Here is a 144,179-nt window from a genome sequence, read left to right on the forward strand (position 1 = left end):
GAACAGATACGGTAACATCTTTGAGACCAGTGGCGATCCCTGTCCACTGAAGGTTTTTCTAAGCACAGCCATTATTCAAAGGCAACTTAAAGTGTTCCTTCAATTGCTGACCTGTCTTCCTGTTACATTTTGGTATAGTATGAATGGATGGTTATTTTTTAAAAAAATACGATAGTTGTGACTGGCCCTACCAAACCAATTCCATACTTTGTAGCTGCCTTGTTTTATACTCATTGGGGTGGTTCTCCATCTTTGAAAGAAACTTTTTCCGAATAGTGAACGTGTTTATTATTATTTTTTTAGCAGACCAGAATTAACAGCAATTTATAATCTGCACAGAAAAGCACTGTTTGGGATATGGATATGTTATAAACATGTTAAAGACAGCGTTATATGTAAACCATTTGTGACTCACATAAATTAAATGTAAAGACAACCAACTTAAGGACAGTGGGTAGAGCCACCACCCTAGAATTGACAGTACCTTTATCACAATAGTGGATTGCCTGTCTTTTTAGAATCAACCATCAACAACAAAGGAATAAGCAGTCAAGAAAAAGGCTGCAGATTGGAGCTCCGTAGAGAGGCCACAAAGGTCTTGGAAATTTATTTCTTTTATTAGATTTGTATGCCGCCCCTCTCCAAAGACTCGGGGCGGCTCACAACAGCAAATGATATTCCAATGTTGAGGTGTACCTATGTTATGATATGGTCACTAGGATTCAAAAACCCAATGACATGTAATCTATCTATCAATTAATTAACATCGTTGTTCTTTGCATCTTTGTTAGTCTGCTCCAAAAGTTTCTGTAAGATGTTAGGATATTAACAACTTTGACCTACGTTACGCTGATTCTGAAATCACAGGAGCTAAAAGAAACCTAGGAGGCAATGGCAAATCACTTTTATATTCACACACACACACACACACACACACACACACACACACACACACACACCGAGTTCCAGCATGGAACTCCTCCTGACTTGGAACTGACCTCTGCATGAGAAATATCTGTTACCTTAATTCTGGAACATTTTCATATTATTTTAGTGAAAGTTGCTCTGGTCAATGGAATAATTCCTCTTTCTAGTACAGGTAGTCCTCAACTTACAACAGTTCATTTAATGACTGTTCAAAATTACATCACCGAAAAAACTGACTTTTTCCATATCCCCGCATCCCCCTTCCAACGACTGCAGCATCTTCACAGTCACACAATCAAAATTCAGATGTTTGACAACTGAATAATATTTATGACAGTTGCCATGTCCCAGTCACGTTTATCCCCTTTGGCGACCTTCTGACAAGCAAAGTCAATGGGGAAGCCCAATTCACTTAGCCATGTTACTAAATTACCAACGACTGCAGTGATTCGTTTAACAACCATGGACAGAAAAGTCATAAAGTCGGGGCAAAACTCATTTTAACAAATGTCACACTCGGGCAACATAAATTCCGGACGCAATTGTGTCCGCAAGTCGAGGACTACCCGTATACTCTTCCCAAAATATTCACAGATATTCTGATATTTCAGGTCCTACAGCTAAAAGAGCCATGGCCTCAGGGCCCAAAGACATTCCATGTGCAATGATTGGATTGGATTTGTATGCCGCCCCCTCCGTACACTCGGGGCAGCTAAAAACAGTAGTAAAACAGCATACAACAATCCAATATTAAAACAGTTAAAAGCCCTTATTGTAAAACCAAACATACATACAGACATACCATGCATAAAATTGTAAAGGCCTAGGGGGAAAGAGTATCTCAGTTCCCCCATGCCTGGCGGCAGAGGTGGGTTTTAAGAAGCTTACGAAAGGCAAGGAGGGTGGGGGCAATTCTAATCTCTGGGGGGAGTTGGTTCCAGAGGGCCGGGGCCGCCACAGAGAAGGCTGCAATGGCAGCTGCACAGGATGGAACTCCCCTTTTATGGCCATTTTGGAACTTGATTCCACATATGGTGACAAGGGCTACTGCTGGCACCTCTTCTGCCAGAGGAGCCAGGAAACTTTGCATTAAGAGGCATAAGCTGTTCAGACCTTTTAACCCTTCCCTTTTTGTAAAAGGAAGCAAGGGCACCAATTTCCCCCTTACTCGGTTGAGTTGATCCAGCATGTGGTGTGGCATCACATCTGCCAATATCGCTCCTGTGTTCCATAGAGAGAAAGATTTAAACCATAAGCAGTCAGCATTTGCTTAAGTTTAGGACTAAGCCAAATGTTTAATTATATAGGGGGGAAATGTACAGATGAAGAAGACATTTATTTATACAGATTCTAAAGTACTAACAGAATAGTACATTTTATATTGCGTTATAAAAATGAATATTAAAACAAACAATACAGCACAATACAACAATAATTACTAACAGTATTAGTATTAAAACCTGGAAGATGCTTTTTTCATTGCCCTTGTATAAGTAGTAATATTCTACTGTGCCATACACATTAGTGTCACTGGAGAGAGGTGTTCCTTAGTAGGAATACTATTTATCTAAAAGGCTACATATGCTGAGTATAATATTGCATTTTTAATAACCATAGAAAATGTTGATATTAATAAAATTGATATAGTTCTGCAAATGACAATAAAACATGAGATCACATCTACACTATATAAAATACTGGAGAAAAAAATGGCCCATAAGTCCATTAGAGTCGTTTGTTTAAAATGTGGCATAATACTGAAATTCAAATTTATCACACGCACACACACACACACACACACACAAAACGTAAGTGCACAGAGTACTTATTGCAACTGCTCTATTCCACAGTATTGGTAGCAAAGGGGCTCTTTCCCCCATAATGCAATGAAGTGGGAGGGGCAAAGCATTTTGTCCCTGAATGTTCCAACTCTGATTCTGGTTTCTCCGATCCCTTCTGAAATATTTGGGCTGGAACATTCTGGTTGCAGCCTTTGCATCCCATAGCAATGATAAGATAGGCAGGGAATGTAGTGGTTGCAAAGAAACAAAACTGGCCCAGTAAAAGTGTTGGCCTGACCTTTATGGCCTTGTGCATAAAACAGCTTTTGCATTGCAGCAAGCATTGTGCAACCCTTCCCTTCACATGAGTTATGAGCAGAGGTAGTGGCACTTCCCCTGCTGTCCTTCCCAGTAAATTGATGAAGGAAAGAGAGGAGAAAATGACATATTTATACCATACATTAATTCTCTCCAAAGGAAGATGTAGAGGGAAAGCTTGGCATGGAGAAGAAATGTTCCCTTTTTCTTTTTTTTAATTACCTGATAAAAGGAGGGAGGTTTGTGTGTACTATGCTTAAGAAAAGGGCATAGAGTGTGTATGCTTGATCATAGATGAAAATGGAAGTTTAAGGGAAAATACATTGGTGAAGATTAAGAAATATATGGATTAACTAAGGAGCTGAAGGGACATATAATATCTAAGAGGGAGGGATAATAAGATTATAATTTATCTGCTGAAAAGCATGTCATAAATCATACATTCTTTAAATTTAGCTCTACCCTCTTTTGTCTCACATTTCTTTCTTTTTAAAAATTTGAATGCATACAATAGTATGAAAATTAGGGCTGATAACACTTCACATCACAGGTGTGTGATATGAAAGATTTTTATGTGAAAATCTGCCTCCAGGAGGCATTTGGAAGTTGAAGAATATGTTTGTGTGGTCTTAAATTCATACACCCACCAGCTTACTGTTTCCAACTGTCCATTAAAATCAGTTGTTAGTTTGTTTTTTTCATTTGAAAAAGCAGATGTATTTCATTTCTCAGGCTTTTATAAAAAAGAGAATTTGGCCAAATCTACATGTAAATCTGTAAATGAACCAATGAGCTGGTAATATGCATCGGTGAAGACAAAGAAATGTCTGGAGTGGATTTCTGTGCTTTTAGGCTGAGGTGACAAGATTTATATTGGCTTTAGAAATTTGCCTGAGTAACAGTAACTGCCACAGCAATTTACTGCTCAAACTGCTTTGCTTTCCACACTCACACACAAAGACAGACAGACATATACAGGCAGATTGGTCATATACCTGAAGGCTGTACATTATTTTAAAAAATCAAACCTGATCCACGAGGCTAACATTTGTTGTGTATGTTTGAGGGGAAAGTGTCTGTGCAAATGTAGGAAACTGTGCTTTTAAAGTCCCACAAAGAAGGCCCCTGCCTACCTCAGATTCAAATTTGAGGGGGGGGGATTCATACTCTGCAAAAGGCCAATTCGCCAGCCCCTGATGCCCTTAAAGGCAAACTGTTAAGGCCTAAAAAACAGGTCTCCCTATAGATACGCAAGCGATAGCCACACTTCTAAGAAAATTGGCACTTGCTCCACAGTACAAGCAGGTTACAAAGGGGAAGAAACACTCCCTTCTCTATTTTGCTGAGAAATTTTTCTAAGGCCCAATCCTTGTCTTTGAAGACAACGTTCTTCAACTCTTTTCAACTGATGATGTGCTCAAATCCCATCACTTTTCCCCACCCTTCACGAGAGGGGATACTTCATGTGGTCGGACGATGCCCATAACCGGCTAGGAAGAATGCAGTTAGAACTTAGGCCTCCCCACCCCTAAGATTCTCAGTCTGAGACCTTCCTTAAGACCAAGAGAACGTCCTTCCTGTTCACAGTATCACACATCAGTTCCAACTTCACTGACTCTTGTTCGCATTTATCTGTCTACGATAAAAGAGTTAATATGCATCTTCTCAAGAAAACATACAAACTGTTCCCCACCTCCCACACCCCTATCCCCCAAACTCTTTTTTCTTTTGTTCTGTTTAGCTCTGGCTTTAATAAGGATATTGTTTTTGTTTCTTGCCAGAGAAACAGGCCAGCCAAGTGCATATCAACATTGCCCCTGCAGCTCCTCCTCCTGTACAATAGTAAGCCCAGCCAATTTCACAGGTGCCTGCAGGGGAGACAAAAGATATAAAGACAATATTATTGGATGTCCTGCCCTCCTTTTCTCTCTCCCTCTCCCCACCCCATTGGATTAATACCAGTAGTATCATTTTAATGCTGCATTCAATAATTGAAGGAAAACCCATATACAGTGGAACCCCGACATAAGAGCTGCTCTACTTAAGAGCAACTCGAGATAAGAGCTGGGAGGGGAGAGATATTTTTGTTCTACTTACAAGCCCAAATTCGAGATACAAGCGCCAAGGAGCTGTCTCCTGAAGCCAAACGCTAACTTCCGCGTTCGGCTTCAGGAGACAGCTGCGAAGCGGCGCGCGTGTTTTAAAAGGTTGCAGCCGGCCTGGGGGGCTCGGGGGGGGGGGTGCTTGCAGCTTTCTTTCTTGCTCTTTTTCTTTCGCTCTTTTACCTTCCCTTCCTCTATTTCTTCTTTTCTTTCTCCTTCCCACCTTCTTCCCTCCCTCCCTCCTTTCACTCATTCCTCTCTTACTCTTCCTTTTCATAAGTTTCCTTGCTTCCTTCCTCTGTTCCTGTCCCTTCCCCCTTTCTTTCTTTCTTTCTTTCTTTCTTTCTTTCTTTCTTTCTTTCTTGCTCTTTTTCTTTCTCTCTTTTACCTTCCCTTCCTCTATTTCTTCTTTTCTTTCTCCTTCCCACCTTCTTCCCTCCCTCCCTTCACTCATTCCTCTCTTACTCTCCCCTTTCATAAGTTTCCTTGCTTCCTTCCTCTGTTCCTGTCCCTTCCCTCTTTCCTTCCTTCCTTCCCACCCTCCATCCATTCATTCACCCATTCCTCTCTTGATCGCTTAAAGCCGGTCCCTGGTGCAAAAAGGGTTGGGGACCTCTGTCCTACAGGATTGGGTGGCAGAGAAGTTGAACATATGTAAATTTAAAAGTTTAAGAAAGTTTACAAGTTAAGTGAAAGAAACTTCATTATTCATTTATATGTACATGTACATTTCTTCATTAAAAACATGTCTTTCTGCATAATTTAGACTAACTTTGTGAGTTTTTTGAGGGCTGGAACCAATTAAAATTATTTACATTAATTCCTATGGGGAAAAGTCGTTCGAGATAAGAGCTGCTCGACTTAAGAGCCCAGGTCCGGAACGAATTAAACTCGTATCTCGAGGTACCACTGTATTGATAGGCCCTATTCATTTGTTCCCCGCCCACCAAGTTTGTAAACATTCTGGCTCACTGGTATGAGGATCAGCAAAGGTCTGAAGTTTTATTACTGTCATGAGATGCCCGCACAGATCAAATATTCGAATGTTATACAGTGTTTTAACTTTGCGAAACGTCTATACCACGGTTTTTAAAAAATATTAATTAAAAAATACTTCGCGTTTTTTCCCCTTATACCACGGTTTTTCCCACCCGATGACGTCATATGTCATCGCCCAACTTTCGTCTGCCTTAAAAAAACATTTTTTAAAATAAACTTTAATAAATAAACATGGTGAGTAATAATCTGAATGGTTGCTAAGGGAATGGGAAATTGTAATTTAGAGGTTTAAAGTGTTAAGGGAAGGCTTGGGATACTGTTCATAGCCAAAAATGGTGTATTTACTTCCACATCTCTACTTCGCGGAAATTCGACTTTCGTGGGCGGTCTCGGAACGCATCCCCCGCGAAAATCGAGGGGACACTATTTTTAGTTGTAAGCAGCTCAGAGTCCCTAGGGAGTTGGGCAGCATAAAAATTGAATGAATGAATGAATGAATGAATGAATGAGGACCCGGATTGTGGGGGCAATATGCTGGCTCTGTTAAAAAGTGCTATTGCTAACTTGTTGTAAGCCACCCTGAGTCTAAGGAGAAAGGTGGCATAAAAATTGAATAAAATAAAATAAATAAATAAAATAAATGAATGAATGAAATGCCTAGGAGTTTGGAGGGGCTGTATAAAAACAGGCACTCATCAGTTTTCTAGGGGTTAAAAACTCCTTTCAGTTTAAAAACAGTGTGTCCCTAAATATCTGCCCCTAAATCTAGTTTAGCTTGTACTTGGGTATATCTTCAGGAATCAGGAACCATCTCTGAAATCAAGGGCATTCCCCCCTCTAATGCAGTACAGTTTTGGGGACTCAATCCTTTTTGATTTCTGTATGTGGGGGCATTCAACTCGGGATGACTCACGTCAAATCAAAATGAGTGGAAGTTCATGGGATAGAGCAGTGTTTCCCAACCTTGGCAAATTGAAGATATTTGGACTTCAACTCCCAGAATTCCCCAGCCAGCGAATGCTGGCTGGGGAATTCTGGGAGTTGAAGTCCAGATATCTTCAAGTTGCCAAGGTTGGGAAACACTGGGATAGAGGACTCACAAGACTTAAAGTAGTAGACCAGGCAGAAATCAGGGAAGAAAATATACTGAAAGACATAGTTCACACTATGGTCCAAAAACCATAGTGGGTTTTTAAAAATTATATACACAACAATGTGAAATCCCAGTTGCCAGCTCTGTAGCTGGTGTTGACCTTCATAAGCATTGAGTTTTTTCCAAGAACCAAGGATGAGTAAGATGATATGTGCAGATCCAAGCTGTGTGGCCTCAAAATGAAAATTCTGGCTATAATTATTATTATTATTGCTTTATAATTTAAGCAAACCCAATCGCTGCAGTTTATAGATGATTTATATTTTAGCATGTTATGCAAACACAGCCAAGACCAAACTAGAGTTAAACTAGCACATAGGCACGAGCATTTGAAGTGGCTTTACTTTAGTCATCATAGGTATAAATTTTGGCTGGGCGGCTGTTCCCATTTTTTAAAGACTAGAAGATTATTTCTTAACTTCTTTCATTCTTTACTGCCATTTTCCAGAAGATCAGGATTACTTACCTAGTTCAAACTGGTCGGAAAGATTGCCACAGGCTTGTCTTACTTCTTCACTTTCCCAGCCCAGAGGATAGAGTGCACAACCAGAACCAATCAGCAAACCTTACAGAGTGAAAGAAAGCAGTATAATTTTAGCCAGACTATATACTGTAGTCAACGAATGACATGAATGAAGGTTGGCGGCAGGTACCTCATTTTCTGTTTATCTCCCTGTCTCTGTGTTCTGGATCCACAGTTGGTGGACCATTGAGAAAAGTGTGGACTCCTGACTGCTCTAACTTTTTCGCTACTGAACAAACTAAAATCCAAATTTAATGTTCATCTTTGGAATTTATAGCAAGATTAAAGTTATGTGAGTTGAATATCGTGTGCTATATTGACAGCAAGGGAGAAATTTATATCGGACCAAAGAAAAATTGACCAAATTGCTGCTCTTTCTTAAGAGTTCCCGTCAGATTTAATTTAGCTTGGGGTGATGTTATGGGCACATCTACAGTATATAGTTAGTTAGAAACATAGAAGATTAACGGCAGAAATGACCTCATGGTCCATCTAGTCTGCCCTTATACTATTTCCTGTATTTTATCTTAGGATGAATGTATGTTTATCCCAGGCATGTTTAAATTCAGTTACTGTGGATTTACCGACCACGCCTGCTGGAGGTTTGTTCCAAGGTTAACCTTCCTGACAACAATATGAAACGGTTCAAAACTGCCTTCTTCCAGAATGTAAAAGTCCAGCTTTCTGTTCTGGAGTCTTCTGAAAAACTCCCATCGAGTACAACCAGGTTTTGAATCTTGCTTAGCTTCTCAGGCTAGACAGGGTCAACCAAGTATTGCTATCTGCTGAGGCAAATCTGATTCGCTCCCCCACAAAAAAACGCCTAATACAAATATTGAGGAGTACTTGTCAGCAATCTAAGTGAAGACGTTATCCTATCAGTGTTGTATAATTATTATTTTTGCGATCCACTCTGCCCAGCATCCATGCATGCATTTGTGATTGTTGGTAACTTGATAAATCCTGTGTTTTCATCTAAGAATACATGTCTTTAGATATTTTTTATTAAATATTTTCACAATTCAAAGTGTTGGTCATCACCTATAAAGTCCTTCATGGCACCGGACCAGGGTATCTACGAGACTGCCTTCTGCCGCACGAATCCCAGCGACTGGTTAGGTCCCACAGAGTGGGCCTTCTCCGGGTCCCGTCAACAAAGCAATGTCGTTTGGCGGGCCCCAGGGGAAGAGCCTTCTCTGTGGCGGCCCCGGCCCTCTGGAACCAACTCCCCCCGGAGATTAGAATTGCCCCCACCCTCCTCACCTTTCGTATGCTCCTTAAAACCCACCTCTGCCGTCAGGCATGGGGGAATTGAGATATTCTTTCCCCCTAGGCCTTTACAATTTATACATGGTATGTTTGTTTGTATGTGTAGTGTGTATGTTTGGTTTTATAAATAAGGTTTTTTTTAATTGTTTTAGTATTCGTTTTAGTACAGTGGAACCCCGACATAAGAGCTGCTCTACTTAAGAGCAACTCGAGATAAGAGCTGGGAGGGGAGAGATATTTTTGTTCTACTTACAAGCCCAAATTCGAGATACAAGCGCCAAGGAGCTGTCTCCTGAAGCCAAACGCTAACTTCCGCGTTCGGCTTCAGGAGACAGCTGCGAAGCGGCGCGCGTGTTTTAAAAGGTTGCAGCCGGCCTGGGGGGCTCGGGGGGATGCTTGCAGCTTTCTTTCTTGCTCTTTTTCTTTCTCTCTTTTACCTTCCCTTCCTCTATTTCTTCTTTTCTTTCTCCTTCCCACCTTCTTCCCTCCCTCCCTCCTTTCACTCATTCCTCTCTTACTCTCCCCTTTCATAAGTTTCCTTGCTTCCTTCCTCTGTTCCTGTCCCTTCCCCCTTTCTTTCTTTCTTTCTTTCTTTCTTTCTTTCTTTCTCTTTTTCTTTCTCTTTTACCTTCCCTTCCTCTATTTCTTCTTTTCTTTCTCCTTCCCACCTTCTTCCCTCCCTCCCTCCCTTCACTCATTCCTCTCTTACTCTCCCCTTTCATAAGTTTCCTTGCTTCCTTCCTCTGTTCCTGTCCCTTCCCTCTTTCCTTCCTTCCCACCCTCCATCCATTCATTCACCCATTCCTCTCTTGATCGCTTAAAGCCGGTCCCTGGTGCAAAAAGGGTTGGGGACCTCTGTCCTACAGGATTGGGTGGCAGAGAAGTTGAACATATGTAAATTTAAAAGTTTAAGAAAGTTTACAAGTTAAGTGAAAGAAACTTCATTATTCATTTATATGTACATGTACATTTCTTCATTAAAAACATGTCTTTCTGCATAATTTAGACTAACTTTGTGAGTTTTTTGAGGGCTGGAACCAATTAAAATTATTTACATTAATTCCTATGGGGAAAAGTCGTTCGAGATAAGAGCTGCTCGACTTAAGAGCCCAGGTCCGGAACGAATTAAACTCGTATCTCGAGGTACCACTGTATTGGATTTACATGATGATGTTAGCCGCCCCGAGTCTACAGAGAGGGGCGGCATACAAATCCAATAAATAAATAAATAAACAAACAAACAAACAAACAAACAAATATTTTTTTATTTAAACATGTCTAAATATTTTTAAAGACGTGTCTTTAAAAAATATCCCCCCCCCCAAATACACACAAGTAAGGCAGCATTTAATAAAAACAGAACTCCCACATAATCTAAATCTAAATGTATTGGGTGCCTTAATTTATGCACTTGGAAGCAATTCCTTAGGCACAACTATCAGTAAATGCAATATATTTAACATCGAATCAATAAACCTATCCAGACAGATTATCACTGGCTATTCCTTTGAAGGCTTTTTTGTGGGATTTATTTTGCATTCATTTGAAGTTCACATCACAATCCACCAGAAAATGGTTTTCTTTACATCAGCTGCACCAGAGTAATATTTACCGGTAATTTTTTTTTCTAAGACTGACCTCTAAGTGTGACCACCTCCCAAACCAGCTTTATTTAAGATCCTAATGATTTTAGTTAACTATCATCCAGCATAGTTTCCTCTCTTGCTCACTTTGAAGCCTCAAATGCTGAGTATAAATAGGAAAAACTAAGAGCCAATTAGGGCTCCCTCCAGCTGACTAAAGTGACAAAGCTCTCAATGTGTGCTATTTTCTAGGATATGGCAGTTTCTGGGTAAAACAAGCCCTTTGCCCTTGTTTCACAATGAAATGGGTAAAATTAAATGGATACTTGTGTGTATATATTTGGGAGAAGGAAGAGGAGTCTGCGGAGAAGGGCGGCATACAAATCTAATTAATAATAATAATAATAATAATAACAACAACAACAACAACAACAGCCTCCTGGCCATCAAGGTTTCTTTCTTTCTTCTTACATTTAAATACAAAGTGCTGAGATCGTTAATGATACCATCATTCTGTAACCAGGTACTGTTCTGGACAGCTACATCCTGCATTTTTCGGAATATAAGACACACCTTTTCCCTCTCTAAAAGAGGATGGAAATGTCAGTCCATCTTATACACTGAATACAGCCATTTTGGTCTCCCAAAGCCCCGCCTCAGGTCCCATTTTTGTGAAAAATGGGGTGTGCAGAGGGTTTGGGGGGCCTACAAAGTGTTGTTTTTACCTTCCCCCAGCCCCAAAGAGCACTCTGCAGGCTTCCCAAACCCTCTGCCCCATTTTTCACAAAAAGGCGTCCGTTTTTTGCAAAAAGATGGAGTGGGCAGAGGGTTTGGGAGGCCTGCAGAGTACTTCCAGGGCCCAGAGAGGACAAACACTTTTTTCCCTTACTTACCTCTTTGAAATCTTGCAGGGTCTTATACACCAGTGTCTCTTATAGTCTGAAAAATACAGTAGAGAATGCTAGATCACCGCTAAAATCATTGCTAGAGATTGCAGGGTAGTCTCTCTGCTTGGGTGAGTGGGATGGGAGAACAATGGCTCATTTGAGCCTAGAGGTCAAGCGGATGGGATGAGGCAAGTATCTGGGGGTAGTGAACTGCTCCTATAAGCAGCAGAAATGAAGCTGCACATTTTTAATAAGGTGTGTGAGCCTGACTAGAAACCGAATAGAAAAATCCAAATCATATTCATTCATCAAATTTAATCGACCGATGAGTTGTGAAATTAAGAGACCAGGAAGTTCAACAAGAGTTTGTCGAATGAGAAAACCACCTGCTCCTGAGTCCTCTGGAACTCCATATGGAAGTTTGCCAATCTGAACTGCCCTGCAGCTGACCAGAGGAAAAGAGGCTACCCAGAAGTCAGAGAGAGAGACACAGCAGTTCATGCTAATGTTAAAAAAAGTGATACATGTAGTCCTTAACTTACAGCCATCATTTTAGTGACTGTTCAAAGTTATACGTTCAAACTGTCAATAAATGTTGTAAGTCAAGGACTACCTGTAGAAAACATCACTTTATTTATTTATTGGATTTGTATGCCTCCCCTCTCCGGGCGGTACACTTATCAGTACACTTATTTAAAGTTACTTGTAAATATATAGCAGGAGTTCAGAGGAGCAGTGTGGTAGCCTAGAGGTGGAGCTCTCGGCTCACACTCAGGAGGCTGTTAGTTCAATCCTAGGTAGCATCAGTGATTTATCTCGCTGGGCGCAATGAGTAATAGTCTGCTGTGAACTCCACACAGGCATCAGGAAGGGCATCCAGCCAACAAATGCTCTATTCCATTCAGTTGCCCCAACTCAACTTTGATGTAAGGGATTACACAGGACCCAATAAAAGGGGGGGGGGGAAATAGGAGTGAAGAAAGTCATCTTCTACAGCTATGTATCTGTGTAGTAATAGGCAATCCATTTTCAAGCTTTAAATCTTTTATGACTTGTGGACTTCAACTCCCAGAATTCCTGAGCCAGCGCAGTCATAAGGGGGTCATAGCCCCCCACCTCAGCTAAATGAATAAATGAAGTAGCTGCCCCTAAGGTGGAAAAATAAATAAAAAGGAAACTAAAATTTAATTGATTGTGGCATATGAATTCATCAAGTAAGCCCCAAAATATTTCCTTACAAATCTTTTTCATAGTTTGGAATCATAATTAAAACAATTAATAGGACAAAGAGGGATTTATATACAGGAAGAGCTATTTTTAAAAAAATCTTTGTTCCCAGTATTTTCACTTACAGCAAGAAGAACATAAGATAACTAAAAAGAACCATTTGCAAAGGTCAAACAACATATGGAGAGCTTCATGAAAATTCAAACAAAGGAAGAGTATGTAAATCACATGCAATTCCTGTTGAAATAAACTGCAAGAATGTAAAGGAATAACTATAGACTAAGCTATCCCATACAATAAGCAGCAATTTAATCTTGTTTATACAAATGAATGCCCAGTTTCAAGTTGAATGGATAAATATTAAGTTACAAAATAAACATAGGAAAGAATGAATGAATGGGTGGGAAGGGAAGTTAGAAAAAACCATGGCCAAATTAATGCAATCCCCAAAAGGTTAAAGAACAAAAGGCAGCATATAAAGCAATGTATGCATTTGGTGGAAGCCAAAACTGGTAGTTTCCATTAATAGAAAGGAATGGAATAAAATATTAAATAGGGTGAATATAAACTAGTTGTTATACAGGTAGTCCTCATTTAATAATTGAGACACTGGAATTTCTCTTGCTAAGCAATGTGAACATAAAGTCACTTTCTGACTGCGATCCCAGCAGTCCCTGTTCCCATTGTAAAGCAAGGATCCCAGGTTGTTAAGCATTGTAGGTGGATTTGATTTAAATCAAGTCAATTTAAATCATGAAGGTAGGCAAAATCACATCAGATTCCTGTACAATTAGCACAGGAGTCCCCCAAGGCTGTGTGCTCTCGCCAATTCTCTTTTCTCTATACAGTGTTCCCTTGATTTTCGCGGTGGATGCGTTCCGAGACCACCGACGAAAGTCGAATTTCCGCAAAGTAGAGATGCGGAAGTAAATACACTATTTTTGGCTATGAACACTATCACAAGCCTTCCCTTAACACTTTAAACCCCCGAATTACAATTTTCCATTCCCTTAGCAACCATTTAGATTATTACTCACCATGTTTATTTATTAAAGTTTTTTTTAAAAATGTTTTTTAAAGGCAGACAAAAGTTTGGCAATGACATATGATGTCATCGGGCGGGAAAAACCGTGGTATGGGGGGGAAACCATGAAGTATTTTTTAATTAATATTTTTGAAAAACCGTGATATAGACGTTCCACAAAGTTCGAACCCGCGAAAATCAAGGGAACACTGTACAGCAATGACTGCATCTCAAAAGATCCCTCTGTTAAAACACTGAAGTTTGCAGATGATACAACAGTGATTGGTCTCATTCGAGACAACAATTAATCTTCCTACAGACAGGTGGTCGAACAGCTAGCCTTGTGGTGCAACCAGAACAATCTTGAACTAAGCACACTCAAAACAGTAAAAATGGTGGTAGATTTTAGGAGAAACCCTCACATTCTACTACAATTCTAAACAACGCAATATCAACAGTAGAGACCTTCAAGTTTCTAGGTTCTATTATATCTCAAGACTTAAAATGGTCACCTAACATTAAAAATGTCATCGAAAAAGCACAACAAAAAATTTTTTTTCTGCACCAACTCAGGAAGCTCAAACAGCCCAACGAACTGCTGATTCAGTTCTACAGAGTAATTATTGAGTCTATAATCTGCACCTCTATAACTGGTTCAGTTCGTAACAAGACAGACACAGACTTCAGAGGATAATTAGACTGAAGAAAAAATTGCTACCAACCTGCCTACCATTGAGGACCTGTATACTGCACGTGTCAAAAAGAGGGTTGTGAAAATATCTACACACCCCTCACATCCTGGACACAAATTGCTTCAACTTCTACCCTCAAAAATGATGCTACAGGGCTCTGCACACCAGAACAAGACAGAAGGACAGTTTTTCCCCCCAAAGACCATCACTCTGCTAAACAACTAATTCCTGCAACTAAGACTACATTACTATTCTTCTTCTCATCTTTTCTATTACCTATCTCCTCCCACTTATGACTATAACTTTGTTGGTTGTATCTCTATGATTTATATTGTTTTATTTGTTTCCTAGTATGAGTTGATTGCTTATTAGTAACCTATGACTATTACTAAGTGTTGTATCTTATTTGTTTATTTATTTATTTATTTATTTATTGTTTGTTTGTTTGTTTGTTTATTTTTAACTGGACTTTTATGCCACCCCTCTCCGAGGATTCTTGATGAATGTATTTTTTTTCTTTTATGTACACTGAGAACATATGCACCAAAGACAAATTCCTTGTGTATCCAACCACAATTGGCCAATAAAGAATTCTACTCTATTCTGTTCCCTTTTGGAGAGTGATTATAGTTGATGGAGAATGATTAAAAACTATCAGCTATCCATCCTATACTAATTCAATTTGCTGATAGTGTCCTGTCCTATTTTAAAGGATGACATTGTTCATTGTTAGTCTAAGAATAGTTGCATGGATATTATTAAGTATATAATTGATATTACAGTTCCATTGTAATATCAAATTGATGTCAGTAAAGTCTAAGGCTAAAATCCTAGGGATAATAAATGTACACAATGGACACTAAGAGTGGCACTGGCTTTTAACTAATCGTGAATAGGAGTGCCCCTGAATACTGAACACACTAGAATGAGATAGCAATTCAATCTAATTTATTGATTAGAGCATAGTGCTTGATTGCATACTGGTAGAAAAAGAAGGTTGTGGCCTTTTTTAAAATGTGAAGAAATGTTAACACTCTTTGTTATCAGAAAACCACAACTTTATTAGAGACAGAATTGATACAACAAATATATTTAAGAAATCCTCAAAGACAGTTCAAAACTGAAGTGGACTGAGAGAATTCTGAAGATGACCCAAATAAGTTTCTATTGTATTAAGATTATGATATTTGTTATAATCATGAAGCACAGGAATTGATATTCAGAAGATTTGGTCTGCACATCACTGTATTATTTTCATTATAATGAAAATCTGTAATGCATAAAACAGCAAATGGGAACTGTTGAACAGGAAAAAAATGCAACTCTATCCTTTGTGTACTTGTATTCCATATTACAATCGAAGTGCCGACAAACATAACTTACATCATAATGTCTCACTGCATATTACATTATTTTGGCATCATCATGTCTAAGGTTGACCATATATCATGCCTGTTGACAGATTATATAGGTTCAAAAATTAGGATATAAAATTAGGAGGTGTTCTGTCAGGCTCTCTGGTAGACTCCTCCCAAAAATTCACAGGTACAAATTTCAGACACACACACATTTGAAAATTCAAAACAATGTTCTTTATAATGAAAATTCACTTGAACCAAGCCCTCTTTTGGTATAGCAAAGAGCACTCGTCTCCAAACAAACTGGTAATTTGTACAAGTCCCTTATCAGTTCTGTGATACTTAGCTTGCAGCTGTGAGGCAATTCACAGTCCTTCTTTCACAAAGTGAAACACACTTTGCTCTGGTTTAGTTTCAAAGTGGGGGAAAATCAGCACACAAAAGGTCAAAGTCAGTAAAGCAGTCACGAAACACAATGATCAGATAATCCTCCACAATGGCCAAACCCACAGGCTGCTATTTAGAGCAGCCTCACTAATGACCACAGCCCCACCCCACCACAGGTGGCCTCATTTTCTTTGATAATAATCTGTCAGTTGTTGTTGCCTATGCATCGCTCTCCGCATGTGTGGCTGTATCATTAACTCTTGTTCTGAATCCAAGGAGGAGCTAGATAATTGATCACCTTCTGAGCTGTCTGCCACACTCTCCTCCTCCCTGTTACTCATGTCTTCTTGGTCAGAGGAGCCTTCATCAGCAGATTCCACCGGGGGGGGCAAAACAGGCCTGCAGCATGTGGATGTCTCCCCCACATCCACAGTCCTTGGGGCAGGAGCTGGGCCAGAGCTAACCACAACAGGAGGAGTGTTCATACCTTCCTTTGGACTCAAATCCTGACGAAATGAAAGCAGTAAATATTGTTTAACATCTACAACAGTGACAGCGAACCTATGACACGGGTGCCACAGGTGGTACGCGGAGCCATATCTGCTGGCACACAAGCTGTTGCCCTAGCTCAGCTCCAACGTGGATGTGTGTGCTGGTCAGCTGATTTTTGGCTTCCAGAGAGCCTCCAGGGGCATGTGGGAGGGTGTTTTTACCTTCCCCCTAGCTCCACGGAAGCTTTTGGAGCCTGGGGAGGGTGAAACATGTGCTTACTGGGTCCACCAGAAGTTGGGAAACAGGCCGTTTCTGGCCTCCAGGGGGTGGGGGAAGATGTTTTCACCCTCCCAAGGCATTGAATTATGGGTCTGGGCACTCGCACATGTGTGACGCCCCGCTTTTTTGGCACCCAAGGAAAAAAAGGTTTGCCATCACTGACCTACACTCACATGCGCTCTCTTGAGGTGTCACTAGAATTGTTTTAACAAAAGTTTTATAATCATTTGAATAAACCTCTACCTGCCCACAACATTTAGCACTACTATCTTGATATGTAGATTCTTTTCTAGGCTAGTAATACAAACGCACAGTCTTCTTTGTACAATTAGGGAAGATCTGTTTACTATTCAAGTCTTCCTTTTTAGTGCAGTTATTCACAAGCTACTACATACTTGTGAAAGCTTAATCAATCACACAGGAAAGGAATGGAAAATACAAGTCACTCTTTGCTACGATTGAAAAAAGTACAATGCAAAAAGCCCTGTGAGATTTCATAAATTGGACTGGACGCCCTGGGGGGAAATGTTGCCATTCTCTTATACATTCCTTACACGGAATGCCTTTAAAGACATATATATATGTTTAGAGTTAAATAATCGTGAGCTGATATTATGATATTTAGACCTGAAATTTCACTGTCTTCAATGGTGCAGGAAATGCATGCATGATTTGAGAAGTACGATGTAAATGTTTCTCACTATTTGTTAGGCAGAACCGAAACAACAGGATATTGGTCTTTACCAAAAAGCCAAGGAATATAGATAGTTGCAATGGATTTTCAATATGGAAGCTAATAAACATGCATTCTGCTTTCATCAGAAATCTACAAGCACTTTTTCTTAATTTTAGTTCTATTGAAGGATTAATCACATTCTGTTCGTTTTAGAATGTCTTCCCTTGGCTTTTATGCTTTCAAGTAAATATGCAATCTTAATTGATGCAACTATAGTATCACTGTAAAACTATTTTAACCCTTCAAAGTAGCCTAACTGCACATCTTATGACTGTTTAAGCATCATGTATCTTCTCAATATCAATACTTTTTTTAAAAAAACCCGAAGTGGATGGTTTATCTCCCTTTCTCACTGATTTTTCTAAAGATTTGCATGCAAATGCTACAAGCTGGCTTGTGTGACAGCTCTGTTTTTATTAGGCAAATTGTCCAGGGTTCATGAAAAATTTAGCTACAGCTGAACAGGAAAACATTGACTGTTGTTGATACAGCACAGACAATATCTTTGGCACCAATCCATGGCCCAGGGAGAGAAGTGACCCAGCTATTAACTGATCTGCTGCTTAGATGCAGCTGCAAGAACGTAACTCTTCATTATTGAAACAATTATTTCTGAACAGCAGGGTTCCAAGAAAGCAGGAATTAATTTAGTAATATATATTCATGGATTGTGAGGGACACAAGCAACCGCAATTGGGGATAAAGGTTGTGCCAGTAATTGCAGAATTGATTTTTATAAAAAAGCTCCACGGACACTCAAACTGCCATCAAATTGAGCTTTTTTTGTGTGAAGCAATGTTAAAAAACCTCCTCTGTTGGCTCTCAACCTAGCAATTACATATTGTGCAAAGAGCAATGATTATTTCCTAAGTGACCATTGTTCACAAAGAAGCCTTTATAAACAAGAGTTCGCAACAGACTCTTCAATCCACTAAATTAATAATAAAGGTTTACACACCATACTGCTCTGCTCAAACTACACCTAAAATAGCTAATTAAACCCCCTTCATTTCCAGCAAGAGTTGCACAAGCTAAGAAGGAACACAATCTGATAATGCAATGAAATGATCCAACCAGGACAATTGTTTAACAGGAGGGAGGAAAGATAGTTTTAGCCCTTTTGAAATCTTGAAAAAGTGGGCTCCTTTGGGACAGTGTTTCACAAAACACGAAAGTATTAAAAACTCGGTTAGCTCTATAAAATGTGGGATAGATGGCACAATTAAGACAAAAAAATATATAGAAATTTACTATAATATAACTTCTTGCCATAATATAATAAACTGTAACATACCACACAATATTATGTTACTGTACAGCAGCGTTTCCCAACCGGTGTGCCGCGGCACAGTAGTGTGCCGCGAGACATGGCCAGGTGTGCCGCGAGAAGTTCCAGCTGGGCGGGGCGCTGCTGACGCCCCTGCCTGAGTGTCGTCCTGTGGATGGTCTTGGGCTTCACAGTCGCTTCCTGGTTCCCTCTCCTCCCACCGCCTGTGTCTCCCGCCGTCGCCTCCCACCAAGCCGTCTCCCGTTGCCGTGGGTTCCTCGAGTGGGAGCTGCCGCTTCCCTCCGTCCAGCTCAGCCACGCTGCCGTAGAAAGCACAGAGGTTATTGCCACCGCTTCTGCCTCCACTCAGGGAGCCACCGTGGTCACCGCGCCTTTTCCTCTCGCTCAGCTCAACCACGGTGGCTCCCTGAGTGGAGGCAGAGGCGGCGGCAATAACCTCTGCACTTTCTATGGCAGCGTGGCTGGGCTGCCTGGAAGGAAGCGGCAGCTCCGAGGAATGAGGTGCTGGCGGTAGACACAGGCGGAGGGAGGAGAGGGAACCAGGAAGCAACCGTAAAGCCCAAGACCAGCCACAGGACGACCTTCAGCCAGGGGCACCGGAACCGCACGCAGCCATGGTGGGAGCAGCGTGAGGTAGCAACGAGGCGCGAGGACAAGCAGGCAGCTTGGCGGAGGGGAAGCGCTGAGGGGCTCTCCTCCTTCCCCACCCCCGCGCTTCTCTCCCGCCCTGGCTTTTGCTTCGCCCCATGATTTCCCCGCAATTTCATCCAGGCCACCTCTTGCCTCCTTTTGAACTGCGGGGAAATCTGCGGGCGAAGCAAAAGCCAGGGCGGGAGAGAAGCGCGGGGGTGGGGAAGGAGGAGAGCCCGTCAGCGCTTCCCCTCCGCCAAGCTGCCTGCTTGTCCTCGCGCCTCGTTGCTACCTCCTGCCTTTTTCCAGGGGCCTTTGGAAGGCACCCAGGGAAGGGGGGGATTGGGGGTGGCTTCTCGTCCTCCTCATCCGGCTGCTAACGCCCGCCCGGTCCCTCTTGCAGTCCCTTCACCGAGCGCTTTTGTCCCAGGCTGTCAGCGAAAGGGCTGCAGGACAGGCGGGGCAGGCGTTCTTCTCACAGCTGAGGCAGGATTTGGAATGTCGGGTGTGTGCGCGTGCCCCTGCCACCCGGAACATTTAAAATAAGAAAAACCTTTGCCGGCCTCCGCAGAGAAGAAAGGAAGAGAGAGAAAGAGAGAGAGAGCAAGAGAGACATAGCAAGAGAGGCAGAGAGAGAGAGACAAAGAGAAAGAGAAAGAAAGAAAGAGCTAGCAAGAGAGAGAGAAAGAGAGACAGAGAAAGAGAGACAGAGAGAGACAGAAAGAGATAGCAAGAGAGAGAGAAAGAGAGAAAGAAAGAGAGAGAATGAAAGAGATAGCAAGAGAGGCAGAGAGCAAGGGAGAGAGAAAGACATATAGGGAGGGAAGGAGGGAGAGAGAAAGAGAGCAAAAAAGAAAGAGGGATGGAGAGAGAGAAAGAAGGGAAGGAAGGAAGAGAGAGAAAGAGTGAGGGAGAAATAGAGCGAAATGGAGGAAGATTTTTTTTTGTCAAAACTTTTCTTTAGCCGCCACCCCACACACCCCCGTTCAGTGTTCCCCAGGATTTTGAAAATATGAATAATGTGCCGCGGCTCAAAAAAGGTTGGGAAACACTGCTGTACAGTATACTACTTCACTTTTTGTATAACGTTATATAAGTATGATTAAATATGAAACAAATGAAATAGCTATTGAAATAGAAATTGATGACTCAATAGATTTAACTCATAGGAAGATAAAACTTTATAACAACCCAATGTACATATGTAAAAACGTAATAGCAAAAGACTTAAAGGAATATGATTTCATTGTAATAATTTATATTACTTGACATCATGTTTATAGTCGATTTTATATGATATATGTTTATTCTGTCCTTTATTGTTGGTTTAAGTATTTTTTCTGTTGTTTGGGGGGTTGTCGGTGTGTGTATATAATTTGTATGTTTTTAAAGGAAAAACCAATACAGACTATTTTTTTAAAAAAACTCTGTTAGCTCTACTTGAAATTCTGTCTTGATGAGCTCCCCCCCCCCTTGATCAACTATGTTGCACCCTCCACAGGGAAAAGCCAATAGAGAATTGGAAGCAAGTTCGTTTAACATAAGAAAGAAACACTGAGAGCTTTATATAGGACACTTTGACCCCTGATTTTGTGCCTGGAAACTGGATGGTCAGGGCAGTAACTACCAAATACGGTCTTGCTTGTTCCTGCCAACCCCATTTCATCTGCACAAGTTGAAGCCTCTGACAATGCCTCACGGGCAGAACATACATGCATACAGTTGATTGCATACATTCATCACAGACAGCAGACCGAGTCAATCCACTCATCTGCGACACAACTGGGAAGCTTTCTATTTTCAGTGACTTGTTTCCCTGCTCCTGGACAATGAGGTTCTGTGTAAAATCCCAGCATTGCAAAATATCAATTGTTTAAAAACGCCATGTGATTCTGGGGTAGCATACAGAAGAGGAAGAATAAATGTTTGCTGCCACAAAAAAAAAATAGGCATAAGATACTTGTGGCATCTTAAAGACTGGCAAATCTACTGTGGGATATGCTTTTGTGTTGGGATATCTTTCAATATGTTATGTATAATCATCTGCCAGCAGTTTTAATATTGGAGAATCTGGCGCATGTGTACAAAAAAGATTAGAATCTCAAATCAACTATCTTCTGGAGATGTCACAGATTTTATTTACTGTTTTCTTGGCAGCAATATGGAAGCACTTTGTCATTTCCTTCTTCCAGAAATTTTTAACACGTTTTGCTTTATTAAAGAACTAAGAAGGTCCCACCCCATTTAGTTTTTTGAGACAAGTCAAGGTCAGCTTTGTGCAGCAATTTAGCTGGTCACAGACAGTACAATGAGCATTAATTTGAGATTAAAAATAGGCAATAGCCAAATAATTACAAGTGGAACATTTTGTTTCTCTAATCTGGAGATGCTGATCTATTGGAATTCCAAGGACTTCCATTATCAATCAGGACGTTAGAATTCTTCAGGCTGCTTGGGCATATTTGATCATATTCATAGTCCCTGTGGGATATCTTAAGTAATTATTCGGAATATCTTCCCACATGGAGAAACGTGCTCTAAACATAGTTATGCCCTGCATTAGAAAACTGAGTTTTCCCATGGGGAAAAAAATGGGTAGATGGTATATGGATTGATAGGGCTCACCTAGTAATTTCTCCAGAGAAGAAGTAGACAAAACAACAGTGAAAAGAACTTTAGTTGAGATCCTTCAGGCAGAATAGGAGTAGTAATCTGGTGAGTTTGCTAGGTAGTGGTATTAGCCATAAGTTTCCTATATCTGCATGAATTTACTTTTTTCAGGCTGTCAAATGGGCCAGATAAGTCACAGGTATCCACTAATGCAGTCTCTCCCTCTTGCAGTTTCAGTATCTGCAACTTGTCCAGATGTTTAGCTTTTTGATAAAAGTTTTTAAATCTTTGAAGTCCCCTTTCTTTCCCCCTCTTTTTTTAATCCAATAAGAATGCTTATACACCAAGTGGAGTTTTCTTATCCTGCCACTCAAAAATCTTTAGTTATAAATTGATTACATCAAGAAATGTTTACGAAAGTGAATCTTCTGCAAACATTGTGTTCAGATAGAGGATCTTTCAACTGTCTTTAATTGATATTCCTTGACTCCCAGCTGCTTGACTCATGAGTCAACCCAAAACCCTCTCAATTCTTGCAGTTCCCTCACAAAGAGCAGCTATCTGGAGTGGGAGATCTCACAATGTCTCTTTGTCCAGGCAGACTATGTTGGCCAGAATTCACCTTCTGATGGCCAATCTCTGTCACAATACTGTGCTCCATAAATCTTCACCTGGAAGCTCAGGACATGACAGATATTATTGATGGTTCTTTTCTCTGCCCCAAATTCCTAAACTCTTCACTAAAATGTGTCTCCTTCAAGATTGCCTTCAATGTGCCTCCCATACACCGGGGCAAGGCTGCCTCCCATACATATACCAGAGAGAGAAACCCAGGGAGAATGGCAGGAAACTGGTCGGGCCTTCGTGCCGCTCTCAAATTTCCTGGGATTTTTTTCCGGGCTCTGTTTCTTAAGTAGAAAATGGTTCTTAAAAAGAGGCAAAAAAATCTTGAACACCCGGTTCTTATCTAGAAAAGTTCTTAAGTAGAGGCATTCTTAGATAAAGGTACCACTGTATATGCATTGATGGAAACTGTGGAGAAAAAAATAAAAAAAGTTTTTTACAACAACAAAAAAATAAATGTGAGCCAACTGCCAAGTGTTGGATGTTTTTTACAACAACAAAAAAATAAATGTGAGCCAACTGCCAGGTGTTGGATGAAGGTGGTGCCGTGGATATTGCCTACCTGGACTTCAGCAAAGCCTTTGATACGGTTCCACATAAAGAGCTGATAGATAAATTAGTGAAGATTGGACTTAATCCCTGGATAGTTCAATGGATTTGCAGCTGGCTGAAGCGTAGACATCAGAGAGTTATTGTTAATGGCGAGTATTCTGAGCAGAGTCAGGTTACAAGCGGTGTGCCACAAGGATCTGTTCTGGGTCCTATTCTTTTTAATATGTTTGTGAGTGACATAGGGGAAGGTTTGGTAGGGAAGGTTTGCCTATTTGCCGATGACTCTAAAGTGTGCAATAGGGTTGATATTCCTGGAGGCGTCTGTAATATGGTAAATGATTTAGCTTTACTAGATAAATGGTCTAAGCAATGGAAACTGCAGTTTAATGTTTCCAAATGTAAAATAATGCACTTGGGGAAAAGGAATCCTCAATCTGAGTATTGTATTGGCAGTTCAGTGTTGGCAAATACTTCAAAAGAAAAGGATTTAGGGGTAGTGATTTCTGACAGTCTCAAAATGGGTGAACAGTGCAGTCAGGCGGTAGGGAAAGCAAGTAGGATGCTTGGCTGCATAGCTAGAGGTATAACAAGCAGGAAGAGGGAGATTATGATCCCACTATATAGAATGATGGTGAGACCACATTTGGAATACTGTGTTCAGTTCTGGAGACCTCACCTACAAAAAGATATTGACAAAATTGAACGGGTCCAAAGACGGGCTACAAGAATGGTGGAAGGTCTTAAGCATAAAACGTATCAGGAAAGACTTAATGAACTCAATCTGTATAGTCTGGAGGACAGAAGGAAAAGGGGGGACATGATCGAAACATTTAAATATATTAAAGGGTTAAATAAGGTCCAGGAGGGAAGTGTTTTTAATAGAAAAGTGAACACAAGAACAAGGGGACACAATCTGAAGTTAGTTGGGGGAAAGATCAAAAGCAACATGAGAAAATATTATTTTACTGAAAGAGTAGTAGATCCTTGGAACAAACTTCCAGCAGATGTGGTAGATAAATCCACAGTAACTGAATTTAAACATGCCTGGGATAAACATATATCCATCCTAAGATAAAATACAGAAAATAGTATAAGGGCAGACTAGATGGACCATGAGGTCTTTTTCTGCCGTCAGACTTCTATGTTTCTATGTTTCTATGTTTCTATGTTTCTATGTTTCAAGTGTCTGAATTGCATCCCGTAACTGCAGGGCTGGTGTGATGGTCTTCATTTCAAGGAGAGGTCATAAATATATATATTTTTACGAGGAATAACTTAGAACTGTCATCAAACGAATGGGCTATAAGTCGTGGGCCACCTCTATACAGTACTCCAAGGAGTAATTTTCTCGGAATACAAATTGTTTATTCACCATTTATATCAAAGCGCTGCCTACTGATGCCAGGGATATTAGCTGGCAACATGTGTGCCAAATACATGTCTGGCACTTGCCTATGCTGGCTGATACGATTCCTGGAAAGGGAAGCAAAGGGATTATTATGATCCCCTGCTATTTTTCTGCAATGAGAGGAATCTCTACTCCTGGCAGTTTGGCAACACGAATGATAGTCGTGTTGGACTAATGACAGCCTGCGAGGGACTCATCTATCAACTTCCATTTCTTAGAACGTTCAACATATGGCTAAATATTTTATCATCGCCCACATTTCATGGGAATGTGTTCACACATGACAAACACATGGCTCTAGGTGGCTATATAAATCGACATAATAAATACATAAATGGGAACAAGAGTTTTCAGCCATGTGTGCAAAAGCAGGGACTAGAAAAAGGGCATTGTCAGAAATGTTTTATGGGGCAGAGGGATGTGCTAATAAATCACACATCCCCGTGAAATGTGGAAAGCGATAACATATTTGGTCTTCTTTTTAATAAAACACAGTACTGAGCTAGTGTATTTTTTTTTCAGATACTTTGCAACAGCCTGTCTCTCCCTAAGTGAAAAAAGGCTAAAAATGTTTGGATGAAAAAAAATTCCCATAATAAAGTCTAACGAAAGCTTGAAGCAAATAGGAAATTTTTGTGCTGTTTCTTCTACAGAGGAATCATTGGAGCAATGGTTAGTTAAGCACTTGGGTTTAATCATTACAGCTGATTTGCTAAAGATATACTTGAATGTATACCTGGGAACTTGATTAAAGATATGTGTCATGGTTGACTTGGAGCAGTACCTTCGGTGTTACGTGAACTACCAGCAAGCCAACTGGGCTGAGCTTTTACCTTTTGCAGAAGTGGCATGTAACAACACTGTGCGTAGTAGCATTGGCTTCACCCCTTTCCGGGTGGATTGTATATGTTTGGTCAATAATGGACAGTGGGTGGCTCAAGGGGAAAAGGGGATTTTTTTTACCTAAACTGTTTTGTGTGTGAAAACCCTCAGAACTGGGTCTGCTTCTTCTGTACCCATATAAAATGATCACTAAAGCTGTACTTTTGGAAAAACAATGCCCCAGAAGTTTCTTTGGTGGCATGTGCCAATGAGACAGTTGACATTATGTGTGCCCCCCCCCCGCTCACAAAAGAGAAAAAAAATGATGATATTTCTGCATACGATGCACAAGAATTGAACAAAAACACAGGAATTCAGGGGAGGGGGAAGGCAAACTTGTTACCTTATCTTCAACTCATGTGCATCCCTGTGACCTTAGGCCAGGGGTAAGCAAAATTGGCTCTTCTATGACTTGTGGACTTCAACTCCCACAATTCTTGAGCCGATCATGCTAACCCAGGAATTCTGGGAATTGAAGTCCACGTGTCATAAAAGAGACAACTTAGGCCAATTGATGTACCAAATATATATCCTACTAAACGTTTCCTTATTTTTTTTAAAAAATAACTATAGCGATAGCTCTTAGAGTCCTGATGGCAAACCTATGGCACGCTTGCCACATGTGGCACGTGGAGCCATATCAGAAGGCACACAAGACTTTGCCAGGTTTCAACTCCAGCATGCACTATTTTCAGCCTTGGGAAAGGCTGTTTTGCCCTCTAGATGCTTCAGTGAAGCTTCCCTGAAGCCCCGGAGACAAAAAAGATTTCCCAATGGACAAACCGGAAGTTCGGAAAAACACACTTCCATAGAAACATAGAAGTCTGACGGCAGAAAAAGACCTCATGGTCCATCTAGTCTGCCCTTATACTATTTTCTGTATTTTATCTTAGGATGGATATATGTTTATCCCAGGCATGTTTAAATTCAGTTACTGTGGGTTTACCAACCACGTCTGCTGGAAGTTTGTTCCAAGCATCTACTACTCTTTCAGTAAAATAATATTTTCTCACGTTGCTTTTGATCTTTCCCCCAACTAACCTCAGATTATGTCCCCTTGTTCTTGTGTTCACTTTCCTATTAAAAATACTTCCCTCCTGGACCTTATTTAACCCTTTAACATATTTAAATTTAACATATTCCAGTTTGCCATTGTGCTGTTTTTGCACTCCAGAGGGTTCAGGGAAGCTTCCTGAAGCCCCAGAATGCAAAATACCCCAGCACAATGGGCAAACCAGAAATGCATTTTCCGAACTTCCGGCTTGCCGTTGTGCAGGTTTTTTGTACTCCATAGGGTTGAGGGAAGCTTCCTAAAGCCCCGGAGTGCAAAAACAACAGCACAACGGGCAAACCGGAAGTGTGTTTTCCAAACTTCCAGTTTGCCTGTTTGGCCATTTTTTAAAACCTACCAGGCTTCAGAAAGGCCTGTGCACATGCCTGGGAGGCAGCACGGGTGGGTGCGCATATGTGGAGGGGAGGGAATGGGTGTGGGCATGTGCATGTGCATGCATGCTAGCACACCCACACATGCCCCATTTGGCATGCAAATCGAAAAAGGTTCGCCATCACTGACTTAGAGTTATACACTGCTCAAAAAAAAATAAGGGGAACACTTAAACAACACAATATAACTCCAAGTAAATCAAACTTCTGTGAAATCAAACTGTCCACTTAGGAAGCAACACTGATTGACAATCAATTTCACCTGCTGTTGTGCCCATTCAACTTTGTACAGAACAAAGTATTCAATGAGAATATTTCATTCATTCATATCTAGGATGTATTTTTGAGTGTTCCCTTTACGTTTTGGGCAGTATATATCGCTTCACAGTGCCTTACAGTCCCCTGTAAGCAGTTTATAAAGTCAGCATCTTGTCCCCAACAATCTGGGTCCTCATTTTACCGACCTCGGAAGAATGGAAGGTGCCCGAATCAGCTACCAGCTGCACAGGCTTCTGGCAGGCCACAACAGCATGTATCATTATCAGAGCTCAGCAATGCTCTGGCAGCCTAAATGGGTTCCACATAAATGTTTATGCCAAGTTTACAGAAGCTCATTTCCTTTGATAACTTTGCACCAAGATGGCAATTAGTCTTAGAGTGAGGGAGTGCACTATATTTCAATGGAATTGTGCTTGGTTTATAATTTTCAGATTGAACTGTGTATGGATCATAGGATGATGGAACATTCCTTCCTGTTGTTTTTTCCCCCCTTTTGGGCAAGTGTTTTGTACCCATGCATTTCCCTGGAGCTTTTTTTTGCTTGGGTGCCAAAAGGTTGTGCATGCACATGACATCGCATGTGTCCACACCCATAATGCAATGCCATCCTCCTGCGTATGTGCACACAACCCCACCCCACCATGCTGCCACCCCTTGCATATGCGCACAGGCCTCACTGAAGCCTCTGAATTTTCAGTATTTTCCAGTATCCATTTTTCACCTTCTTCATGCTTCAGGAGGCTTTCCTGAAGCCCGGGGAGAGCAAAAAACAGCCTCCCACCTGCCCTCTGGAGTGCCAGAAATCAGCTGACAAGCACACACGTGCACACTGGAGCTGACATAGGACAATTCCTTGTGTGCTCTCAGTTATGGCTCCGCAAGCCACGCGTGCCACAGGTTCGCCATCACGGGTCTAGAACAGTGTTTCTAAACCTTGGCTGTTTTAAGATGCATGGACTTCAACTCCCAGAATTCTCCAGCCATCATGGCTGGCTGGAGAATTCTGGGAGTTGAAGTCCATACAGCTTAAAATGGCCGACATTCAGAAACATTGGTCTAGAACCTATAAACAAATTTGATATTTAATTACATACCAGTCCAACATTCTCCAGGAGGTTACCTCTTAGCTATGTCTGTTGTTGAAATTAGTTAGTACTGTGGCCCAGAATATTTGACACTCAATCTGGATTTTAAAAGTAATCAGAAAAAAGGAAAGACTTAGATAAGGCTCTGCCTAAATTGTAGACCATCACAGAATAAATGAACCGGCATGTGAAATAGTTCACAAAGACTTCTACTTTATAGTAATTGTGGTTTTTGGGGGAGGCGGACAAAAAATATCAACAAAAATATATTTTTAAGAGATTTGAGAAACCAATTAACATACAGTAATACAGTACCTGAGCAACCTTGAGTAATATTGTTTAATAGATATTTCATAAATGTCTATGGAGATTCTCAGTCGTCTAGGTCTGAAAAAGCACTTTGGGGATATATTTCATAAGCTTCTCCATTCTTACCCATTTCATAAGTCTAACTAATAAACTTGCATTCCGTGTCAATGTATGAAATGCTAGAGGCCGAATATGTCAGGCATCCCTTTTTAGTTGAAAGAAAAAGTGTTATTTAACACAATTTCTATGATCCGTGAAATAAAATTAACCATACGCTTAATTCCTGCCATTTCACCTCTGTCTCTCTGCAAGTCCAGGCAGGTCTGGGGAAATTTTTTTTTTGAAAATGCAATCAGTTCACATCACACACCCAAGAGTACACTGTAATTTGTGTAATTAATCTAAGTGCCTAATTTATTTTGTAAATTGAATAATAAGCTAACTTACATGCTAGGTTTTCACCAAAGACTATGCTAAAAATGTGGTTGTCTGCCTTTCAATTCAGGGCATTGGGTGAATCTGCTAGCAATCTGTACTGGTGAAAGGTTTGATTTAGGAGAAAACATTTGATATTTTGCTATTTACTGTGTTTTCCATTTCTCCTATTATTCCATCACTTATATATTTTGTCTTTTTGTCTATAAAACCTGAGGAAAAGGCATGTGTTATATTTGCATTCATGCACAATTTCCTTCCATAATCACTATGCATTGATTTTTACCGTATTTTCAGAGTATAAGACAATCCCTTTTCTTCCCTAAAAGAGGCTGAAAATTTGGGTATGTCATATACTCTGAATGTAGCTTTTTCAGAGCTTTTCCCTGCAGCCCTAACTAGATGCTAATGATCTTCCCCACTTGCAGCATTATTTTTTATTCCTACTCCCACCGAAGCAGTATTTCCTGCCCTAAGTCTTTGCAGGCTTGCTTTCATTCTAGTTCCTCCTGAAAAAGGCTTTCTCAGCCCTAACCAGGGGATAAAATAATGTGCTGAAGCTGAACAGACTAAGGGCACCAGCCAGATTAATATCTGGTAGGTAGATTTCCCCCCCCCCCCTATTTTCCTCCCCCCAAAGTACTACAAAAATACGGTAATTATAAGACAGATTGAGAAAAAACATTGGCTTAAAAACTAGTGCAGAATCAAAATGGGATGAGCAAGACAGAGAAATGTAGAATAACTGAGACAAACATTTCAAATGAAGAACAAACAGCCACCACCTCTGTGACAGAACTTAGGGCTGTGTGAGTTTCATTGCTCTGACACATTTTAATGAGCCTTGGGGGAATTCCTAAGACAAACATCTACCCCTACAGAAAAGAACTGGAGTTTGTTGCTTGCTTTATATACAATAGGCCTCAGGACTAGCTGACTGACATATTTCCGCTGCTAGGGAACTTCCCAATGGATCAATTACATTTATATACCCCATTTTTTATTATTTCAAAGCAAATGACTCACATCCCTGACATATGGTACACAAATAATGTTTCTGAAGTTGAAAAACTGATATAATTTCTCAGCTAGCTCTCTGCTATGAGATCAGGTAAATACATCAAAGAGAAAATGAGGTACGATAAGATTCTGGCAAATATGAAAGTGCAGGAACATTTATTTAAAAAAAGAAATAACTACAGTCATATACATTTTACAGACTTTTGGGTTTCATTCACCTGCTATCCTCCAATGCATTCTAGGCTATACTTGAACATGTATTTATTTATTTATTTATTTTGATTTATTTTGATTTATTTTGATTTATTTTGATTTGATTTGATTTGTATGCCGCCCCTCTCCATAGACTCGGGGCGGTTAACAACAGTACTAAACAGCATATAACAAATCTAATGTTTTAAATTATTGATTCCTACTACAGTAGTCCCTCGCTATACCGCGCTTCACCTACTGCGGCTTCACTTCATCGCGGGTTTCTGAGGAAGTCGATCGGCAGATTTAAACAGCCCGACGAACTCAATCGGCAGTTTTTAAAAAAAATAAAATATCTAAAATTGTAAATACTGTATTTAAATACTGTATCTAAAATAAATACTGTGTGGGAAGGGTTTATAAACACTTAAAACAATGAAAACTTACCAAACAATTACAATATAAATACTTAAATAAGTACTATCAGTCGATAAATTCCCCATCGCGGATTTCACCTATCGCGGCCAGGTCTGGAACGTAACACCAGCGATAGGTGAGGGACTACTGTATTACACTTGACTTAAAAGGAATGACAGATCAAATTAGGGCAGATGAAGCTTGGAGGTGGCAAAGAACTTGGAGAGAGGGACAGGTTAAGAATCCCAATGGAAGAGGAGAGAAGCCCAAATGTTGTTTTTTTTTTCAAAAGGCAACTGGACTTTGTTTTTCCTTAAAAATGTTTTGCTTTTCATTTTTTTCCTCACTGAAAAAGCTTCAGTTCATTGCCGAAGCTTCAGTTGACTTTATTGAATTGAAGAAGCCTCTTGGATGGATAGCAAAACCTCTTCAAGAAAAAAAAAAACAAGTCCAGTTGCCTTTTGAAAAAAACACTTTTGGGATAATTATGACCCGAATGACTTAGAATCTCCACAGACTGAAGAAGATGGATTAATCTAGACTCTAGAGCAGGGCTGTCAAACTCCCAGGCTGTGTGTGGGCCTGATGCGTCAAGAGTTGGCCATGCCCGGTTTAGCAAAGAGGCAAAAAGTCACGTGACACCACCTTGAGGATATGGGTTTGACACCCCTGCTCTAGAAACTGAGCAAATCAAGAAGAGTCACCCTTGCTAGTGGATATATTAAAACTTCCAATGTGTCCCTCCAAATTAATAATACCAAATCATATAAATTTCCAAAATGAAGAATGATACAGTACTGGAATTTTCCTCAATTGAGCTGAGCACAGAGAAAGTAGTACCTTAAATAGGCTGTGGTATTAATTGCAAGAAGAGCAACTCACTAAGCACTTAAGATCAGGGGTCCTCAAACTTGGCAACTGTAAGACTTGTGGAGTTCAACTCCCATAATACTCCAGCCAACATAGCCGGCTGGAGAATTCTGGAAGTTGAAGCCCACAAGTCTTAAAGTTGCCAAGTCTGAAGACCTCTACTTAAGATGTTGGCACTGACATTTCTAGCCTAAAACAGCTTACAAAACCGACCACTCAGTCATTATGGTTTTCAGGGTTTTTATTATTGTTGATTTTAATCTTTATTTTTAACTCTCTGTATTTTGTCTTGTTTGAAATTTTGTTAGCTACTTTGAACAGAGAGGCAGGTATAAATCAAACAAGTGTTTTTTCTCTACATGAAAGGCCCTGCAAATCCACCCCATAGAAGGTGGTTAAAAACAGAGATTCAGCCAAAGCAATAGTACTACGAAATACAACATGATGGGAGAAGCCACCCATTCAGATAGCTTTTAGCTGGCTATTCACTCTGATATCAAAACTGTGAAATGTGCAACCTTTGGGATGGGCCATGCCTTATGCACAACCAGGATTTGCTTTTTATTAAACGCAGAGTTCCCATTATGTATGCCTCTGCCCCCTTTCTTTGTATTCTGGCTGCAATGCAGTAATTTAGCAAATTTAATTCAGACTGAAAAAGGTTCACATATGTGTTGCGGTTAGCTCTGGCCCAGCTCCTGCCCCAAGGACTGTGGATGTGGGGGAGACATCCACATGCCGCAGGCCTGTTTTGCCCCTGGTGGAATCTGCTGATGAAGGCTCCTCTGACCAAGAAGACATGAGTGACAGGGAGGAGGAGAATGGGGCAGACAGCTCAGAAGGAGATCAATTATCTAGCTCCTCCTTGGATTCAGAACAAGAGTTAATGATACAGCCACACATGCGGAGAGCGATGCATAGGCAGCAACAACTGAGAGATTATTATCAAAGAAAATGAGGCCACCTGTGGTTGGGTGGGGCTGTGGTCATTATTGAGGCTGCTATAAATAGCAGCCTGTGGGTTTGGCCATTGTGGAGGATTATCTGATCTTTGTGTTTCGTGCCTGCTTTGCTGACTTTGACCTTTGCGTGCTGATTTTTCCCCGCTTTGAAACTAAACCGGAGTAAAGTGTGTTTCACTTTGTGAAAGAAGGACTGTGAATTACCTCACAGCTGCAAGCTAAGTATCACAGAACTGATAAGGGACTTGTACAAATTACCAGTTTGTTTGGAGACGAGTGCTCTTTGCTATAAAAAAGAGTGCTTAGTTTATTTGAATTTTCAGTATAAAGAACATTGTTTTGAATTTTCAAACGTTTGTGTGTGTCTGAAATTTGTATCTGTGAATTTTCGGGAGGATTCTACCAGAGAGCTCGACAGAACACATATGAAAAAAAGGAGAGCAATGAGTAATATTTTTTTTATTCCTATATCTTCACTTCTATTCTTTCTTAGATATATCTTTCTATGAGTGTATACTCTATAACCTTAATTATATATTTACTATATGTATACCCACTATAACCCTCATTGTGGAATGGACAAAATCAATCAATCAATCAATCAATCAATCATGAATATTTATTCACATCCATGAAGCTACATATTCATAAAATAATTCTTTTTGTTTGATTAGATTTTTCCTTAGAAACACAACTTCCCTTCATAACCCTTCTGCACAACATTAGAAAAGGCACACATACAGTACATATGCCCATTATTTTCTTTCTCCGATGCCTTGTTTTTCCACACTTCTGCACAATTATATATCAAAATATTTTGTATGTTATACAAAGATCTTGGTGATCTTTGTTTCAGCGTCAAAACTTGATGCAAAATTTTAACCCCTTGTTTCCCACTTAATCCCATTGTTCCCATGGAGCTGCAAGTGAAAAGCCAAGAAAATCATACAAAAGTCCCTCTTTTTTATCTTCATCCCCAGCCATAGCCTAAAGGATGGGGAAACAAGGGGTTAAATGTCATCGGTTTGAGTTGCTGTCCAAGTTGGGCCTATTGTTGGGGGATTTCCAGCCCAGGGTTGCTAGGGGCGTAGTCTGCCCCTGTTGTTGCAACTAGAGGTCTCTGTCTGGCTAGTAGTTATAGTTGCCATGTTTGCTATCCTTGTCACATTGTTCAGCTGCTGAATGAAGGATCCTAGGATACTAACTAATTTGCATGGGGCAACTTGTTCCTCTCCATCAACCATCTTAGTAGGGGACAGAATAGAACTGCTCAACTACTGTTGTGAGAACAAGGCAACTAGGCAAGGGAGGGGCCAATTCAACATTCACAACCTCATTAACTAACCAGAATTTGTAAGCGGTTTTCTGGAGTAGGGGTTATTCTTCAATGTGTCAACTGAACAGCTGCAAAGACCTTAATATGAATCATATAACTAATAAGACAAAAAGAGAGGTTTGAATTACAACAATTCACAATGAAGCATACAAGAGCACAAATCTGATTGCTTTCTTCGACTTTCGTGGCCTTAAGTCATATTCCTGTTGCTTTTCACTGACATATACACATATCCCAAAATTAAGTTGCTTAATTGGCACTATGTACTAGGCAAATAAGTGCAAAGAATTATGGCCCCAATCATTTTGACTACATCAAAACTACATTAAAGTACTTTCATTCTGCCTCCCCATCAGCAGAGCTAAATTTACTTAGTTTCAAGTAGATTGCAAGACAAAGTCAAACTGTTAGGGTAAGATTTTCCATTAGTAAAAAAAGATGAAATTTGGTAAAAACAGCCACAAAATGAAAACTCTTGTACAGAAAAGTATTAAAAACTATGGTAAAAAATGAGGGCAAAACTAATTTGAAAAGCAAACAAGTATTACAGCGTAAGCATCTATTCTTTTGGTAGAAAATGTGAGTTTCTGGAAGATTTCACATTAGAATCTTTTGAAGAAAGTTTTCCAATTTCCTCAGTCAATGGAAAAAATGTATATGACCAGTTCATTTTTATTTAAATATAGTAAAAACAAAGCGAATTAAGAATATTATGTAAATTTATCAAAAATCTTTCTCCTAAAAGCTGAAATAAATAATTTATAAGCACTGGCAGAAACAGTGGAAACGGAGGGAGATGAATACAGTATGTTATATTCAGATTAAAACCTTTCTCCGGGAATTATTTTATTACAGTGCTTATAATTATTCTAAACATAGCTAATTGAGTACATTTTCCTTAATTAAGAAAAATAACAGATATACTGCTACACATCACAGCATTAATTTTCGCATCTGTAAATGTTGCACCTAAATTTATCTGCTTCTATAAGTCATTTGGAAAAGTTAATTACAATTTAATTAGAATTGTCCAATTGAATTTACACCAGACTCGTGTTACTTTGGTGCTAATTTATTTTATCACCCAATACACTTTGAAAAGTATGCTTGTAAAGTAGAAGAGATCCCCTCAAAATAGATGAGTGGAACATTTTCTACTGACATTGGAGTCCATCCTATATCTTTGTATTTTTTAAAAATCAGTTTGGATAAATGTGGCTTTAAAGAGAAATTGTAGAGTTAGCCACTAATATTAACTTATGCCATCAGAATAGAAATTTGATGTACTATATGAGTTCTTCACTGCAACATCTGTGTAAATTCTTCATTGCGATATCATTTTTCTTTCTGAATGCTTAGAAGGGAAGAAATAAGTCCATTATTGTTGTGGTTGGCTCTGGCCCAGCTCCTGCCCCAGGGAATGGGGAGGTGGATGCAGGGGAAAATTCAACATGTCACAGGCCTGTGTTATTGCCGACAGAATCAGTTCAGAGTTTAGTTTCCTCGGAAGAAGAAGAAGGTGGGAGTGACTCGGCAGAGGAGGGCTTGGCACACAACCCAGGCAGTCAATCTCCCTTATCTTCCCTTGATTCAGATGATGACATTTTGGACCCATGCTAGCGCAGAATTATGTGTAGAAGAGACCAAGTAAGAACATATTACAGGAAATAAGTGAGGCCACCTGTGTTTGGGTGGGGCTCCAGTAATTAGGGATACTGCTATAAATAGCAGCATGTGAGTTTGGCTGTTGTGGAAGAATATCTGATCGGAGTTCGTCAGGAATCCTGTGTTTTCTGGACTTTGTTGCTTTTTCACACCTTGGAAAACAAAGCAGAGCAACGTGTGTGTGTGTGTGTGTGTGTGTGTGTCTCACTTCATTGGAAGAAGAAGGGGTGTGAAGTTTCTTCACAGCTGCTAGCTAAGTACTTAATGACTGCTTAAGGGAAATTGTACAGACTACCCGGTTGTTTTGGGATGAGTGCTCTTTGCAATACAAAAAGAGTGCTTAGTTTATTTTGAACTTTGTGATAAAGAACATTGTTTTGAATTTTCAAACATATGTGTGTGTGTCTGAAATTTGTACCCTTGAATTTTCGGCAGGCTCCGGCAGAACAATTATCAGCAAGCAATTTTCATTTCAACCACCATCACCTCACTTTTAGAAAACAAAGTTCCCATCAACTCAGCAAGGGGTAGATGTGGAAGCTAAGCAAGCTTAAACCTGGTAAGCTATGATGACACATCATCAGGGTTCCAAGGCTGGAGGCAAAATCACGGGAGTTAAAAAATACACCAGAGAAGGTAATGGAAAAATTCACTTCTATATTGTTGAACAGGAAGCTGCATGGATTTGTCTGTAGCCAGAAGTTCTCCTTAACTCAAGAGAGGCTCTGTTTTACCTCCTCACAAAATGTCATAAAACGTGTCTTCTTACATAATTCTTGGGGAGGTTTTTTTTCTCCCCTTTCACAGCTGCATTAGTTGGAATTGAAAACAGCTGCAAATACACACGCGAGCAGTGCACAGAGACAGAGAAAGAGGGATTACAGACACAGACACACACAAAGGAAAAATTGTAATTAAAACCATATGGTCAGAAACAATAAACTAGAGGAAATGGTCTCTCAGACTTGAGCAGACTTTGGGGAAGGGAGAATAACTTTCAAAATGTGATATCAGCGCCAACCTAGGGGGGGGGGGAATCTATTTTCTAATACATTATGTTTTCCATTTTAATATGAACAGTTGAAGGGATGTTCCAAGAAACACAATGGTCTTTCTGTTTGGTATAAATGGTTAGAATTGTGGTATATTGTGTTCTCACCCGGACAATTCCTTCTGGCAAACATGACTGAGTAGCAGTCAAGTATTCTTTCCCTGCAAGTAATGGGTGAAAAATCTCACTACTTCAGGGACAAGAGATTGAGAGTGAACTCTGAAACAGTTCTTTTTCCCACAGGAAAATAATAATAATAGTACTGTTAACCAAAGAGTTCAGCATTGGAAATTCCATTCGCTGCCCTTTTTGTTTATAAATATATCCCTCCCATATTGCGGAGGGTGGCCCTAGCATAAAAATGAATATAAGAGAGAATCTGATTCAGCAAGAACAATGGAGGCATTGTGTCTGCACTGGCAGGCATTGGTTCCAAGGTCAGGAGTTTGTAGGTACTTACCCCCCAAGAACTGGATGCCTCCAGCCACCCTGCCCACAGTCCTGGAGATCAGCTCGTATACACAGCATCCCATAAGTGCAGTGAGGGCCACGAGAAGGAGGAGGCCACAGCCCAAGCCGGTCACCACTGTGCAGATCTGCCATTCCACGCTTGGAATGGCCTGGAAGGATGCGTAACGTCCACACTGCTCCACCATGACTGTCATCTGGCGGCTCTCGTCTCGAACCGGGTAGGAACATCTCCGGAAAGTGCCAAAAGAGACTGGTTTTTCCAGCTGAGAACCCAGCAGCCAATAAGGCATGAAGAAGCCCACGCAGGAGGCTCCGGCACAAAGGAAGGAAAGCAAGGCCCAGATCACTCCGGTATAAGTCAGGCTGGACGCCATTTTCCCAGTCATGATGACCCAAAGGAGCCTGAACAAAATCTGCCACCTGATATACTAGTTTTTGGAGATCTCTAGGTATTTCCTCAGTCCCAGGAACCTTGGAGTCCAAGGAAATCTTCCATAAGCGCCGTCACACTGGCTTCGTCGATCCTTAAGATTCCTGGTATGGCAGAGATGGAACGTCTTCTTGTTACTTCTTCATCCCCCACAGAAGCTGCAATTTAACGAGAAGCGTTAAGGAAGGGAGTCAGGTAAATTCTCATGAGTTCTTTCAACATGGGGAAGGCGGCCAAGGAAAGCGGCGATGAAAATTAAGTTTCACTATGAAGCCCAGCTGAGGAGCAATGCAAAGAATGCAGGATTGAAGGTTGGGCTAGAGCAGTGATGGTGAACCTATGGCACGAGTGCCACAGGTGGCACGTGGAGCCATATCTGCTGGCACCCGAGCCGTTCCCCTAGCTCAGCTCCAATGTGCACATGTGTGCCAGCCAGCTGATTTTTGGCTTGCACAGAGGCTCTGGGAGGGCATTTTGGCTTCCAGAGAGCCTCCGGGGGAATGGGGGAGGGCTTTTTTACCCTCCCCAGGCTCCAGGGAAGCCTTTGGAGCCCGTGGAAGGCGAAAAACAAGCCTACTGGGTCCACCAGAAGTTGGAAAACAGGCAATTTCCATCCTCCAGAATGCCTCTGGGGGGTGGGAGAAGCTGTTTTCACCCTCTCTAGACATTTAATTATGGGCGTAAGCACTCGTGCATACACAATACTGCGCGCATGTGCTGTTTTGGCACCCGAGGAAAATAAGGTTTGCCATCATTGGGCTAGAGCAATGCTTCTCAAGTATTTTAGTTTAGTTTTATTGGATTTGTATGCCGCCCCTCTCCGGAGACTCGGGGCGGCTAACAGCAATAATAAAACAGGGTACAATAATAATCCAATACTAAAAATGATTAAAAACCCATTAATATAAAAAACCAAACATACATACAGACATACCATGCATAAAATTGTAAAGGCCTAGGAAGAAAGAGCATCTCAGTTCCCCCATGCCTGGCGGCAGAGGTGGGTTTTAAGGAGTTTACGAAAGGCAAGGAGGGTGGGGACAATTCTAATCTCTGGGGGGAGTTGGTTCCAGAGGGCCGGGGCCGCCACAGAGAAGGCTCTCCCCCTGGGTCCTGCCAAGCGGCATTGCTTAGTCGATGGGACCCGGAGAAGATCCACTCTGTGGGACCTAACTGATCGCTGGGATTCGTGCAGCAGAAGGCGGTCCCTGAGATAATCTGGTCCGGTGCCATGAAGGGCTTTATAGGTCATAACCAACACTTTGAATTGTTACCGGAAACTGATCGGCAACCAATGCAGACTGCGGAGCGTTGGTGTAACATGGGCATATTTGGGAAAGCCCATGATTGCTCTCGCAGCTGCATTCTACACGATCTGAAGTTTCCAAACACTTTTCAAAGGTAGCCCCATGTAGAGAGCGTTACAATACTTGAACCTCGAAGTGATGAGAGCATGAGTGACCCCCTGTTACCCCCCCCTCCCCAGGAAGAAGTAAACATTTCGTGGCCTCCCAACTCTCCACCGCGACTGTAAATAGTAAATACCTGTCCGGTCCAACCTTCCATCCCCAAATTGCGCCCCGCCGTGAGATGTGCATCTTACCTGACACTTGTACCCGTACCTCCACTGTGTTTCTCCATGCAGCCCATTCTAAAAGAAAACATCTCATGAGTTCGAGAAGTTTGAACTTCCGTGATGTTTTCTTTTAAAATGGGCTGCCCCTGGACACAATGCCGAGGAATGTGATGGAGGTACCAGTACATCCTACTCCCTGCGGTAAAAAAAAAAAAAAAGCATGTGTCCCCCCTTATATCGCTCCGTTCCCCCCACCCGGGGAGATGTGCCCCACTATTAGAGAAACACTGGGTTACAGCAAGAATAGCTTGTTCCAAATTCCAACCACCCTTTAATTAATTAATAAATTAATTAACTTACTTACTTACTTACTTACTTACCTACCTACCTACCTATCTATTTATTTATTTATTTATTGGACTTGTATGCCGCCCCTCTCTGTAGAATCGGGGCGGCTAACAACAGTAATAAAAAACATCATATAAATCCAATACTAAAAACAACTAAAAACCCTTATTGTAAAAACCAAACATCCCTACAAACAAACATGCATAAATTGTAAAGGCCTAGGGAGAAAGAATATCTCAGTTCCCCCATGCCTGACGGCAGAGGTGGGTTTTAAGGAGCTTATGAAAGGCAAGGAGGGTGGGGGCAATTCTAATCTCCGGGGAGAGTTGGTTCCAGAGGGCTGGGGCCGCCAGAGAAGGCTTTTCCCCTGGGCCCCGCCAAATGACATTGTTTTGTTGATGGGACCCGGAGAAAGCCCACTCTGTGGGACCTAACCGGTCGCTGGGATTCATGCAGCAGAAGGCGGTCTCGTAGATACCGATCAGAGTGCTAGGATGGGTAGTCCTGCCAGGCATCCGGTTGGGAGAACCTGCAGAAAGGTTACCAGATCCAGCCCTGGACTCTGCCCTTATGGCTTCCAGTGTCCAAGTGGAAATGAACCTATGAATCACGAAGCCCAACCTTTTGGCTTGGTGAGAGGTCAGCCCCTCTCATCTTTCCTACCATGTCTGGTTGTCAGATGGCAAACGAAAAAGAGCTCTCTTGTTCTTTTGACATCAGGAAGTCAGCAGTGGAAGCCTTGTGGAGCCTGGAAATACCACCCAGCAAGGTCACGTCACAGAGGTCAGCTAGGCAGCCCACATCTGGCTTGCCTTGTGACTGAGACAGCAGAGGACTACTAAAAAAATAACAAAAATACCCCGGGTGATCATTGAGGGCAGCAAGTAGATATTAAAAGCTCTGAGTGCTGTATGTAATGGCCATCCCTATTTTTGCAACCCGGTTAGCCTTGCAATATCAGTCCTGGATTGCATGGAAACCAGTGCTCAATAACCCTGCCTGTAACAACCCTAGGATTAAGCGCACCATTGTGCCTACCATCCTTGTCCTACTGTTCTATTGCCTAATTCACCTGTATCTACTTTGCTTATGTTTATGTTTATACCAATACCTATTATCTTGAGAACCTGCATACTGCACAAGTCAAAAAGAGGGCTATGGAAATATTTACTGCCCCCTCGCATCCTGGCCATAAATAGTTTCAGCGCCTACCCTCAAAACATTGCTACAGAGCACTGCACAAGACAACTAGACTCAAGAACGTTTTCCCCCAAATGCCATCACTCTGCTAAACGAATAATTCCCTCAACACTGTCAAACTATTTACTAAATCTGCACTAGTATTACTAGTAGTTTTTTATCATCATTCCTATCACTTATTTCCTCCCACTTATGACTCTAGGACTGTATGACTCTAACGTGTTGCTTGTATCCTTAAGATTTTATTAATATTGATTGTTTCTCCATTGCTTATTTGACCCCTATGACAATCATTAAGTGTTGTACCTCATGATTCTTGACAAATGTATCTTTTCTTTTATGTACACTGACAGCATATGCACCAAAGACAAATTCCTTATGTGTCCAATCACACTTGGCCAATCAAGAATTATATTCTATTCTACATGTTTGACAAACGAACAAATAAAATGGCTACAAAACCCTTAGGGCAGAAAGACTGGAGATAAGAGAAATAAGATAGCAATGTGCCAAGAGATTTTCCCCTTCCTGTTATTCCTCTTTGAGTGAAGGAACAAATTGAGCTTCAAAGATCACAGGAAGACAATTGAACAAACCCTGAAGAGGCTGTAAAAGAGGAAAGTTAAGACTTTCACACATTAGGCTCTGCCTCCACTGTTTTTTCTTCTCCAAGTTACAGCAACTGCCTAGATCCCAACAGGGAGAACAAACACCAGCCTGATCATCTTTCAAAACAGATGTGGAAAAGAATGGACTGGATCGCATTTTGGCAATAGGAGGAAGAAAACCTGCCAATCCTTACAAATCCAAAACCAAAGCCTTGCACCGTCTGGGAAAGGAAAAGGGGGAGTCTTTTTTGAGCAACCCCAGATATCTGTCTTGTCTGTCTGTCTGCCTGCCTGCCTACCTACCTATCTTGTCTGCCTGACTGTCTGTCTACCTATCTACCTACCTATCTTGTCTGTCTACCTACTTATCTATCTATCTATCTATCTATGTATCTATCTATCTATCTATCTATCTATCTATCTATCTATCTATCTATCTTGTCTGCTTGTCTGTCTGACTGTATGTCTACCTACCTACCTTGTCTGTCTGTCTGTCTGTCTGTCTACCTATCCATCTATCTCATCTATCTGCAAAATAGCTTGAAATAGATCTATGCTAGTCTCCCTTCCTTTTCATTATCAGCAATAATATGTTACACACAAGCACACACACATATACACACACACACATATTTTCATTCCACCCACGGCAAAGCGAGATGCACGCCGCGCCCCTCTCCACTCCCCCGGGTGCCTGCTTCGCCCACTCCACACGATCAAAGAAAACTGTCAGGAGCAGCGACCGAGAGAAAGAGGCGGAAAGGGGGATGGGAGGGGGAGCGGCGAAAACAGCCCCCCCAAAGCTCTTTGGAAACTCTCCCGCACTGTCAATCCGGGGAAATGGGGGTGGGTGGGTGTCCGCCCCCCCCCCCCCTTTCCAAAGTCCTGAGTCGCGGCCTTTCTCCGGACGGGCGGGCGTCAACGCTGAGAAGGGCGCTTTTGCCAGCCAGCCCCGCCGGACTTGACCGCCAAGTTTAGGTTCCGCGTCGGGCTTCCCATCGCAGTGCGATCCGGGCACTGAGAGAAGACCCGGTGTTGGGAAGGCGCAGGAGAAGCGGTCGACCCCACCTTCCCCTGCTCTTAAGATCTGGGGCAGGCAATGTCTCTATTTTTTCCGCCCTTTTGCCTCACCAAACGGCTTCCTCCAATCGAGCGGGGCTGAGCAGCGGCAGTCTCCTTCAAGCGGACGGTCTCCGTCTCCCTTTCACTCCCCCCACCCCACCCCCGCCGGTTCCCTCTAAGCCTTTTTTAACCAACCTGCCTGCGCCGATCCGGCCCGGGCGCGCATGGAAGCTTTGCAAAGCGCGGCCTTTCTTGCAGCTGCTCGGCACGCGTCAGAGGCGGCGGCGGCTTTTGGTCCGGGGCGCAGGACCAGCTGCGGCCGCCGCGCTCGGTTCTGTGAGAAGAGAGCCGAGCAGGGTCCCAAAAAACCTCAGCGCGAGGAGCTCCGCCCCCTGCCACCTACGAAGACGACGAGGAATGGGGGGGGGAGCTTCGGGCGCAGCCTTGTAAGGCGAAGGAGGACAACACCCGGCGAGGCGGAAAACGAGAGAGCGCATCTCTTCAGCATCCTGGCGGGAAAATGGGGGGTGGGGGTGGGAAAGGACTGTGCGGGAGACTGAGGGAGCGAGGCGACAGAGGTGTGAAAACAGCCCTGTGGGAGTCTCACTTTTTGAAGAGCCGGGGGAATATGATAGTTTGTTTGCTTGTTTGTTTTTTATTTATTTATTTAAATAATGATAGGGTTTTATAAGTTTTTTAATATTAGATTTGTTCCACTGCTATGTTTTTATTACTGTTGTAATAAAAATAAATATCTCCAATTGTCTTTCCTTATCTCTTATATGTACTCTCTCCCTCCCATCTACTTCTCTTCTTTTTACTTTCTATCGTCATATATATTACTTAATATCTGTTCTCTTCCATATGTATTGTATATTGGACAAAGAATAAATAAAAATAAATAAATAAGTTGTGAGCCGCCCCGAGTCTTCGGAGAAGGACGGCATACAAATCTAATAAATAGATAAATAAATAAACAAATAAATTTAATTGTTTAATTATTTGTCAAGTAGTATTGGTCGAATACAAAGATATAGCAATGCTTATATACATGAGGTGGGTACTAATAATAGAGAAACATTAGGACAGTGGGGGTGGGGCGTAGGCACACACACTTATGCCTGCCCCTTACTGACCTCTTAAATCGGGTGAGGTCAACAGTGGATAGTCTAAGGCAGACCTGGACATGGGGTGGCCCGTGGGCTGCATCCGGCCCGCCCACTGTCTGTGACCGGTCCGCGTAGGTCAGGGTCTGCTCCAGTGCAAGGATGAAAGAGCTCACTGTGTCTGCCGGGACTCCTCTGGTTCCTGCTCTCCTGATGAATCATGGGGAAAGCAGGAACCAGAGGTGTCCCGGCAGACGCAGTGATCTCTTTCATCCTTGCACTGGAGCAGACTCCAACCTCCTACCTAGTGGACGGGGCTCAGCTCCATCAGCCCCCACCCTAATTTCCCACCTTCAGGGGCACCTTTGGGAGGGTGCAGCGGTTGGTGAAGGCGCTCTGAGCAGAGGGCGTCAACTGCAGAATTCCCGAGCTGAGGCAGCTTTGCTCGGAGCACCTTCGCTGGCACCTCAATGCATCCAGTCAGCGGAGGAGCCCGTGGGGCAGCTTCGATCATCCGACGGGATGGGACTCGGCTCCATCAGCCCCCCCCCCTAATCTCCCACCTTCGGGGGTGCGTTTGGGAGGGCGCAGCGGTTGGCGAAGGCACTCCAAGCAAAGCAGCCTCAGATTAGGAATTATGCAGCTGGCGCCCTCTGCTCGGAGCACCTTTGCTGACCGCTGCACCCTCCCAAAGACACCCCCAAGGTGGGAGATTGGGGTGGGGGCTGATGGAGCTGAGCCCCGTCCACCGGATGATCGAAGCTGCCCTGCGCGCTCCTCCAACGGCTGAACGCTACGTGCCCCACTCATCCTCGGGGCCGAGCTGCCAGCCTCCAGCCGATGACTGCCGGGTGGCCTTGGGGACAGCCGCTGCCGCTTTATATTAGTCCAGCCCTCTAAAACCATCCCAATTTCTCATGCGGCCCCATGGCAAAATTAATTGCCCACCCCTAGTCTAAGGGAAAAGTTTTGGGGGTTAGGTGATGATACTACAGAGTCAGGTAGTGAGTTCCAGGCATTAACTACTCGGTTGCTAAAGTCGTATTTCCTACAGTTGAGTTTGGAGCGGTTTACTTGTATCTGTTGTGTGCCCGTGTATTGTTGTGGTTGAAGCTGAAGTAGTCGTTGACAGGAAGGATGTTGTAGCAGATGATTTTATGGGCTATGCTTCAGTCGTGTTTAAGGCGATGTAGTTCTAAGCTTCCTAAGCCTAGGATTTCAAGTCAGGTGTCACATTGCTGTTATCACCAAGCACCAGAGATGTCTGAGGGAGTACAAGGGGGAACTGGCAGCGATTTAAATGCCCAAATCCCTGAAAATATTATTTGTCTGGCAGATAGGAGGGGATTCCTGGGAATATCTTGGTTCTTCGGTGTCTTAAAGAATAGACTGAGCAATTAACTCTTCCCTTTGATAGTTTCGGAAATTCAATCAATCTATCAAATCAATCAGGATAGAGATTTCTTAGCGAGAGAGATCTATATAAGAGCAAGCTTTAAGTTATGAAACTGCCTTTTAATATTTGTATAATAATAAGAGAATAACAGAGTTGGAAGGGAGCTTGGAGGTCTTCTAGTCTGACCCCCTGCTAAAGCAGGAGACCCTATACCAGTGGTTCTCAACTTGGGGGTTGGGACCCCTTTGGGGGTCAAATGACCATTTCACACGGATCGCCTAAGCCCATGGGAAAAGACAAAAGACAAAGAGCCGGGGTGGCGCAGCAGGTAGAGTGCTGTACTGCAAGCCACTGAAGCTGACTGTAGATCTGCAGGTCAGTGGTTCAAATCTCATCACCGGCTCAAGGTTGACTTAGCCTTCCATCCTTCCGAGGTGGGTAAAATGAGGACCCGGATTGTGGGGGCAATATGCTAGCTGTGCTAAAAAGTTCTATTGCTAACATGTTGTAAGCCGCCCTGAGTCTAAGGAGAAGGGCGGCATAAAAAATAAATAAATAAACAAACAAACAAATAAATAAATAAAACAAAAGCTTCTATTCTGGCACCTTGGAACATATTTTTACAGTCCAATCTATCAGGCGTTTACAGTGGGGGTGTCCCTCTGACCTTCCTGCCAATCAGGTTAAAGCTCTGTTGGGAGAATTGATGAAAGAGACTTATGGTTGGGGGTCACCACAACATGAGGAACTGCATTATGGGGTCACAGCATTAGAAAGGTTCAGAACCATTGCTAATACCAATGATGGCCGTTAGTTAGCCATTCCAGGGGAACGAGGGATCGTTGCGTAATAACGATCCCTTGTTCTGGCTCTGTCAGCTCAACCTTGGGTACTGGTGGTGAGTGTAATTCTGGCCCTGGGCTCAGGTTGCTGCTGCTTAATGCCAGGTCGGTGGTAAATAAAGCTCTCCTCATCCGGGACTTAATCCTGGATGAGGAGGCCGACCTGGCATGTATTACTGAAACCTGGCTGGGCCCAGAGGGAAGAGTTCCTCTCTCTGAAATTTGCCCAGCTGGGTTTCAGATATGGCATCAACCTCGACCCCAGGGAAGGGGGGGAGGAGTGGCTATTATAACCAGGGAGAGCCTTTGCCTGCATAGACTCATTGCTCCAGAGATTGCGGGTTGCGAGTCTCTCTTGATGAAGTTGGACTTAGGGGTTCAGGTGGGCTTGTTTCTCACGTACCTGCCTCCCAGCTGCGTGTCTAAAGCCCTGCCTGTGCTGCTCGAGGAGGTAGCCGGGTTGGCGGTGGAGTTCCCCAGACTTATTGTCTTGGGGGACTTCAACCTGCCGTCACTCGGCGAAGCCTCTGGACTGGCACAGGAGTTCATGGCCACCATGACAGCCATGGACCTGACTCAAGTAATACAGGGTCCAACGCACGAGGGAGGGCACGCACCCGACATGGTATTCCTCTCTGAGCAATTGAGCAATGGTCTGAGACTAAGGGGCTTAGAAGTATTGCCTTTGTCATGGTCAGACCATTTCCTACTAACGGCTTGACTTCCTGGCTCCAATCCTTCCCCGCAGGGAGGCGGAACCAATTAAGATGTTCCGCCCCAGCCCAGACGCCTGATGGACCCAGAGGGCTTTCAGACGGTGCTTGGGGTTATTCCAGATGCACTCGTCCACAGTTCGGCAGAGTCTCTTGCAGAAGCCTGGAACAAGGCTGCAGCGGAGGCTCTTGATTGGATTGCGCCTTTGCGACCTCTCCGCGGTGCTAGACCCCGTAGAGCTCCATGGTTCAACGAGGAGCTCCGGGAGTTGAAACGCCAGAAGAGACGTCTAGAGAAGCGATGGAGGAAGAGTGTCTGAATCTGATCGAACACTTGTAAGAGCTTTTAGTAAGACTTACAAAGTGGCGCTCAAGGCGGCAAGATGCGCGTATCATGCCGCCTTGATTGCATCAGCGGAATCCCGCCCGGCCGCTCTGTTTAGGGTGACCCGCTCCCTTCTTAATCAGAGGGGAGTTGGGGAGCCCTTACAGAATAGTGCCGAGGATTTTAACACGTTTTTCGCTGATAAAATCGCTCAGATCCGGGGGGACCTCGACTCCAATTGGAAAACAGAGTCGGCTGACAACGAGTCAGTTGAGGTGACTGGGGCCCGTACTTGTCCATCTGTCTGGGAAGAGTTTGATCTGGTGACACCTGATGAAGTGGACAAGGCCATTGGAGCTGTGAGTTCCGCCACCTGTTTACTGGATCTGTGTCCCTCCTGGCTGGTTTCGGCCAGCAGAGAGGTGACACGGAGCTGGGTCCAGGAGATTATCAACGCTTCCTTGGGGAGGGGATCCTTTCCATCATCCTATAAAGAGGCGCTCGTGCGCCCCCTCCTCAAGAAGCCTTCCCTGGACCCAGCCGTACTTAACAACTACCGGCCAGTCTCCAACCTTCCCTTTATGGGGAAGGTTGTCGAGAAAGTGGTGGCACTCCAGCTCCAGTGATCCTTGGAAGAAGCCGATTATCTAGGTCCCCAGCAGTCGGGTTTCAGGCCCGGTTACAGCACGGAAACTGCTTTGGTCGCGTTGATGGATGATCTCTGGCGGGCCCGGGACAGGGGTTTATCTTCTGTCCTGGTGCTTCTTGATCTCTCAGCGGCTTTCGATACCATCGACCATGGTATCCTTCTGCACCGTCTGGAGGGGTTGGGGGTGGGGGGCACTGTTCTTCAGTGGTTCTCCTCCTACCTCTCCGGTCGGTCGCAGTCGGTGTTAGTGGGGGGTCAGAGGTCGACTCCGAGGTCTCTCCCTTGTAGGGTGCCTCAGGGGTCGGTCCTCTCCCCCCTGCTATTTAATATCTACATGAAACCGCTGGGTGAGATCATCCAAGGGCATGGGGTGAGGCATCATCAGTACGCTGATGATACCCAGCTTTACATCTCCACCCCATGTCTAGGCAATGAAGCAGTGGAAGTGATGTGCCGGTGCCTGGAGGCTGTTGGGGCCTGGATGGGTGTCAACAGACTCAAACTCAACCCGGATAAGACGGAGTGGCTGTGGGTTTTGCCTCCCAAGGACAATTCCATCTGTCCTTCCATTACCCTGGGGGGGGGAATTATTGACCCCCTCGGAGAGGGTCCGCAACTTGGGCGTCCTCCTCGATCCACAGCTCACATTAGAGAACCATCTTTCAGCTGTGGCGAGGGGGGCGTTTGCCCAGGTTCGCCTGGTGCACCAGTTGCGGCCCTATCTGGATCGGGACTCGCTACTCACAGTCACTCATGCCCTCATCACCTCGAGGTTCGACTACTGTAATGCTCTCTACATGGGGCTACCTTTGAAAAGTGTTCGGAAACTTCAGATCGTGCAGAATGCAGCTGCGAGAGCAGTCATGGGCCTACCTAGGTATGCCCATGTTTTACCAACACTCCGCAGTCTGCATTGGCTGCCAATCAACTTCCGGTCACAATTCAAAGTGTTGGTTATGACCTTTAAAGCCCTTCATGGCACTGGACCAGAATATCTCCAAGACCGCCTGCTGCCGCACGAATCCCAGCGACCAATTAGGTCCCACAGAGTGGGCCTTCTCCGGGTCCCGTCAACTAAACAATGTCGGTTGGCGGGCCCCAGGGGAAGAGCCTTCTCTGTGGCGGCCCCGACCCTCTGGAACCAACTCCCCCCGGAGATTAGAACTGCTCCTACTCTCCTTGCCTTTCACAAGCTCCTTAAGACCCACCTGTGTCGCCAGGCATGGGGGAACTGAGACATCTCCCCCGGGCATATACAATTTATGAATGGTATGTGTGTATGTATGTGTGTTTAGAAATGGGGTTTTTAAATGTTTTTAGTAGAAATTTAGATTTGTTATAAATTGTATTTTTTGCACTTTGTTGTGAGCCGCCCTGAGTCTGTGGAGAGGGGCGGCATACAAATCTAAATAAACATAAACATAAACATGGCTAACCTTTTCTGGATTGAATGCCGGAACCCCCCAAATTTATTTATTATTTATTTATTTTATTTATTAGATTTGTATGCCGCCCCTCTCCGGAGACTCGGAGCGGCTCACAACATAAAACAGTACAAATCCTATGATTAAAACAATTAAAAAACCCTTCATATAAAAAGCAATCATACATCTCATATAAACCATACATAAAACAGAACGGCCCAGGGGAATCAATTTCCCCATGCCTGACGACAGAGGATTTTATGGGCAAATGCATGTGTGATACCTCCCCTTCATGTTTCTCCCTCCCACGCATAGATGTACAACCTCCTTGCACACTCCCAGCTCCCTCCCAGAGACCTGGCTGGCGGAGCTGTACTGGAGCAATGGCTCATGTGCCTGCAGAAAGGGTGCTGTGTGCCATAGATTCACCATCATGGCCCTATGCCAGAGGTCTTCAAACTTGGCAACTTTAAGACTTGTGGACTTCAACTCCCAGAATTCTCCAGCCAGCACAACTCTGGGAGTTGAAATCCACAAGTCTTAAAGTTGCCAAGTTTGGTGACCCCTGCCCTATGCCATTTCATTTTTTGTGGCCATTTTTTAAGGCCACACTTGGAATAATGCATCTGGTTTTGATCGCCGCAATGTAAAAAACATGTTGAGACTCTAGAAAGAGTGCAGAGAAGAACAACAAAGATTTTTAGGGGACTGAAGGCTAAAACATATGAAGAACAGTTGCAGGAATGGGGCATGGCTAGTTTAATGAAAAGAAGGACCAGGGGAGACAGGTATCTTAGGAGTTGACACAAAGAAGAAGGAGTCAACTTATTCTCCAAAGCACCTAAGGGTAGAAGAAGAAGCAATGGGTGGAAATTAATCAAGGAGAGAAACAACCTAGAACAGTGATGGCGGACCTTTTTTCCCTCGGGTGCCAAAAGAGCACACCCATAATTCAATGCCTGGAGAGGGCGAAAACAGCTTCCCCCCGAGGCCCCCTGGAGGCCGAAAACAGCCTGTTTCCCAATTTCTGGTGAGCCCAGTAGGCTCGTGTTTTACCCTCCCCAGACTCCAAAGGGTTCCCTGGAAGCCAAAAACGTCCTCCCAGAGCCTCTGTGCGAGCCAAAAATCAGCCGGCCAGTACACACATGCACGTTGGATCTGAGCAAGGGCAACAGTTTGGGTGCCAGCAGATATGGCTCTGCGTGCCATCTGTGGCACCCGTGCCATAGGTTCGCCATCATTGACCTAGAACTCAGGAAAAATTTCCTGACAGAACAATTAATCAGTGGAACAATTTGCCTCCAGAAGTTGTAAATGCTGTAACATTGAATAACAGATTGAATAATAATTTGTCTGAAATGCTATAAAGTTTCCTGCTTAAGCAGGAGGTTGCACTAGAACAGTATTTCCCAACCTTGGCAACTTGAAGATATTTGGACTTCAACTCCCAGAATTCCCCAGCCAGCGAACGCTGGCTGGGGAATTCTGGGAGTTGAAGTCCAAATATCTTCAAGTTGCCAAGGTTGGGAAACACTGCACTAAAAGGCTTCAAGATCACAACCAATTCTGCTATTCTAGATTCTAGACCGGTGGTTGTCCAATCTTTTCTTAAAAACCTCCTATGTTGAAGCACTTACAACTTCTGAAGTTATAGCATAATCATAAATTAATGGAAGGAAACCCATCTGAATTAAACTTGACATTTTAATCATTTATTTTTAGACATTATAGGAGAATATTTGTAGGTCAGAGTTGAAATGAGAGGTCCTTGGTGCTTTCTGAACTTGGTTGGTGTTTTTTATTATCCAAATTTGGTAACTTCATCTGTACTAGCACAGATGATGTTTTCTAGTTTTGGTAATGAAACATCTGCAAAAAAACAACTAAGCTCAGAGAGCATCAAGGATCCTGTATATTTAGACTTCTAAAAATGACTGAATTTACAAGCAGGACTCTTCAATATGTTAATACACTTATCATTTTCAGCATGTTGTTTTTCTTAAACAGTCTATATAGAAAATTGTCTTCTACTATATTGTCTGTCATCTGTTTAAGGATGCCAGAAAAATGTTTTTTAATTATTATCTAACATGCTTTTTCATTATTAAAAAGTAGCTCAAATTTGGCATAAGTATGCATTTCTTTGAGCAACCTTAAGTCTCGTTAAGTACATATTAAATTTATTTATTTGACTCACATGTTCAAAAGAAACTCATGACTTGCAATAGTTCTCTAATATTATAAAACAACTGTTTGCTGAGCTTAACAATTCAGCGAAGTTCAGATGTTAAAAAAATGTTGCAGTGATTGTTGTAACATTAATATATGCCATTTTTATTTCAAGTTACAAATTGTTAAAGCATCTAAATCTGATTAAGACTAATTGGATTTCCCCCCAAAATCATAGTTTATTTTCACTTAAGAATCAAATAATATTGATAGAAAATAAGATGGCCTTGGTTTTAACATGTCCAATTTGATGTGCACGTCTATGACAAAATTCTGTGTACAAATTTAAAAACAAGTGCAAGTATTAAGCTATGGCTTGCCCTAGTAACATTATATGTCATCTTGAATGTCCCTGCCATCGTGATTTCCAACACCTTCATAAACACACCTTTTTCCAGGCCAAGACTTATATTTGGCTTTTGATAGCAAGCTAATGACCCCAGTACTTTCTGAAAAGTAATTGTAGTAAGGGTGGGCAGAGCTATATTTATTTTATATAGGGTTCGTTTTAAAAACTCCCTTTTTACAATCCTATAATCCCTTAATTTGGGGTAGAATTGGGGTGACTGGATGGAGCTGAGCATTTATTGGCCTCATGCCCTTCCTGATGGTGCCACACAAAGTTTACAGAAGATATTTTTTTCTTTGAGCTCTAGGAAAGAAACATCTGCTGCTACCTTGGATTGAACACTCAACCTATTCATTAAACCTATTTACTGTTTTTATTATTATGTTTTCCCCAAAATAAGCTCCAGGCTGTTCTTTAAATGTGAGCCTAATACAAGCCCTCCCCCCAAAGTAAGCCCTAGTAAAGGGGTGGGCATGGCCAGCATGGGAGGTGGTGGGCATAGGTGGGCTGATGATGTCTGACAGAAGCCACAGCCCGCACAGCACAGGTGAGTTGAGTACCTGTGCAAGCAGTACACAGAGGCAAAGGTGGTGGCGGTGGGGAACTAGACACAATATTTCCTAGAACTCTGAGGAATCAGACTGAACAGGGATGCATACATCTGAAGAATTATTCTACATTCCAAATATAAATCCAATCCTATAATTAGACTGTGCAGCGAGAAAGGAAAGAGGTTAAATAGATGGCAGATGGAGCACTTGTAACAAAACCTTTTGAAGACTATACTTTACTGGCACATCAAGCATTATGTACCAGGCAGCTGCAGAGGCCCCGATTTATCATGTAGTTGGGGAAATTCACAATTGAGGACTATACTACCATGGTTAGACTTGGCCTCCTCTCTCATGAGGCTAAAACAGTTTGCAATTTTATTTTGCCTTCTGCCATAGCTGTCTCTGACTTCAGACGGAACTTACTGCAAGCTCAGAAGGCAGTTGTTGAACCAACTCCCCCCAGATATCAGAGTTGCCCCCACCCTCCTTGCATTTCGTAAAGATCTTAAGACCCATCTCTGTCGTCAGGCATGGGGGAACTGACACATTTCCCCCGGGCATATACAGTTTATACATGGAATGTTTGTGTGTGTGTTTGCTTTTAATAATGGGTTTTTTAGTGTTTTTTAAATTATTAGATTTGTTTTTTACATTGTTCTTGTTATTGTTGTGAGCCGCCCCGAGTCTACGGAGAGGGGCGGCATACAAATCTAATAAATAAATAACAATAATAACAACAACAACAACAACAATAATAATAATAATAATAATAATAATAATAATAATAATAATAATAATAATAATAATAATAATAATTTCAGGCAACCGCTGTTCTGTCGAGCTCTCTGGTAGAATCCTCCCAAAAATGCACAGGTACAAATTTCAGACACACATGTTTGAAAATTCAAAACAATGTTCTTTATAATGAAAATTCATTTAAACCAAGCCCTCTTTTGGTATAGCAAAGAGCACTCGTCTCCAAACAAACTGGTAATTTGTACAAGTCCCTTATCAGTTCTGTGATACTTAGCTTGCAGCTGTGAGGCAATTCACAGTCCTTCTTTCACAAAGTGAAACACACTTTGCCCTGGTTTAGTTTCAAAGCGGGGAAAAATCAGCACACAAAAGGTCAAAGTCAGTAAAGCAGTCACAAAACACAATGATCAGATAATCCCCCACAATGGCCAAACCCACAGGCTGCTATTTATAGCAGCCTCACTAATTACCACAGCCCCACCCAACCACAGGTGGCCTCATTTTCTTTGATAATAATCTCTCAGTTGTTACTGCCTATGCATCGCTTTCCGCATGCGTGGCTGTATCATTAACTCTTGTTCTGAATCCAAGGAGGAGCTAGATAATTGATCTCCTTCTGAGCTGTCTGCCACACTCTCCTCCTCCCAGTCACTCATGTCTTCTTGGTCAGAGGAGCCTTCATCAGCAAATTCCACGGGGCCGGGGGGAAAAACAGGCCTGCAGCATGTGGATGTCTCCCCCACATCCACAGTCCTTGGGGCAGGAGCTGGGCCAGAGCTAACCACAACAACTGCTTTACTTTATTTTTCTTCATCTAGTACCTTTTGAATGTTGGTATTTAAATAAACTGAAGAAGACATTTCTCGGGTTTTATTATTTGAATCAATCTTCCCCAAAAGTCAAAGGACTCTTGTATAGAATGATCCCCAACTTATTAATCGCATCATGTGTCGTGGTGGCGCAATGGTTAGAGTGCAGTACTCAGGGGTGGGTTCTAACTTAACTCACTGCCATTTCATTTCCTCCTATGCTGCGTGGGCACGTGTATGCTTAGTGTGCACATCCATGCGCAGTGCTCAAAAATCTGGGGGGGCAACACCAAAAACAAGATGGTGCCGGAGACTCAGCTTCTGCACATACTCAGAGGAAAATAAATAAAATAAATTAAAAATAAATTTTAAAAAAGGATGACAGCTCCCATGGACCGGCACCAACCAAACCGGTTCTGTGACATCATCATGACATTACCATCAAGATACTACTGGTCCAGGCAAACAGGTCCGAACCGGGAGGAACCCACCTCTGGCAGTACTGCAGGCTACTTCTGCTGACTGCAGTTTGGCAGATCGAATCTCACCAGCTCAAGGTTGACTCAGCCTTCCAAGGTGGGTAAAATGAGGACCCAGATGGTTGGGGCAATATGCTGATTGTTGGGGACAATATGCTGACTCTAATAGCACTTATTGAGGGCTGTAAAGCATTGTGAAGCGGTATATAAATCTAAGTGCTATTGCTATTATGTCCAAGCAACATTTCAGCACTTCGAGAGTTTTGCTTCAGCTAAAAAGCAATAACATGGATAACATCAGCATAATGGTGAGAGCCATTTCCAAAAGTCTAGACCAGAATTTTTCAAACTGTCTTCTACAGATCCCTAGAACAGTGTTTCCCAACCTTGGCAACTTGAAGATATTTGGACTTCAACTCCCAGAATTCCCCAGCCAGCGAAATCTGGGAGTTGAAGTCCAGATATCTTCAAGTTGCCAAGGTTGGGAAACACTGCCCTAGAACACTAAAGGCAGTCCTTGACTTACGACCATAACTGAGCCCAAAATTGGTATTTTTAAGTGAGACCTTTGTAAAGTGAGTTTTGCCCCATTTTATGACCTCTCTTGCTGTAGTTGTTAGGTAAAATCACTGCAGTAACACGGCTGTTAAGTGATGTGATGTCTTCATTGATTTTGCTTGTCAGAAGGTGGCAAAAGGGATCACATGACTCCAGGACAATGTAAGTGTCATAAATATGAGTAATTAGCCAAGCATCTGAATTCTGATCACATGCTATTTTTTTCAGTGCCATTGTAACTTTGAACGGTCGCTAAATGAACTGTTGTAAGTCAAGGACTACCTGTATAAGGATCCGCTCGGGTTCCATGAGAGACTAGAGGTACAAAAAACACCATTAACTTCAACACTATAAATCTTTTGAACTTCAACACTATAAATCTTTTGTCACCAGACATATGTTATTTGATCACAGATTCCAGCTTTTATTTTTAAGCTAGATGTTCCATATTCACTCATTCATTCATTTATTCATTCATTCATTCATTCATTCATTCATTCATTCTTCATTTCATTCATTTTGTCCAAAACACAATAATACACAATGAAGGTTATAGAGGATACACTTGAAGTAAAATATATCAAAGAAAGAAGAGAAAATATAGGAATAAAATATATCAATGAGAGAATAGAAGAAAAGATATAGGGATAGAAGAGAAGAGATATAGTATGAGATATAGGAGAGACTATAGGACAGGGGATGGAAGGCACTCTAGTGCGCTTATGCACACTCCTTACTGACCTCTTAGGAATCTGGAGAGGTCAACAATGGATAGTCTAAGGGTAAAATATTGGGGGTTAGGGGATCACACTACGGAGTCCGGTAATGAGTTCCACGCTTTGACAACCCAATTAATATCCTGAAGAATTAAAAATCCTCTGCTCTAGATCACTACTTCTAGCCAATTCATATCATACCACTATGATGAACATAGCCAGCCCTGAAGCAACATTTCTCAGAAAATGAACATGTGATGTATTTTAGTAGCCTGATATTCTCCGTCAGAATACCTGTCCTTTTACTGTCCCAATACATAATTTTTATTACCTAACAATCATAATGATACAAGAGGCCTGTCCTGTGATTTAAAAATGAAATTAATTCATGAATAGATTGGCTTTCAAATGTTCTGGACATCATCGAGAATATTTTTTATAAAAGATTAACAAATGCTTATTTTTATTACAAGAAATTTGAAGACACATTAATTATGTTATGGCCATAATTTTGGTTATGCCCTTTTTGGAGTAATGTTATGCATTACATTGACAGAATTATTTATCCACCAATTACTTAATGTGTTCAGAACAAAGGAGGGTTTTCATGTTTTAATAATAGCAAAAAGTACTGTATAATCCTTAAATGAGAAGATAGCATAATTCCCGGTATGAAAGACTAGATTTCAGAGATGTATGATTTAGCAACTTTTGAGAAAATTATATATTTGGTTATAGGAAATGTCACATTATCTCATCCTTTGGGAAACATTTTGGAACGTCCATGGACACTATTACTGATAAAAATTGTTTCTTTTTAAAGATTTGCAAAATCAGGCGAACTTGGGATCTAGCTGTAAGTATAGGGTGTTTTTTTTTTGGTGAGTTTCAAATTTGTTATTATTTAAAGTTTTTCTTTTATATATGATAATTTTATTTTATGTATGTCTGAAAACGAATCAACAAAAGTACTTGGGTTGAGAAAAAGCCTGTCAGATATTGAGGAGAAAGATCACAAGCACATTAGTATCATGTTCAGTATTTATCTTCTGATGAAATGAAGGACAGGGGGCAACAGAAGCCCCAAGAAATCCTGTATCAGTGAGGGCTAACCGTTTTTTCCTCAGGTGTCGAAAGCACGTGCGCATGCTCAATAGCACATATGTGTGTGTCCACACCCATAATGCAATGCCTGCCCGCGCGACCCGCCCCATGATGCCCCACCCCCTGCGCTTGCTCCCATCCTTGGTGATCCGTCCCTCTGCTTGTGTGTATGATCACTCATGCCTCCTTTTGGGCCTAGCAGGCCTCCCTGAAACCTCCAGAAACAGCCCATTTCTAGACTTCTGGGAGGCTTGGGGGTTTTGGGTTTTTTTGCACTTAGACTGACATACTGCTTCACAGTGGTCTACAGCCAGGGTGGGTTATTGCCCGAATAGTGGGGGAACGCAGTGGGGTAGCAAAAATGAAGCTCTACCCAAGAGCACCCAATTTGCACTGAAAGAGGTTGAAAGAAAATGCAGGGTGTCCTTCATAAGCCACGCCCACAATGTAGTAAAAATTTTGGTAGCCCTTCACTGGTAGACAGCCATCTGTAAGCGGTTTACAGAGGCAGCATATCGCCCCCAACAATCTGGGTCCTCATTTTACCCACCTCGGAAGGGTGGAAGGCTGAGTCAAACTTGAGCCTGGTGAGATTTGAACTGCTGAACTACAGCCAGCAGTCAGCATAAGCAGCTTGCAGTACTACACTGCTCCACTAAGGCTCATAAATGTTTGCCCTCCCAGAGCTTCTGCATGAGCCCTGTATTTACTTGGCATCCAAAACAGGGGAGGGGCAGCGTGGTTGGGGCCAGATGAAAATCAGCTGGCTGGCATGCACATGCAGTGGAAATAGGGCAATGGCTCGCATGCCTGCAGAGATGGCATAGGTTCGCCATCAGGGTCCTATATCATCAGTCCACTGCTGGAAACTTTTCAAGGAGAACCCCAGGACCAAATTAAGGTTGGTATTATTGAATGCAACTGAGAGTCTCTCAAATTCAACACTATGTAAGTCTTTAGTTCCCAATTACTTATCTACTCATATTTATAAGATCTCTGTTGTATTTTATCTCCTGCTCTTGTCAGGCAATTACTTTTCTTCATGACAGAATTCAGAATGTTGGAGAATCAAATAAGTCAACTCCTACTATAATCATCAAAGTTTTAGATATCATCCTTAGTACCAAAAATGTAAAAGGCATTTGAAGGATGACGTTGCTGTTTCCTTGCTCTTTATATCAGCTCAATGTTTTATTAAATGATTGTCAGAAACTGAACCTTGGGGTGACTTAACTCATAAAAATGAGTTTATAGAGTCTCAGAGTTCACACAAATTCCTAAGACACTCCAAAAATTGTGAAAATGACTGTAATATTAAGGTAGGCCATTTTTTCTCCACTATTTCATACATTTACAGTTTTGATAGCATGTTGTGGGCTGTTACAAACTGGTAGTTATGGTGGACATTGCCCCCACTTAGAAGAAAATTAAAGTATTCCTTCTAATCCGCAACAGTATGTTCTGAACGATTCCAGTTTATTTCTCTCCCCACCTCCCTCACGGACATTCTCACAAATAAAGCACGCTCCTCCAGTACTTTTTAAAAGAAAATACCTCCCGAAAAATGTCTGGAGGTTATATAAATAAAAAGAGGTTCTGGTAGGTGCTAATGGAGATGGTTCAAAAAATGTACCTGTTGCTGGTAGAGTATACTGAACAGATTTAATAAAATATGACTGTTGTGGTTAGCTCTGGCCCAGCTCCTGCCCCAAGGACTGTGGATGTGGGGGAGACATCCACATGCTGCAGGCCTGTTTTGCCCCCCCTCCGTGGAATCTGCTGATGAAAGCTCCTCTGACCAAGAAGACATGAGTGACAGGGAGGAGGAGAGTGTGGCAGACAGCTCAGAAGGAGATCAATTATCTAGCTCCTCCTTGGATTCAGAACAAGAGTTAATGATACAGCCACGCATGCAGAGAGCGATGCATAGGCAACAACAACTGAGAGATTATTATCAAAGAAAATGAGGCCACCTGTGGTTGGGTGGGGCTGTGGTAATTAGTGAGGCTGCTATAAAGAGCAGCCTGTGGGTTTGGCCATTGTAGAGGATTATCTGACCCTTGTGTTTCATGACTGCTTTACTGACTTTGACCTTTTGTGTGCTGATTTTTCCCCACTTTGAAACTAAACCAGAGCAAAGTGTGTTTCACTTTGTGAAAGAAGAAGGACTGTGAATTGCCTCACATCTGCAATCTAAGTACTGTATCACAGAACTGATAAGGGACTTGTACAAATTACCAGTTTGTTTGGAGACGAGTGCTCTTTGCTATACCAAAAGAGGGCTTAGTTTAAGTGACTTTTCATTATAAAGAACATTGTTTTGAATTTTCAAACGTGTGTGTGTCTGAAATTTGTACCTGTGAATTTTTGAGAGAAGTCTACCAGAGAGCCCGACAGAACAATGACTATGGAATAACTCAGCATTTATATGACCGGAATTGTACTTTTGACACATATCAGTTTGATGGACCTAGGTAAAACCTCTCGTTCCCCCATGCAATATAGGAGAGCAGCATAATGTTATACTCAGCTTTCCCCCACATAAGACATCCCCTGATAATAAGCCCAATCGGACTTTTGAGTGCATGGTAATAAAGCCAAACACTTATTTCAGGGTTCAAAAAATATATGACAGGGTCTTATTTTGGGGGGAAATGGTAGAAATATATACATTTTCGTATGATCATGATTTTTCCATCTTTCAAAGGATCTATGCTTTTAAATTAACCAAAATAGCATTGCTTTTGTATAAGAGACTGGGTTTTAGATTTCTGAAAAACAGTGTTTATTTATTCCCTCTTGTGAGCAATTTTGTCCCAGTTGTGCAATTTGGGGCTGTTTATGTTCATCAAACAATATAATCTTGTCACAAAAAAACCCCCAACCCTTAGACTGTCCATGGTTGACCTCTCCAGATTCCTAAGAGGTCAGTAAGGGGCGTGGATAAGTGCACTTGACTAGAGTGCCTTCCGACCCATCCTATTGTCTCTCCTACATCCCATCTATCTTCTCTTCTATCCCTATATCTTTTTTCTATTCTCTTATTGATTTATTTTATCCTATACTCTCTCTTCTATTCTTTCTCTAATTCTATTTCCTTGAAGGTGTCCTCTATTACCTTCATTGTGTATTATTGTGTATTGGACAAAATAAAAAAATAAAAATTTGGCTCATATCCTGCCATAGATAAGATAGATATGGACCATCATTATCATCATCATTATACTTTTAGTAAAAAGATCTTGGGGACTTGAAAGGTTGTGGTTATAGATAATAAAGGCAATACAAAAATATAGATCCCATCACTAAGCCTGTTATAATAGAATTAAATCTTGTGACAAATTATTGCTATAAAATTGCTTGCCACATCATAACAGTTGGCAGCATCTTGCCAACTTCAGCTAAGCAGGGGCAAAAAAGTTAAATACCATAATATCTACATGGAAAACCACCAGGAATTTCCAGAGCTATAAGACTACACTGAAGAAAGAAATAGCATCCCAGGAAATTATGACAAATGATGAGAAAATTACATGTTTGTGTCAGTTGAATCACCTGGAATTTGGATGAACAAGGAATGTTATGAACAGGAGCCCTCATTTGTCAATTGTGCCTCAAATTTCTTTGAGAGTTAATTGTTTCACGCATGCAATCCAATTATCAAATTTTGAAGATACACAGAGAAAATCACAGAAGGAAAATCTGAGTTCAGCCCTAACAGAAATTAGAGTTAAATATAGGTAATCCTCAACTTACAACCAGCTGCCTGGATGGGGGGGACGGGGACGCAGTGGGGTAGCAAAAATGGAACTCCACCCCAGAGCACTCAATTTGCATTAAAAGATGTTTTAAAAAATGCAGGGCATACCGCATAAGCCATGCCCACAGTGTGGTAGTAAAAATTTTGGTAGCCCTTCACTGGTCATTTTTTGGTCATAAGTCCTTTTTTTCGCTATAACTTGGAGCAGCCACTAAAGGAACTGTTGTAATTTGAGGACTACCTGTATCTCCTTGGTTGCAAGATCCCTATTAATATAACACTTCAACAGTTAAAACTGCATTTATTAGGTCGTAATCGCGAAAAAGCAAAGCTTCATCCTGACTCCTATGAAGCGCCTAGTGACTAGTTGAAATCTGCCTGTCTCGCAGACACAAAGGCTTTCAGATCGGAGGGAGAGCGAACGAAAGCGGGCGGAACTGCCCTTCTCGGGCTAAGGGGAGAAAGGGGAATCTTTGCGCTGACGCACTTTGTCCGGGTCCCGGCGCTCCCTTCGCCACCAGGGCAGTTTTCGGGACGAAAATGGCGGCAGTATCCGAAGAACACCTGCTGCCGCGTGTGTTTACGGCTGGGGCTGCTGCTTCGGCTACCCCGACAGCGGGGAGTTTACCTCCAGGGCCGCCCGGCGGGTCCGGGGCCAACCCGTTGTCGCGCAAGCTCCGCAAAGTGCTAGAGACGCGGTTGGAGGCCGACAAAGTAAGTCAAGTTGATTCGTCGCCTCCCTTTTTTTCCCTTCCTTTCCTTCCACCTTTCTGAAAAATGAAGTCGACTTTGTCTCGGCTAGAAGGCAGAGGACAGAAAAAAAGCCCCCATGGCCGGCTATATTGAACTAACATCATCCCCAGCGACTGTGTCGCAGGGCAGGATGGATGCTGTAAACTAAATGGACTGGAAAAGGCTAGTTGGCCAAGGATTCCCTGTGATTTGACCCGGATAGAAATTTTAAGATATTCACTTCAAAAATACACGAGGGTTCCCCACCACCACTGTTATTTGACACCCCCAAATTGCTTCCTAAAAATGCCTCTCTGCCATATTCTGAAAGGATTCGATCTGAGAACTGAATCCCAGAGTGAGTATTTTAAAATTTCTTAATTTGTTCACCGCCTATAAGCTGCAGTTTAAATATACAGCATCATGTGATGGGAAAGTGAAATATGTAGGTGAGCCATGTGGAAACTGGTTGTTTTTAAAAGCATGTTCTGGAGATGATTTTCCCATTGATGTGTATTTTTTGATGATGCATTTATCAAGTGTCCTTTGGGAATTGGGCAGAATATAAATCAAAATAAATATGGCATGTGAACTGTTGCCCTAGGACCAGTGGGAAATGTATTAAGGAGTTAAATGCAGTACGCAGGATTATTAGCCATACGATAATGTATGAGATGGCCTGATTATTTTATTGTAAAATAAAACTGAGGTTCTTGCTTATCGAAAAATTCATGGGCAGTCTGTGGCCTATGGATCATATGCAGGGAAATCTCGAAAAATTAAAATAATTTCTGCACTGTTTTGTCTCATGTCTCTCATCTTTCTCTTGGCAATGCCCCATGGATTCTCTATGGGGTTCAGGCCAGGCCAGTTTGCTGACCAATCATGCACAATAATCTCATGGTCATTGAACCAGGTTTTGGTGCTTTTGGCAGTGTGGGCAAGTGCCAAGTCCTGCCAGAAAATAAAGTCAGTATCCCCATAAAGCTTGTCTGGGGAAGAAAGCATGAAGTGCTCCAAAATCTCCTGGTAGATGGCTGTGTTGACCCTGGGCTTAATGAAGCACAGTGAACCAACGCCATCAAATGACATGGCTCCCCAAATTAACACAGTGTGGAAACTTCTGCATCTCATTTAGAAACCAAGGATCCAGAGTATGGAGGAAGAATGGAGAGGCACACACTGCAAGATGCTTGAAGTCCAGTGTGAAATTTCCACAGCCTGTGTTGATTTGGGAAGCCATGTCATCTGCTGTAAAGCATGTTTTTTCAGATTACACTACAAAATTCAGTACTAAAATGTTAAAATACGTAGATGTGCTTTTTGAATTGGGTAAGGAAGATTGGAAGAAGCTGAATCTATATGTTATATCTCTAGAAGGTTTGACATACTTTTTTAGTTTTAGAATGGGGCTGTCAAATTCCCAAGTCATGTACTGGATGCGTTGCATGCTGGCTCTGATGAGCAAAATCAATGACAAAGCCATATTCACTTAACAACATGTTACTGGTTTAACAGTTACAGTAATTCACTTAACAAGTGGCAAGAAAGATCGTAAAATTAGGCAAAACTCACTTAACAAATGTCTCACTTAGCAACAGAAATGTTGTCCTCCCTCAAAATTTTGTCATAGCTTGTGACTTGCATTACATTGTACATCACAGAATCACTGCTACATATTGATCTCCAAAATAGTTGAATAGTTCAGAAAGATGAATATGAATTAAATCTATCCTCCACTCATCTGTGATATGTATACCTGCATAGTATAACAAACATGAACCACCTGTTTAATTAGGTGATTTTTTGATAAATCCAAGGTACAAATTCTTAACAGATCCTAAAATCTTTATAGGTAAATTATGTGGTGCTGTAATGGTTGTTATAAAATCCGTAGTACAGTTTTTTATGAGTGGCAAAATCAATGGATGTAAGGCGTACTTTATAGATGGGGGGGGGGGGGGGAGGTTAACATAGACACTCATAATAACCACAATTTATAACTGTGGCAACATATTATAGTGAGAAAAGTTCCTTGGGATTACTGTAGGGCCAAAACCATGCATTTAAGACATGAATATTCTCAAAATATGTACACTTAGGCTATAAAATTCCATTCTTTGTTTACAGCAGGGGTGGGTTTCAACTTACCTTGCTGTCAGTTTGTTTCCTCCCATGCTGCGTGGCCGGAGTGCACCCCCCCCTTTTTTAAAAAAACAAAATGGTGATGCATTCACAGTGCTGGAAATTTAGCTTCTGTGCATGTGCAGGGGAAAAAAACCCAAAAAAAATTCAAAAGAAAAGTTGGCGCCCACGGACCAACACAACTAATCCGGTTCAGTGGTGTCATTGTGATATCACCAGCGAGTTGCTACTGGTTCCAGTGAACCAGGAAGAACCCATCCCTGGTTTAAGTCTTGTTAAATATATTTTAGAATAATTGATTTCCCCCCCCCCTTAATATTGACCCAAAAAACCTACCCTCATGTTTATTTCAACATCTGCTGATCAGTGCAAAAATATAAAGGAAGATCTTTATATATTCTTAAATCTATACTTTACAAAAGAAACTCACATTTTGACAAACAGGCGGCATTATCAGCCTTGAATCTGCTTCATAAACGATTTACAAGGAGCTGTATTTTGTGAGGCATTGATCTTCACAATTAGTATGCACAGTCACAAAAATATTTCCAATTGCTGGTCTATTTCATGCTCACAGACTTAGTGATGCTATGTTACCAGAATTAGGTATGAAGCATGCCCACAGTATTTATAGCAACAGATAACAGATGTATTATTTAATCATAACTCACATGTGAGTACAAACTGCATTGTGAAATCACAGATCTTGTGATGTATATGATTTCTTAGCAAGGGAGACCTGTATAAGAGAGCAGGTTTTAAGTTGTGAAACTGCCTTTTAATACTTGAATCATAATAAGAAAATAACAAGAGTTGAAAGGAACCTTGAAGGTCTTTAATCCAACCCCTTGCTTAGGCCTATACCAACCCCTATACCATTTCAGACAAATCGTTGTCCAGTTTCTCCTTTAAAATTTCCAGTGTTGGAGCATTCACAACTTCTGGAGGCAAGTTGTTCCACTGATTAATTGTTCTAGCTGTTAGGAAATTTCTCCTTATAGGCTGCTTATCTCCTTGATTAGTTTCCATCCATTGCTGCTTCTCTTGCCCTCACAACAATTCTCTGTGTACTTTTTGTGTGCTTCTTTTGAAGGAGAAAGAAATGAATGCTATTGTCAGCTCCTTTGAACTGCACTAAAGCTGTTCTCTACAGCAGAGGCTCCCCTGTAGTAACCCTGCGATCATGGGTACCAGAAGGCCTGCAGACATTGCCTCAGTGCTTACCATAGATTTTTCCCATACCTGATTTTTTTTTGTTTGTGATTGGTTAGAGCAGTGTTTCCCAACCTTGGCAACTTGAAGACATTTGGACTTCAACTCCCAGAATTCCCCAGCCAGCATTTGCTGGCTGGGGAATTCTGGGAGTTGAAGTCCAGATATCTTCAAGTTGCCAAGGTTGGGAAACACTGGGTTAGAGCGATGTTTCAAGTGCAAAAAATTGTGACCAAGGCAAATATAATTCCCACAACATGTTCCTAAGATGTCTTAAAAAAGTCAAACTGTATTAATACTGTACCCCATATAGCATAGCATTATACTATGTTGTGTAGTTTAGTCTGGTTAGAAGTAATTGAATATGTCAACGTGTTTATTTTATATTTATATTAAATATTTTGCACATTTAACATGAACAAATATGGTGACTGAAAACCTGCATATCTCTTGGAGTACTTTTTATGTCTGAATTGTCAACATTGTCTTTATTGCCTATTTTTGTAGGAAATGTTAGAAGCGCTCAAGACTCTTTCAGATTTTTTTGTGGAAAACAGCTTGCGTACCAGAAGAAATCTGCGTGGGGATATTGAGCATCGTAGTCTAGCTATCAATGAAGAATTTGTCTACATTTTCAAACAAGTGAAAGAGGTATAGAAAAGTATCATGAAACTTACTGAAAAGAATCATTCTCAAGATGGTAGCTGCTGTGCTGCAGGTTGTTATATAAATCTATTGTTTTTCTTATTCATAATTTAATATTTTCTTCAGGTTTTTTTATTATCTCAGTAGAAAATACAGTTTAATGAAAGAATGTGTACCTTATTTGACATATTTATTCATATAATCAAATTAAAAAGATATAAGATGAAACTATGTTTGAGCAGGAGCTTCTTTTCTCTGATAGGACACCTATCTCTTTTTCTCCTCCCATAATTTCTCCCACTTTTTCGGGAGGTTCCCAACTTTCTGGAGTAAGTTTCAAGGACTTCAGGCAAGGGAAACTTTTCAATTCTGCCAAGTAACCTTGAATTTATTGAGATAAATAGTTGATTCACTTGAAATTAATACTGAGTTGAATCCAAAATAATAAGGGGTCTTGTTATTTATTGATGTAAACATATGTATTATATTTTTTCTAAAACCTAAGGCAGTGATGGCGAACCTTTTGTCCCTTGGATGCTGAAAGGGTGTGAGTGAATTGTCACACATGCGCAAGTGCCCACCCCCATAATGCAGTGCTCCTCCCGCGCATCCTGCACATGTGTATGTGACCCCTGCCCCCCCTTTTAGTCTCATATCCCAAAACAGAGGGGGAAGGGGGGAAAGTCTCCTATCCCCAAATAGAGCTTGGTGGGGGAAGCCTGGCGTGCCCAAACAGTGCTGGAGTGGAATCTCCAGAGATCTGGGAAAGCACGGGAAGCAGAAAGTGAGGAGAAAGTATGCCCGTGTCTGACCCCCAAATTCACTGCCCGGCGGTAGGTAGGTGGAGCTGAGTTGGTAACGGCTCTCATGCCTGCAGAGAGGGCTCTCCCTGCTATGTGCGGTTTGCCATCATGGACCCAGGGGTTTTTTTGGCATGAGATTCTGATGGAGAAGGTGTATAGGCAGTTGGTGCAGAGAGGCATCACTGCTGTTCTGTACCAAACCTGTGATCTTTTAATCTGTATTTAATGTTTTATTATTTTAATCTGTTTTTACATTTATATATACTGCTCAAAAAAATAAAGGGAACACATCCTAGATCTGAATGAATGAAATATTCTCATTGAATACTTTGTTCTGTACAAAGTTGAATGTGCACAACAGCTTGTGAAATTGATTGTCAACCAGTGTTGCTTCCTAAGTGGAGAGTTTGATTTCACAGAAGTTTTATTTACTTGGAGTTATATTGTGTTCTTCAAGTGTTCCCTTTATTATTTTGAGCAGGGTATTTTTTTATATCTGTGTTTTAAAGTTGCCTTCAACTGCTGAAAGCCAGCGTATGCATTTAATAAATAGATATTTTAGGCCATCTGCCAACATGTATATTTGCAGTATTATAATGTGTATTTCCATGCAATTTCAGGAGCTTGAAAACATCAGTGAAGATGTGCAGTCAATGAGTAATTGCTGCCAGGATATGACCAATCACTTGAAGGTATAGTGCATGTGATGGAGAAATTGCACCTTTTTTTCCTCTGGAAATGTTACTTTTAAGCAACATATTGCACAGAACGTTTTTTTTAATGTGACTGTAAAGATCGTTTAGGTGCTAAAACACTTGCATGAAACTAAATATTGATTATTCTTTTGAAGCAGAACTACAATGTACCAGAGTCTGTCCCAGAGTAGTCCTCTCTTTAGCCTGGCAACATTGAACTTGTTCCCAGTTCAAATGTGAAGAAAGCAATATGAGCAATTTTTAAAAAAAGGCTCATCCTGTGTCCCAGTCAATGAGAGGAAACAAAATTACATATTTAAGTAATACGTATATATTTAAAAGTAAAATTATATCCTTAATAGCAACTCATTTTAATCATTCATATATGTTTTCCAGGCAACTAAGGAGCAAACTCAGGATTTAATTGTCAAAACAACAAAGCTTCAAGCAGAGAGGTAAACCTTTCCCTCTTAAGATAAATGGGGATAGTTTTTGTGGGTTCCATTATTCACTTTTATTCTGAATAATAATCTCCTCAGGGCTCCTTAGGGCTACTTTATTTACTATATTAAGTGCAGCATTCTCTTGGTTTCTAGACAGTGGTGGGTTTAATATTTTTTTTAAAAAATACTGATTCTGTGGGTGTGGCTTGGTCGGCGTGGCAGGGGAAGGATCCTACAAAATCTCCATTCCCTACCTATGGGCAGGCAGCGTGCTGCACACTCACCCTTCATATGGCCCTCATCCCCGCACCTCACTCTTTTTTATTTTGTTTGACAATACGTTGTCTTAAAAGGGGTTAATAAAAGCGTCATAATCAGGAAAAGAATTACCCTGCAGTTGCTTATACAGGGCACAAACCTGATCCTGAGGCAATGTGGGAGGGGGTTTGGGGCAAAAATTGTGATATATATGTTGAAAAAAGAAGGAAGACACTGAACAAAGTAGCACCTACCAATCAAAATAGCACAAATAATGACTAAGGAACATAAGACATTATCAGAGAGACTAGCAGTGTGCTGCATACACACCCTTCACATGGCCCTCATCCAGTGAAGGGCTACCAAAATTTTTACTACCACACTGTGGGTGTGGCTTATGCAAGACACTCTGCATTTTCTTTCAACATCTTTCAATGCAAATTGGGTGTTCTGGGGTGGAGCTCCATTTTCACTACCCCACTGTGTCGTCCCCCCTTCCCGGTCTGGGCAATAGCCTGCCCCAGCCCTCATCCCTACACTATTAGCTCTGCTTTTATCTTTGAATGTAGGTAATAGGTTTAAAAAATGGCTGTCACGTGAGAAGGAAATAAAATAGTTTCAACATTTCATTTATTCACCTTGCAGTTCTAAATTTCACAGAAGTTGAATCTTTGTGGGTATTTCACAGAATAGTGACAAACCAATAGAATACAAGGACATTAAATTCTAAAACTTAAAACTGATATTAAAGCAGTTCTGGAATAAAACCAAAATATAACACAGCATGTATGCAATGCTGTATACGAAAGTGATACAAAGCCCCTCCATTTATTGGGCCTTACCCTTCCGATAACATGGCTCCTGTACTTTTAAGTACAAGTACATAAGTGGTTAATCCTTTTCATCGGTGTTTCAAAATTTGTGGATTTTGTATAGTGAGCAATTAGATATAAGTTTGAGTCTGGTTGAACAATCACAAACTGGCAAGTATTTCCAGACATTCATCAGCTGCTTTCTCCTGTTGGTTCATGGAGTCCTTTCTCTTTGTTCATGTGTGGTGTTTTAAGACACACACACAAACACACACAGGGTGAAATCCAACAGGTTCTGACAGGTTCTGGAAAAACAGTAGTGGAAGTTTTGAGATGTTTGAAGATCCGGCTAGTCCCAGAGTGGGGTGAGAATAGGGATTTTGCAGTTTCCTTCCCCTGCCACGCCCACCAAGTCACACCACGTCCACCAAGCCATGCCCACAGTAATTGATTTCACCATTGATAAATAGATATATTAAAATCCTACATACATGCATACTTGTATACATACATACATCATTTTTGCTATATATCATTTCAGAGTAGATAAAATGTCTCTATTCTGGATGTCTGTGTCTCTTAACAAATGACAACATTCCAAGTTTTTTGAAATTATTTTATGCTAAAACACTTTTGAAAATAGAAGCCATCTCTTGACATCAGATCCCGATGATTTGAATTTGAATTTCTGAACCCTTGGAAGAGTTCTCAGAGGAGAGTTGACCCTATGCTCTCACGGGGTGCAAAAATGGAGCTCAGATCCTGATGCATGTCTGCTTCTGCATCCCTTGAGAGAAATTCCCTTTTGCGTGCAAAGGAAAGATTAGATTTTTCCCCCCTGCGGACTGCAGAAATCAAGCTCAGATTCTGATGAGTTCCATTTCTGTAATCCACCGATGATGTACGATAAAGGCAGCATGATAGATAGAAGCTGCATGAATAAGCTTTGCCTTGTGCTGTGAGGTGAGGTTTGAGATTTGAGGAGGCCTTGCTCAGGCAACATGAAAGTGTTTCTCCCTCAGAAGCCACACAAATCAGAAGCCCAAACCATCACCACCCCCGCTGGCAGCAGTGCATGCGCCTTATTTGGGACTCTGCTTAACCACCTGAGGATCACTTAACAACTGCAAATGGTACTGTTGGATTTGCAATCATTGAGTGAAGCAGCCACATGGGAAGTTAAGTGAGATGACACAGGCTATCAGCTCACTTACCAGCCAAGATTCTGGCCTCAGTTTTGGTTGCAAGTCAAAGACTACCTGTAAACTCCTTACGTCCATCTCCTTTTCTTATTCTTCCTCTGCTGTGAAGATGAAAGTGCTCCCTCTAAGACTTTTCTGCTTGAATGGCTGCCACATCCTAAGCTTATGTGAAACAAATTATAACTGTCATGAACTGAATCATTTTTTTTATTGCAGCCAAAGGTTAGAATTAAAAGCACAAATAGCAGATGCCTTCATAGCAGAATTCCAACTTTCTCCAGAGGAGATGAACATCCTTCGATGCACCAGAGATGGGCCAGTTACTGAAGTAAGCATCCTAAAATACATGCAGTAACTTTTATTTTAATATATTGAATCAAATGACTTCCTTTCCTGATCACCATTTTCTCTTTGGAGAATAAGGAATAGTTGTGTTACTTGCAGGAAAAATTTCCATATCAGGCATATAGGGATGGAGTTTTTAGAAAATAATTCTCTCCTTTGCAAAGATTCTGGCTTGAAGAGCCTATGTAAAAAAATCTTCTGTAATCCAGAGATGGGAGCAGTTAAGTTCATAATGATAATTTGCGAAGAGAAGGGCTATGACTGAAATTCACAACATTCACTGTGGAAGTGGTAGAAATAGCTTGATACTACATAATACTGTTTAGCTATATCCTTGGAAATAATTGTTTAGAGACTGTAATTGCCTACTGTGCTCAACTGGGTGATATTGTCTCTTCTCTTTTCTGTTGCTAGTCCATCGTACTATTAAAATAATCAGCTTTGAACAGAGGATGTTATCGAAACAAAAGGAAATTCTTCTCCCTTTCAAATAGCAATAAGATACTATAGTTTGCTTAATCTTTAGCCACAGTAGCAAATAAAACTGCACAAAGGGAAGTATACTGCACAGCAGTCCTTATTTCAAACTATACAACTCTGGCTCAGTGTAGCCTATTTGGAATACAACAATGAATGAGTCTGGAATGGGCGAAGTCAATTTGCTTTGGTTTCTAAATCGTATGTTTTTCAATGACAGTTCTGAGGTCACAGTAATTCAGTATATAATGAGATGGTGTCTTCCATATAGTCTCTCGCATTTGAAGAACCTGTTTCCAAAGGAAGCAAAACCAATGAAGACCTAATGGCATTTGCCACATGAGCAGATTGCACACAGATACAAAATTTGTATAGACAATTATAATGAAATATGGGACTCTCTTATACACAGTATTTTTTTAAAGCACATACGTATTAGAAACATTTACATAATTGAATATTTGCAATAGACAAGTATATATAGAATTGTAACTAATTATATTGACATACCAATGTAACAATTTTTTCTTTGTAATATTTTTACTTTTTTTAAAATCAATTTTTATTTTTCTTTATTTTATTCTCTTAGACAATGTATAAGACATATTTTATTCTCTTAGACAATGTATAATGCCCCGAGTCTTCAGAGAGGGGAGGCATACAAATCAGATAGATAGATAGATAGATAGATAGATAGATAGATAGATAGATAGATAGATAGATAGATTGCCATTACTATTTTAAAAAGGGAACAAAACCAATATATTTTTATCACCATCAAAAGTAGAAACGTTAAACACAGTTCAAAACCTCTGATGTCTCTATGTTATAAATGTTCCCAACTGAATGTGTAATCCCTGTTTTGAGTTTTAAACGCTACATGGCAAGCATGAAATATCAGTCCCCAAATTTCAAGCCAGCTGGGGATGAATTCTGAAAATTATAGTTCCAGTACAAGTACCAAGCTTGCTGCAGTATGATTATCTGAAAGTACTATAGCTATGTAAACAAAGCTAGTTTGAGTAAAATATCACAGCTTTTAATTTTGAACTTTTTTTTTATTAAAGAATTTTTTTAAAGTATTGAGACGAATAAAACAAATTCACAATGATGTCAAGATTCTTCTGCGCACCAGTCAACAAAGATCAGGGTGAGTTTACACTGTATAAAGCAACTGTATAAAATCTCATAAATTGAGTTGTTAACAGATTGAGATTTATATTGGAAAATAAAAACATGAAGTCAAGTGTAAAGCCATGAGAGTTTAGATGTGTTTGCTTCTTGATATTCATTTTTTGGTAAAGACTTCAAACATGTTAAACTTGCAGCCTGGAGATTATGGAACAGATGGCACTCCTCCAGGAAACTACTTATGAACAGCTGTATCGTTGGGCCCAAGGTATTGTAGTTATTTTTTAAAAAAATCATTTAAATATTCTTGTAGACAGAGATAGGTGGCTTTTAGAAGTCTGATGAGTAAATGTAGCTACTACTCTATACCCATTTACAGCAATCTGAATAGTACTTTTTCTTCAAAATGTATAAGATTGCATGTTAAGGCAGTTTCTGGCAAATCAGTTCACACTTGCCATCATAACACATCATAATCTGAAATCTATTTAGGAATCTCAAAAACTACTTTCCTGTACCTAATTCTCTACCTAAGTTTCAGAATTAATCAACATTTAGAAGCATAGTGCTTTACAGCACTTTCTGAGCAGTCTACAATGTCCACTTATTGCCCCCCAAAATCTGAGTCCTCCTTTTACCAACCTCAGAAGGATGGAAGGCTGAGTCTACCTTGAGCCGGTCAGGATTGAACTCCAGACTGGGGGCAGCATTATCTTTCAATACTACATTCTAACCACTACGCCATTGGGGCTTCTTTAAATAAGATAATATTTTGATACTCAGGGATGATTTCCTTGTTTTGAAACAACAGTAGAATTTAAAGCGGTTTTATTAGTTATACGGTCCTTACATCTCTGTTTTGTCAGTCATGTAGTTCTCTCATCCTAACATTGGTGGTTTTTATATTGATGGTTCATTACTATTGCTTTACAGCTTGAAAATAATTTGCACGTACTTTCCCCTCTGTCTTCTAGATATGAACAACCACTGCTATTGTTTTTCCCTAAAAAGTCTGGTTTTGTTGCCTCTTTGTAGACAGAAAATGTCTGCATCCCCATCTTGCTTGTTTATATAGCCATGGTGTTTTCCACAGCTACTTTGTGGCTGTCGCTGTGTTTCCCATAATAAGTACCTACAGGAAGGGTGGACAACTACTCCTAAATATACAGAGGACTTCTGCCAGAGTGGCAAAGTACAGTTGTATCTAGCTAGATTTCACCAAGGCAGCTGAATTTAGACCGTAGCTTCTAGGGGCACCATAAAAATGTAATTTTTTTCTCTAGGATTCAGTGTAATCAGTGAAATGAGATAAATGTTGTTGAATTCTTACTAATACTGACGTCAGACTGTTGGCTTTTCTACAGGTGAATGCAGGGCTTTAACACAAGAATCCTGTGATGTTTCTCCAGTTCTAGCTCAGGCAATGGAAGCTTTGCAAGACCGTCCTGTTCTCTATAAGTAAGTTTCTGCTTTAGTTAATCACCCAGCATGAATATGTGGAGAAAGATAATACGGTTATGGTGGGATGGATGTGTTTGTGATAAAGTTGGTCTCAATTCCAAGCGACCATTTAGACTGAATTTCTCCAGAATAAGAAACAAGGGCTACCAATGAGTGTAGGCATGGATTTGCCATAGAGCACTGGTAAAATGGTTTGAAAGTTTATTCAGGCAAATCACCAGTGGGGAAGCTAGCCCCCAAGTTGCAAGCCCCAGACTGGCAGGTAGGGCAGTGTTTTCTGCCAGATAGGAAAGGGTACGACAGGGCGTGAGTGGTAAAGGTCAGGAATGATGATTGAGGTTGCGCAAGAGGCGCAGGTTGGGGATGTACATGAGGGTGTTGGGCTGTGCAAGAGGTTTGGTCAGGGCGGGTGGACAAGGGCATTAAGGGGGGTGCCTAAGAGGCATGGGTTTGGGGGGTGAGGTACAGCTTGAGAAGAATGCATAGGTGTGCAGGAGGGTATGTAAGAGATGCAGTGAGAATTGGGGAGGACTTATTCCAGTCACTTGTAACTTTTCCCGCCCCATTGACTTTCTTGAGAGAAGCTATCCAGAAAGGTTGCAAGAGGAGCTCAGGGGATTGCAGGGGGCTGCAACAAACTGCAACTGTGAACCTGTAGCCAAGTGGTCCAGTTGCAATCACATGACTGGATATGCCGAGAGAGCCAGAAATCCGTGGACTGGTTGTAATCATTGTTTGTTCAGTTCCCTTGTAATTTTGAACAATCGCTAATTGAATAAACGGTCATAGGTCAAAAACTCCCTTTAGTGTTAACGTTGAGGAAAGACTTGAATTTGTGGAAAAATATTTTATATTAGTAGGCATAATTTCACTAATTGTAGTTACAAACAAACTTAACTCCTCTCCTTTAAAATTACTTTGCACTTCTTCACATTTTCAACCCTTTCCTAATGGCAAATCCAAGTCATTAATTAAGTCATTAATCCATTTTCAGCAGAAAGCCCAGAAAAGTATTTTATAAAAATAAGTATTACTTTATCCTCGTCAAACAAATAAATTTTGATTTTTTTTTTCTTAGGTAGCATTCTGGCATTATCAATCCTTAACTTGATATTAAGCGGTCATAGGACCTGATCTCTGTTAACGTTTTCTTCCTCTTATTTGCCGCAAAGCCGTCTTCCCTGTTAATAGAGGCACATCAATCTGCCATTTCCCACTCCCTGCAATTTTAGAAACTGGAATGAATTAGATTAGAAATAGGAGAAGAAAGAAATGTAAAAGTCAATTTTCATACAAAAGTTAATTTGTATTAAAATTCAATGTAATTAGCAATCAAATGCAGTTAATATGATTACTTCCTAGTTATTTCATTCAGTTCCTCTTTGTATCATTACCTTTAGTGATACTTCTTATGGGTCTATAGAGGCCACAACTAAGACATTCATAGAAGTGGCCCAGAAGTCTTAATGATGTGCTCTGCATTACTTACCATTTTAGATATTATGAGTGACACAAATGGTGTTTTTTTGACATCTTGAGAGAAGCATATACTGTAGCTATATTTCAGACATACCACAAGGTGGCAGTATTGGAATGCCTACCATGTCCATGGCAGCAGCTGTCTTTATCTTGGTACAATATAGGGTACCTTACTAAAGTACATACCTCACTGAAAGTGATACCGGTACTTATATTCCTTAGACATCGTAGAAACGAAGATTAATTTTCCTTCATTCCAATATTAAAATACTTTTCAGGCTTCCAAAGGGTAGAAAGTGATAATGGATGCTACACCAAAACAACAGTCATTTCCATTTTGCAAGAACAATAAAGCATCAGGCAATATTCACATACAGCACACAGTGCAGTCATTCAAAAGGTTTAAAGGACATGTGCTATTTTTAAGGACTTAGTATGTTGATGTTGAATCAAAGTATAGACTGGTTAGGTTTTTTTCTCAATAGATGCTTTCTGCTGAATTAAGATAGAATTATTATTGGCATTAATATGGAATTAAAAGTGGACTTGTCTTGTTTATTAATATAAACATTAGTATATAAAAGTCATTTCTCTCTGTATAGCATACTTTGCTCTTTTAAATGTTTCTTCTGGAATTGAACTGGCTATTGCTGGAACAAATAATGGTTACAACTTGTTCCAGTGGGCTTATTATCCACTGCTTTAAAGAAGTAAACAAACCATTTTACTTGTTTTCACGCAGTTTGATAGTAGCCTGAATGCCTATGTTTTCTAGCTTTGTAATTTCTGTAATTTCCCATCTTATATTGAACCCTAATGAAAATAATAGCTGAAACAGAATAAATAATTTATTCTCTTACGTTGTAAAACATAAGTCTCTGTTTGCATGCTGAAACATGACAACCAAGTTTTCACATGATTTGGTGGCTATTAAAAATACGTTGGTGTTGGGCATCTGCTGGTAAATTATCTAGGCAGTGGAATTTTATGCATAATACTCTTGCATTTCCATAAAACAAGGCACTTTGATCATTAAGGAGGGCAACTAAAACGGCTGCAACTTAAGTGCATAATTTCCGCCCATTGTAGATATACTCTTGATGAGTTTGGAACAGCCAGAAGAAGCTCTGTGGTCCGGGGCTTTATAGATGCTCTTACTAGAGGAGGTCCAGGAGGAACACCTCGACCTATTGAAATGCATTCACACGATCCTTTGAGGTACATTACTTGTGGCATTGCACACTGTATAACATTAATTACTATGAATAGGAAGATTCTGTTTTAATAGGGTTGGGGGTTTTTGGCTTTAGATATGTGGGAGACATGTTGGCTTGGCTGCATCAGGCTACTGCTTCCGAAAAAGAGCACCTGGAGGCTCTCTTGAAACACATCACCACAGAAGGTATAGTAGAACGCCAAGAACTGTGGGTTTGGGAGCTTCCGAGGCAGGAATCCAAGGAAGGGAATTTCATCTGGGATTTTTCTGTCCTAAAGGTTACATATGGGGTAAAGCTAAGTGCTGTGGGAAGAATGTGGAATTTTTGCCACTTTAGGATAAACACTGTTGTGGGGGAAAACATAGTTGGCTGCATTTCTTCTTTCTAAATGACAGGAATTAACATTCCTATTTCTAATATACACCGTTTTTATTTTCAGGAGTGGAAGAAAATATGCAAGAAATAGTTGGGCACATCACAGAAGGGGTTTGCCGGCCACTGAAGGTGAAATGTTTGCTTTAATGAAGGCCCTTGGTATTAAAACTATATCGGCCCAATATGTTAAGAAACAAGGAACAAAAAAGCTTGCATAAAAAGGAACCCTTTTTACTTGCATAAAAAGGAACCTTGTTGTATATTCTTCAAATGTTTTCTCAGGTTCGAATTGAACAGGTGATTGTTGCTGAACCCGGCGCAGTCCTTCTGTATAAAATTTCTAATCTTCTCAAATTTTATCATCATACCATTTGGTAAGCAAACTTTTAAAAGCTTGTTTTGGGAAGAACTGGTTGTGTTCAAGGGCTACATTGTAGTATAACACAGTGTCCTTACACTGTTTTGCAATGTAATATTTGGCATTGAAGGAAGATGTTATCTTGTTATATAACTTGATGCCATCAGTACTTAGCAGTTTTCTGATCATATTTAAACAGTATCAGTAAATATTGAACTTTATGGAACCTCACAGTAAAGTATTATCCAAGTAAAGATTATCCAAATCCCATTAGCTCCTTTACTGTTGCCATATAACAGTAGAACCTCTGGTTACGAATGCTTCTGACCATGACCAAATCAGGTTCCAACCAAAAAAATTCACTTTTTTTCATGGCCGATTTCTGGGGACTGTGAATTCAAGTCCTGCTTTAGCTGGGTGACTTTGAACCAGTTATTCTGTCCTATCTTATTATATAAGGGTTGGGTGATAGGCCACCTGGTCAATTTCTGTCACAACCACATTTGGTTGATCCAGTAGAGTGGTGGGGGGGGGGGATAGATCATCCACTTGGAGAAAATACTTTTTTAAAAAAAGTCTCCCTTTTGGTTTAGATCTAAAATTCTGCCCTGATTATATCCCACTTTTCTTTTTTCTGGGGAGAAAAGGAATTTTGTTTTTTACCTAATGAATTTGTGAGGGGGTGGTCATTTGTCTCAGTTTCCTTTAAATCTGTCCAAAGGGGAACAGATTTTGCTTTAACTTGGAATGGAGATGGTGCTGCTTATTGTGTTCTTTTTGCCCTAGCAACTTTCTCCTAGCTTCAGTCATAGTCTTGCTTCATGATTGACATAGTTAGTTTTCCCACGGTGAACTTCCTTCCGGCTCTTGAGAAAGACAGAAAGGAAGAACTGAGGGGAAGGACAACTTTTCTTTATTGCAAGGCATTAAACATTTAAAATGTAAAATGGCCTTTTTGAAAGAAAGTCTCTTCCCAAATGGAATAGTTGCACCTGCTAATCTCTGAATCAAATAAAATCTCTCATTTCCTCTCTCACACACGTACTTTTTATTTTCAATTTCAGTAATATTATAGGAAACAGTGCAGCCATGCTGTTAACTACGATAGAAGAGATGCACCTTTTGAGCAAAAAAATATTCTTCAATAGTTTGAGTCTCCATGCGAGTAAACTGCTGGATAAGGTCTGTTTGAAAACTCTTCTGCTAAATATATAGGGCTACAAAAAGCTGGCTTCAGTGTTGCATTTCCCAGTCTTAATCACCAACAAATCCTTTGCTCAATAATTTGAGAAACCTGATCTTTGCTTTACCGAAAAGTGATCCCCAAACTCATTTATTTTGCATTACATACCTCCGCTTCTTATGTCAATCAGCACGTTTGTCAGTCACAAGTCTTACGTATCCTGATCTCCAGTTTAGCTACCGCTTTTATAGAGGTGGTCATCCATAGCAAGAGCAGCTTGGGGTGGGCTGTTTGAAGGCCTGGCAGAACCTGATTGGCTGTCATTGGCAACACAGCTTCCTTTTTTCTACTTTTTTTTCTTTCAAAGTAGGCGAGAGTTTGAAGGATTGTTGCTGACATATTGAAAGTTATAATTTGTTTTCTCCAATCTGAAACCTTCTGGATTTCATGTTTGCTTAAAGATTTATAGAAGACGACAAGGAGATGACATCCACAGCCTTTAGATTGGAGTACAAAAATTGTAAATAGACAAATATTTGTAACTGTTTTCACATTGTCTTTCCAAACTGAAAGGCGACATTAGCCTGAATGAGTAGAATTGAAGCCCAAATCTTTTAAAGGACACCAGATTGGAGAATATCTATAGCATCTAATACACTATAATAGATTTATTTGCAGAGTTTTTGATTACTATTCTGTTCCTCTGTATATCTAGGCTTCAATATAAACACATCTTCTGAACTCAGATATTCTACTTTTTTTTGTAGGTTGAACTGCCACCAGCAGACCTTGGTCCAAGTCCTACACTGAATCAAACACTTGCTCTCCTGCGTGAAGTACTATCATCCCATGACTCTTGTGTTATTCCTTTGGATACTCGTCAAACAGACTTTGGACAAGTAAATTAATGTCCATTTCATCTTATGTGTATGAACGTAATCTCTCTAATTGCCAATGGTTTCACTAAGGATGTGGAAATATGGCAGTGTTTGTTTCACTATTTCAAGTGTTATATGTTACTTCTCTCTCAAAAAAGGAAGCTACCTAAAATTTGATCAGTAATAGTAGTTAATCCTTTCTATAATCTTTGGCTGTATTTGCTAGTCTCACCAAGGAACTAAGTTGAATTAAATGCCAAGCTTGCCTTTCTGGCTACAAAAGCAGAGAAAGACTATTCCGATGCTCTCTTTTCTAAACTCAGAAAGAGAGCTATAAGCCTCTCTTCTTCTGTAATCCAGGAGATCAGGCTCCATTCCATCTCTTGATGGGATAATACAACACAGGCATTTGTCGGTGGATGGTTCTAATTTTTCTAACTCATTTCGAAAGCTAAATGATAGTTTCTCAAATTAATAACTTATTTGACCTTTTTTTTCCTTTTCTTTTCAAGAAATAGCCTGTCTTCAAAATTGTTTGAAGTACCTTTTGCGGATTTGGTTTAACACTGTCATTTTCTAAAATTTTAAGTTCTGTAAATTGGGCTACTAGTAGTCCTTGACGTATGACCAGTCACTTAGCGACTGTTCAGAGTTAAACAGATCCTCCCCAAGTTACTTTAAATCCAGTTCCAGATTTACAACCGCCCCCACTCCAGTCATTTGAACATATTTGGGGTGCTTCTCAGCTGGCCTGCACTTATAGGTATTTGCAGCATCCTGCTATCGGCACTGTGATTTAATAGGGGTTTTGTTTTATTTTGTTTTGCCAAAAACAAAACAAATTTCTGTTTTCTGGCCAAAACACCCCATAACAAATAAGAGGTCTGCTTGACAGTCTCAGTATTCAGTATTCACTCAACAACCACAGATTCACTTAATGGCCATGGTGATTTTTTTTAACACTTCAAAACAAGAAGGGGTAAGATTAGGTCACTTCATATGTTTATCCACTATTTAAGTTTTGGAATAAACATACTAACTCCATTCAGAGTGGGGAAAGCCCTCTGTCTTCAAAAGACAAACTTTGGTAGATGCTTGGTTGAGTTTTCCAATGGGGTTAAAGATCCACACCTTCGGCAAGCAGCCTGTGTTTTGTCTCTCTGCTGAATGAGTAGGTAGCTGTTTTGAACATTTACCATCAAAACTACATTCTTGCAACTTGAACCTTCCCTCAAGCTCCACCCCTCAGAGTAGCTTGGACACTGCAAGCCTCCCCAACAAGCATCATCAGCTATCTATGTTTTTATCACTTCTGCTTTGGACCGGCTATGCCTACGCAACTTTCCTATGCAACATCCTTTTCTAACATTAACAAATAAAGCATGACTAAATGTAGAAGAGGTTGCATAAGCGGCTGGCAAGCACACTGGATTGAAATGTGGAAATTAGAAGAGCAAATGGCTGGCAGTGCTTATTTATAAGATCTGTGTTCAAAGGCCAGCAAAAAAAAATTTCAGCCTTAGCTTCCTTCTTTTTGAGGAGTAATAGAGTGGGGGAAATACCCAAGGGTTGCTCTGAGTCAGTATATTTCTCTTCCTGCTTTCTTTTAGGTTCTGTCTTGTGTGCTGGATCCTCTGTTGCAGATGTGCACTATGTCTGCCAGTAACTTGGGGTCTGCTGACATGGCAACCTTCATGGTGAATTCACTTCATATGATGAAGACAATGCTGGCTCTGTTTGAATTCACAGATAAAAGGCTAGAAATGTTACAATACCAGGTAAATGTCCAAAGTCAATCTTCTGATGTTTTCTTTGCCATTAACCATTAACAGGGAATAAATACAACACAATCTTCTTAAATGTGTGTATCCTCACAGCTTTATATTTAAAGTAAACACTCTGGTGCATGCAGCCACAAAAAAAAAATTAATGGGGGTTAAGAACCCCGATGCAGCAAAGCAGTGAAACGTAAAAAGTTGAGCCATATTTGCAAGCTGTTTTTTTTTTAATGACAGCAGACATAAATGGCACATGCTGTCCATTGGATAATTTATTAGATGGATTCTTGAGTTTTAAACATTTTACATTGTAATTAGATGCAATTCCTAGATTTTTCTAGATCCAGTTATGAGATGGGTGAGAGGAGCAGATATCATTGAGGCTGTGTTTGGCAATAGATGGTTGACTGACAGAGTTTGTCTGGTTATGTCTATCCTACAATTAACTTTAATAAATCACATTTTTAGCAGCCTATTAAGCTGAGATGCAAACAGGCTTTTGGCTTGCAGTGCCATGGATTCTTCCTTTGTTTTAGTCATGATTAAACCAAATGAACCACTATGCTCTAAAAGTTCTGATTAAATGTTTTGTTGTCAAAAACACAAGGTTGGAGATTTGGTTTTGGGCGAAACAAAGCCTAGAAAGATCCTGAAGTTATTTCACAGTTAGTAGCACAAGATTAGGGTACACCTTCCACCTACCCACCCCGCGCCCCATTCTTCCAAGTGATTTATCTTCAGTTTTCTGCATTCCAGTGTCTTCCCTCCTGTTCACCTTTTGAGTAGACAACGTCAGAAAGCAGACATCACATGGGCAATTGGCAACTTGCTTTACTTTTAAGGTGTCAACTAGTCTTTGGGGTAGATCAGACTCCAAAGGAAGGGTAAGGCTGCACTTTATCTCAATAAAGTATAGTAACAGAATCTTTATAACACAATTAAGCTTTATTCGCCCTGTTATAGCCCAATGAATCAGGAAGAAGAGATTGCCCGAGATTCTTCCATCTTGCTTCCTGGGACTTTTTCTGCCTGGCCACAGCCACCCAGGAATGAAGTCATTAATCAAACACACACACGCAGGCTTTAAAAATAAAGCACTGGTTGTTCTTTATATTCAGAAAACTGCAAACCACAGAGTTTCAGAGCAATGTTCGTTTCAGAGTTCAATAGGTCAGAATTAATTACTCCAGTCAGTGCAGAAGTCTTTCAGGCTTACGTCAGCCAGAAATAACTCACAGCTTAAATGTCAGAATGTCCAGAAATCCCCAGAAAACACGAAACCACAATTCAACAAACTTTCTTCAAAACTGAATGATAGACTCCCACACAGCCCTCTGCAACCCTTCCCTTTTTCAAGGTTGCAGTAATATCATTAATTCTTATCACCTATGACCTATAATCTGTTTCTGCGTTTGCGCAGCTGCTCTTGTTTTCCCAGCATTCTCCGGACCTAAACATTAAGAATAAGATTGTTCATTAACTCCTCCCCTTCTGATTCAGATGAAACTCTGGCTGGAGATCTGACTGACTCCATTCACCTCTCTGTCTCTCCAGTCCCTTCCTGCTCCATTCCCCTCCCTGCCTCTCCTGGTTCACTGTCTGATTTGTCCTCCAGCCAGATGGGTCTTCTGTGAACAGACAGCTCCCACTCCTCTGCGTCAAAATCAGCAGCCAAATGAGCTGGCCTGAAGCCAACCACAACAGGACTTAAAGAATATTCCTACTGCTTTTGCTTATATAACAGTTCTTGCCTATTTTCCTTAAGGTCATCTTTGTGATACTTTACAATAAAGTACAATAACATTCTCTTAAAAGCCTGATAAGGATTCTCTCCCTTCTAATGAGAATCTAGGGGGCAATCTTGAGGGTTTTTTTTTAATCCTATGGTCTCTTAAAGAGCTATGCTAATATTTATTTAATGGTGTACTCTTTTACACCTCCTCTCAGCTGCTAATGATATCTGGGCACAGAAAATCCTACCAGCCTCTTTACACTCCAATCCTCCCAATACCATTTTGATCTCCCCTGATGATATCAGCAAGGAAACAATGGCCCTTGCCTTTGTCCTGCTCTTATTTCACTCCCCTGCCCCCAACCTAAGTAACTTTCAGCTTTTACCCAGAACAAAACACCAACATTTTGACCTATATACTGTCTGAAACATGCATATTTCAATCTGGCCATGGGTTATTTCAAAACAGCTGTTTGGTGCACAAAAGAGTTTGCCCTTCCCTAATTTTAATTGTTGTTTCCAAGGCCAGACAAAATGCAAAAGGATAACCATGTGGACAATAGAATCAACTACCTAAATTAAGATACTATCCAAACAGCCCGTTGTAATATTAAAATAATAGAACTGATTAATTGTTTCAAGACTGAATCTAAAATATACTTCTCATCCATTTTGGAGAATAGCAGTCATTTACAAGTAAGGTTACAAGATAAACATGCATGAGTTTTGATAAAGATTATGTCCATTAGTGAAAAATATAATTTATCATTTATGTATTCCTCTTCTTTCTTCATTTGGAAGTTAATTTAATAATATTGTTACATTTTTTAAATTAAAGAATTTGCATTCTTCCTTGATGTTTACTTCGTCTCCAAACACAGGATCCCAAAAAACCATTCACTATGGAATTAACTTTCTGACTAATCAGTTTGTGCAAAAAGCCATTGCAACACGTGTAGGATGATTGGGAAAAATAGTACAATTCAAAACATCATAAACTCTAGCTGGGAGATTGAATTTATATATCCATAGACTCATGGCATGTAATTTACACAAACTCATTAACTCTTTTTAAAAATAATTATAAATTACATATGATAATTGTAAATACTTTGCAATAAGTGAAAAAATCACTGTCTTTATTTTAGATTGAAGCACATTTGGATACTCTTATAAATGAACAAGCGTCTTATGTATTAACCAGAGTGGGGCTAAGTTATATTTATAACATAGTACAGCAGCACAAGACGGAGCAGGTGAGCAATAATTTTGGAAACTATCAATATCAATACTCATTTCTGACAAGTCTCTTTTTATGTGTTTTGCGTAACATTTAAGCTTTTCATGTGAACATCTTTAGACTGCAAAATATACTCATGGTTAAGAAACCTGCTACTCTCCCCATCATCCTACATTGAAGTAACATTTTCAACCATTCAGAATGGTTTATAAGCATGGGTGGTAGATACACCATTCTTCCTATTCTTGGAAGGAGCCAATGGGAGTATATAGCACACTAGCCAAATGGCTCTGTTTCTTAGCTATTTGCACGACAATTATGGCAGTATTTGCATGACAATTATGACGTGCAAATACTGTCACAATACTGAGTAAGTGTTACTGGATTGCTTATTTTTGATTGCATATTTGTGTTACTTGGAAACTCCTACAGCTGTTCAGCCAATATTTCCATTCAGTCCAGAAACTCTGAACTGCAAATGTAAGTCTACTATATTTAGTTGGGATTTAAATAGATACTTCAGAATTCCTGGTTTCTTTTTCTTTAGCAGGAAAGATCATTCTTTCTGAAAGCCTTAGTTTCAAAAAGGAGTTGTTATGTGCATAATTACATAACATGAAAAACCCATCATACTATTTCCTTTCATGGCAAGCAATATTTTGCAAAACCCAAAGAGTAAGGAATAGTAAGCCAAAGAAATTAAAGGCATGAGATAAGAAAAAATAGAGCTAAATTTGATTTGTATCAACACAATTTATGATATCTCTCCATATATTTTCACAGCTGCTAACAATTCTTGTTTGAAGCATATTCACAAACATAGCAATACATTATCCTTTCTTTAATTCTCTCTCCTTTTTGGAGAGCTCACCAGTGCCACCCAATTATTATTTGTATGGCTTTCTCTTTTCCTTCATGGCAATCCCATATTCTTATACACCAGTGTCTCTCAAATATTTTCTGTTATGCCCCCCTAGGAAGAAGTAAACATTTTGCGCCCCCCAACTCTCCAGCGGGACGATTGTTTGCAATATTCAGCACCTATTCCCTGCAAAAACCCAAGCGGCTTATCAATGTGATTGGGGTGTAATGTGTTCCCTGGGGTCACGCACCCCCCTGGCATTATTCTGCACCCCCCCCCCAGGGGGGCCATCCCACTATTTGAGAAACACTGTTATACACCACCATTTCGGCTGCTTTTGATAAACATTCAGTCCTTACATCTGGGCACATACTGTCTACCATCTTTCTGCTAAAATTTACATATCGCACAATGTTTCTATTAGTTTTTTCATTCTAATAATAAACATTTCCCAAGTTTCTTACAAATAATTTTGAATCCTTGGCTAATACCGTAATTGCATACAACAATGCACATAAAGCATATTCATGCCCCTACAAACACATTTATTCCTTTGCTACAAGCTATCTTTATATGTTTGTCCATAAGTACCTTAAACAATTAAAGGGACGTCCTCCATTCTTGTGTATATCCTACTAAGGGCTTACTTGATGTTAAACCATTCACTATACATTCCATTTTTGTTCACTGATACTTTATTTCCATCATGGAAGTTTAATAACCAGCCTTCAGCTACACATTCACGCGGAACTTTCCATAATTCAAGCCCGTTGCTTTTCTATAATAAAAATAACCTCTTTTTTATAGTCACACTCATGGACCTGAGGCACTCTGTAGTACTGTATAACACTTTTGTGTCTGTTCTAAACAGCATTCTGTAACCACTTGTATCAATTTTCATCCTTTGGGGAGCTAATTATCTTATTTGTTGGTTTATTTATTTAAAACAATGTAGCTGCCCATCGTCTGGGTGGCTTCAAAACTTCTAATCCATTTTCATACATCACTTGTCCTTTCTCTTCCTACAGAATTCTACTTTCACTCTTTGTTTCTTTCACTTTTCTTCTCTCATCCTTCACTCATATATCCAAACAAGTTTACACTTCTAACTGAGTGAAATCATTGCTTGTTGAAGCACATTCATCATAATTAGAAGCATGGCCTAATCGGAGGCTTATCTATTTCTGGCTATTTTATTTATAATGAGTCAATTGCAGTCAAGCACCTTACAGTGCAAGGGTCAGCCCTTCAAGGTAGGCCAGGTGGGGAAAGTAAAGATTTCAGGAATTTCATTTTTCTTTATTAGCATAATGACAAAATCTTGAAAGCCCCCATGAATTTACCTTACCCTCTTCTTCACACTAAACAACCGTTAAGACCAGGTTTTTTTGTTCTAGAATTGAGTTATTCATTTTCTCTTAACATTACTTGCATTCCTCCTTCAATGAGTTATCTTCATGCTCCTTTATAGGAAGAATATATGATAGAGTATTTTCCTGTATGTCAGCATAAGTATGGAAGAGAAACAGGAGTTATTAAGGTTATGATTTCACAAAGGCAAAGTTTAACATACTGAAATAAATATAATTCAGAATTTTAGAATCAATAATCAACCATGTTGGAACAGAAATATCTTAGGACTTTTGAAATTTAGTTGAGAGACAAGACCTAATTTCATATTATCAAAATTAGTTTGGGTAATACAGTTTCTATTTTCATATTCTTAAAGTTGTTTTTCAACCAAATGAAATAAGACTTGCAGATAGAATTATTTAATAAAAAGTAACTTGAAATGGTCCCAATCTTAAACATGTTGGGAGGAAGATAGATTATTCGTAAGATTTTAGGAGACCTCAAAGGGATGTCAACAACTATGTTTTTAAGGTAGTCATGAGACCCTGACCTGTTTGCAAAAGTCACAGCTGCAGTGGTATCTTAAAAAGAATAGATTGGATTTTGGTGTGTGGAGTTTTAAAGTTTTAACTTTTATTAGGTAGACTTGTTTCCATTTAATAAACCCACACGTGACCGAGAATTTACTTTGTAATTTTCATATTGGGTTTTTTTAAACTTCCCATTCAAAAAGATAGGTGGTGGTTACTGGTATCCTTGGCAGTTTTTGAAGAATGAAAAGAAATGCATTATTTTAGTTTTAAAACACCAAGTCACCTTTTGAAAAATAGTGTAGTTTTGTAATTCATAAGCTGATAAGAGCTTTTTAATTGTGATATACTCAATTTTGCTTTTGCTGGTTTGTTTAATAAGTCGTACTACAGAATCATGTAACACACATTCTAGTTTAGTGCTATAAATTGGTCCAGGCAAATGTGTAAGTGTTTTTCTGACCTTAAAACTGGGTGATTAGGAGATTTTCTACATCTCCCAGGTTTGATCATCTAGAATTTTAATCACATGCCGCACATTATAAATCCTCACAAATTGCCTGAATGATCATCTTTCCTCTCTTTTTAGATTGTACCTTCTTTCTACCCAACGTTTTCTTAATTCACATTTTATTTTGCTTTAGGAACTTTTTAAAAAACCATAATTTCCTTTCCTTTCCATGAGACAATTCTTCATGAATAGATCCACTAGAACATTATTAGTCAGCGGACTTATACTTCAGTTGTCCTCCATTAAGTCAATAGCTAGTTGTTTAGCACTCTTAATTTGTTTTTCCTGCACCAAATAATAAATTACTAACTTCAAAATTTGATCTAGAGATTTGTGGCACCTGTCCTCTCCAATATTCAGTCGCTATAATCATTGCATGATCCCATAAATATCCATAGCATGCTACAGTTTTAGGGCTTGTTGCAAAATATTTTTTTTGGTTTGATTTTATTGAAACACGGATTCTGTGTAATTATTCATTTATTTACCTCTCCTTTAATTTTAGGGTCCCTTGGCTAATGTACCCAGTATGGATTCTATGTCATTAAAAGCTGCAATGGTGAGTTAAACCTTTTCAGCTGTGTTGTAGAGGAGACGAGGGGAAAATTGGGATAAGATTGTGAGAGTGGGTGTTTTAGTTTCTTTTTATTATTGTGTTATCACTGTTTATAAGATGCTCCTCTAGATATAAGAAGGCTAATTTGTATTCCAAGGTGTTTTCAATCTAAAATTTTAGGAATAAGGGAAAGGGAAAACAAAAAGGAAGCCAAGTTCAGTTCAAGGTTTGGGTGTGCTGGGTTTTTTTTTTTGGTCTGTGGGTTTAATAAATGATGGGAGCCTGGGGGGGGGTGTTATTTCACTGTAAAGAAATTTTAGAATTTAATTCTGTACTCGCTTCTAGTTAATCCACTAAAGAACAATACATTTTACTGTGATATGGAGGATATGACATTGATTTAATTTTCATGTTCATTTTCATATCAGCTATTTTTCCAGATAAGTTATTTTGATATAGTATGTTTGGTAGTGTTTTATAACATGGGAGACTTCAGAAATTGCATTCTAAGGCAAAAGTTGGACTGAGTCATTTCAAAATATGTCTACGTTTGACAGTTGTTGATAATTCAGATTGGAAAAATATAATAATTGACATCTATAAACTATAAAGGATTACAGTTAAATAGCGGGGATTTTTTTCTGAGGTGAAATTAACTCATGTAGTGCGGAGCAGTGATTAGAATGAGGCAAATGAGAAGAGAGCATAAAGAACAAGAATAAGATAGGCTGGGCTGACTCCCTTTCCTCATATAAAGGATTGCTCCCCAGTGCAAAAGCTGGGCAAGTATGAAACATCTCCATGTTACAGCTTAGTTTTGGTTGAGTTGTATTGGGGATCAATGTAACAATGTCGTTTGGCGGGCCCCAGGGGAAGAGCCTTCTCTGTGGCGGCCCCGGTCCTCTGGAATCAACTCCCCCCAGAGATTAGAACGGCCCCCACCCTCCTTGTCTTTCGCAAATTACTCAAGACCCACCTTTATCGCCAGGCATGGGGGAGTTAAGATATTCCTTCCCCCTAGGCCACTACAAGTTATGCATGGTATGTTTGTGTGTATGTTTGGTTTTATAATGAGGGTTTTTAGTTGTTTTATTAATTGGATTGTTACATGCTGTTTTTATCATTGTTGTTAGCCGCCCCGTGTCTATGGAGAGGGGCGGCATACAAATCCAATAAATAATAATAATAATAATAATCATCATCATCATCATCATCATCATCATCATCATCATCATCATCAACTGACTTTTTGTGCATCCAGATTCTCCTTTTCCTGGAGCATTAGAATACATTTGTATAGTGTTTGGCTCTAATTCTTGCCTTCAGAGCAGTGGGCCTGTCTTTTGAGGGCTACACATCCACTAATACCTGCCCTTCTCTGTGACAGGTCCAGTTTGATCGTTATTTGTCTGCTCCTGATGGCCTGTTAATGCCACAGATAAACTTTCTCCTGAGCACAACTGTTAAGTAAGTAAAATGTTTCTTTTTTCCCCTTTCTTTGACAGAATCAGAATTAGTTGCTTTCCTTTACATAAGAATCACTGTCAAATGCTCAGAGGGGGCTGATTTGGGGACTGAGCAAGTCTAAAGTGCCCTTGACTAGCCGATACACTGAAGGATGATAGCTTACTCATTCACAATTGGTTTTTACTATGTGAGACAGGCAGCAGGACCATTTTGGAAACAGATTGTTTGGCTGAAAGACTCTTTCTTTTCAATGGGTGCAGTGCTTTTGCCAGGAAGCTGGTTGTAGCCATCTTTTGGGTTTGTTCGCACAGCTATTTTACATCTAACCAGTTGTTTGAGGGATAAAGGGGATGCATCCACATGTTTAGCTGCAAATTGTATACTGTTCCAGTCTAGGAAAGGGGCATGGAGTTGTAGGAGGTGGGCGGGCAATCCCAGAAGAATGATTAAACTGATAAGCTGCAATTTATTTCTATCATCATCATTAAAAGGTATGGGTGTATAAAATTTCATAAAAGAAAGACTTATCCCTTGTGGCTGTTTCAGAGGTCTACTGCTGCCATATAATTGGGGGAAGAAATCACATAAAACTTTGCATAATGTAGAGCCTCAGACCATCCTGCCATTGCTCCCAAGAGTATTTGCTTTCTGCCTACTGCAAGAGGTTGCATTAATTTACAGTGAGTGGAGACAGGGAGCTATTTAGGATGGCCTTCATTTTTTTCTTCCCGCAAAGAAAGGGAACATGCTCTCGCTTATCAAGGCAATTTTTATGTTTATTCTGTTATCATCAGTTGTATATTTACATGTCTAATTCTGGTTGTGTTTTAGACAACAGATAATAAAACAGTCCACAGAATTGGTCTGCCGAGCTTACACTGAACTGTATGCAGCTGTGATGAATCCTGAAAATGCTTATAAAGATCCGGAAACTATATTATATAGATCTCCTCATCAGGTTCAGTCACTTCTCTCATAATTGTATTGACCAAAACTTGCCTTTTAATACACTGATTGCATTACCCAAGAACGGACATAATGCAACTTTGAAATGGGCAAGGACAATGGAATATATTTTTTTTTGCAGAAGACTGTTGCTTGAGTTGCAATTACACATGTAATTATCTGAAACCCTACTGACTTTGGGGTGGTGGTGTTTAAATTGTATTGCTGTATGACAGCTTTGCTATATGCCAGCATTTAAAATAATTTATTAGAACTTGGGATTTGCCATAAGGCTTTGTCATAATTCAGATTACTTTTTGTTATGATGGTAAAATAAATGGTGGACATTTTCTTATTTTGGTGATTGAGCCAGTGTTGGTATTTCCCTGCTATTTTTCCTTCAAGAGTTTTTAACAAATTATATTGAGCCTATGCACAAATCACACTTTAGTTCACTTGATTAAAACCCCAGTGCTAATATTCCCAGATTTTTTTGAAATGGTTAGCTACAAAGCTTTAAAAATGTAGACAAAGAAAAGTGATTTAGTTGCCTTAAAAATGAGGAAGGGACAACTTGCTATGACATCGACCAGAAAAAACAGATAATCTGGAATTTTTATAATAATTTATATTTTAAAAATGATTCCGTTAAGGAGGAACAGATAGAAAATACTTTTGAATTGGCCAACCTTCCAAAAGTAGCAGAAGAAGTCGAAATGTTAAATGAACAGGTTTCAATAACAGAGTTAAGAGAAACTGTCAAAAATCCAAAAAAAATATAAAGCTCCGGGACCTGATTGTCTCCCAATAGAATTTTATAAAGAAATGTTGGAAGATTTGGAAGAGACCCTATTAGAAATATTCAACGCAATTCTAGAAGAAGGACAATTACCGCCTCATGGAAAGACGGAAACTTAACTTTAATATCCAAAAAAGATACGGACCAGACCTTAACATCCAACTATAGACCCATTCACTTTAAAATGTTGACTACAAAATATTCAGTTCAATTATGACAAATAGATTAAAAGGTTATTTAAATAAATTTATTCACCCTGACCAGAATGGATTCTTACCAAAAAGACAATTGAGAAATATTATGAATGTCATAACGAAGAACAAGTAGCATCAAGTTTATCGATGCTCAAAAAGCATTTGATAACCTCAATTGGGATTTCATGTTAAAACAAATAGAATATATGAATTTTGGCCCAAAATGTTCAAGAGTACCGTATTTTCCGGCGTATAAGACGACTTTTTAACCCCTGAAAATCTTTTCCAAAGTGGGGGGTCGTCTTATAGGCCGGATACTGCGCCCATTCCACAGCCGCGGGCGGGAGGAGGGGGGGGAGCGGACCCGCGCTCACTTTCGGCTCCGGGGACTGCGGGTGGCTATGGCGCCGAAAGGAAAAAGCGCTGCTGTTGCTGCTGTCGCTGCCGCCTGAGGCGGCGGCACTCGAATCTGGCGTGGTGGAAAATCTGGAGGCAGGCAAAGATTTTCCACCACGCCAGATTCGAGTGCCGCCGCCTCAGGCGGCAGCGACAGCAGCAACAGCAGCGCGTTGTTTTTTTATTTCCCCCTTTGGTTTCTCTTCACAGGCGGGAGTTCGGGAGGCAAGGGAGCGCTCGAGGAGACAGCGTCTTGCGGCATCGCTCAGCAACTTCTTTTTCCTTTCGGCGCCATAGCCATCCGCAGTCCCCGGAGCCGAAAGTGAGCGCGGGTCCGCTCCGCCCGCCCGGTTTGCAAGCGGCGGAGATCCCGGGCTGCTTGGCCGAGCGGGGCTTCCATTCAGGACGGGGGCAGGAGGGAGGGAGGGAAGGGAAACGCAGCCCTTTGCCTCAACCCGCCGGCTCCGGGGACTGCGGGTTGCTATGGCGCCGAAAGGAAAAAGAAGTTGCTGAGCGTCCCTTCGTCATAAACCCAACGGGAGGCGATGCCGCAAGACGCTGTCTCCTCGAGCGCTCCCTTGCCTCCCGAACTCCCGCCTGTGAAGAGAAACCAAAGGGGGAAATAAAAAAACAAGGCGTCGGGCGAGCGCCAACCGATTCCGGAGCTCCCTCGCCGGCTTCATCGAAGCGCTGCTATTGCTGGACGACGCCACTCCCGCCGCCGGCTTTGCTGGGGTGGAGCGCCATTCCCGGCGGCAGGAACTGCGGGGGGTAGCCGGCGTAATGAGCCCTTGCCACAGCTATCCGCCGCTTCTTTGTTCTCCGCCTTGCCTCCGCTACTCCCGCCGCCGCCTTTGCCTCTTGCCCGGCGGGGAGAGCAAAGGCGGCGGCGGGAATAGCGGAGGCAAGGCGGAGAAGAAAGAAGCGGCGGATAGCTGTGGCAAGGGCTCGTTACGCCGGCTACCCCCCGCAGTTCCTGCCGCCGGGAAGCAGCCCCTTTACATTAGCGGTGGCTGCAACGGCACTGGCGATGCGGCCGCTAGCCGCTCCGAGCGGTGTGGGAACGCCCACCCCTCTCACAGTCCGGTCCCGGGCTGACAGTAAAGGGGCTGCTTCCCATCCTCCTGCCAGCTTGCTCAGAAGGAAACCTTCGTGGGAGGAGCCTCAGAAAGAAAATAAGAGAGAACAAGAGAGAGGGAGAGAGGTGATTCTTGAAGCATATGGTAAAAAGCACCCAAATAATAAGAAACACCCCCCCCCAGCCCACACCTGTGTTTGAAAAGAATAAAAGAGAAAAAAAACCCAGCCCTCAACTGGTTTTGGAAATGGTTCGAGTGTGTATACACACACACGTAAGGGGGGGAGAGAGACAGGGATGGAAAAAGAGGAGAAGTGAGAGGGAGAAGGAATGAGGGAAAAAGGGAAGAAGAGAGAGAAATGAGAAACATGAGAGAGAAAAGGGGGAAAGACAGGAGAAGTACCCAGAAATGAGACAGTGGTATAAATTTGAGGAGGGATGATTGATGATTGACTGTATTTATAAGGGGATGTTACATGGGATTGTATATATGAGGGGGTTATTTATGTGTGTGTGTGTGTATGTATGTATTTATTTATTTATTAGATTTGTGTAATTTTGGTTGGTGGTGTGCCCCAGGATTTTGTAAATGTAAAAAATGTGCTGCGGCTCAAAAAAGGTTGAAAATCACTGCTCTAGCAGGTGGTAAATCAGCACTCCTTTTAACTGACAAGGGACCCATTTCCCAGACTTTGATCATTTCCCCAGGTATTTTTGTACCTACTTGACCAACATTATTAGTGGTTGCAAAATTGAATGTTAAACTGGATGCATTTATTTCTGCCTGTTTGTATTTGTTCTTATGTTTAACCATTGAAAATGTACTTTTCCTCCAAAAAGAATCCTCTTTCCATATTTCTTAGGCAACATTTTAAAATAACTTTAAAAGCTGAGGTCATATTATTCACCCTGCTCCGTATCATAGCACACTGCACAGTACTGAAAATTGGCAGGGTCACTAATTAAACCCGACAAGTTAAAATCTGTTTAAGTGACATTGCAAGAGGATAAAGACAGAAAGTGCGGAAAGAGGAAAAAATGGATGGGCTGTTTGGATTGCCATATCATGATATCACATACAGATTCTCATTCCATAATAGATTCTCACATAGGTGTCAGCATGCTGCATGTTAGACTGAAAGATACCTGCAGAATAGATGGTAGGAGAAAGAAAAATAGCCAGGTTCACCTTTTTGTGTTGACAAATTATGATGAGTTATAATAATAAACTTAATTGTGGTGAGGAGAAATATGAGAGGCAGACAAGACAGATAGACAGAGACATATGGAGAGATAGACAGAAGAGTGCTCCCACTTGGCTCTCTCTCTCTAAATAATTCATTCATAATTTTAACAATAAGATCTTCATCATTAGTAATTAAAATATTGTGTTATCATGTTCAGAAATGATTTTTTTCTCAATGCAAGTACATCATAGACCTAGACTCAGTCAGGTCTATGATGTACAGAAGAGGGGTAGTCTTATACGGCGAGTATATCTCAAATTCTATATTTTAACTGGAAAAGTTAGGGGGTCGTCTTATACGCCCAGTCGTCTTATACGCCGGAAAATACGGTAATAAGGGCCATATATACGGAACAGTTTGCTAACATTATAGTTAATGGCGATACAACATCTAAGATTCTAATACAAAAAGGTACGAGACAAGGCTGCCCACTTTCAGCCCTTTTATTTATTTTAACCTTAGAAGTACTCACCAGAACAGTTAGAAATAATGAAGAAATAAAACTTAAAAAGGAGATATATAAATTACCGGCTTTCACGGATGACCTTGTATTCATCCTCGAAGACCCAATAGAATCAAGTCCGATATTACTAGATACACTAGAAAAATTTGGGAATTCAGCTGGGTTAAAAATAAACAAGCAAAAAACTAAAATGATAGTTAAAAACATGAGCAATAACAAAAAAGATGAACTGATGACAAAGTTAAATATACAAATAACAAAAAGGATAAAATATCTAGGGATTATCTTGACAGCAAGATGCATAACACTTAAAATTGATAATTACAACAAATTGACTGGAAAATTTTTTTAAAAAGATTTGGCTAAGTGGGGTAAACTTCAACTCTCTTTCATGGGAAGGATTGCAACAATCAAAATGAACATACTGTATTACCCAAAATTATTAAGATTTGCTACACTTTTGTCCAATTTTCTTTTTAAATGTCTTTGTGTTATTTTGTGTATTGTGTTTATATATATATTTAAATAAAAGTTATTTTAATTTAAAAAAAGAAAAATATCTTATTGATTTAGTGAGTAAAAAAACAAAAATTTAGCAAACTCTGGTAGGCGTAATTTCAGGGGGAAGAAGGACTGGATTCCATGAGTTTTGAGTTTTTAATGGCACTGAATTAGGATAGCTTTTCAGAATTTTTTAAAAAAATCCTACAAGTTCTATCCTTTCTATAATCAAGTATTCAATGGGCTAGCAATGGAGATTTTTAAAAAAACACTTAAAATATAAAACCATTAATACTATTAAAATAACAAATAAGATGCTGCTGAAGAGAAAGGTCTCAAGCTCTTCGCTGAAAGCCAGAAGAGAAGATTGAAAATGCGCATTCCATAGCTTAGGAGTGACACTGAACAGGTTTCATAAATATTATATGCTGTGCTCGAAAAGCAGATTTTTATATTTGTTTGAGTATCTCAAAATATGGAGAGATGGAATCCTTCTGAAAACACATGATTCCCTTTTCACTCCAAGTCAAATGCAGCCTTTTCTCTGTGTTAAAACCTCTCTTGGTACCTAGAAGGCCCTCTATATACTTCAAATTAAAAACAGAATTTAGTCTCTATTAGCATTTTTATTAAATAAAAATGAGGAATGGAAGACCTGTGAGGGCTTTGTTTGGGAATATGCTTACAATGGTAAAAAAAAATGGCACAAGTAAAGTAAATATCAATGGGTAAGCCCATATAACACTAATTTCTTTGCTCATGGCTTGCTGTCCCAGTGTGCCAATTCATTCCCAGAATATTGGAGAATTGAAGAGTTTATGAGAGATTATGCACCAAAGACAAATTCCTTGTGTGTCCAATCACACTTGGCCAATAAAGAATTTTATTCTACTTTATTCTGTTGAATGCCGTCCTGAGAAGCCTGTTCTTCTTGATATAATTCTGTGCTGCCTAGTTTGAAAATGCTAGGATACATTTCCAAGTACAACAGATTCTCCAATCCAGATCTGTAACCTCCTTTGAACACAGGAGAGAGTAAGAGTGATAAGAAGGGTTGGTCTGGTTAAGGCTATTAGCTTTCCTCTTCTCTGGCATTAAAAGTGGTATGTTGTCTGGATTATTATGCTTCTCGGGAAAATTGGTTAAAGAGCACCAGAATAGTTCCCATTGTGTAAATATTCTTTAATATCATTTGGGATGTGATTACCGAGCTGAAAGGAAAATTTTAGACGTCACTCTAAATTTTATTTAACCACTGAAATATCATTCTGTGCCATCTGCTAAAATGCATTTAGTTATGTAAGGACCTCTGATTCATCTGATCCACATTAGGGGTGATTTTCTGCTTCATTTCATAGTGCTTGCAAGCAGCAGAGAATATTGTGCTAAAGAAAAGCAGAAAAAGTTAATATAAGGATGACAAGATATAAGATGCAAAACTTACACCCAGAGTACCACTTCCCCGGTTCATATCTTTGGAAATGTAACAGAATAAAACAGTTGGAAGGTAGTTCTGCTACCTCTGTTCAGGCAGGAAACTTTATACCATTTCAGAAAAATGGTTGTCTAATCTCTTCTTAAAAATTCCCAGTGTTGGAGCATTCACAACTTCTGGGAACAAGTTCTTCCACCGATTAATTGTTCTAATGGTCAGGAAATTTCTCCTTAGTTCTAGCTGGCGTCTGTCCTTGATCAGTTTCCATCCTTCTCCTGCCTTCAGGTGCTTTGAAAGAATAGATTCAATATTCCATAGCACTTGAAATGTGCTATTACTTGTTGAAGATAAGTACAAATAAGACTGCTATTTTTTGCAGGTTGCTTGTGAGAAGCCCTATTATATGCAGCACACAGCCATAGTCTGCTAGATAAATAATGAAAATAGCTTATTCATTTTATTTCTGAGCTACTGTTATACATAGATGAATAATGCTTACTCTGCTACTTTGCAAACTCTTTTAAATAACAAAATCTAGGAATGGGTGGATTTTGATCCCAACTGGCAAGAGGCATTCGGGTATGATATTGCCAGCCTTAATTTTCCTTTCATACGAGCAAAATATTTGTTGACCTGCCCCTTCAGAGCTTTAGGAATGGAATTTCAATTTCAAGTACAGGTCGTCCTAGACTTACAGCCACAATTGAGTCCAAAAATTATGTTGCTAAGTGAGACATTTGTTAAGTGAATTTTACGACCTTTGTTGCTTCAGTTGTTAAGTGAATCACTGCAATTGTTAACACAGTTGTTAAATGAATCTGGCTCCCCCATTGACTTTGCTTGTCGTAAGGTCACAAAAGATGATCACATGAACCTGGGATACTGCAACCGTCATAAATATGAGTCAGTTGCCAAGCATCTGAATTTTGATCACATGACCATGGGATGCTGCAAAAGTTGTAAGTGTCAAAGATGGTGATTTTGTTTTGTTTTAGTGCTGTTGTAACTTTGAATGGTCACTAAGTGAAGTGTTGTAAGTTAAAGAGTACAAAAAGAGGCTGCCACCATTATATAAGGAGTTAGGATGCAGAAAAGTTGTCAGTGTATCTGGAGCTCAGGGGTGGGCTCTAACTTGCTGCCAGTTCAGTCCTTCCCAAGCCACATGGGCGCAACTTGGTGCATAAGCAGTAACAAAAAATCTAAAATATTTTTTTTAAGCCAAAAAAAAGATGGTGACTGCATGCACAGTGCTGGAATTTAGTTTCTGTAAATTCTCAGAAGGGAGGGGGGGAATTAAAAAGATGGCAGCCTCCACGGATCAGCACCGACTGATCCGGTTTGGTGATGTCACCAGTGGGTCGGTATTGGTTCAAGCGAACCGTTCCAAACTGGGAGGAACCCACTCCTGCTAGAGCTGAAATTTATCTTGTGAATCTCCTGTTTGTGTTGGCACTGGACAGTAAAAAAAAAATGCTCTATTGACCCTACCACACATTAGATTTAGCAGGAAGAAATTAGGACTCTACTGCTGTTTATAGTGTTTGAAAAGACACCAAGTCTAATCAGCCAAAGACAGTACCAGCTGATGATATTTTTTTTCCCAAACAAGACATTTGAACTGATTTGCACCGTGTGGCATCCCAAAATATCTTTCTGGGAAAATAAAGACCTCTGGCTCAGGAGACACGGCTGCTAATTAAAAAGCAAGTGTTGATTCTTTCTATCCCAGGCATCCCCTAGTCTGCTAACTTCTGTTTTCTGAGGAAATTGGTGGAAGTGTTGGTAAATTGTATTATTTTTATGTTTGCCAATATTTTATTCTTGTAAGCAGTCCTGAGTCTGCGAGGAGAAGGGCAGCCTATAAATCCAATAAATCCAATAAATGATTTTTATTCACAGTTGTTAAAAGTGTTTAAAACTTTGTTTGATTTTCCTGAACAAGAAGTCTTGAAATCAATACTATTTTTTTATTATTTATTTATTTATTTATTTATTTTGTCCAATACACAATAATACACAATGAAGGTTATAGAGGATATAGTAGAGAAGAAATACGAGATATAGGAGAGACTATAGGACAGGGGACGTAAGGCACTAGTGTGCTTATGTACGCCCCTTACTGACCTCTTAGGAATCTGGAGAGGTCAACTGTGGATAGTCTAAGGGTAAAATGTTGGGGGTTAGGGGATGATACTACGGAGCCCGGTAATGAGTTCCACGCTTCAACAACCCGATTACTAAAGTCATATTTTTTACAGTCAAGTTTGGAGCGGTTAATGTTAAGCTTGAATCTGTTGTGTGCTCTTGTGTTGTTTTGGTTGAAGCTGAAGTAGTTTTTGACAGGCAGGACATTGCAACCTATGATCTTGTGGGCAATACTTAGATCATGTTTAAGGCATCGTAGTTCTAAGCTTTCAAGACCCAGGATTGTAAGTCTAGTTTCGTAGGGTATTCTGTCAACTAGATCCTATTCACACTTTACTAACTTTGCATAAGTCATCAAGTATTGAATATTATTTTGCAGCATTATTCTTAACACTCAGCTTGGGTGTATTAGCTACTAGTTCTCTAACATAAAATACAAAAACAACTTATATACCCATGATGCCAAACATATGGCACAGGTGCCAAAGACGGCACGCAGAGCCCTCTCGGTGGGCAAGCATACCATCACCAGCTGCTCTTCTGCTTTCTGGCTTGTACTAACTGGTATTCGTGCATGCTGGAGCACCAGAAATCTGAAAACCAGCCAGCCAGTGCACATGCGCATACTAGTCAACTGGTCTTTGGATTTCTGGTCTGCACATGCACTCCTGCCAGGTGGTTTTTGTGCGTGCTGGAGCACCAGAAACCCGAAGACCAGCTTGCCAGTGTGCATGCGCGCTACAGCCAGCTGGTCTTCAGCTTTCCAGTGCTCCAGCACACACATGCATTCCGGTTTGGGCATTCGGTGCCGAAAAGGTTCGCCATCACTATCCTATACAAACTTTAATAAAGTGTATCCATCCATCCAACCAACCAGCTGTGTGTATTACATGCTTCGAATTCTCTAACACAAAACTTGGTTACAGTCCTGCTGAAACTACTTGATATTTCTATAAAATATGTTTGTACATTTTTGTCGGAATTCTTGCATGTTTTTTTCTCAATTCATAATGGCCAGTTGTGCTTTTGATAAACTCTGTTTTTTAAAACCCAATCTCTTCCCAGCATCAGGACTCATGTAGGGTTTTTTCCAGACAACATATTGTCCAAGTGCACATCTTTGATAAGGTTTTTAAATTATGGGGGGGTATTTCATCAATTGTATATTGATCTACATTCTGAGACGATTCCACTCAAGAAACAAGCCCAGCCATTTTGTTTAAGTACTATGCCAAGGCTTAAATAGGCTGGCCATTTGAATGAAATTAATTAATTAATTTCAAAAAATCAAAGATGAATTTTAAAATGCAATTTTTATTAAGACAAATATGTTTCTACCTCTGTGCTCACTCTTTGTTTAAAAGGTAAATAAATAATGATACATAAGCATATTTACTATTGCAAAATAATATTTCATTTGTTTTATTCATTAATTTCACAAAGTAACAGATAAACAACTATGACTTCAAAATAAGAAAATATTTAAGCCAAATCTTTTAAATGTCTGTTTTTGATAATAAAAGTTAGTCATCTTAATTACCAATCACATGAGTTTATGAATGTTAATAAACTAAACAGTACTATTTCTGCTTGTCTTTTGTATTTGAGAAATCTATAGGTTTTATTTGTTAAAGTCTTGAACTTTTTCTTTCATAGAGGGAAAATTTTAGAGAGAAAATATATTTTCTCACAATTTTGAAAAGCAAGATGAACTGTCTCACTTACTGGAACTGATTCCATTATGAGATGTTGTCAATATTCACGAGGGAAAAGCAAGTTAAATTAATGATACCACATCATGATGCCATTGGCAGCTTCTCACTGGATTCCTGTATATGAGCAGGATTAGATCATAAAGCAATGAAATTTACAACATGCACTAAATGACCAAAACATCAGTGAGATTGTGTAAGAGACTAATGATGCTTACTAACTTTTATGGGTTACTAGGAAACATCAGTTTCTTACTTGAACCATGTAATATTAAGTGTAGGCTATAGTAGAATTTAATTAATAATAATAATTTATTAGATTTGTATGCCGCCCCTATCCGAAGTCTTTACTAAACACCACCTGTGGACAGGTGTAATACTTAATGTTTTTTCCAGTCATGATCAACTTTATTTCTCTAAGATTGACATTAATTTTCAACTAAATATGATAATAATGATCAAACTAATAATAAACTGCCTAAAATCTAGTAATACTCCTGTCTCTTCAGAATATTTTTGTATTTTCTGTGATGGCCTTTTCCAACTTGATTATCTCCAGATGCCTTGGATTAGAGCAGTCATGGAAAATATTTTGGGCTTGGCCATCTCAAAAATTTTGAATATGCCTAATTTGATTCTGCTGATATGTTCCATCTTCCCATCCAGCAAAAGAAAAACAATTACACCCCCCCCCCCGCACACACATTTGGCCATTCGGAACAGCAGCCTTTGACAGAAATGTCGAACCGGCCTGAAGATGAGGCTCGGGCCTTGATTTCAACCCTAGCAGTACTGCTGCCATTCAAAAAGGCTGACTCATGGTGTTCTCTAGAGCAGTGTTTCCCAACCTTGGGAACTTGAAGATATCTGGACTTCAACTCCCAGAATTCCCCAGCCAGCATTTGCTGGCTAGGGAATTCTGGGAGTTGAAGTCCAAATATCTTCAATTTGCCAAGGTTGGGAAACACTGCTCTAAAGCACACAAACCTTAGGGAACAGCACAATTGTCCCCACAGTCCAGCAGTCCCTAAAATCTGCCAACACCACTTAACCTTCAAGTTTTTTTTTTAAAGATTAGATTATTATTAGAGTTGTAGGTCATCTAGTCCAACCCCCTGCTCAAGCAGGAGTCCTACACTATTTCGGACAAATGGCAGTCCAATCGCCCTTTGAAAGTCTCAAGAGTTCTCACAACCTCCTCAGGCAAACTGTTCCACCGGTTGATTGCTCTCACTGTCAGAAAGTTCCTCCTTATTTCTAGGTTAAATCTCTCCTTGGACAGCTTCCATTTATTATTGCTCATTTGGCTTTCTGGTGCTTTGGAAAATAGCCTGACCCTCTCCTCTCTCTAGTAGCCCCTTAAGTATTGGAACATGTTATCATGTGACCCCTGGTCCTTCCCTTCGTCAGACTGGCCGTGCTTAGTTCCTGCAACCGTTCTTCGTATGTTACAGTTTCCAGTCCCGTTATCATCCTGCTTTCTCTCTTCTGCGCTTTCTCTAGTTTTTATTTATTTATTTATTTGTCAAAATGTGACAAATTCTTTAGCGATGTTGGCAGACTTCTGGAGCCTACCTGAGACTACTCGAGATCACACAAAGCCTTAACTCTTGAAGCAGTTTCAGAGAATGCTCTTTATTTGTTTTTATTTATTTATTTATTTATTCTGTCCAATACACAATGAGGGTTTTAGTGGGTATATATCTATATACACATAATAAAATACATGATGATGGTTATAGAGGAGGTACTCATAGTAAAATATATCTAAGAAATAATAGAAAAGAAGATATAATAATAGAACATATCAATGAAAGAATAGAAGAAGAGATATAGGAATAGAAGAAAGGTAAAGGAGATGTAGGAGAGCAATAGGACAGGGGACGGAAGGCACTCTAGTGCACTTGTACTCGCTCCTTACTGACCTCTTAGGAATCTGGATAGGTCAACCATAGATAATCTAAGGGTAAAGTGTTGGGGGTTTGGGGATGACACTATGGAGTCCGGTAATGAGTTCCACGCTTCGACAACTCGGTTACTGAAGTCATATTTTTTACAGTCAAGTTTGGAGCGGTTAATATTAAGTTTAAATTTGCTGTGTGCTCTTGTGTTGTGGTTGAAGCTGAAGTAGTCGCCGACAGGCAAGACATTGCAGCATATGATCTTGTGGGCAATACTTAGATCTTGTTTAAGGCGTCTTAGTTCTAAACTTTCTAGGCCCAGGATTGAAAGTCTAGTCTCATAGGGTATTCTATTTTGAATGGAGGAGTGGCTTCTGCAGCCTCTGAAAACCACATGAAAGCAAGCACTGTTTTTGCACAATTTTCAGAGGCTCTGGAGGCCACATGACAGCATGCTTCTCTTGCATGACTTTTGGAGGGTTCAAAGATTGCGCAAGAGTTCGCCTCATTCTCATGCGGACTCCGGGGCCTCTGAAAATCACGTGAGAACAGGCCATGCTTTCAAGAGCAGTTGTTGGGTGTTGGTGACACCCAACACCCAACATGGCATGTCATCTTTGTTTTTTGTTTTTTTTAAAAAAATATTATTATAATAACAACAAACAAACAAACAACATAAAACATTTATACATACCTATCTATATACATATTGCTTTACTTTAATGATTAATATTTTACAATTCTGTTTTTGTTTTCTACTTTCCCTTTTTGATATTATTTCATTTTCTTATGTATTTTCCCCCTATCCAATTATACAGTTTCCCCCACACTCTGTAGTAGTCCTCATTTGTTTATTTTGTAGTTCGTAGGTTAATTTACTTAATTTGGCGCAGTCTAACATTTTCTTGATCACCATCTCTTCATTTGGTATCTTTTCTTGTTTCCATGTTTGTGCGAATACCAGTCTTGCTGATGTTAATATATGAGTTATTAAATAATAATCTTCTTTACTGTGTTGTCCTCTGATTATTCCTAGTAGGTACATTTCTGGTTTTATTTCTAATTTCTAATTTAGTATTTCTTCCAGCCAGTTTTGAATTCTAATCCAATTTTTTTTTGCTTCTGGACATGTCCACCAAATGTGATAGTATGTTCCTATGTCTGTTTTGCATTTCCAACATTTGTTACTTATGCTTGGGTGTATTTTAGCTAATCGTGCTGGGGCATAATGCCACCGGTAAAACATCTTATGTCATCTTTGACACATGTCATAGATTGATCCATCACTGGACTAGAGACTTTGTTATCTCTACCAAACATGGCCACTGGGGATGGGTAGGCACCAAATTAGGAAAAGCTGTTCTCCGTTCCAGAAACGTTTGTATAAAGCAGTTGAGTTTTACCTATGTGAGGAGATAGTAAAGACAGTGTTTTCCTGAACTTTGAGTACCAGCAGTAGGTGCACCTGCTCCTAAAGAGCCTCTGACGTTACTGGAGACGACTTGGCTGGACCAGTACAAAGCTTATCAGCATTTGAAGGGGGCCGCTAAAAGTACATTTGTAAATGACTACCACGAAAGTGAACAATTTCCTGTAAATCAATGTACTTTCCTTTAGACTTTAGCATCACAACATGCCTGGCCTTGAAAAAATAAATAAATGGCACAATAATTATTTTTTGCCTCAATATGATACATTGCATGCCAGTCATTTCCCCTTTCTGCCAGGAGATAATTTGTGTTCCTAATAAACTATTAGACTAAATAAATGGCTAAAGTGAAATGCCTATAAAGATGGCCACTGGACAAGAAAAATAATAATTCTTTGGATGCTTTATTGAAAGGATAGCCTTAATTAATAACTAAAGAGCAAATGCTTTTAAGGTAAGTTATAAATTAAGAGCTGCTGCACTTGCCTTTCTATTTTAATGGTCATCTATTCAATCTATTAGAGCAAAGTAGATGCAGTCAGCCGACTGCTCCAGAGAACAAACATCTCACTGCCACCCACACAGGGAAGAGCAAAAAAAACACACAACCCACCTATGAACTTTGCTGTCATCAGCTTTTGGCCTCACTCCCCAAACAGAATCAATATGTTCAAGAAGACACTGCAGTTACGTCAACAACCTATGAGCTCAAATGGTGTCTTCAGTCGTTCATTTGTTTGCCACTGCTCAGAGACTTAAGGAGTGGGTTGCTCATGAATGGGAGAAAGACGGGGCAAATAAACAAATTGCCCAAATATCCAATTGCATTCCAATCCAGGGTTCTTTGTTCTTTAATCCAGTGTTTCCCAACCTTGGCAACTTGAAACTATTTGGACTTCAACTGGGGAATTCTGGGAGTTGAAGTCCAGATATCTCCAAGTTGCCAAGGTTGGGAAACACTGCTTTAATCCCTGATTTCTGCAAAGCTAATCAGACAGACGAGTTTTATTTATTTATTTATTTTATTTTATTTGACGTCTATGCTGCCCAATCCTAAAGGACTCAGGGCTGCTTACAACAGTATAAAAATTACAAATAATAGCAGCAATAAAAAGAAGTCAAGAGAAAAACTAATTGCTAAAATCCTAATTGAAACTAAAGACAATTCAGTAGCATACATACAAGTCATTCAAACCAATTCGGACACATGGACAAGTTAGTGGTTGATTTAGGACCCCCAGGCCTGCTGGCATAGCCGGGTCTTTGTGGCCTTATGTAAAACCAGCAGGGTGGGGGCCATACAGACCTTGGGTGGGGTGTTGGTTCCATAAAGTCGGGGCAACAACAGAGAAGGCCCTCCCCCCCCCCGGCCCTGCCAACCTGCATTGTTTAGCTGATGGGACCTGGAAGAGGCCAACTCTGTGTGCTCTAATTGGTTTCTGGGAGGTATGTGGCAGGAGACTCTCAATATTGGTGACTCTCAAGATTGGAAACAGCAGGAGGTTCCCTAAATTAAAAAGCTATTTGAATTGGGTATCTTCAGAAGGATTGCCTGGCCGTGAAGACTGAGCAGTTGGTTCTCTGAACCGCAGTGTCTCTTAACATTTGATCTATTTCCATTCTCTCCAATTCTTAATTTTTCACATTTTCACTGATAATTATATTGAGTCAAAAATAAATCTACAGTGATCCCTCGATCTTCGCGATCTCGATCTTCGCGAAACGCTATATTGCGATTTTTCCCACCCGATGACGTCACTTTCTTCCTTCCTTTCTCATCTTTCTTTCTCTCTCTCTTTCTCTATCTTGCTTCTTCCTCTCTCACACTCTCTTCCTCCCTCTCTCATCTCTTTCTTTCCTTCTCTCTCTTTCTCTATCTCTCCCCCTCTTGCTGGCGGGCGGCGGGCGAGCGGGCGGGCGGGCGGGCGAGCAGGGGCATCAGCGAGGAGCCGGGGTTTCCCCTTTGCGTGGGTGGCGGGGAAACCCCGATCTTCGTCTGCTCGCTGCTGCTGCAGCAGCAGCAAGCAGACGAAGATCGGGGTTTCCCCACTGCCCACGCAAAGGGGAAAGCCTGATTCGGCTCCTCGCTGCTGCCGCCGAGCAGATCAGCTGCTGGGCGGCCGCAGCAGCAGCGAGCAGACGAAGATCCGGGTTTCCCCGCCGCCCACGCAAAGGGGAAAGCCCGATTTGGCTCCTCGCTGCTGCCGCCTAGCAGATCAGCTGCTGGGCGGCCGCAGCAGCAGCGAGCAGACGAAGATCGGGGTTTCCCCACTGCCCACGCAAAGGGGAAAGCCCGATTCGGCTCCTCGCTGCTGCCGCCGAGCAGATCAGCTGCTGGGCGGCCGCAGCAGCAGCGAGCAGACGAAGATCCAGGTTTCCCCGCCACCCACGCAAACTCCACCATCTGCGCATGCACGGCCATGGAAAAAGGGCGCGCATGCGCAGATGGTGTTTTTACTTCCGCAACCCTACATCGCGAAAAATCGATTATCGCGAGGGGTCTTGGAATGGAACCCTCGCGATAATCGAGGGATCACTGTATTACCATTATTAATTCATCCATCTAATATACAAAATCTGCCTGTATAAACAGAGCAAGAAACTCTTAACTCTTAATAAAATAATTATATTAATTATATTTATCAGATTCTAAACAATTAACATTCTTATCAAAATTGAATCTAGGATAGTAATTATAAAAAAGGGAAAAACAACAAGAAGCATCTATAGCATTCCAACACCCCTCATCTATTTCCTTTTAATTTCTCAATTATTTCCTTTTTATATAAATATTGTCTCCATCACCCTTTCCCTAACTTCTTCCCTTTCTTTCTTTTACCTTTATACCTAAAAGCTTCCTTTCCCCACACCTTTTCTCTTTCTTAAATCTATTTTCTGTATACATCTATTTTTTTTTCCATTCCTTTTATAACCTTATGCATAGTGAAGGGCTACCAAAATTTCTACTACCACACTGTGGCTGTGGCTTATACAGGACACCCTGCATTTTCTTTAAGCATCTTTCAGTACGAATTGGGTGCTCTGGGGTGGAGCTCCATTTTCGCTACCCCACTGCATTCCCCACCCCATCCGGGCAGTAGCCCACCCCTGCTTATGCATCTCAAAATCATGATCATGAATCTGGACATAATCATTTTAATATCTTTTTGTTTTTTATCACTGTAAACCCCAGTGGAATCATAAGTTTCAATATATTTATCAGCATAGTCACTAGTCAGTATTTCATTATCAATTTTCTTTCCCTTTTCATCATCATTTATAATATTTTTATCAATCTTCTTTTCTTCTGTTCTCCATTTCTTCCAGTTGTACTTCATTATTTCCTTTCTCAAATATTTCAATTCCAAGAGATCATCTGAGATCAAGAAGAACTTTAAAAAGTCCAACCAACTCTTCATAATCAATTTCCTCCATGACTTTAAAATCACAGTTCTCAAATCCCCCCAAAATTGGCAGGTTCAAACTGCTTTCAAAAGTCATTCAGAGGTATCATTAGTCCTTAATAATCACTTGTCTCCATGTCTCAAAGTCAGAGATCACCAAATTTGCACAATCTGTTCAGCTGCTGATAGCATTATATTCCACAGCCTTTTATAATTTGTAAATTTTCATTTTAGTACTTAAAAATTCAAGTCCTTCTCTTCCTCTTATTGTTAGCATATATTCAAGTTCATTCTTATCTAAAACAGTCCAAACATTTCCTTTCAGACAATAACAAATTTTCAACCTGTTTTAAATTTCCTCAGCTTTCAATCTTTCAAATATTTCAAGGTCAGCAGCAGAGTAAGTATCCATAAGAATGTTCCACCATTGCAGTAATTCCTCCAACTGCCAGATTTTCAAGTTATTCCTCCAAATTTATCTTCCAGATTTCTTACACCTCCACCAAGTCTCTTAAAATAAAGCTCCAAAACGTTGATAATTAGGCTTTAGTTATAGATCCCTTTAATCTTACTACTCCATTGTATCCTCATCCTTAGCATCTGCTCCTTAATTTCCGGTCCTTCTGTTCCCCTTTGAATATTAAAAAACTTATTTTCAATTTTCTTTTGACGATATCACTCACCAGCCTCTTTTTCCTTCACCCTCTCCAGTGCATAACTTTAGTTTTTCCTTCCCAAATGACTCCAATCTCACAATTCAATCCTGTCGATGTGACTGCCACAGCTAGGACAACATTTAAATATCATCTTCCGATCGCTGTTGGCCAAGCAGGCTGAGCCAGCTCTGGGGGGAGGGGGGGTTGCCACCCACCAGCCCACCAGCAAGTGTCCCTCATTTTCCCCATCCCTACAGGGTGGTTCTGACCTGGTTCTAAATGAACCAGGTTTCCAAACGGCATGGATATCAGAGTTCCCCTACAGAGCGAGGGGAAACTGTAGTGCCGCAGCGTTGTTCACGCCTTCTTTCCCCCGCTTTTGTTTTCCAAACCTTTGCAGGCAGGCCGTGAAGTGGTCACAAAACCATGAAGCGGCCTTTCAAAAACATTAAAATAAAGGGTACAATATAATTTAATACTGGTACATTTGAGAATAACTTTCTGAAAGTCTAGGAACCAGACAAAGGCAAAAATCAGGATTTGGCAGAAAAACAATATTGCCAGGGTACATCTGTACAAGCAGTAAGTGGCAAGTGAGGAAAGTTCTGTTCATCGGTGCATCCCTTTTGGAAGGCTGCATAATGATACAATGATGAACTGCAGAAAAAACAATTGCTGCCAACCTGCCTTCCATTGAGGACCTGTCTACTGCACGAGTCAAAAAGAGGGTGGGGAAAATATTTACTGACCCCTCGCATCCTGGACACAAACTGTTTCAACTCCTACCCTCAAAACGTCGCTACAGAGCACTGCACACCAAGACAACTAGACACAAGAACAGTTTTTTCCCGAACGCCATCACTCTACTAAACAAATAATTCCCTCAACACTGTCAGACTTTCTACTAAATCTGCACTGCTATTTCTACTAGTTTTTCTCATCATTCCTATCATCCTTTTCCTCCCACTTAGGACTGTGTGACTGTAACTTGTTGCTTGTATCCTAAGATTTTTATTAATATTGTTTCTTCATTGCTTATTTGACCCCTATGACAATCATTAAGTGTTGCACCTCATGATTCTTGACAAATGTATCTTTCTCTTTTATGTACGCTGAGAGCATATGCACCAAGACAAATTCCTTGTGTGTCCAATCACACTTGGCCAATAAATTCTATTCTATTCTAGAGCAGCACGTACAAGAATCTGATAACCAAAGCAATACAATTCAAGCTACAATTGAAACCTTTGAAGCAAGCTAGCTTCGTGCCCCTGTGTATCTTTAGATTTGAAATGATGCTTTTCTAGTGCTTAAGGCAGGATTGTCCATTTAAATCTGAAGGAGGGTTGATGAGCAGCTGAGATGGGGACCAGCTTTTTAAAAACTGATAGGCTTATACAAACAAAGCAAGTGGATTATCGACTCTTGTCCTAGACAAGTCTGTAGTGGTCTTGTATAGGCAGAGCAAAGAACAAAGCCTGGAGCAAGATTTGATTGATCTTTAAACCCGTATCTACAGAAGGATACTTATTAGTGGAGTTCAGTGTTCAGTGGCCACCAGTGTTCCCTCTAATTTTTTTGGGGGGGTGGGCGGAAAAGTATAGTGTCTGAGCGGCAGTCCCTTCGGGACTGGGCGGCACAGAAATAATAAATAAATAAACAAACAAACAAACAAATAAAAAACCCACCCTGTTTTGCCTCAGAGAATTTCAAAATAATATACTGTACTGTGTGTCTATAACAGTGAGCTCATAATAGGGCAACTCTATCAATATCAAAATGCCACTTAAATAGTTGAGCTAGTTTCAAACTAGATTTTGATTTTCTTTCTCTCTTCCTTACTCCCATTCTTTTTCTTTCTCTTTTCCTTCCTCTCTTTTTTCTATCTGTTTCTCTTCCTTCCTCTCTTCCTCTCTCTCTCCTTCCCTCTCACTCTTTCCCTCTCGGCTTCTGGGCAGGTTTGGAAAACTCTGAGTTGATGATGATTTTTAAGTGAACGATTCCTCACTGCTCAGCTTAGAGGGAACTATGGTGGCCACTCCACCATAATGATAACAATGAGCCTGAGTCATGAAAATGTTTGGAGTTATGTATATTTTTTAAAGTAGTATATTGTTTGCTCATTAATTGAATAAAATCCAATTAATTTATGAGGGGTGTGGTGGGGAGTGTCACTTGAAGCCAAGATCACTATATTTTGGCCATGTTGTGTCAGCTAACTCACTCAAAAAATTATTCATTCATTCATTCATTCATTCATTCATTCATTGGATTTGTATGCCGCCCCTCTCCGCAGACTCGGGGCGGCTAACAACAATGATAAAAAACAACATGTAACAATCCAACATGTAACAATCCAATTTAATAATAGAACTATCAGTGGAAAAAAGAGAAGGGCTTGCCCTAATATTCATTGGCTGAACACTATAAAGTGATGGTGAACTTTTTTGGTTCACATGCCAAAAGGGTGTGTATCCTAGCACATGCACATGTGCCCACACTCATTCACTTATTGTCCTGGAGGATGTCATATGAAGTGATAGGAAACTTTTGACAAATTTGTCAAAGGTAACATGCCACTACTTTTAGGGTGACACACTAGTGTTCATCAACCTCTACCCATTATTCTTGAAAGCACACCCCAAAGGGGGCTGCATAGGATGCATGGCAATGGGGTGGGCTCTTGTGTGGCTTCCCTCTATTGCATGGCCACTGGAGTCTTTGACCCCAGAGGCTGCAGAGACCACAGAAGAGCATTCTCTGAAGCTCCTTCAAGAACATACTGAAGAGGCCCCTTGAACCTGTCAACAGAAAAATGTACACCACCTGAAGGTAAATGGTGCAGGGCAAATGTGCATTCTCTTAGGCCAAGGGTAGGCAAAGTTGGCTCTTCTATGACATGAAGACTTCAACTCCCAGAATTCCTGAGATAGCGTAATTGGGTCAGGAATTCTGGGAGTTGACGTTCACATGTCATAGAAGAGCCAACTTTGCCTATCGCTGCCTACCCCGGCCTTAGGCTCCTTCATATTGGGGAATGTGCAAGGGGCCTTTTTGAGTGGCAGCAGTGGTGCTAAGGCTGAAAACAAAGACTGGGCCTCAACCTTAGGCCCAGCCCCTGTGCTACTTCCGACTACCACTATTAGCTCGGGATAGATAGAGAATTGTTTTTCTTTTGTTTGAGAGGAGGGTGACACATCAGCCATGTTTCATATGACCATACATGATCAAATTAGCATACCCACCTCTGATTGGCTGTTATAGCAGTGGGAGATTTAAGTGGCTGTCAGGAGCCATCTAGCTTAAGGGAAGCCTTTCAAAGAGGCTTCCCTTCTGCCTGCCGGCATTCCGTTTTATCTTAGCGCTAGCTAAATAAAAGGTGCTGAACTGTTCCTAGGTCCCACCTATTCATTTTCCCATGCAATCTAACAAGCAAAGTTAGGCATTTTCTGTATTTTGATGTGCCGAGCCCAAAAGGTACATCATCACTACCCTAGTGCAAAGTTAGAGAACCCCGGCTTAAAGAATAGTGCTTGTTTTAGAGTTTGCCACTAGATGGTGACAAAAATCTGTGTGTATTTAATAATAAACAAACCATACATCTACTAACAGAATAGAGCTTTCAGGTTGGCCACACACAAACTGTTCCTCAGACATATAACCCAGGAATAGAAATTGAGATTTTCTCAATTGGGGACCCTATAAATAATGGAAAACTCAGAATTTCCAACCAGCAGAGCCAAATCAAACTATAATCAAACACAAACGGAAGTCAATAGGCTAAAGAAGCCTGGCATGGAAAAAAACCATTATTTCTTGTGATAGAATCACTTCTTTCACTTTACACGGAGAGTACACACACACACACACACACACACACACACACAACTTAAATCCAAACAACTTAAAATTACTAAGTTTGAAAAATACTGTTCTAGAGCGTGTGGGCTACCAGTGTGTATCACAGACACTATCATTTTATGCTAGCCAGCCTTACTAATAAAGAGTGTTTGGAGCTGGATGAAATATCTAATGTAATAATTACTATTCTGAGGTTTAAGTACAAAATACAGTACACCAAACCATTATTCAAAATGCAATTAAAGTATGCAAAACTAATATTTTTGTTAGAATGAGGAACATCACTTGTTAAATCATGGATGATCCTTTTAATTCTCAGCTAAATTCTTGTTCTCTACTTTAAAATAAAAATAAAAATTGTAAGGAATGTAAAATGTAATGTTTTATTAAGATTTTATTTTTTTGTCTATGGAGCTTCACAGTCATCCAGATTATGGTTGTCCCAAATGTGCTTTGTCAAAAGGCATTTATTTTTTAAAATAATCAGGATATTAAAGATGTGATCACAACATTTTACCCTTAGACTATCCATGGTGGACCTCTCCAGATTCCTAAGAAGTCAGTAAGGGGCGTACATAAGCGCACTAGAGTGTCTTCTGTCCCCTGTCCTATAGTCTCCTATATCTCGTATTTCTTCTCTACTATATCCTCAACTATTCATTGTGTATTATTGTGTATTGGACAAAATAAATATTAAATATTAAATATTAAATATTAAATATTAAATATTAAATATTAAATATTAAATATTAAATATTAAATATTAAATATTAAATATTAAATATTAAATATTAAATATTAAATATTAAATATTAAATATTAAATATTAAATATTAAATATTAAATATTAAATATTAAATATTAAATATTAAATATTAAATATTAAATATTAAATATTAAATATTAAATATTAAATATTAAATATTAAATATTAAATATTAAATATTAAATATTAAATATTAAATATTAAATATTAAATATTAAATATTAAATATTAAATATTAAATAAATATTAAATATTAAATATTAAATATTAAATATTAAATATTAAATATTAAATATTATTAAATATTAAATATTAAATATTAAATATTAAATATTAAATATTAAATATTAAATATTAAATATTAAATATTAAATATTAAATATTAAATATTAAATATTAAATATTAAATATTAAATATTAAATATTAAATATTAAATATTAAATATTAAATATTAAATATTAAATATTAAATATTAAATATTAAATATTAAATATTAAATATTAAATATTATTAAATATTAAATAAACAAACAAATAAAATAAATAAATTTCAGGTAGGTGGGTGGGAATTATGGGACATATAGCCCAATGCATTTTGAAAGTTTTAATCAGCAACAAGGGCTCTTGTTTAAATATAGCATTATGAACACAGCCTTAATCTGGTTTGTGTCATCCAATAAAAGAGGACTGGTTTAGAGGAACAGAATTATTGTATAATGATTTCCCAACCTGCTCATACCTTTCTAATATGACTTTTAGTACTTCCGATAATCTAATAGAAGAGCAACAAGCAAGTGACCAGAAGTGGTTCTTCCTGGTTTGGACCAGTTCTATAGAACTTGGCGGCTTGGGTTGCTGGATCCAGCAGCGACTCAGGCCTGTTACACCCTTGAAGTGGTTCTCTCGGTGGCACCATTTTTTTGCTTCTGAGCATGCGCAGAAGCTGGGTTTTTAGCACTGCACATGTGCACCAAGGTGTCACATCAGGAAGTGAACTGGCAGTGAAGAAAATCAGAACCCACCCCTGCAAGTGACATGTACGTAACCTAAATAAACTCTCAGGGAGGTTGGGGGGGAGGCGAGGCAAACAAATGTCATATTTAAACAAGAATTCCATGGGCAGCAATGCTAGCTAGACTTTGATCTGGTAAGGTTGAACAATTTTGCTCTGAGACATTGCCCCCTTTTTCTGGCCCATTTCACTTAGGTTCCAACAGGAATCTTCTCCGAGTTCCAAATTTCCATCACTTTCTGCCTACTTTCAGTTTTTCTGGAGGGAAAACCCCCCCAACATCTTAAGGAGAGAAAAAAGGAATTATCTTTTGGCTGGAAAGAATTAAGAGTTGACAGGAAACACCTAAATGTTGGTGAGAAATGCAACAATTGCACATTTTTTCTTACTACATAACTCTTTGCCAAGTCAGATCGTGTACTGGTAGATGCCCTATACCTAATCCAACACCCTAACCTTTCTTAAGCTTTTTAGTGACCCTCATGTGTTGTGTGAGGTTAATTTATATTTCAAGAGGTTGTGCAAACTCGGAAAACGTGTCATCTCAGGGACCAACTAGGATAAACATTTTGTGGAATGCAGGTCCAAGTGCTCAGAAGCACAAGTGGAAAATGCTGCTGGGCTCATATCTGATTTGTGGGATTTCCTGGACAATTCAGTAGGACCCTGGAAACAGAATGCTAGACTTGCTGGAGTAGTTGTTCCAATCAATTTTTTTTCTGTTCCCATGTGTTGTGGTTGGCTCTGGCCCAGCTCCTGCCGCAGGGAATGGGGAGGTGGATGCAGGGGAAAATTCAACATGTCACAGGCCTGTGTTATTGCCGACAGAATCAGTTCAGAGTTTAGTTTCCTCAGACGAAGAAGAAGGTGGGAGTGACTCGGCAGAGGAGGGCTTGGCACACAGCCCAGGCAGTCAATCTCCCTTATCTTCCCTTGATTCAAATTATGACATTTTGGACCCATGCAAGTGCAGAATTATGCGTAGAAGAGACCAAGTAAGAACATATTACAGGAAATAAGGAGTCCACCTGTGTTTGGGTGGGGCTCCAGTAATTAGGGCTGCTGCTATAAATAGCAGCATGTAGATTTGGCCATTGTGGAAGAATATCTGATCGGAGTTCGTCAGGAATCCTGTGTCTTCTGGACTTTGTTGCTTTGGAAAACAAAGCAGAGCAACGTGTGTGTGCCTCACTTCGTTGGAAGAAGAAGGGGTGTGAAGTTTCTTTACAGCTGCTAGCTAAATACTTAATGACTGCTTAAGGGAAATTGTACAGACTACCCGGTTGTTTTGGGATGAGTGCTCTTTGCCATACAAAAAGAGTGCTTTGTTTATTTTGCATTTTGTGATAAAGCACATTGTTTTGAATTTTCAAACGTGTGTGTATCTGAAATTTGTATCCTTGAATTTTCGGGAGGCTCCTATCAGAGAGTTGCCAGTTTCCTTTACACATGGTTTTATCAGTAAAGAGTTAAGTGCTGATGCTAGAGAAGATCCCACACACAAGGAAAACATCAAGTTGGATTAGATGTTCTTTTCACATCACCACATAGGAACTTCGGGGCAGCAGAGTCAATTGGTCCCCACACAGAATATGAAACTGAACATCAGGACACAATTATGTTTACTATGAATTGCATAGAAATTATCATTTTTCAACTATTATCTTATAGAAAAGGGCAATAATCTTTTCAGCATTGGTACTTAAGTAGTGGAGTGTCCTTCCTTCCTTCCTTCCTTCCTTCCTTCCTTCCTTCCTCTTCCTTCCTTCCTTCCTTCCTTTTCCTTCCTTCCTCCCTCCCTCCCTCCCTTTCTTCCTTCCACTCCTTTTCCCAAAATTCTGATAACTTATAAGCTTACAAGAGACAACCCCCCAGTAACTACTGTATCCCAACTGACCAACTGATTAAAAGAAAACAGATAAACCTTATCCTGAGATACCTGTCCGAACAGGCAAATTTGTACAGCTGTTTTACAATGTGACAGGGAGAGGTTACTCTGGATATCCAGGGTTAGAAGTGTTTTATGTTGAGCTCCTTTATTCAAGCAAAACGGTTTAGATTGCTCCAAAGGACACTGGCAGGGATAAGTCACAATGCATTGCCCAAGTATTTCCTCTGGCTTTGGCATGTTTGTATTGTTATACAGTTTGTAGGCATCTACTGCATAGCTGGTATTCTGTTGAATTATTGTTATTTTTAATTTTTGCTTAGCGTAGGGAAGAATAGTTGAAAATGCAGAATATAAACAGGGATTTTCTGATCAGATGTTTATTGAAAATAGTTTGTTTTTGTCTTTCATCTTTCCAAAGATGGGCATGCCAGCCTAATTGTAGGTCGTGGCCTTCCAGTACCAATATTCTTTTATTTGTAAGATTTATCCATTCCTTTATCCATGTTAGGCTTGCAGCATTGTAATATAGTTTTAAATCTGGGAGCCCCAGGCCTCCTCTGCTTTTACTGTCTTGGAAGTATGCAAATTAAATTCTCGGTTTTTTATTTTGCCAAATAAATTTTGAGAAATTTTTGTTTATCTCTCTAAAGAACTTTTGTTCTATATTAATTGGGGCTGTTTGGAAAAGATAAAGAAATTTTGGAAGAATATCTATTTTTATTACCGCAATTCTGCCTAGCATTGATAATTGTAGGTCTTTCCACTTTTCTAAAAAAAAAATTGTTTCTTGTAATAGTTTATCATAATTGTCTTTCTTGCGGGATATAGTTTTATTAGATATTATTAGTCCCAAATATTTGGGGTGTTTTGTAATTTGGAGATTCGTGATTTCTTCCAGTTTCTTAATTTGCCCTGTGGTCATATTTTTTGTCATTAGCATTGTCTTTTGTTTGTTAATTTTTAATCCTGAGAATTCGCCGAAACTTTCTATTTCTTTAATTAACTCGGGGTCTGAGCTTAAAGGGTCTTCCAAAAAGAATTAAAGATACACATAAAAGGTAATGATGATAGATTAAGATCTGTAAAACTGGTCAAATAATGTGATAAATATTTTTGAAAACAATGAAGAAATTTAAAAAAAGAAAAAAAGAAAAAAAGAAAATGCAGAATATAAATGGATAAATATATACTGTTTACGTTAACCCAATACAGCAGCATTCCAATTGTTTGCTGGGGGACGTTAAAGATTGGAATGCATGAGCTGACCGCTCAGTGGTATTCCATTTCATGTTTTGTTTAGCTTTCATCTCTAAGACAGAGCTGTGAGCCTTGAAATCTGTTTTCAGGCCTGCAGCTTGAGTCTGAAGTAGGCGGAAGAACATACCTGTGTGATCAAACAGAAGAGCAACTCCATCACCTTGTGGCTTTCTGAGCAGACTTCTGTTGAAAAGTAACCTGAAGTACTAGTGATCCTTTCATTGAACTCAGACCAATTGACCTCTTTTTAGAAATGAACTGTACAAATTACATCACACCGCATAACAAATATTCCTTAAAATGAACCCGTGACCTTCCTGACCTTGGCAGCCTGAGGTTTCCTTTGATCCTGTGCCTGAAATGGCGAAAGCGTACTTGATGGACAATGGAAATGTTTCTGACACGTTTTAAATTCCAGGGTCATGGTAAATACTGCTAACTGCATAGAATCAGGCTGGTGTGATAGTTCAGCCTCATATCCTAGTTTGTCTGGCTTGGCCACTTGAGGTTAGCCAACCAGTTCTTTCACATTTCAATGGTAGTAGCCTTTCTCCACATCTAGGTTTTATTCTCAACCCTGCATGAAGCTTAGCACAGAATTTTACCTCATAAGAAGGGGCCAAGATGCAACATTTCTCTCCCTAACATGTTGTCTTCTGGATCTGTTTGATTTTCCCAGCTAATACAACTGTAAGACCTCATATTTGCGGAGGACATACCTGTTTTATTAGCAGGAGCAGATCATCTAAGACCCTTCCTCTTCTACAGTTATGTGCAGATGTTGCTTAATTGGGGATTCTTTGGCTCTAAGTAAATTAAGAACACTGAGTAGTTTTCAAGAGTGATGAAGAAAGTTGGTGAGTGAAGAATAATGGCAAACCAGGAAGAAACATAGAAACATAGAAGACTGACAGCAGAAAAAGACCTCATGGTCCATCTAGTCTGCCCTTATACTATTTTTTGTATTCTATCTTAGGATGGATATATGTTTATCCCAGGCATGTTTAAATTCAGTTACCAACCACGTCTGCTGGAAGTTTGTTCCAAGGATCTACTACTCTTTCAGTAAAATAATATTTTCTCACGTTGCTTTTGATCTTTCCCCCAACTAACTTCAGATTGTGTCCCCTTGTTCTTGTGTTCACTTTCCTATTAAAAACACTTCCCTCCTGAACCTTATTTAACCCTTTGACATATTTAAATATTTAGATCATGTCCCCCCCTTTTCTTTCTGTCCTCCAGACCAGTGTTTCCCAACCTTTTTTGAGCCGCGGCACATTATTCACACTTACAAAATCCTGGGGAACACTGAGCGGGGGTGGGTGGGTGAGCAGGGGTGTGTGTGTGAGCGGGGGGGGGGGGCTAAAATGTTTGGACAAAACCCCCCTCTCTTCCTCCCTTTCGCCCTATTTCTCCCCTATCTCTTTCTTTCCCTCTCTCTCCATCCCTCTTTCTTTCTTCCTTCCTTCCTCTCTTTTTTTGCTTTCTCTCGCCCTCCTTCTTTCTCGCTTTCTCTCTCTTGCATTCTTTCTCTCTCTCTTTCTGTCTCTCTTGCTATCTCTTTTATTCTTTCTTTCTCTCTCCCTTGCTTTCTCTCTCTCTTTCTCTTTCTCGCTTTCCTTCTCTCTTTCTCTTTCTCTCTTGCTTTCTCTCTAACCCTCCTTTTTCTCTCTCTCTCTTTCTCTCTCGTGCACCACGCCGGCAACATAGAGAGAAAGAGAGAGTGGAGAGAGAGTGGAGGGTGGCTTGCCAGTCCGCGGCCCCCTGGATCAGCGGCCCCGCATGGCCCCAGCGCAAACTCCGCCGTTGCCTTCGCCTCCGCCTAAGAGGCAGCAGCCACATCCAACCCTTTGCCCTCCCAGGTGTCTGGCGCTCAGCGCCCGGCCACGCACCGCCTCCGCCTCCCGGTACCCCGCCCGACTTCTACCTGCAGGAACGGGTGGTGGGGCGCCACGAAGGGCGGCACTTGGAGGCCACCACGGCACCGTTGTCATCACGGCGCAAACCAACGCAGTCCCGGATCGCTCGCTTCTCCAGCCAGCAAGCCAGCTGCCTGGGAAAATGGCACACTTTTTAAACACGCGCTTTTCAAAGGCGGCGCTTTCCCGGGCAGCCGACTTTGCTGGCTGGAGAAGGGAGCGATTCAGGACTGCGTGGCTTTGCGCCACTTCAAAAATTTCTGCCGGGGGAGGGGGGTCCTAATGACTGTGCGGGCGCATGCCCACGCAGCTTAGAAACAACAGTGGCCGGCGCCCTCCCACCGAGCCCCAAACGTTCACTTCCCGTCACCGCCAGGGAAGCTCCAGCCAGGCCAGGCTCACGGCACACCTGACCATGTCCCGCGGCACACTAGTGTGCCGCAGCACACTGGTTCGGAAACACTGCTCCAGACTATACAGATTGGGTTCATTAAGTCTTTCCTGATACGTTTTATGCTTAAGACCTCCCACCATTCTTGTAGCCCGTCTTTGGACCCGTTCAATTTTGTCAATATCTTTTTGTAGGTGAGGTCTCCAGAACTGAACACAGTATTCCAAATGTGGTCTCACCAGCGCTCTATATAGCGGGATGACAATCTCCCTATTTCTGCTTGTTATACCTCTAGCTATGCAGCCAAGCACCCTACTTGCTTTTCCTACTGCCTGACCACACTGCTCACCCGTTTTGAGACTGTCAGAAATCACTACCCCTAAATCCTTCTCTTCTGAAGTTTTTGCTAACACAGAACTGCCAATACCATACTCAGATTGAGGATTCCTTCAAGAGAGCAGAAGAGAATAAAAACAGAAATGAAAGTGTGGGTGGGAATTATAGGGTGGCAATATATCATCAGAAAGGATGCATGACCTTCCTTTGTCCACCAACATGGACAAAAACAGTAATAGAAACACAGATTTGGACCACATTGGCACACATATATAAAAAATGTGATTGTCTCTCTCTCAAGTATTCCAAGATGCTTTTTGGACTGCGTCTAGCCTACAGATGTGAGTCTTTTCGATGCTTTTTCCCTCTAAGTACAAATGCTGCTAAACTTTTTTGAGATCAGCCCAAACCATTCAGGGGTTGCCACTTCCTGCATAATATGTGCACTGCGAAGGTCAAGCTACAGATTTAGAAATTTATCTGTTACACAGAAAATAATATAGCAGGAAAGTCAGGCATAAACGAATGGAGCAAATTCAATTTTGGGATCAAAGGGAATAGCTCCTAGTTAACAGTTTTTGTCACCATTTCCTTTGGAGCCCATCCCAACATTGCATTCTCATGAGGTTAAGCTAAATGATATCTGTTGCTGACTTGGATGGGCTCCAGTGACAAAACAATTTCTCCTGCTGAGATGTGTCTAGAATATATTGGCTGTGCAAAAGAGAAAGAAGAGGGGGCTTTACATTTCAAATTACATATTGAGAAAGTAGCTACACCGTTTAAATTGTCAGATATAAGACTGTGGAGGAAGAGCGTAGCTCTCAATGGTAGAGTTCCTATTTTACATGTAGATCATGTTCAGTTCCAAGATCCTCTGAAACCATGGAGAGTTGCTTTTAATCACTGTTAAAACTAGCTAATTGTTCTGCCTGGGTCACTTTGGAAGCCAAGACCAACCCAAAAAGAGAAGCCAGACACACCGGTAAAAGGCAAAGGCAGTTTATAAAATTCAAGAAAAACACAGGTAACAGAAAATGTCCTCACAAACAGGAAAACACTGTATCTTCAAATATCTCCACGAAAGCAAGACGAGGCTGTAGATAGCAGATCTACACCCCCACGGGTCTTCCAAACTGCTGGGCCTCAAGCCAGGAACAGAGACGCCGAGAACAAAGCAGGACACCGTAACTCCAATTGATAACACACCACATGGCTTCAAGGGCTTGCCTGCCTTTTAAACCCTGCTAAGGAGGACCACACCCAAGCCCAGCTGTTCCTAATTCAGTGCTGATAATACATCTTTAATTCCTCCTTTCTTTGATCTGAACGTCTCTGTCGCATGTCGATGATGGCTTGTGCTTCATCACCTAATGACTCCAAGCTACTGGCTGGGGAGAGCCCCCCCCCTGGGGCTCTCATGCTGTTCTCCTTCGTCCCATTCCTGACTTTCCTCTCCCCCGTCCGACTGTTCAGCCCCCTCCTCTTCGCTGTCATCCTCCTCCGGGCATGGAGCCAGCAAAGACGCAGCTGGACCCTGATTGGCCTCAGACTGAACCATAACACTAATCAAACCGACTTGTTATAAAACAAGTTTCTCCACTCCTAAGTTGGTGACCAGAGGGGGCCCTTAAGATACCTATTTTCTCTGAAATGCACCAAATACATTGGTTTCCAGTAGTGCCGGTTTGCCGGGATCAACAGGCAAACAGATTGAGAGGAAACCCAGGCTAGAGGGAAGCTTTAGGCTAAACATCTCAGACAATCACTTTTGACACCAAAAGCATTGAAAATTCTATGACCCTGTGGCAGAAATTACCTGCTGGCAGGAAATGTTGACATGTATATTTGAAAAAGTGGATACCTGAGAAGAGCCGTGAGGCCTAGCTAGTTAAATCAAGCAATATCAGGAGCAGTTATTTATTGACATAATAATTCTGCCAGCAGTTTACATGACTTATTCATTTTGGCAGCAGGCCCACAATGACAGCTGAGATGGTTACAATCATTATGGAGCTTTTGAAAAAAAAAATTTTTAACAGGCAGGGCAGAGGCGTTCGTAAAATGGAGAACCTTAAAGAAGAAAAGGAAATATTCCTTTCTGCCTAGCAAGATATGCCAATCTAAGATATTTCAGGATAATACACCAGCCGCACAACAGCAGAGAGTTTAAGGGATCACATAAAATCTGATTGTAGCATATTGTTGATACTGGCAGGAATTCCCCTTTGCTAGATGATTCGAGGTGGAGGCAGATATCCTTCAGGAAGCTACAGAGAAGGTTCCTGCAAGCCCTTGAATTCCTGGAGCTTCACCTTTAGCACAGGTAAAGACAATCACAAATCCTCCAGAACATATTTGCACAAAATACAGTATTTTTCAGAGTATAAATGCACGCCCCCCCCCCCCCGAAGGGACGCTGAAAAATTGGGTGCATCTTATACTCCAAATGTAGCTTTTACTAAGCCTTTTCTCAGCCCTAACAAGGTGCTAACAAATTGTTCTGTCGGGCTCTCTGGTACACTCCTCCCAAAAATTCACAGGTACAAATTTCAGACACACACACGTTTGAAAATTCAAAACAATGTTCTGTATAATGAAAATTCACTTAAACCAAGCCCTCTTTTGGTATAGCAAAGAGCACTGGTCTCCAAACAAACTGGTAATTTGTACAAGTCCCTTATCAGTTCTGTGATACTTAGCTGGCAGCTGTGAGACAATTCACAGTCCTTCTTCTTTCACAAAGTGAAACATACTTTGCTCTGGTTTAGTTTCCAAGCGGGGAAAAATCAGTACACAAAAGGTCAAAGTCAGTAAAGCAGTCATGAAACACAAGGGTCAGATAATCCTCCACAATGGCCAAACCCACAGGCTGCTATTTATAGCAGCCTCACTAATTACCACAGCCCCACCCAACCACAGGTGGCCTCATTTTCTTTGATAATAATCTCTCAGTTGTTGTTGCCTATGCATCGCTCTCCGCCTGCGTGGCTGTATCATTAACTCTTGTTCTGAATCCAAGGAGGAGCTAGATAATTGATCTCCTTCTGAGCTGTCTGCCACACTCTCCTCCTCCCTGTCACTCATGTCTTCTTGGTCAGAGGAGCCTTCATCATCAGATGTCACCGGGGGCAAAACAGGCCTGCAGCATGTGGATGTCTCCCCCACATCCACAGTCCTTGGGGCAGGAGCTGGGCCAGAGCTAACCACAACACAAATGAAGCGATCTTCTGTGCTTTGCTAGCAAAGCGATCGTCCCTTTACCTGGCTTTTCTCATTGTTTCTCTCTTAAGAGAGAGGGAGAAGTGAAATGTACTGTATTAGAAATTGTTTTTTTTATCCCCAACCAGGAGATAAAAAGCAAGCACATGGGCTCAAAAACAGCAAACTAAAGTGCTGAAGCTGACCAGACTAACGATTACCCAGATGAATACCAGGTAGGTATCATTATTTTTTTCCCTATTTTCCTCCCCCAAAACTAAGATGTGTCTTATACTCCAGTGCATTTAATACTCCGAAAAATACAGTAAAACAAAACCACAGAAATCTGTCTACATTCCTTCCAGACTACATGGAGAAATGTAGTCTGAACAAGTGTTATGGGGTTGAGGGCTAAATTGAGATGATCTTATTGTACTTTTCTCCAATGGAAGCGATCCCCAAATAGTAGTGAAATATCTGGTAGATTTTGGGAATGGAAATTCACTGGAGGGAACCAAGCTAGGCATTCCTTTCAGATCTGTAATTCAGTCTCCTTCCGTCCAATCCAGAAAACTCATGGGCAGTAGGATTATGATGAGAAGTTAGATGTCGTGGGAAGAGGTAATACATAGTTCTTCCTTCTAAATGACTAGAAATAGAGATTTAGTGATGGGACACTGTGCAGAAAGCAGAACATCAGAAAATGTAAGAGGGAGCTGTCAAGTCATGGAGACGCGAGAATTCTGATTCTTGTACAACTTAGGTCAGTGTTTCCCAACCTTGGCAACTTGAAGATATTTGGACTTCAACTCCCAGAATGCCCCAGCCAGCGAATGCTGGCTGGGCAATTCTGGGAGTTGAAGTCCAAATATCTTCAAGTTGCCAAGGTTGGGAAACACTCACTTAGGTTTCTCAGATAGGGATGGATGTTGAGTTTGTAAAATTAAAGTGATATTTAATTTATAGAAATTTTCCTGTTAAAATGTTTGCAGTAAGAAGAAAAAATTCTGAAGGTGATGATACTTCCCAGAAAAATAACTTCTAACCATGATAGAAACCAGATGAGAACAGGTTGGGTGACGAGAATTTCGGAAAGACCAAAAAATATTCTAATGCTTAATCTCCATTTTCCATTCCAGCATAAAATCATATCACTAATATTGACTCATCTCTATTGCTTGTTTCCAATACAGGAAGTGGCGAAGTGTTAATGCTGTAAACCTTCACCTTATGCTCAGCCTCTATGTATATGTAAATAAATCACATATCATGGAAATGCCATAAACCTCAATGATCCGCTTCTAACAAAAATCATTCCTGAGCCCATGTTATTGGCATGCACAAAGCATTACTTTTCCCAAATCAGTGGCTTTTCCTTCTTTTTTTTAAACACACAATGAATTGAGGCCTCTTTGTATTTTAATGGGTTGCACCAGGATTGAAGGGATGCCTAATTTAAACTGGCTTCAAGACATATGAAGCTTTTGGCTTGCTTTTAATACATTCTCAGAAAACCATAACTATAAGGGCATAAAATAAAGGAGAGATAGAAAAAGAAAGGAAAGTACAGTCATTTGGATTTATAATCTGCTAACTATAACTTCATTAGGTTTAGTTGTTAAAATTCTTTTTTTAAATTTTTTAAATTAATTTTTAACAAATTTATATTACACACAACATAAAACAGTGCATAGTGAAATGTGCCCACCACCCAGACACACACACATTCCCCACCACCAAATCGGGGGTGTTTCTTGTATAGTCCATTTGACCCAAGAGCAATATATCTATTTACATATTATAGAGTGATTCCAATTTATTTCTTGTAGCTTGGTCTCAGATTCTGCTCGTCATATATCGTCTTATCTTGTCCCACCGTCCCATCAGTTGTCCCAACTCAGTTTCATTTTCCGAATTTATCCTTTTATCCATTATTTCAAATTGAATATGGTCCACCATGTACCTATACCAATTTTGCATTGTCCATTTTGTCGCATCCTTCCAACCCAAAAAACTATTACTGCCTGAGCGCTTTCTATTGCTGCTTTTTTTTATTTCTCTAAATTCTCCCATCGCATTACTTTTTACTAGTACTGTACTGCCATTTCCTTAGTGATTGTCCATTGTATATTTAGCATTCTATTGATATCTTCTTTCACTTTTTGCCAAAATTCCTGCACTATCGGGCATTCCCAAAACAATTAAAATTCTTGATAGTAACTTTTGTAGGCAACATCATTACAGCAGAAATTATTTTTAGGCATTTTCAGATGCACCAATATATTTTATCTTGTACGTTGCCAACTTATGCCTTATCAACAATTTCCTAGATAGATAAAAGACTGTAATTAGTATGTCAGTCAATATAATTTTAATTGATATAAAAATCAGTATAAAAGAGGTTATCCTCTCCCTCCCACCTCCCCGGTTTTCTTCCAGCTCTTTTTAACTAAAGTTGTTGAATTCAACATGACAGATTGTTTCCTTAGTCCTAAACCTAATAACCACAATTGAGGCCAAAAGTTTTGTTGCTAAGCAAGACAGTCAGGTTTTTCTTGTTGTTGTTTTTTTAAAAAAAATCAGGGCAACCTGGTCTACCCGATTATGAGATGGAGCATACTGCTTTCGTTCAAATCCCAGAAGGGTATGGCTAGCTGATGAGAGCTAAATAGCTTGAAATAGAATCTAGACTAGTCTTCCTTTATTTCTTTGTCGGTAAAGCATACGTTTACGGAAATTTAGTAAAATTTTCCTCATTTTGTGGCCTATCTTGGCTATAATTTTTAAACAAGTCGTTGTCATTGTTAAGTTGTATGAGCCGAGATGACGCAGTGGGTAGAGTCCAGTACTGCAGGCCACTAAAGCTGACTGCAAGATCTGCAGGTCAGCGGTTCAAATCTCATCACCAGCTCAAGGTTGACTCAGCCTTCCATCCTTCCGAGATGGGTAAAATGAGGACCTGGATTGTGGAGGCAATAGGCTGGCTCTGTTAAAAAGTGCTATTGCTAACATGTAAGCCGCCCTGAGTCTAAGGAGAAGGGTGGCATTAAAAAATCAAATAAGTAAGTAAGTAAGTTAATTAGTTAGTTAATTAGTTAGTTAGTTAGTTAGTTAGTTAGTTAGTTAGTTAGTTAGTTAGTGTTCTGCCGGCGTGTTTCAACCGCCCATACTTACAGGGCAATTAGTCCAGGAAGAGACACACCACACGATAAAAGGAAAACCCAAAAGTTTTTATAAACAAAGGCACAGATGAAATGCAATCCAATTGCTCACCCAATAACTGGGAAATTGAGTCCAATTCTAAAGTCCAGAGAGTCCACACACACAATCCTGAACAGCAATAAACCACAATCTTGACGAAACAATGAATCAGATAAACTGCCATGAGGCTAACACACCAGGCTGCACTTTTATCTGTAGCACTAATTACAGCAGCCCCACCCAACCACAGGTAGCCTCTTGTAATAATCCTTCAGTTGTTGTCTCCTATGTGTCATTAATTCGTGTTCGGAATCCAGGGATGATACAGATGATTGATCTCCTCCTGGGCTGTCTGCCAAACTCCCCTCTTCCCTGTCACTCACGCTTCATTGGTCAGAGGAGACAGATTCTACTGGAAGCAAAACAGGCCTGCGGCATGTGGATGTCTCTCCCACATCCACCTCCACATTGCTTGGGGCAGGAGCTGGGCCAGAGCTAACCACAACAGTTAGTTAGTAACACAGTTATTAAGTGAATCTGGTTTCCCCACTGATTTTGCTTGTCAGAAGGTCACAGAAAATGATCACACAGTTGTCATACAGAAATATCAGTGGCCAAGCGTCTGATCAGTGGCCAAGTATTTGATCACGTGACGCAACTGTTGTAAAGGTGAAAAAGGTCGTAAGTCACTTTTTTGGTCCATTTTGTAATTTTGGACAGTTACTAAATGAATGGTTGTAAGTTGAGGACTACCTGTACTTATAATGGACTTTGAATGACAAAGTCACCAAAGTATTCTTTCTCACTCAATGACTAAAGATGGAAGGGTTGGGATTGTGCAACGCCAATGAAGAGTTGAATGGAATCCTGTTGCAATGCACAAGAGATAGACAGAGAGATAGATTGCTAAGCTGGAGGAAGGTATTTTCTACTCGGTCTTCCCTCAAGACATTGACCTGATGAATTAATTCCAAAATGCTAAGCCTAGGCAGCTATAGAAAAGCCTCAGCCCTGTATAATATCTAGGTCTAGGCCGTGATGGTGAAACTATGGCACGGGTGCCACAAGTGACAAACAGAGCCATATTGCCGGCACACGAGCCGTTGCCCTAGCTCAGCTCCAACATGCATGTGCACGCCAGCCAGCTAATTTTGGCTAACACGGAGGCTCTAAAAAGGCATTTTTGGCTTCCGGAGGGCCTCCAGGGGGATGGGGGAGGGCGTTTTTGCCCTCTCCAGGCTCCAAGGAAGACTCTGGAACCTGGGGTGGTATTGGTGAAAAACAGGCCTACTGGGCCCACCAGAAGTTGGGCCACTGGGGGGGCAGGCCAGACAATTTTCACCCTCCCCAGGCATTGAATTATGAGTGTGGGCACTCACACAGGTTCAATAGTTTGTGCACACGCGCTTTCGGTACCCGAGGGAAAAAAGGTTCGCCATCACTGATCTAGGCTGTCAACAGGGCCTATTTTCCACTGTTGCCATTTTTATTTCTTTTTTGATCCTCTAGTCAAGAACAATCATCTCTTTATTTGGGGTCAACACCTACTCTTTAGTTATTAGGATTTAAAATATAAATTTATAATATGGACCTTATTTAACCTAGAAACATAGAAGATTGACGGCCAAAAAAGACCTCATGATCCATCTAGTCTGCCCTTATACTATTTCTTGTATTTTATCTTAGGATGGATATATGTTTATCCCAGGCATGTTTAAATTAAGTTACTGTGAATTTACCAACCACGTCTGCTGGAAGTTTGTTCCAAGCATCTACTACTCTTTCAGTAAAATAATATTGTCTCACGTTGCTTCTAATCTTTCCCTCAATTAACCTCAGACTGTGCCCCCTTGTTCTTGTGTTCACTTTCCTATTAAAACACTTCTCTCCTGAACCTTATTTCACCCTTTAACATATTTAAATATTTCTATCATGTCCCCCCTTTCCCTTCTGTCCTCCAGACTATACAGATTGAGTTCTTTCCTGATACATTTTATGCTTAAGACCTTCCACCATTTTTGTAGCCCGTCTTTGGACCCGTTCAATTTCGTCAATATCTTTTTGTAGGTGAGGTCTCCAGAACTGAACACAGTATTCCAAATGTGGTCTCACCAGCATTTCTCCCTTTTTATTTTTTCCACATTCTGTATAAGTACATAAATATATTGTGAGATCAGACTAGCACTGTCTTTCCATAACGCCAGACAAATTGCCATGAAAATTTCATCAGCAGCTGCCCAAAACAGGATGTGAGTACCGTATACTCTTTCTGATAGCCGACACAATAGGCAGCCTTAATATAGCAATTTATTTAAGTTTTGTTATCCAACAAATGTGGCACGATCAATTCTCTTAATCAAAAGTAACTTCGATTAAATTCCTTTTGGAAGTGTTCCCCAAATGTATAAGCTTTATTATTTATTAGAGAATGAGTCTAAAGGTACTGTATATAGCAACAGTGCTAGTTGTGAGAAAAATAACAGCGATGAAAACATGGTTGGATGTTTTTTTACGCATGCTTTACATAGTTATATTGGGCTTTGACGGAATAATAAACACATTTTTGCTCTTGTTAAGGCATTGCCCAAAACACAATAACCCCAGATTGTTGAGTCTACATCACACTATAAACATTACCCTATTAGCAAACAATACATTGAATAACTGTCTTTTGAGTGACCTTCAGAAAGTAACACAATAGCTCAGATTACTTATTATCATTATGTGACTTTGTCTCCTCATCACCGCCATCCAATCCAGGAGGCACTGTGTAAATTTGTAGATGTCTCCATGACAAAGTTAAGAACAAGAATAAAAACAACCAAATCCAATATTAAAGAATTTAATAAACTCATTTTTTGTTTCTGTACTATGGCCCCATAGTAAAACTTGTGGTCCTTACTTTTCAACTGCAAATACTTTTATTCTCCTCGAAAGTTTTCTTCATTTCTACTAATTGCAGTGTATATCGCACCACAAGCTAGTGTAAACAAGGCTTTAAGAACTCTAGCTGATCAGATTATGGAGGCTGAAGCCAAATACCCAGATTCACTGGTCATTATTCTAAGTCAGTGGTTCTCAACCTTTCTAATGCCGTGACCCCCTAATCATGTTGTGGTGACCCCCAATCATAGGACTAGTGCCAATTCTCCCAACAGAGCTTTAAGCTGATTGGCAGGAAGGTCAGAGGGACATCCCTACTGTAAACGCCTGATTGGTCGATTGTAAAAATATGTTCCAAGGTTCCAGAATAGAAGCTTTAGTTCCTAACACCATTCGGTACAAAGTTGAATCTGCCGGCAACATGTGAAATTGATTGTCTATCAGTGTTGCTTCCTAATCTATTTCACAAACAGAAGTCAGGAAAAGAACCAGGCCCAGACAAGATAACCTTCTTGCTTAAAAGTCTGTGTTGACCAAATAACCCGAGTTGTTACCCGCATCTTTAATAAATCACTAGAGATATGCCATGTTTGTTCGTTTATTTATTTATTTAATTAATTTAATTAATTAATTAATTAATTAATTAATTAATTAGAAGAATGTCCGGTATGATGGAATTGAATGCTGAACTAAAGTCTACAAAGAGGCCCCTTGTGTAGGTCTTTGGAGATTCAAGATGGTGTTTACGGAGAGGGGCGGCATACAAATCCAATAAATTGAATTGAATTGAATTGAATTGAATTGAATTGAACTGAACTAAACTAAACTAAACTAAACTAAACTAAACTAAACTAAACTAAATTAAATTAAATTAAATTAAATTTATTGGATTTGTATGCCACCTCCCCCCGGTCACATGACCATCAAGCCACACCCACAAAATAAGTCACGCCCACAGCGTGGTCGTAAAACCTTTTGTGGCCCTTCACTAGTCGTATGATTTTATAAACAATATCATGTGGAAGTGTGTGGTGATGGACTGCTTTGGAGGAAGTCTGCAGCTTTTCTCTATCTCCTTTCCTGTTCCCTTTTCTTTCTGGAAGGACAAGGCAGGTTCTGATGAAGGCGAAGAATAGGAAGGCCACTCCGTTTGGCCTCCGCCGATGTTGTAAGAGCAAAGGAAGGAATTTTCCTCTGGTTTCGATAAACCGATGGGCCCATGGGTTTTTCCTATGGCTGTCAACAGGCCCCAGGTGGCCCCTGCGCGCTCCAGGCAATTCAAGGGTAGAGCAGTTGGCTTCCACTCACTCATTACAGCAGACGTTGGGTAACGAGAGTTCAGAGTCCTGGGCCATTGAGGAATGTTTGCTTTCCCTGCAGCAGTTTCTGACTTGCCGCAATGACAGCAAAGAAAGCAGGACAGCTTGAGCGCACATGGCAAGGATCTCTAAGCAAACCAGAACAAGCAGAGATTAATTCACATTTGGAGCACTATTCCACGCAGTGGAGACTGTGGGAAGTATTTGTATTTGCATAACGTAGGCCAGTCTTGCCTTTAAAAAAAAAATAATAATAATAATGTTGCAAGATGCTCAGGGAAGGCAGGCAGACCAGTCTGGGATCGGTTACTTTTTTTTTTTTTGCAAACAGAATGGGGAGATTTCAAGGGATTTGAATTTCAGGGTTGAGCCAGGCATAGATGATGATGGGGCTGCTTGTCGTGTTCTTTGGGAGTCTTTTATTTATTTATTCTATTTATTTATTTATTTATTTATTTATTTATTAAATTTGTATGCCGCCCCTCTCCGCAGACTCGGGGCGGCTCACAACAGTAACAGAAAACAATATATAATACAAATTCAATAATTAGAAAGCTAAAAACCCATAGTTTAAAAAAAACATGCACACAACATACCATACATAAACAGTATAGGCCTGGGGAAGATATTTCAGTTCCCCCATGCCTGACGGCAGAGGTGAATTTTAAGGAGTTTGCGGAAGGCAATGAGGGTGGGGGCAGTTCTAATCTCAGGGGGGAGCTGGTTCCAGAGGGTCGGGGCCGCCACAGAGAAGGCTCTTCCCCTGGGACCCACCAAACGACATTGTTTAGTCGACGGGACCCGGAGAAGGCCAACTCTGTGGGACCTAATTGGTCGCTGGGATTCGTGCGGCAGAAGGCGGTCCTGGAGATATTCTGGTCCGATGCCATGAAGGGCTTTATAGGTCAAGACCAACACTTTGAATTATGACTGGAAATTGATCGGCAACCAATGCAGACTGTGGAGTGTTGGTGTAACATGGGCATACTTTGGGAAGCCCATGATTGCTCTCGCAGCTGCATTCTGCACGATCTGAAGTTTCCGAACACTTTCCAAAGGTAGCCCCATGTAGAGAGAATTACAGTAGTCGAATCTCGAGGTGATGAGGGCATGAGTGACTGTGAGTAGTGAGTCCCGATCCAGATAGGGCCGCAACTGGTGCACCAGGCGAACCTGGGCAAACGTCCCCCTCGCCACAGCTGAAAGATGGTTCTCTAATGTGAGCTGTGGATTGAGGAGGATGCCCAAGTTGCGGACCCTCTCTGAGGGGGTCAATAATTCCCCCCCCCCCCCAGGGTTATGGATGGACAGATGAAATTGTCCTTGGGAGGCAAAACCCACAGCCACTCCGTCTTATCCGGGTTGAGTTTGAGTCTGTTGACAACCATCCAGGCCCCAACAGCCTCCAGGCACCGGCACATCACTTCCACTGCTTCGTTGACTGGACATGGGGTGGAGATGTACAACTGGGTATTTTAAATGATGTAAGTAGGAGAATATCTGAGGAAGGCGAGGCCTGGCACCCTGTCATTTATTTCACACTCCTTGTGGCTGATTAAGTTGGCGAAGAGAGAACTGACTCATGGTTAAAGATAATTATTAATGCTGCTTTGCAGGAGGAGGAGGTCCTGAGTTGTTCCAAGAAAGCCGTGTTAAATCTTGCACTAAGCCCAGGAAACCATCTGGGATGTTAAGCCAATCTCAAACGTTCTACTTCTGGCTTAGCTAATTGAGCAGATGGTAGCTTTGTTACTCCAGATCAGTTTGGAAGATACTTACCGTATAATCAGGGCCTCCTCCAGTTGGGCTTTGGCCAGGATGTAAGACCAAGATTACTTTGGTCACTTCAGTGAATGACGAACCAGCAACTGGATGGGAAGAATGTGGCTAGCTAAGATATTTCTCTGCAACATCTCAGCAATTCATAGCATTCATTATGGTATCTTTCTGGACACCCTTTGGAGTTGATCTGCTGCTTCCATTTATAGCATAGCATAGCATAGCATAGCATAGCATAGCATAGCATAGCATTTAGACTTATATACCATTACATAGTGCTTTTACAACCCTCTCTAAGCGATTTACCAAATCAGCATATTGCCCCCAACAATCTGGGTCCTCATTTTACCCACCTCGGAAGGATGGAAGGTTGAGTCAACCTTGAGCTGGTGGAGAGATTTGAACTGCTGAACTACAGCTAGAACTTAGCTGAAGTAGCGTGCAGTGCTGCACTCTAACCAGTGAGCTGCCCCGACTCTTAAACTGTAACTAGAATACGGAACTACAGGAATATTGTTTCTTAGGCTTTGGAGTTATAGTATCCTGCTAGATTCCATTTGGGTCTGGTATTTTGTATCTACAGTGTTCCCTCGATTTTCGCAGGTTCAAACTTCGCGAATAGCTTATACCACGGTTTTAAAAAAAATTTAATTAAAAAATACTTCGCGGGTTTTTTTTCTAAAGCACGTTTTTTCCTGCCCTATGACATCATACGTCATCGCCAAACTAATAATTTTTGCAAATAAATAACAAAAAAAATAATTATTGTTAATAAATAATTATGTTTATAAATATCAGGATCACTAAGTGTCTTATTCAATGGTGAGTACCAGTAATAATGGTGAGTAAATGGTTGTTAAGGGAATGGGAAATGGTAATTTAGGGGTTTAAAGTGTTAAGGGAGGGCTTGTGATACTGTCCATAGCCAAAAATGGTGTATTTACTTCTGCATCTCTACTTCGCGGAAATTCGACTTTCGCAGGCGGTCTCGGAACGCATCCCCCGCGAAAATCGAGGGAACACTGTACATCACTAGTTGAGCTCCTCTGGTCCTTATAGGATGACTTGCATCCATATGCTGATGCCATCCATGAGCAGATTTGAAGCACTTCCTAGCAAACTCCAAGAAAGCAGTCAAATATTTGGATTGCTGCTGATGTTGTTAAAAAGAAATGGATGGGATGATGAGGATGAAGAAGCTGAAAATAAAATGAGTCAGGACACAGATTATATTGGTCAGAGCTAAACTAGACTCTGGAAAACATCAGTTACTCCAGACGGAGTTGTCTTCTTCTGAAAAGGTAGCCCACTTTCTTTTTTTCTTAATATTAAAGCAAAGAAATTGTGTGTGTGGCGGGCATTTCAGCTGTTCTGTGCGATTCTAGTCATACATTATGTCTGTGATGAAAATCCTGCATTGGCCTTAAGGTTTGCATGCCTTTCACCTACTGTTTCCAAAAAAAGCTGGCTTGATTGCTGTCTTCATGGGAATACAGAGTCATAGGATGAACACATGACATTCACCTAAGATCATAGGGCTACACAAGAGCTGGATTGTTTGACCATTTTGAAAAGGACACAAATTTGTGTGCATTATCAGAAACTATTAAAGACAGTTGTATTTTTTTTAAAGCATCAATCAAAAAGTACCAAGTATCAAAGCATATAAAATGTCCTAATAGCTATTACTAATTCTTTACCTGCTATGGAAGTTAGGTGAAAGACCCAAAGAAAATGCACAGCTTCAGATTTGCTCAGAACTTCATTCCTCCGCTCGCAACAAAATACCTTATTCCACCAGATTTGAAATACTGCAATTAGACAATTTACAGCTATGTCACCTCCGATCTGATCTAAATGGAGTTCATAAAATCATACACCAAAATGTTCTTCCTGTTAATGACTACTTCATCTTCAACTGCAGCAATACACAAGCATGTAATAGATTCAAACTAAATGTAAACCGCTCCAAACTCGACTGCAGAAAATACGACTTCAGCGTTAGAGTGATCAATGCCTGGAATGCACTAACTGACTCTGTAGTTTCTTCCCCAAACCCCCAAAACTTTAACGTTAGACTGCCTACAGTCGACCTCTCCCTGTTTCTAAGAGGTCTGTAAGGGGTGTGCATAAACACACCACTGTGCCTACAGTCCCTGTCCTACTGTCCTATTGTCCTCTTTTATCGTTACTTTTTTACTTAGGTTGTTATCTTTATACAAACTACTATCCTCTACATGTTTGACAAATAAATAAAATAAAATTTACTGTTCTGCCGGACTCTCTGGTAGGAGCCTCCCAAAAACCACAACATATACTGCTCAAAATAAATAAATAAAGGGAACGCTTAAACAACACAATATAACTCCAAGTAAATCAAACTTCTGAGAAATCAAACTGTTCACTTAGGAAGCAACATTGATTGACAATCAATTTCACATGCTGTTGCGCACATTCAACTTTGTACAGAACAAAGTGTATTCAATGGGAATATTTCGTTCATTCAGATCTAGGATGTGTTTTTTGAGTGTTCCCTTTATTATTTTGAGCAGTGTAAATAAATAAATTCAGAAGATGATGGAGATGAGTGAAAAGAAGAATCTACGGCAAAGAAATACAATAAAGGACCAGAAAGCAAAGGAAGGTAAAGAGTAAAACCACCCAGAGCTAACTTAACATGAGTAGGTCTAAGAACAGATGCAAGTTAGAACAACACTGGAGAGCCAACTAATCTGTGGAGTGATTTGCAGTATTCATTTGGAGAAAGAGAGCTAGGCAAAGAGCAATGGGGTGGCGGTGGTCGAGAAGATCTTAGTCAGACAACCACAGATGAAGTGAACAAATTAAAAGTCTCCCGTAAGCAGTTCTGTGGAAACTGTGAACACGGTGAGGCTAGAAACAGAAACTGGACTCGTCAGCTTGCATTCTAAAGTTCACTTCATGAGAATGTGTGTGAGCAGGCAGGTTATCCTCCCTAATGTGTATGGCTCAGCAGCTGGGCTTGGCGATCGATTGTGTCCTCCAGGTATGAAAGCAGACTTGAAAACCAAAGTGTGATTCTGAGAGATGCCTCTGTACAAGACTGATGAGTTACTCCATAGCCACAGATTGTTTTCCAACATTTTCATGGCGCCTTAGAAACATAGAAACAAAGAAATCTGACGGCAGAAAAAGACCTCATGATCCATCTAGTCTGCCCTTATACTATTTCCTGTATTTTATCTTAGGATAGATATATGTTTATCCCAGCATGTTTAAATTCAGTTACTGTGGATTTATCAACCATGTCTGCTGGAAGTTTGTTCCAGGGATCCACTACTCTTTCAGTAAAATTATATTTTCTCATGTTGCTTTTGATCTTTCTCCCAACTAACTTCAGATTGTGTCCCCTTGTTCTTGTGTTCACTTTATTATTAAAAACACTTCCTTCCTGGACCTTAATTAACCCTTTGACATATTTAAATGTTTTGATCATGTCCCCCCTTTTCCTTCTGTCCTCCAGATTATACAGATTGAGTTCATTAAGTCTTTCCTGATACGTTTTATGCTTAAGACCTTCCACCATTCTTGTAGCCCGTCTTTGGACCTGTTCAATTTTGTCAATATCTTTTTGTAGGTGAGGTCTCCAGAACTGAACACAGTATTCCAAATGTGGAATCAAGACTTTCGTGATCTGTTATCCTCTAGCTGGGCAAAAAATGCAGTTCCCAGAATTCCCAAATCAGGAGGGCCAATATATCAGAAATATCACTAAACGTGGGGGAAGACCGCCTTTTTTTAAAAATAATTTTTTTAAAAAATTTTCTCCGCAATACATCCATACGTATACCTTAATTCTTAACAAAATACACTTGTTTGTTTGTTTGTTTGTTTGTTTGTGTATGTATGTTTAATTCAATTTGTATGCCATCCGATTCCCGGCTCACAACCAAAAGAGAAAACCAATAGTATAATATTAGGACATCTAAAAAGCAATCTAAAAACAGTAAAACCAACAATAACAAAGAACCATACATGTCATTTACGGCCGGATCTTGTTGGTACATCAGGTAATCAACGGCCCCAGGCCTGCCGACAAAGCCAGGTCTTTACCGCTTTCTGAAAGGCCAGTAAGGTGGGGCAGTCCAGATCTCAGGAGGTAGCTGGTTCCAGAGAATCAGAGCCACCACAGAGAAGGCTCTCCCTGCGGCCCCACTAGCTGACATTGCTTAGTTGATGGGACTCAGAGAAGACCAACCTTTTGGGCCCTTATCAGTCACTGGGCGCTATGGTGTAGAAGGCGGTCTTGAAGATAGTCATCATACTAGTAGTTATACATTTCTATTTGATATAACATAAATCTATGTCTTAATTTGCATCTTTTATACTTCAATCACCTGATTTCCCCTTTATATCATATGATTCCCCTCCCTCCATCTCCCTCTCTTCTCTCTACCTTTTTTCTCTTTCCCTCCTACTTCCCTCCTCTCTCCTTCTTCCCTCCCTTCTCTACTTCCTTTTCTTCATCTTAATGTTTCCCAGAGTGCATCTATTCCCAATCCATTTGATAGTTAACGGACAGTTAAACTTATGGGGGAAGTCCACCTTGAAAGAACTTCCAAAGAGAGCAGGAGGCTCTGGATGAAGGTTCTGCAACAGGACACCCTTGCCTGGTATTTTGTCATGGCTGGTAGTGAGAGACACACCTGGCTAGCCTAGGCATGCCTGGCTAAGATTTGCTCCATTGGGAGAAAATGATCATGTTTATTTTTATCCCTTATGTGGTTTAAACCAATTATTCTGGTCCTCAGCTGGTGCAAACTTCTTCATTTTCTCCTGAGGGTGCATTTTACTTAGCTGTGGCTAGATACAGTCTCTTCAATGACCTGTAGATTTTCTCCTTGTTTCTCTTTTCTCAACCACCAATTCATCTCGATCGTCAGCGTAGCAACTTCTGGTTTGTTTGCTTTTAAGAAAATAAAAGAAGAAGAAGCTTTGGAGAGAGGAAATGAAAGATTTTCATTTCAACTTCAAGAGTTGTAAACCTAATCCTACGTAGCTTCTGCTCTGGCAATCTCACACTACTTACCAGAGCTTACAAAACTTTTGCCAGACCCATTCTCGAATACAGCTCATCTGTTTGGAACCCATATCGCATCTCAGACATCAACACCCTTGAAAATGTCCAAAGATACTTCACCAGAAGAGCCCTTCACTCCTCCACTCTAAACAGAATACCCTACGAGACTAGACTTTCAATCCTGGGCCTAGAAAGCCTAGAACTAAGACACCTTAAACAAGATCTAAGTATTGCCCACAAGATCATATGCTGCAACGTCCTGCCTGTCGGCAACTACTTCAGCTTCAACCACAACAACACCAGAGTGCACAACAGATTTAAACGTAATATTAACCGCTCCAAACTTGACTGTAAAAAATATGACTTCAGTAACTGAGTTGTCGAAGCGTGGAACTCATTACCAGACTCCATAGTGTCATCCCCAAACCCCCAACACTTTACCCTTAGATTATCTATGGTTGACCTATCCAGATTCCTAAGAGGTCAGTAAGGGGCGAGTACAAGTGCACTAGAGTGCCTTCCGTCCCCTGTCCTATTGCTCTCCTATATCTCCTATACCTTTCTTATATTCCTATTTCTCTTCTTCTATTCTTTCATTGATATGTTCTATTACTATACCTTCTTTTCTATTCTTTCTTAGATATATTTTACTATGAGTATCTCCTCTATAACCTTCATCATGTATTTTACTATGTGTATATATATATACCCACTAAAACCCTCATTGTGTATTGGACAAAATAAATAAATAAATAAAATAAAAAATAAAAGATTTTGGAGGGAATTAGTTAAGTGTGTCAATAGTTAGATTGTTTTAGACCAGTCCAGGTAGCCCTCGACTTCCAACAGTGACCGTTCAAAGTTACAACTGCACTTTAAAAAGTGAACTCACAACAGTTTTTCACATTTATGATCATTGCTGCATCTCCATGGTCGTGTGATCAAACTTCAGATGCTCGGCAACTAGTTTGTATTTAAAACAGTTGCCATGTCCTGGGGTCATGCGATCAGCCTTTGCAAACTTCTGACAACCAAAGAAAAGGGGAAAGCTGTTCTGTTGGGCTCTCTGGTAGACTCCTCCCAAAAATCCACAGGTACAAATTCAGACACACACACGTTTGAAAATTCAAAACAATGTTCTTTATAATGAAAATTCACATAAACTAAGCCCTCTTTTGGTATAGCAAAGAGCACTTGTCTCCAAACAAACTGGTAATTTGTACAAGTCCCTTATCAGTTCTGTGATACTTAGCTTGCAGCTGTGAGGCAATTCACAGTCCTTCTTCTTTCACAAAGTGAAACACACTTTGCCCTGGTTTAGTTTCAAAGCGGGGAAAAATCAACACACAAAAGGTCAAAGTCAGTAAAGCAGGCACGAAACACAACGATCAGATAATCCTCCACAATGGCCAAACCCATAGGCTGCTATTTATAGCAGCCTCACTAATAACCACAGCCCCACCCAACCACAGGTGGCCTCATTTTCTTTGATAATAATCTCTCAGTTGTTGTTGCCTATGCATCACTCTCCACATGCGTGGCTGTATCATTAACTCTTGTTCTGAATCCAAGGAGGAGCTAGATAATTGATCTCCTTCTGAGCTGTCTGCCAAACTCTCCTCCTCCCTGTCACTCATGTCTTCTTGGTCAGAGGAGCCTTCATCATCAGATTCCACCAGAGGTAAAACAGGCCTGCGGCATGTGGATGTCTCCCCCACATCCACAGTCCTTGGGGCAGGAGCTGGGCCAGAGCTAACCACAACAAAAGCCAGATTCACTTTAATGCTGTGCTACTAACTCAACAATGCAATGATTCACTTAACAACTGTGATAAGAAAGGTCATAAAATGGGGCAAAACTCACTTAATGACTGTCTCATTTAGCAACATACATTTGGGGCTCAATTGTGGTTGTAAGTTGAGGACTACTTGCATTTGACAACATTTCTGCAAAATATGTTAAATTATATGCATTAAGAAACTTTTTCCAAATAAGTATGCATATACATGTCATTAAGCAAACACAAAGCTAGCAATAAAAGACTTCCGTAAGGCCAATCATGAGAAGAAAGAAAGGGCTCGCTGGAGAAGAGTGAACCTACTGCTGTGGCCTGGAGGTAGAGCTCTTGCCTCATTATCAGGAGGTTGTGAGTTCAATCCTAGGTAGAGGCAGATGTAGGGTCTCCTGCTTGGGCAGGGGGTTGGACTAGATGACATGTAAGGTCCCTTTCAACTCTGTTAATCTGCAAGAGCCTAATGCTTGAAAAGATTGAGGGCAAAAGAAGAAGAGAATGACAGAGAATGAGGTGGCTGGATGAAGTAACTGAAGTAGTCGACGTGAACTTAAATGGACTTCGGGGGGTGGTAGTGGACAGGAAGGCCTCGAGCAGACCTGGGCAAAGGGCGGCCTGGGGGAATGAATGAATGAATGAATGAATGAATGAATGAAGGAAGGAAGGAAGGAAGGAAGGAAGGAAGGAGAAATGGAGGGAACAAGGAAGGAAGGAAGGAAGGAAGGAAGGGGTGGGCAATTAATTTATAATTATAATATAATTATAAAATATAATTATATAAATATAATATAATATAATATATAATATAATAATATTTATAATATAATATTTATAATTATAATTTATAATTATAATTTATAATTATAATATAATGAACTCAGTTCTACCCAATAATATACAGTATTGGGTAGAACTGAGTTAATTATATTAATCCGGACCTGTAAAACCATCCCAATTTCTCATGTGGCCCCATGGCAAAATTAATTGCCCACCCCTGGCCTGGAGGAAGGTTGTCCATAAGGTCGCAATGGGTCAGACACAACTTCGCAACTAACGACAACAAAGACCAGTCATCATGTATTTCTTTTTATTAAAAATTTAAATATTATTTCATCTATTTTGTTTCCTTTTTAATAAACTGTTTAGTAAAAAATACTTTAGCAGTGTTAACAAGTTGCAGTAAAAAAAGCAAAAACTATTTCCCCAACCTTTATAGAAATATATTTTATGTTGTGTTCCCCCCCCCCCAAAGGATGGGTCAGTGTACAATATTTGTGGCTTCTTATCCTGGGAGAATTCCATTTTTGGCCATGATTGGAGAAGTGTGGGAAAAATAACAGGAGAGGACAGAGGAAAATAAAATATGGCAAACATAACAATGTTATGAACACCTTTGTTTTGAATGGTCATATCTAGAGGTAATGATCACTGCCGTAGCTTATAAAGTACTTTACTTCCTTCTTTGGATTAAAGTTAAACTATGTGTCATTGTTGTGGTTTTTATATAACTCTGTTGAAAATAGCAACCCAATGTTTTCTGTCCTTTGTTTTCTCTCCGACTGATAATATTAAATAACAAACGTTGAAATGCCATCATTACACTGGGAGATTTTGTACAAAAATACATGGTCACATGAAGTCCAGAAAGGAGCCATCAGAGGAGGTCGAAATCAACAGCACCCAACAGTGTCCCCTCTAATTTTTTTGGGGGGTGGGCGGAAAAGTATAGTGTCTGAGCGGCAGTCCCTTCGGGACTGGGCGGCACAGAAATAATAAATAAACAAACAAACAAACAAACAAACAAACAAATAAAAACCCCACCCTGTTGTGCCTCAGAGAATTTCAAAATAAAATACTGTACTGTGTGTCTATAACAGTGAACTCATAATAGGGCAACTCTATCAATATCAAAATGCCACTTAAATAGTTGAGCTAGTTTCAAACTAGATTTTCTTTCTCTCTTCCTTACTCCCATTCTTTTTCTTTCTCTTTTCCTTCTTCTCTTTTTTCTATCTGTTTCTCTCTCTTCCTCTCTCTCTCCTTCCCTCTCACTCTTTCCCTCTCGGCTTCTGGGCAGGTTTGGAAAACTCTGAGTTGATGATTTTTAAGTGAGCGATTGCTCACTGCTCAGCTTAGAGGGAACTATGGCACCCAACTTTAGGGGCACCAGGGACTGGTTTGGGGGTGGGTGGGGGTGGTTCTGTGAACCGGAAGGGACGTGGTTTCATGTCCTACTTTCATTCCGACATATGAGGTTTCACTCATTTCTGCAGAGTAGCTTCTGACATGTGGTAGACCAGTGGCAGACCATGAACTGGGGATTGGGGGCTCCTGGTGTAAAAGATGCAATTATGATTATCTTCTCTATAAAAAACAAACTCAGATTCATTTACCAGTAGACCTGGCATTGAAACGTGCAATAAATGAACTCTTCAATGTGACCTATGGACGTCCCAAAGCAACCAACAAGTCTAGAGACTGGATGCTAGGCATATTTTGTCTTTCTCAGGCTTCATGAGCAGGTGGTGGTTGCTGCTCCCACCACTACCCATGCGCTTTCCACACAGCTCCGTGTCCAGGGTTGGGTAGCAGGGAGGACGGGGTGGAACACAATTCCACTGGCAGAAATGAAGCTGTGGGCCCAGCTCCAGCTGACTATCCCCCCCTCCCATCCTCCTCCTCCTCCTTGGAAAGCGGCAGGGAGACCAGCACCGGCAGGAGTTGCAGGGGGCCCATTTCCTCCCTCTTCTTTTCTCAACAGCTGATTGGCACCCATTCGCCTAGCTACGCAACCCGAGGCAGCGGGTGACCCAGGAAGGAGAGCGTGGGAAACACGAAGCAAATTGTCACCCCAGAGAGCGGCACTGGTGAGGTTGTAAGTTGAGGATTTAACAGTTCACTTGAACGGTGATGATCGTTCAAGCCACTCCCACTTGGTCACAAGGCCGGCAAGCCACTCCTACCCAGCCACATGACCACCAAGACACACCCACAAAATAAGCCACGCCCACAGTGTGGCAGTAAAAATTTTGGCTGCCTATTACTGTCTGTGTCTCCAGCATCCGTGTGTGCGTGAGGGGATGCATATGCGTGCGAGATTTTGGTGGGGATTTTTGGCAAAAAATTACCAAAATCTTGTATGCGCGCACATCCCTCTTGAATTTTGCTCCCTGTGCATGCGCAGAAGCAAAATCTCACTCAGAAACGTGCACAGGCCGGAACTGTGGAGCCACACATGGAGCCCAATTTTTACTACCAGTGCGATGGCATTAACTGTACTGGTAGGAACCCACTACTGTTCATGAGCCATTGGTTGCATCCATGACACTCTTTCCTTGTCATTGCTCCTTGCTCCTGTTCCAAAGCGCCAGGTGAGCCAGTCATTCCGACTCTGTTACTGTTCATTCAGGCAGCCCTGAAGCTCTGAAAGTTGTCAAACACACCTGGTGCTCCCCCAGAACTCCTCCTCAGCTTTACATTTGCTAACCCTTCTCTCAATGTTCATTCTGCATATCTCCACCAAGCACCCAGAAGCCATAGGATGGGTAAATGTCTATGGAGATTCTCAGTCACCCAGGTCATGGTTGTCTCAAAGGTGCTTTTTCAAAAGGCAACTGGATTATGTTTTTTTCCTTGAGGAGGAGGATTCTGCCGCACGAATCCCAGCAACCGATTAGGTCCCACAGAGTTGGCATTCTCCGGGTCCCGTCGACTAAACAATGTTGGCTGGTGGGACCCAGGGGAAGAGCCTTCTCTGTGGCGGCCCCGACCCTCTGGAACCAGTTCCCCCCAGAGATTAGGATTGCCCCCACCCTCCTTGCCTTTCGTAAACTCCTTAAAACCCACCTCTGCCGTCAGGCATGGGGGAACTGAGACATCTCCCCTTGCCTATGTAGTTTTATGTATGGTATGTTTGTGTGTATGCTTTTTAAATAATGGGTTTTTAAACTTTTAATATTAGATTTGTTATTTTAGACTTTTAATATTAGATTTGTTACTGTATGTTGTTTTATTACTGCTGTGAGCCGCCCCGAGTCTGCGGAGAGGGGTGGCATACAAATCTAATAAATAACAATAGCAATAGCAATAGCAATAACAATAACAATAACAATAAGATGTTTTGCTTCTCATCCAAGAAGCTTTATCAGTTCTCGCTGGATGTGGTGGTGGTGGGAATGTAAGGAACAGTTATCACAGGATGGAGAGGGGGTGGAAGGGGGATGGAAGGAACGAACTATACTGTAATTCCTTCCTTTTCCCCAATCCTGTCAGAATCATCCTTGCAGTCTTCGGAGAGGGGCAGCATACAAATCATAAATTATTATTATTAATTATAATTATTTCCTTTACCATCCAGCCAGAACTGATGAAGCTTCTTGGGTGAGAAGCAAGGGAAAAAATCATAGTCCAGTTGCCTTTTCTAAAAAAAGCACCTTTGAGATATACAATGGGTAACTTCAAAACTTTAAGCAGGCCTAGACTGCGTAGGTTTTTCATCTGCTGAAAGGTTTCTTTCACTAACACTTAACGATGTTGGCGAAAAGCTGCCTCGCTTTATTTTAAACAGCTCAGTACTTTCGTTTTTGCTCAGCTGGGTGTAGCAGAGTTGCTTCTGAGACAACAGCCTCAGCTCAGGTTCTTGCACCAGCCCTAGCTGGAAGACATTCTATGCAAATGGGACATTTTGGTCTAACCTTCTGATTGATTCATTGGTGCCTGTTTGCTAAACCAGGCCTAGCGAAGCTTGCAGGGTTTCGCAAATGGTAGGATTGCATTGGTGGTGTTGCTTGTTGTAGTCTTTAACTCGCGTTAATCTGACAACATACTTCCTCATTAAAGACCAAGAAGATATATTCACGCAGTTTATATGATTAGTGTTAACATTGTTTCCTTAAAAAAAAAAGACTTACAGAATTGGGTTAAACCCACTTCTCATGGTTAGCTATGGTTCCAGCTAATATGCAACTTTGGAAAGGGAATTCAAGGCCATCCAGTGATTTGTGTCAATCAGTGATTCTCAACTTGGGGGTCGGGAGTCGGGATCCCTTTGGGGGGTTGAATGACCGTTTCACAGGGATCACCTAAGACCATAGGAAAAGACAGATTTTCCATGGTGTTAGGAACTAAAGCTTCTATTTTGGCACCTTGGAACATATTTTTACAATCCGACCAATCAGGTGTTTGCAGTAGGAGGTGTCCCTCTGACCTTCCTTCCAATCAGCTTAAAGCTCTGTTGGGAGAATTGGCGCTAGACTTGTGGTTGGGGGTCACCACAACATGAGGAACTGTTTTAAGGGGTCACAGTATTAGAAAGGTTGTAAACCATGGTGTAGATCTTCATTTTCCATATAGATAAGGCCTTTTAGGGATACATCATTTCTTTAGAAAAGGAGTTAGCAATGCACTGTTTTATGGTTGAAATTCCATATATTCTGGAGTTTGTGGGTGAATGGAAATTATATATACGTATGTACATGCAGGGGTGGGCTGCTGCCTGGACAGGGGAGAACTCAGTGGGGTAGTGAAAATGGAGCTCCACCCCAGAGTATCAAATTTGCACTGAAAGATGTTGAAAGAAAATACAGGGCTTCCTGCATAAGCCACGCCCACAGTGTGGTAGTAAAAAATTTGGTAGCCCTTCACTGTGTACATGGGAATCTATGTTTGTGAGCCACATATTTATATACCCTGTATATATTGGATAGGCATACAAGGACTTTGTGGGGCAAGGGGAGATACCTGTATATGTGTATAACAGACGTAATTAGATATACTTCTGTCAAAGAGCGTCACAATATTGCTAAACCTGTTTGCTCTTGGCTCTTTTAGCAAAGCACCCTTCCCGAGTTGCTGGGAGACGCTGTTTTCCCTCCCTCCATAATGGAGATAGATGATTGTTGACTCCATGGGCCACTGAGCTGAGCACAAAGGCATGGCTGGGGCTGCTGCTCCCTGCGTGAGGCTAAAACTGCACTCCAAGGAAAGACACCTTCACCATCGGGAAATGTAGCCAGCTTGCCTTCTCCTGCCTCATTAACTGCCAGGCTGACATTCCCTTTCACAGCGTTGAGGGGTTCAGACAACCAGGCAACTTCACATACAGGGACATAAACACTCTAGAAAATGTCCAGAGATACTTTACTAGAAGAGTCCTCCACTCCTCCATCTGCCACAGAATACCCTACGCCAGTGTTTCCCAACCTTGGCAACTTGAAGATATTTCGACTTCAACTCCTAGAATTCCCCAGCCAGCGAATGCTGGCTGGGGATTTCTGGGAGTTGAAGTCCAGATATCTTCAAGTTGCCAAGGTTGGGAAACACTCCCCTACGCAACTAGACTTACAATCCTAGGTTTAGAAAGCTTAGAACTACGTCGCCTTAAACCATGACCTAATCATCGCCCATAAAATCATGTGCTACAACATCCTTCCTGTCAACGACTACTTCAACTTCAACCATGACAACACACAAGGACACAACAGATACAAACATAATGTAAACCACTCAAAACTCGACTGCAGGAAATAGTAACCGAGTATTTGATGCATGGAACTCACTGCTTTACCCTTAGACTATCCACTGTTGACCTCTCCCGATTCCTAAAAGGTCAGTAAGGGGCGTGTATAAGTGCACCAGCATGCCTTCCGTCCTCTGCCCTAATGTTTCTCCCTTACTAGTATCATGTACAGTATATAAACATTGTTATATCTTTGTATACCACCAATACATACTTGACAAAACAAATAATAAAATAAAATAAAGCACACCATTGTGCCTACCGTCTGCCTTAATGTTCTACAGTATTGTCAGAATTTAGTTGTACCTACTTTGCTTTTATTTATGTTTATACCAGTACTTGCTATCATGTACATTTATTTATTTATTTTATTTGTCATACAAATATAGTATTATATTGTAGTATGTTTAACATAATGTAAGTATAAAGTATAGATAGAAAAGATAAAAAGACATTAGGACAGGGAATGGTAGGCACAAAGGTGCACTTATGCACGCCCCTTACAGACCTCTTAGAAAAGGGGAGAGGTCTATTGTAGATAATGTAAGGTT

At 40.7% G+C, this 144,179-nt stretch overlaps 2 protein-coding genes across 5 annotated transcripts; one reads left to right on the plus strand and one right to left on the minus strand.

Annotated features, from left to right (window-relative positions):
* Nucleotides 1-2,192: 2,192 nt before the first annotated feature.
* Nucleotides 2,193-42,858, minus strand: LHFPL6 (LHFPL tetraspan subfamily member 6). Of its 2 annotated transcripts, none has more exons than XM_070732753.1 (4): nucleotides 42,686-42,858; nucleotides 37,256-37,854; nucleotides 7,747-7,845; nucleotides 2,193-4,894 (listed from the first exon to the last, which is right to left on the minus strand). In XM_070732753.1, the coding sequence occupies exons 2-4, from the start codon at nucleotides 37,650-37,652 to the stop codon at nucleotides 4,776-4,778; spliced, it is 615 nt and encodes a 204-aa protein (XP_070588854.1). In that variant the 5' UTR covers nucleotides 37,653-37,854; nucleotides 42,686-42,858; the 3' UTR covers nucleotides 2,193-4,775. The 2 variants fall into 2 exon arrangements, with proteins under 2 accessions (XP_070588854.1, XP_070588855.1); XM_070732754.1 differs by lacking the exon at nucleotides 42,686-42,858 and adding an exon at nucleotides 42,560-42,640.
* Nucleotides 42,859-60,662: 17,804 nt separating this feature from the next.
* COG6 (component of oligomeric golgi complex 6) lies at nucleotides 60,663-89,439 on the plus strand. Of its 3 annotated transcripts, none has more exons than XM_070732785.1 (19): nucleotides 60,663-60,973; nucleotides 64,856-65,066; nucleotides 66,417-66,488; nucleotides 66,888-66,946; nucleotides 69,423-69,534; nucleotides 71,096-71,178; nucleotides 71,357-71,427; nucleotides 72,524-72,617; nucleotides 75,189-75,317; nucleotides 75,410-75,501; nucleotides 75,756-75,820; nucleotides 75,974-76,065; nucleotides 77,114-77,231; nucleotides 78,000-78,131; nucleotides 79,721-79,888; nucleotides 82,769-82,876; nucleotides 86,622-86,675; nucleotides 88,060-88,139; nucleotides 88,971-89,439. In XM_070732785.1, exons 2-19 carry the CDS (start codon nucleotides 65,046-65,048, stop codon nucleotides 89,116-89,118), a joined length of 1,698 nt encoding a protein of 565 aa, XP_070588886.1. In that variant the 5' UTR covers nucleotides 60,663-60,973; nucleotides 64,856-65,045; the 3' UTR covers nucleotides 89,119-89,439. The 3 variants fall into 3 exon arrangements, with proteins under 3 accessions (XP_070588886.1, XP_070588884.1, XP_070588885.1); XM_070732783.1 differs by having other exon boundaries at nucleotides 60,687-60,973; nucleotides 64,856-64,999; XM_070732784.1 differs by lacking the exon at nucleotides 60,663-60,973 and adding an exon at nucleotides 61,298-61,349 and having other exon boundaries at nucleotides 64,856-64,999.
* The last annotated feature ends 54,740 nt before the right edge of the window (nucleotides 89,440-144,179 follow it).

The sequence above is a fragment of the Erythrolamprus reginae genome, chromosome 1, assembly GCF_031021105.1.
Source record: "Erythrolamprus reginae isolate rEryReg1 chromosome 1, rEryReg1.hap1, whole genome shotgun sequence".
Classification (NCBI taxonomy): Eukaryota; Metazoa; Chordata; class Lepidosauria; order Squamata; family Dipsadidae; genus Erythrolamprus; species Erythrolamprus reginae.

Bases quoted from the DNA above. Each gene is read 5' to 3' on its own strand.
- LHFPL6 (XM_070732753.1), bottom strand. From the start codon at position 37,652: ATGACTGGGAAAATGGCGTCCAGCCTGACTTATACCGGAGTGATCTGG. The intron at 7,846-37,255 runs GTAAGTACCTAC...TCACTCTGTAAG, and splicing joins AGGCATCCAGTTCTTGGGGG to GTTTGCTGATTGGTTCTGGT. The intron at 4,895-7,746 runs GTAAGTAATCCT...TCTCCCCTGCAG, and splicing joins TTCCGACCAGTTTGAACTAG to GCACCTGTGAAATTGGCTGG.
- COG6 (XM_070732783.1), top strand. From the start codon at position 60,800: ATGGCGGCAGTATCCGAAGAACACCTGCTGCCGCGTGTGTTTACGGCT. The intron at 71,428-72,523 runs GTATTGTAGTTA...GCTTTTCTACAG, and splicing joins GCTGTATCGTTGGGCCCAAG to GTGAATGCAGGGCTTTAACA. The intron at 72,618-75,188 runs GTAAGTTTCTGC...CGCCCATTGTAG, and splicing joins GACCGTCCTGTTCTCTATAA to ATATACTCTTGATGAGTTTG.